At 42.2% G+C, this 144,179-nt stretch overlaps 1 protein-coding gene and 1 non-coding gene across 6 annotated transcripts; one reads left to right on the top strand and one right to left on the bottom strand.

Moving 5' to 3' along the window:
* Positions 1–11,792: 11,792 nt before the first annotated feature.
* On the bottom strand, positions 11,793–11,899 carry LOC114802843 (U6 spliceosomal RNA). The gene has a single exon (XR_003751799.1). It is a non-coding gene; the product is annotated as a U6 spliceosomal RNA (small nuclear RNA).
* A 42,816-nt stretch (positions 11,900–54,715) lies between these two features.
* On the top strand, positions 54,716–139,611 carry lrfn5a (leucine rich repeat and fibronectin type III domain containing 5a). 5 transcript variants are annotated; one of them, XM_028982133.1, is made up of 6 exons: positions 54,716–55,616; positions 103,827–105,235; positions 138,678–138,841; positions 138,958–139,013; positions 139,094–139,144; positions 139,271–139,611. In XM_028982133.1, the coding sequence occupies exons 2-6, from the start codon at positions 103,848–103,850 to the stop codon at positions 139,340–139,342; spliced, it is 1,731 nt and encodes a 576-aa protein (XP_028837966.1). In that variant the 5' UTR covers positions 54,716–55,616; positions 103,827–103,847; the 3' UTR covers positions 139,343–139,611. The 5 variants fall into 5 exon arrangements, with proteins under 5 accessions (XP_028837966.1, XP_028837975.1, XP_028837949.1 ...); XM_028982142.1 differs by lacking the exons at positions 138,958–139,013; positions 139,271–139,611 and having other exon boundaries at positions 54,719–55,616; XM_028982116.1 differs by lacking the exons at positions 138,678–138,841; positions 138,958–139,013; positions 139,094–139,144; positions 139,271–139,611 and adding exons at positions 82,863–82,968; positions 112,018–113,801 and having other exon boundaries at positions 54,731–55,616.
* Positions 139,612–144,179: the final 4,568 nt, after the last annotated feature.

The following is a 144,179-nucleotide window of genomic DNA, read 5'->3' as shown; positions in this document are numbered from 1 at the left end:
TGTTTTTTAGTATTTTGTAATGTATGTTTACTCAAGCCTAATTTATCCAATGATTTAATGTAATTATTGGCTACACCTGTAGAAATGTTCAAATAGATATGAAAATGTCCCAGCTATGTCTGGATGAAAGGAACAGAATATTGCCCACAATACTTTTTGATCAGAGCTCCGGCTCTACTTTTTCCTAGTTTTAATCAAGTCAGAAATTTTCATTCAACATTTGGAACAAAAACCAATCAAGCAGCCACACCTCTCTCCTTACCTCCACCATTACTGTCTCCCACTCTGCTGGGATAAACAGGCTGCCTGCTGCACATAAGCCTCTTGTTCTGTAATCTTCTTTTTTCATTCTGTGCTGACCTCCGTAAGAAACACTTCCTCCTGGAGGTAGCCCTCTGCACCTCTTGTGTGATTGATTCCCCCATTTAATAGCTGTATTTCAGCTAGTCTCATGGTTATCCATTTATCATTGAAGGAGTGCTCTGACTGGAGCATGTCAAAAGGAACAGGGTCACCAGGATTGGGCCTGAGAAGAAGATGACTATATTAGCAGGAGAGTAAAATTATGAACTACTTCCTTCATACATTCAGTTTTGTTCTGCAAAAATCTTTAAGGTGCACTCATAAAAACCTAAAATAAGCATTTTACACAGACCCTTGGTTAACAAAACAGAATCCTTGCAATGGTAACTTTAAGGACTTCTAGGGTGCTTGCATGTTTTAAAACATTAATACAAATGCATGCTGAAAGGTGTGCTCAAGATAAGGCTTTAATGTTTACTCATTATACATGATATAAACAGAGCAGCAGTCTGATAGCTCTCATTGGCTGTGTATTCTGCCCACAGCATGTCACCAGGCAAAAGTCACGCCTGGTGATCTGGATCATGAACTAATCACTGTATGTTTAAATATGGCACTAGAGGATTTACAGAAAGTGGCCTTAACCCTTTTATCTTTATTAAGGTAAGGGACACAGCACCTGTAAGTGACCAATTGAGATCACTGAGATTGATGTCTAGTTCTAGTTGCAAGAGCTTTAGATGCTGAGATCTTCTGACATGACTTTATGATAATGTCTTGTCAAAATAGAATTTGGCAGTTTTGTTAAATTATACATAAATGCCCAATGGGCTTTTGACTGACACAGGAGATGTTTGGAGTGAACAAATTGGACTGCATTTCATCATGAAAGAATGAATGAAAGAAATACATTAAGAAAATTATTAATGTCAATTAATAATTTAATTAACAATTCTAATTAAAACAACACATTTGGCAACCTCACCATCACAATAGTTCACAATCACACATCATAAACAATATTTCCACCAAGAATCAGCTAAAATATGAGAGAGAAGGAACATAAAAATGTGTAATTTTTGCACAAAAGCAAATTTCCCACTCGAAAACATCCCTTAATAAATATTGTAAAAGTGTTTTTTGCATGTGACTTACCACCTAATTACAGAGTCTTCTGAAGCTAAGGAATAAGCTAAAAGACCTCTGGCATGACAGATGCCCTCTGGCTTTCAGCCACTTTTGTCCAGGGACACTGATTGGCCTCCAAGCAACTGATCCGGTAATACCTACTTGATAGAAATCACTCAGGGTATATGTGTGTTTGTCTCCATTTGATGATTGAGATGTTGGAGGGTGTTACTCTGTGACCTCACAAATCCAATTCAGTGTCCAAACCTCTTCATTTGGACTGGCTGCATGGTACTTGAGGATGCACATATGTAAGAAACACAAGAAAATTCTACTGCTCACTGTGAAGGATGAATTAAATGACATGGTGCACTGACAGTTATTGAAAGAAGGACAAAATATAAAATGAATAAAAGGAAGCAGAATGCCACCACAAACTTGGCTTTCCCTTTCAGAAGCTAGTGCATCACGGATAGGCAGAAACATTTAAGTGTGACAAACATGCAAAAGAATAAGAAATCAGGAAGGGGGCAAATAGTTTTTCACACCACTGTATAATACTGTAAGGTTTCTGGCATGACAAGCCTGTCACAACGAAGGGCCATGGGAACCAGGGGATGTAATTGTTAAACTCATACCTGCTATGAGAAGAGAATGTTTTTCACATTGGGCTGTAAAAGCCAGAACCCTAAACCATAGCAAGATCAAAGGCCTTTAACCGCTGGTCGTTTTCTGACCTCCCAAAGTCATCCATGTCAAGGATATAAAGGAGAGATAATGGTAAGGGAGTCACAGCAATCAGTCTCTCCCACATATGCAACAGTTATTAAGAATTCTACTACCAGTCTCTTCTATCCAGTGCTGTGTGTAACGTCTGTTAGGTATGTTGGATAGATTTTCCTGTCATTCAATAATGTTCAATGGGAATGTGTGAGATCTTATGTTTGGACAATTAGGAAATTACATTTACCTTTTCAGTAAAAGCTGTGAAGATTATGATATCATAATAAATGTAAATATAAATTTCTTTTTTAGAAGTCTTATTGTAGTAAATCTTTTGTTATTGGTTTTAGGGTAAACATCTAATCATCAGACATTTAGATATTTACAGCGTTTATCAGATGCCCTTATCAAGTGTGTTACCCACTAGGCTACTACCACCATAATCATATGGCAACAAGCTGGAATTATGTATTATTATGTATTATTAAGGAACTTCTTGCTCATAGGGCAAATAAGATGAAATTACGAGAACCGGATAGAGTTTTAATTATTCTGCTCTTGGCACCAATCACTCTGTAATATTGTGCAAATCCGCAGGGTGATGAGTTCAGTTATGAATCAGATTTGATGTATTATTTGATGTTTGCATTGACTTTACTAAGTCCAATTGACAAAGTTTTTATTTTCTTATAATGTTTCCTTTTACATTTACAGCATTTATCAGATTTATTTACAGTCAGTAGTTACAGGGACAGTCCCCCTGGAGCAATTCCAGGGGTTAAGTGTCTTGCTCAGGGACACAATTGAAGTAAATGGGATTTAAACTTCAGTCTTCTGATTCATAGGCGAGTGTATTATTAACTAGGCTACTACCACCCTAAAGTTATTTATCTGGTTGGTAAGTCCTTCATGGTCATATCAGATTCCATTGTTGAGCTGAAACGCAAAACATGTGTTTTTGGAGCCGAACTCAATGTTTTTTTTTTCATGGCTGTCCACTGCTCAACAAGAGTGATTGTTTAAAACTACAGAGGACACATTTCGTTGTGTACACCATGTGCTGTGCTGTGTTTCACAATGACAATCACAAAAAAATAACTTAAATGGATCAGGTCTGAGGACAATGATTTTACAGAACCATTGAACCTTAATTACATCTAAGCCAAGGGCCACAGAGAGAACATTAGTCCAAAGGATTCATACAGACTTTACCAGTCACAATTTTACATTTACAAAATATCCCTCTTTGGTTTATCCTTGGACACAATATTGCTGAGAGTCTCCAGCAGGGTTCATACATGATGAATGAAAATCCCAGAATGTTTTATTAATGTCCAGAAGGGACAGCAACAGACTGGAGCAGCTCCACAATGGATCTGTTTAAATGTAGAAAATAGGTACAAAATAAGAGAATGCGAAAATTGTCCCATTGTGCCACTTAAACCTTCTGCCTCACTGAGTGACAACAGAAAGCATAAATGAGACACCAATTAGGAGACTGAGATATAATTTGCCATCTTGGAACAGAGATAAACAAACAGCAATCTGTGGTTGCAGAGCAATTTCTTATATCAACTAAGTGTTCCATGTCTTGATGTTGATAACATGGATTAAGTCACTATAATTAGCTGCAACTGAAAGTGTATAAAAATGTAACAATTTTCAATCAGACTTACCCTTAGAAGCACAGTTTAAGCAGTATTTGATCTAAAAAAGCATTGTATAATTAGATTAATGTGAATGAACTCACAAATGAGAATAATCTCACAAATCAACTTCTATATTTCTCAATAGCTTTTGTTTAGTAGTTTTGTTAATGCAGCAATTACATTAAATATATCTGTACATGGAAAAAAGTCTGATTACTATTCAATGTGTCTGACAGGCTTTTTTTGAAGTGGATATAGTTCTACACTTTGTGCACTTTAGCAACAAACAAGCAACTTCATTCTGGCTGTGGTGCACATGCCAATATTATCTGTCTGTAATATTATCTATTATCTGTCTGTAATATTTTAGCACTGTCTGTCTCATTGTTATCTACATGTTTTTTGTTAAATGTTAATCTTGCACTAGCTGTGTCCTGTTTACACTTTATGTAACCCAGTTTGTATATGCCTCACATGTGCACTTTGTCAGTATGTAACTTCGTTTAATTGTTCAAATGTTACATGTAGCACCAGGTTCCAGAGAAATGTTTCGTTTCACTATGTATTATCTAACACCACATTTAAGACTACAGCTTTCTGTCTGAGGTCACAGCTTGGGATTTACATTATCAAACGTTCAGTACTGATATCACACCTTCAGCTCGTCTGCTCTGTTCACTTTCACCTGTATTCTGGCTGAGATTTGTAATTCAATCATGACCTCCACTTGTCTGTCATGATCAGCTCCCTGCAATACCCTGCAGAACCATCTGTAATAAAATGACTTGTGAATACTACCTTGCAGATTCTTGTGTCAATCAGATGTCTGCTACTCTTTGCCACTTTAATGCTGAACTGGACATATCTTTCGAATCTGTGATCTGTCATATCTGCTGTAGTAAATTGGTCTCTTTTGTTTTCTATTTTGAAGTAAATCATGTTTTTGTAGTCATTTGCACCTGCAATTAATCTGACTTTTAATTAATGAATTAGTTTCACTGAAAAATGATTTATCATTTCATCAAAATAGAAAAGTCAAATTTTGCCAAGACAAAAGTTATGTTTAATTTCTTGAATGCTTGAACGACTGCATCCATGCGGTTTGGCAAGGATTCATACAATTTATTGATGAAGTCATCAGGAATAGCAAAGAAAGCAGTCTTGCATGCCTCCCAGAAATCATCAATATTCTTTGGTTTTGTCTTCCATGCTTCCTCTTTCACACATGCTCAATGATTTTTATGGCTGGTGACTGGGCTGGCCAATCCTGGAGCATCTTGATCTTCTTCGCCTTGAGGAACTTTGATGTGGAGATTGAAGTATGTGATGGAGCACCATCCTGCTGCAGAATTTGGCCTTTTTATGGTTGGGAATATAAAAGCTAGCTACGATTTCTTGGTATTTCATACTATTGATGCCTTCCACCCTGCAAATCTTTTGCACACCCCCATACTGGATGTAACCCCAGACCATGATTTTTATGCCACCAAACTTAACTGTTTTCTGGGTGAATCTCGGATCCATGCAGGCTCCAGTAGGTCTCCTGCAATATTTGCGGCAACTGTGGTGTAATTCAACAGAAGATTCCTCTGAAAAACCCACCTTCTGCCACTTTTCCAGCGTCCATCCTTTATTTCCATCCTGTAGGCCTTGGCAAATGCCATACATTTTTTCAATTGTCTTTTGTTTAGTGCTGGCTCCTGGGCACTGATTCAACCATGGAGGCGATTTCGAGACAGAATCTGACAAACTGTTCTGTTTTACACAGGGACTTCAGGTGACCAGGTCTCATGGAGCTCTGCTGCTTGGATTTTTGAGCCAACAAATGGTCCTCTCAAGCAATTGTCTTGCAGGGTCTGCCTGACCCGGGCTCATCAAAAACAGTTTATTCAAATCTTTTTTTATCCTCTGTTTTTAACACTGAGACACATTGAAGGTGTCTGCCACATCAGCAGTGGATCTGGTCTTGCCTCTTGATAATCAAAACTTTAGTCTCTGGGTGAATCTTAGGCATGAGAGAGAGAAAGAGATTTTTACTCTCTTGTCCCCACACTTTTTACAAAGGCTTTTGTTGGAAGACACGGACGATGATGAGTATGCTACACAACAGCTGAATTAGAGTAAAAGCAACCAGAGTAGCGTGCACTCTGAGATTGCACTGTTCATTTTGTGTGTTTGTGTATGATTTGCAGTTAAGCAGAATCAGAGACATATTCAGAGGAAAGAGTGGAACTAATGAGAGTAGCAAGAGTCATTTTCGCTTGTTGTACAAATGTATTGTTGTTGGACCTGATAATATTTGGAAAATGAAAGGCTTGGAAAACAAAGGCTTTTGTTGGAAGACACGGACGATGATGAGTATGATACACAACAGCTGAATTAGAATAAAAGCAGCCAGAGTAGCGTGCACTCTGAGATCGCACTGTTCATTTTGTGTGTTTGTGTATGATTTGCAGTTAAGCAGAATCAGAGACATATGCAGAGGAAAGAGTGGAACTAATGAGAGTAGCAAGAGTCATTTTCGCATGTTGTACAAATGTATTGTATTGTATTGTATGGGGCAGTGGTGGACTAGCGGTTAAGGAAGCGGCCCTGTAATCAGAAGGTTGCCGGTTCGAATCCCGATCCGCCAAGGTGCCACTGAGGTGCCACTGAGCAAAGCACCGTCCCCACACACTGCTCCCCGGGCGCCGGTCATGGCTGCCCACTGCTCACTCAGGGTGATGGGTTAAATGCAGAGGACAAATTTCACTGTGTGCACCATGTGCTGAGCTGTATCACATGTGACAATCACTTCACTTTATTTTATTTATTGTTTTGGACCTGATAATATTTGGAAAATGAAAGTAGATCAGTGTGCATTTTGTAGAGATCGCACTGTTCATTTTGTGTGTTCATGTGTGAATGTATTTGTGCCATAAAGGACCGAACAAGTGTACTACACATCTCTGTCAGTTGAAGTTCACCACCATTCAAAGATGCTGATCTGCTTTTTCACTGTCATATTCAAAATATTTCCAGAACAGCATACTAGGGTTAGAAAATTTATTTCTTTGATTTCAATCTTCGATGCAGAGATATTAGTGCATGCATTTAAAACATCTGCACTTGACTATACTGTTTTCCGGTTGCCCTGATGTTTCCCTGCATACGGTCCAACTTGTGCAAAACTCTACAGCTGTCACGGGTGAAACAGATTACGAGTTGAAACAAGATATGGAACAACAAGGTATGGAATTCAATGACTGAGCACTGACTTCAGGACACCATTAATTAAAATACACCTGGAATCACCTGTCATTGCCTTATGCAAGCAAATAGAGAATTTGCTCATAGAGCCCCAAATCTTTGGAACAACCTTCCAAGGAATATTCAGGAATCAGATTAATCTAGACTAAAAAATTATTTATACAGTCAGGTTTTTACTAACACTACACTCACCTTTAGTAATGCTGCAGCAATAAGTGCCGCTGTAATTGTTTAGTTCTCTGATCACTTTTTGTCATTTTGGATAGGTGTGCTCAATAAAGAGGACCATGTCAATCTGTATATAATCTTTGTTTGGTAGTTAGCTCTTTTAGCTAAATAGACATCCACAGAAATTCAACAAGAGCACTATAAGAAAGTGAATGAAGAAATAACTTAAAGTTGCAGGCTTCACATGAACAACCAAATTGTCAATAAGCTAAAAAAACTGGAAGAAAGACAAAAGTGAACATGATTGTGGGCTGAAGATGTTATCAGAGATACTACATGACCGATTTATTATTGGCATTATTATAGGTACTTGGAAAAAGGGCTGAAATGATTATTCGAGTAACTCAAATGATTCGATTACAAAAAATGTTCAAGGAAACTTCTTTGCCTCGAGGCTTCGTTTAATTCGTCACCAAAGTCCATCTATTATCATATCCGAACACTGCCCTACTTCCTGCTGCCTTGATCCCCTGGTTCAGAAAACCTAAGTTCTTGCCTTCTGAAGAATCATTTAAGGTCCAAAGCACAATTCAAACAATGGCACTAACTGTCAAAAGGCAAGAAAGACAGTCCAGTGAAACGGGAAATGAAGGGATCATTTCTCAATGTTCTCGGATCATCAACAGACTCCAATAGCAGTGAAAAGAAGATGAGGATGAGAAGCAAAATCAAGAGGTGCAGAGGGAGAACATCCTTTCTCCAAAAAAAGAGGATCGACTGCCATGGTGGAGAGCAAATGCAGCCAGATACCCAAAGCTTGCAAAGTCTTTTCTGAGTATTCAAGCCAACTCAACACCCTCAGAGCGTTTGTTCTCTGCTTCTGACCATGTCAAAATACTGACTTTTTTTATTTTAACCACCACTTGCTCTTTTAAAGGCTTACACATGTATTGCACACACATGTAAATGTCTCTCTCTATTTTGCACATAACATTGCACAAAGACAAACATTCTACCTACCTACCTCATCTGGATACATCTGTAAACTGAACTGTATTGTTTAAGTTGGATTATTAACTTCATCAATTTATATTTTCTTTTTACTATTTTGTACCTTTTATACTTTTTTTGCCTTCATTCTCAGATGGGCTATAGCAGGTGGCTAACCTATGTTTCATAGATTTTGTCATGTACATCATGAATATTTTACAGAAAGGTTGATTAAATGGGCTTAGTTCTGGGGTCCAGTAACCCAAAGGTTTTAAGCTTTGATCTAATAAAAGTATTGAGTTTGAATAAAAACTAAAAAAAAACAATTGCTTACTCATTTTAAGAGGATTTTCATGTTGCATAACACACTATTGATAGAGTTGTTTAAAAACGCAAAAGTATGATTTATATGATTACTCGATTAATCAACAAAAATCGACAGAATACTCGATTCCAAAAATATTCAATGCAGATAGTAGGAAACAGATAGTTGATCATAAGTTTATATTGGTGATTGGTGGTATCCATTGTCATTTATGAGAACCCACTTTTCTATTTGTTTTATGGAAATAAGGCAACAAAATATATATTGCAAATATTTACAAACCATGAATTTCATGTCTTATTATTTTTTATATCTTGAGATTTGACAACATGTCTGTATGGTGGTACAGGTTGTGTACAAAACTATCTTTGTTTATATGGTTTCTAAATGTTTCATGACCGCATAAACCTTATTGACTAGACAATTTTTTTTTCTTTATGCAATCAATCATCTCAGTCACTGTGTTATGATCCGCTACAAAAAAGAGCTTTGAGAATGTACAAAATTACATACATAAAACACATTTCTAAAATACACCTTTCCAAAACCTAAATCAATATATTGCACAGAATACCAAGCAATTTTTTTGAGCATTTCTCTTTTGTTTGCACAGGTTGGGTTAGTGGTCTGGTTCTTCCAAGATGACAATAATAACAATAACAATTAGGAAAATACCAAATGATTGTCAGATTATAGAAAATAAAAACAGTTGGCAACGTCCCAGTACAGTGGAAGATGCACAGTCCAGAAACAAAGCTAAGCACCTTCCTGTATGAGAGCTCCGGATCACACAGGTTTAAATAGGAGAGTGATTTTTTAGCTTTTGTCAGTCTCATTAACAGTCTCATATTACACACACTGCTGCAAGACACTCAGGGTTGACATTCCTGCAGTCAGCAGGCCAATTGCACACTCCCTCAAAAGTTGGGACATGTATGGCATTGTGCTGTGTGATCAATCTGTTCATTTCAGAGTGGCCTTTTTTGTGGGTAGTCTAAGGCACACCTGTGCAATATTCATGCTGTCTAATCAGCACCTTTATATGCCACACGGGTGAGGTGGGATGGATTATCTCGGCAAAGGAAAAGTGCTCACAGATTTAGACAGATTTGTGAACAATATTTGAAAGTAATTGGTCTTTTGTTAAAATGTTTAAGATCTTCGAGTCCAACTCATGAAAAATGTGAGCAAACATGGATGTACATTCATCCCTGACCTCAGGCCTACAGAAAGTTGAACACAGTAGTATGAAAGAACTCCTACTCCCTGCCCCTCATGAACACAGCATTTGAACTCTCTGGGATTTCAAGATAGATCTCTGGAGTGCCTGGTCAGAGTCTGTGAGGGGGACGAATGGAAGACTGGCTTCATCACTCCAAATGTGCAACTGGTATAACTGACTGGTCAATATCTGGACATTACCTTCGGCCTGTCAAACAGCCCAGCCGATGACATGATGGATTTCTTCAGCTGATTGTTTTTTGTGTACTTTGATGACATTCTCTTCTTCTGGTCTAACACTCAAACACATGTCATGCATGTCCGGCTCATCTTGGTACACCTCCAACCTGGGCGTGTTGTTCCAGCGGATGCAAGCTGCACCACTGCACGTTCTAAATAACCATGTCGGTTTGGAACAGAGAACAGCTGGTGCTGAAGCTTGCCCTGGCGGAGCGGAGGCCTTATCTAGAGGGGGCCAAGCATCAATTTCGAGTCCTCACTGACCACAAAAACACAAAGTACATTCAAGAGGTCCATCGACTCAACCCCAAGTTAGGCCCGATTGGCCCTCTTCACCTGATTCCACTTCACCCTGTTTTACTGTCCAGGTTTCCAAAAGACCAAGGTGGACACACTCTCCTATTGCCATTGTGTCCCTGAGCAAGACACTTAACCCTAAGTTGCTCCAGGGGGACAACTGATTGTAAGTCGCTCTGGATAAGGGTGTCTGATAAATGCTTTAAATGTACATCTTGTGTCCATCAGATTTGCCTGATGGTTTGGGGCCAAAAGTAACTGATTTGCTGTTGATCGGAAGAAGTGGCTTACAGGAGAGAGATGGCCAGCCTGGAGTCATAGTGTAAGGACAACAATCTCAACTCAACATGGATAAGACAAAGAAAATGATAGAGGGCATGATGAAGGAGTGGAGGCCACTGTTTATCTGAGAGCTTAAAGTGAAGACGGTGACAAGCTTTAAATGTCATGCACGTCAGCAGCGGAAAAAAACACCCAAAAAGGGAAATGCAAATCACAAAATGAAAAATAAAGTAGGATAACCATGTTCCATAACTATACAGACTTTGATGGTACTCATCATCACTAACCCTTGCATCACCACCTTAAACTGGAAATGCAGTTTAGGTACACAGCTCACATACCCCACGTCGGGGAAACTTTTTCACTGTGTAAAAAAAAGCCTGCTTAGGCTCCCAAGCTACTTTTTATAAAATGTCCACTACACCCATAATTGGACTATACTGACCCCAAACAGGAACATTAGGTGTGGACCGGGAAACCCACAAATTAAACTTAGAATAGACTTCCGATGGCCTCAATCAGCCTACTGTTACCCCATTGTTTTAAATACACACACCCCCCCATGTTGCAGGGGACACATCTGCTATAAAATAGCTACCAAAATGGGTGCAAACCTATTACTCCACACCTGCCGAAACCTTATCCCAGCAGTAAGTACTTTTCCTTCCAAACACACATTTAAAGTGATTGACTAGTATGTTTTCTGTGTGTTGCCTCTGTTTGAATAGGAAATTAAAATAGGCTCATTGCTGTCATCGTTCACACATATACTCCTCACGTAAATTCAAGCACCATCTGAGAAGGCATAAAACACTTATGTCTAACATTGACGTCATCAAATTCTCTGAAACGCTTTTGGAGACGGCTTAAAAAAGTTAAAGTTAAAGTGAAGTGTTCTTTACTATAGGTTTCCTGACAGACTTTGGCCCATTCAACCATTACAAAGCTTGTCCAAATTGCATGGTTTCCGTGCATGGAGTTCAGTTTGAACACCTGCCACAGATCTTCAATACGACCACTCCAACAATAATATGTATATATTATATTACATATATTACACACACACAATACTACACCAATCTCTGATGGGGAGCAGTGTGTGGGGATGGTGCTTTTGCTCAGTGGCACCTCAGTGGCACCTTGGCGGATCGGGATTCAAACCGGCAACCTTCTGATTACGGGGCCGCTTCCTTTTCCGCTAGGCCACCACTGCCCCTAAAAATATGGAACGCTTCACGGATTTGCATGTCATCCTTTTGCAGGGGCCATGCTAATCTTCTCTGTATCGATCCAATTTTAGTATATGTGCAGCCGTAGCAAGCACGAGCTAGAGAAATGAACATTCATTTAATAGGCAAGAGCTCTGGTAGACATTTCTGAAGTCAGCATGCCAATTGTACAATCCATCAAAAGTTGCGATATCTGGAATTGTGCTGTGTGATCAAACTGCAGTATGATCAATTTCAGAGTGGCCATTTATTGTGGGCAGTCTAAGGCACACCTATGCAATATTCACAAAAGTGTTGCATTTATATTTTTGTTCAGGGTAAATAAACCTCCTTCAGGTGGGTGGGTTGTGGGGAGCTAAGGCTCAGAGTAATATTGCATGTCCTCTGAGATTTTAAATGCAATCAGCCTCTGACAGGGCACTGAATTGATTGTGTGCAGAGATTTCAGAGCCACACAACAACTAATAACATGAGTGTCCTCTCAAGACTGTAACTCAGTTGTGGTTGTGGCTTTTGTGGTTCTCACAGAAATCCAAAATCTAAAAGGTCATACTGAATATGACTGAAGTTCTTGCCAATACTTTCAAATTGAGAACTGCAAGATGATTGAGTTCAGGGTGCCTGCAATCATTCTGTTAGTCAGACTGCACTGTACACACTGATGTGAAGTTCAGCTGACTGAGATGGCAGTATTTTTTTCTAATGTCATACAAAGAAACAGAAAATCTATTACAAATAAAACACATACTGTAATGTGTTCAGGTTCTATCACAGACACAGATTGTGTGTGAGTCAAATGTTGCCAGAAAATAACAGCAAATGAAAACATGAAAAGGTGAAAGTCTATGGATGTTTTTATTAATATGTAACCTTATTAGGAATGCAACAATCCCACAACTGTTCATATGACAGACCCAGAGTGAATTTAACTGCTTGCAGGTGTAACAGTTTAAATAGCTCAGAGAGATAGCACACAGGTTTAAATGTTCAATTTGATTTATGATAGAAACTCCTGTTGGTTGGAAAAGGTGTAAGTGACTCTGTAGCTTGAGACAGGTTTGATAAAGAGATCTCATTTCTGTTGGGCTGCAAAGGTTAGTCATAGAAATACAAAAATCTTAATGCCAAAGTTTGCTTGCATAATGAGGTTTTATCCTGCCCCCGCATTGTTCTCAGTTCACATTTATACAATTTGTGGCTCATACATTGTTGCTTTCTCCTAGAGCACCTTTGTGAACAGAAATTATTTAGGTGTGAGATATACTGTTAGGAGAATTTGCTCTATTTTGCAGCCTGCCAAAAGCAGCATTTTGGGTGGAGGTAGACCATAAGAAAGGGAATCTAAGACATCACTTCTATAAGGGACTGTCCCATGCACCACTCGCCTTAATGAATAAGTCATACACCATTTCTTATATGGTGAGAGATTTTCTTATGGGTTCTTGTGGCCATAGTACATTCATACATCAGGCCATTATCTTTTTTGTCTGAACAATGACAGACAATTATTTCTCTTTACATTTATAGCATTTATCAGATGCCCTTATCCAGAGCGACTTAGTCAGCAGTTACAGGGACAGTCCCCCTGGAGCAAATTAGGGTTTCACAAAAAAACCTTCTCTGTCACACCAGAGGAAACAAAACCCTGGATCAAGTTTACACAAAATGTTCCCTAATCGTTTTCACCTGTGTCAAATGTATAAAGCTGCCCTGTTCGTTTCTGTCCACTGTCAGGTCTTTAAAGTTATGTTCCGTGTTCACCAGTGTCTACATCTCGGATGTCTCCCCTGTCCTGTGAATCACCATTAAACTCCTGTTCCGTGATGTCAGGTGAAAGCGTCCTTCATTCCTCATCATTCCTCGTCACTCTTCGTCCTCCTCTCCGTTCACCCGCCGTGTCATGCCCGCATGGACGTGACAGAACCCCAAATATCCTCTTTATGAATGAGCTTAACGACTTTTATGCTCGCTTTGGAAGAGACAACAAGCAACCTGCTGTCAGGATCTCCTCCTCAACTGACCACTCACCTCCTCAGATGTTTGCACTGCACTGAGCCGGATCAATGCACGCAGGGCTGCTGGACCAGACAGCATCCCGGGGCACATACTTAGAGCATGTGCAGAGCAGCTTGCTGGCGTATTTTTCCAACATGCCTCAAATCCACCTCCATTGTGCCAGTGCCGAAACATTCTAGCCCAGCACGCCTGAATGACTACTGCCCTGTAGCACTCACACCCATAATCATGAAGTGCTTCGAGCGGTTAGTCCTGGCACATCTGAGGGACTTTCTCCCACCAACTCTGGACCCACACCAGTTTGCTTACTGTAGCAATAGGAGCACAGAGGATGCAGTCTTCATAGCACTGCACTCTGTACTCACACACCTGGACAAGCAAAACAAATATGCACGGATGCTACAATAGAGAGCATCCTACAGTGTGGTATGGAAGCTGCACTGTTGCTGAGTGTAAGGCGATGCAGCGGGTGGTGAGAACTGCCCAGAACATCACAGGGACTCTTTTCCATCCATTTCCATCCCCCCCCCCCCCCCCCCCCCCCCCCCCCCCATACACTCCTGAAAATCACTGTACTACCCATTTTTGCACATAATCATTGCACTGACTTTTTTTTTTAGAAATATGTTCATATTTATCCATCTCCTGCACATATCACTTTATGTATATACATAACGCACCTGTATCCTGCACTTCCTGCTTATTGCACTTATGGTTAGACCTAAACTACATTTCGTTGCCCTGTACTTGAACATGTGTAATGACAAAAAACGTTGAATCTAATCTAAGTGTCTTGCTCAAAGAACGCAATGGTAGTAAGTGGAATTTGAACCTGGGTCTTCTTGTTCACAGGCAAGTGTGTTACCCACTAGGCTACTACCATCCTAGATGTCACTGATAGGATTATGGCCTAAAATTACAATCATTACTGTTTCATGTTTGTTTTGGACATCATATATCATCTTCTGCTAATATTCTTTTAGGAACACAGACATCATTCTATACAAATGGTTTAGTCAAAATGTTCCACTTTCCTAACTGTGGTCCTGTCTGCTCTGCTATTCTTTGATTTTGTTGATTTTGTTTTTTTTCACGACAGTGTCAAAGTTACCCTCCAGCCTCAATTCTGCTGCGCACACACACAAACCCCTAAGGATGCAGGACATTAATCCCCAAAACAAAAACCGCTCATCTCCCGATCTGACTCATCCTCTTCATGTCCCTCCCTCTACAGCTTATTCAGCCTATGCTCGCCACTGACCAGCACCAAGTAATTTCGCAAGCCTTGAAGCTGAGAACAGGCCAGAATTCATCCCTCTAACCATGATTGTTTCATTCTTCTCTAGTGTTAGGTGGCTGATGAAATGCAACACTGAAATTTACCAAGTGAACGAAGAAAGAATGAATGAGATATCATTTCTATGAAAGTGAAGTAAAAGTGAAGTGACTGTCATTGTGATACACTGCAGCCCAGCACACGTGCACACAACGAATTGTGTCCTCTGCTTTTAGCCCATCACCCTTAGGGAGCAGCGGGCAGCAATGACAGGAGCCCGGATAGCAGTGTCTGGACGGTACTTTGCTCGGTGGCAGCTCAGTGACACCTTGGTGGCTTGGAATTCGAACCGGCAACCTTTTGATTACGGGGCCACTTTCTTAACCACTAGGCCACAACTGCCCCTATGTGCCATGACATGACACGTCTTCAGTGTTGCGTCCTCCTCCACTACCGTTGCACTTGGTAGTGGAGAAGGTCTGACCACCACCTTATGGAACTAGATCTTGGACTTTTCTGAACAGCGTCTCAGGCAACACCACACTGAGCACTGCAGCTCCTCAGGGCTGTGTGCTTAGTCTAATGCTGTTGACCCTGCTGACCTATGACTGTACAACGATGTACAACTCCAACCATGACATCAAGCTTGCACAATGACACAACCGTTGTGGGTCTCGTCATTGTCATCATCTTCCTCTGCTTATCCGGGGGAGCAGTAGGGAATTCCAGACAGCCTCATCTGGCCAAGCCACCAGCTCCTCCGGCAAGACTCCAAGGCATTCCCAGACCAGACTGGAGATATTTTCTCCAACATGTCCTGGGTTGACCCGGGGGCCTCCTGCCAGCAGGACATGCCTGAAACACCTCCCCATGGAGGCATCCAGGCGGCATCCTGACCAGATGCCCGAACCACCTCAATTGGCTCCTCTCGATGTGGAGGAGCAGCGGTTCTCTGAGTCCCTCCAGAATGTCCGAGCTCCTCACCCTATCTCTAAGGCTGCACCCGGGCACCCTACAGAGGAAACTCATTTCGGCTGCTTGTGTTCACGATCTTGTTCTTCCGGTCATTACCCATATGTGAGGATTGGGACCCCGGTAACCCTCCAGGCCGGGTACACTGGCTCTTTGCTGTTCCTTCCCAAAAAGGACCACTCTCCATTGAACATTGACTGATCTTGTGTGGAATTAGTCAAGAACACAAAGTTCCTCAACGCCTGCTCAACAGCTAAGAAAGCCCAGCAGTGTCTTTAATTCCTGCGGAGGCTGTAAAGTCCATCTTCCATCACCCATCCTCACCACCTTCTGTATAGGGACTATTGAGAGCATTCTGACCAGCTGCATCACTGTCTGGTTTGAGAACTGCACCATATCGAACCGCAAGACCCTACAGTGGATAGTGAGGACAGCTGAGAACATAATCGGAGTCTCCCTTTCCTCCATAATGGACATTTACAGCACATGCTGCATCCGGAAAGCCAAAAGCATTGTTAGGGACTCTACACACCTCTCACATGCATTCTTCACCCTCCTGCCATCCGGAAAATGGTACTGAAACATTCAAGCCCTCACTGCCAGACTGTGCAACAGTTTCATCCCACAGGCCATCAGACAACTGAACTCTCAGGGACTCTCCGAATTTGGACTGATAAACTCACACTACCTCTGTTATTTACATTTTACATTTACGGCATTTGGCAGACGCCCTTATCCAGAGCGACTTACAACGTGCTTAATCGTCACAACTGTGGGACAGGTGTGTGTCTTTTCAAATCATATTCAAACCCATATTAGCTCTAACATAATAAAACATGGAAAATGTGAGATGCTGTGAATACGTTCCAGATGCATTGTATGTTCCATTGACCGTCTCCTTGACCTACAACACCATGACCATGCTTCTAAATTCACAGCAATGACCAATCATCTTAACACTGGCTGTGTTAACAGTGACTCTCACTGATTTGCTGCAAGCAAAGTCTCTAATCAGTGCTGTCATGGGATCAGCATGGCTAAAAATGAATTTTGACATGTGAATGTTGTTATGAATGTTTTTTATAAAATCAGTCTTTGTCCAAATATTTTCTGAAATTCTATAAGAAAATATCATATATTAAAAGGGATCCTAAGCTTAAACGTAAACTCCAGCTAGTACAAAATGCTGCAGCCAGAGTTCTAACTAGAACTAGTAAATTTGACCACATCACTCCAGTCTTTCAATCACTGCACTGGCTACCCATCAAATTTAGAATTGACTACAAAATCCTACGTTTGAACTATAAAGCCCTAAATGGTCTTGCCCCACAGTACCTGAGTGAATTTTTAGTTATTTACGAACCGCCACGCCCCCTTCGATCAACGGGTGCGGGGTCACTACTGGTACCCAAAGTATAGAAGTTCACATCTGGGAACAGATCCTTCTCATAAAGAGCTCCGCAGTTGTGGAACAGCTTGTGGAACAGTTTCAGTGTTTAAATCTAAACTGAAAACCAATCCGTTTTCTCTAGCCTTCTGTTAAAGTCCCAGACACAGTCTCAATTATAAAGTCCACTTTACCACACAGTCACCCTGTTAAACACAGACAGTGTTAAATTCACCCTAGTTATGCTGTCCTAGTTAGGGTAGCATCAATATACCACTATAACCACATATTTCAGTATCAGTCTTACAATGCCACCGTCTGCCTCTGCTTCAGTTTGTTTTCTCCGAGACACTGAATCAAGCGCACAGACTACTGGCAGAGTCCAGTGAAGAGACCAGCAGATAAATCCTGGTTCCTGGCAATTGCTAAACAAGGACTTAGCATGAAATGAACAAGAGGGTCACCACAGCCACCACCACCATAACAACTAAAGCTTCAGGCACCAGTAGCATCATAATGGACACGTAATGTACACCATGATGCTGGACTACACTTTGGACTTCTCTACAACTGTAGGACTTTTTTTTTTCTTCTTGTTGGAGAATCACAAACCCTGCACTGATACCACTTGAAGGCTCACTCTACCCTGGAAGGGGGTCCATCTCTGTATCACTCCTTCCCAAGGTTTCCTCCTTTTTTTTCCTCTTTTTTTTTTTGTAGAGATTTTCCTTGTGTACAGAAGGGTCAAGTGTGGGGGGTGTCAACTGTAGGGCTTGTCAAAGCCCATTGAGACATACTGTAGTGATTATGGGCTATAAAAGAAATAAATATTTTAAATTGTTGTTAAAATATAAAGGTTAGCTATAAATTTTATGCAGTGTGAAAGAGCAAGCACAATAGTAACAGGAATGCATGCAGGGTAGTGGATGGAGGTCTAGTACTACAAACATTATGAGAGGTTTATTTCTACTGCACATCACTGCAAATCATTTAATTGCTGCCAGAAAGTAAGTAAAACACAAAAACCTCATTACATCAGCCATGTTTCTAATCCAGCCACCCCTTCAAGTGCTTTCAAACACATGTTTCTGACTCTGTGGAAGGCTTTTTCTAGTCAGCTGTTTTTATTTGGGTTTTCCATATTTGCCCTTTTTATAATTTTTACAATTCTTGCCTCTATTTATTTCAGAAGCCAGAAAATCATGTTTAACTAACTAAGCATTTCATTTAAAACCAGCGTGCAGCGTGCACCTATTTGTTGTGCATTTAAGCTTTGAAATTAGCATTTTTATATACATACTTTTATACCACAACTCTTCTCTGTCTTGGCCCCTTGGTGGTGGAATGAACTTCCCCTTGAGGTAAGAACATCACAGTCACTGAGTATTTTCAAATGGCAGCTCAAGACCTTCCTCTTTAGAGAATATTTAGATTAACTTGTAACCTTCTTATTGTCTGATTTATGTATAGAAACTACAAAATAGTTAAAAAAAAATTGTATTCATAGTTGGGGGTCCTAGTGAACCAGAATTGATCACTTCATTGATGTGATGCCCAATTCCTTAAATGTTAAATGTAAATTTAAATATACATAAAATCTATTTAAAGAAGTTTCATTTGTCTACTGGATATTTTTGGGCTCTGTCACGATCCGGTCCGAAAAGGGGTTACTCCGGTCCAAGATCCTTACCGGAGTTTCATTGTGGTCATGTGAAATGTTCCCTAATCGTTTTCACCTGTGTTAATTGTATAAAGCTGCCCTGTTTGCTGTCAGATCTTTAACGTTATGTTCCGTGGTCACCACTATCAACATCTCGGATGTCGCCCCTGTCCTGTGATTCACCATTAAAAGCCCTGTTTCGTGATGTCAGGTGATAGCGTCCTTCATTCCTCGTCACTCTTCGTCCTCCTCTCTGTGCACCCGCCGCATCATGCCCGCATGGACGTGACAGGCTCATTGAGAGCATCAATTTACAAGGCCATTAATTCAGACAGACATGAACTGTGTTCACAGTGCATTTCAGAGAACAATGCATTGCAAAACTTGGCAGAGTATGTTAACAAATTTCTGCCCTGTGGCCACACATACAGGAAGCATCTGCTCCCTACTTGTGGATCTGGGTGATACAAAAGTACATTTACATTTACATTTATGGCATTTATCAGACGCTCTTATCCAGAGCGACTTACAATCAGTAGTTACAGGGACAGTCCCCCTGGAGCAACTTAGGGTTAAGTGTCTTGCTCAGGGACACAATGGTATTAAGTGGGGTTTGAACCTGTGACTCTGTAGTCTTCTGGTTCATAGGCAAGTGTGTTACCCACTAGGCTACTACCATCCCCAAAAGTAATTGTGTTCACAATTATAGCAGCCAACCTTCCTTTGGCATCTAGGTACTTGCTCCCTATAGACATCTGTTGTGTCAGTTGAAATGTGCTAATGAGGAAATGTTAAGGTTTCAGTTTGTCTAGGGCACTGAAATAAAGGGAATATAAGCTGCCAGAACTTGTGGAGGCCTCAATATATATGATGTTCCAGTGGTATGATATTCAAATAAAGGTATGACAAAAAAAATTATCTTTCTTGTTAAATGGAGCATTGCAGGCACAATCACCTGCTCTGGTAAGGATGTGTCCAAATAAGGATTTTCTTTACAAGATACTACAAGTGTGGGGAAGGTTCCTATCAGAGACGATGACAGCACTGTTATACAAAGTGTTGCAACCCATCACTTGTACTTGTGTTCTTGTGCTTTGTATGTGACATAAATAAATAAACTAAAAAAAAAAAAAACACATCAGACACAATGGGGTATTTGAACATTACCATACACATCTCAGCCTCAACTCAAGTGTGAGATTCCTTGCCTACTACAATGTGCCTTTATTTTCAGGGAATAATTAGGTGTATATGTGGTCTGAAACTGATGTCCATCTTGAACTAAATTAGACCTATGAAGCACAAACCACGTATGTGCCATGAGTATAGATTCAAATCAATGTACAAAGTGAATGTGCATACTATTGTCCTCACTCTGACCAATGAAACACCTTTATGAAATTGCTCAGCATTCAATACATTATTTCTGAACAGCTGATTGGGAAGCACCTGAATCAAGCAACACAAGTTGGAATGAGCCCACTATTATTGACACTGCTAATTCAACACTTCACTTAACTCCAGCACGAATCACAATGAGTTCTGTTACATTCCCAGCGCAGTGGGTCTTTTCACAAGGATGTTCAATGATGACAGAATGATAGTGAAATAATTACACAATAAATGTAATGAAGTTAAATATATTGTATATTATGTTATAGAAATCACAGTGGGAGCTTATCAGTAAGGAAGCGGACCTGCAATCAAAAGGTTAAAATCCTCAACCACCAAAGTGTCACTATACCCTTCAGAAAGTTATTGTCCCATTATTGATTTTCAGCCACCTGCAGGTGGTCATCAAAGCTAGCAACCTGAGAGTCAAGGCCTTGATGAGCTGCATGATTTGACATAACAGATATGTGACTATCACAGCTCGGGCCCGGAGGCACACTTGCAGACACTAGTGGAATAGGGAGAGAGGACAGTAAATTGAGGAGTGCTGAATACAGGAGTACAAAAATGCTTGCGTTTCAGTACAAAGTATGCAGATGGCAGAGAGTTTGCACAGGCATGTGGCATTCTTAGGTTGCACTCCTCGGCAGGAGACAGGACACCAAAGAAGGAAGAGCAAACCGGGTTACCGTGGCGTACGTGGACATCGCAGGCTTGAGAGTCATCGAACGGCATGAAACAGAGGCAGGAGCAGCTGGCTGGTCAGAGACATGGGTGAGTGGATTTCCTGAATTCCCTGCTATCCCCATGGCCAAAGTTATAATTAGAGCATGTATGGCATAGCAACGAGATCTGTAGTAGGCTCCTCAAAATAAATCACTGGTTGTCGGAGTGGTGTCCCATGAAGTGGGCTTTATTAATAACTGGCCAACATTTTAGGGGAAGCCTGGTCTTTTTGGGCATCCACCCCAACTGGCGTCAGCATTGTCCTCTGCATTTATCCCATCACCCTGAGTGAGCAGTTGGCAGTCATGACAGGCGCCTGGGGAGCAGTGTGTGGGGACGGTGCTTTCCTCAGGTGTCCGTTTTAGCAATTTATTACCTGTTAGTATCATTCCCTCTGAACATGCCAACAGCACCTTCGATATAAGAATAGGATTATTAAATATAATAACGCTCTCACACCTAAAACGCTCATTGTTAATGAAATTATTTCAGATCAGGGGGTTGATGTACTGTGCCTCACCGAAACTTGGTTAAGATAAACTGACACTGGAGGAGTTCGGGGACTCATTTGCAGGCATGCTTGGAGCAAGGGGACATGTCGTCGCACGTGGAGTAGACACTGGACGTGCTGGGGAGGAGGACCGGAGGCATTTGGTTGGGGAGAGGGAGGCCGGAGGTGAGTTGGGACGGGAGTGTAGCCGTGGGGGGTAGCAGGGAGATCATCTTGGCAAAAGGGGCAGGCAAACTCAATGTCAATGGAATGGCAGGCGAAGGTCGTGGTCTCGATGTAGAATCCGTCAGGAGATCGTCGTAACAAAGGGGGCAGCAAGGCTCGAGGTCAGGGACAGGCAAAGGTCGTGGTCTAGCGTCTCTGGGAACGAATTCAACTCAAAGAACGGGCAACGTCTCCTCGTGGTTACCTGACTTTTATACTCTGCGCTGCCCGCTCTCATTTCCGCTTCCGGGTCGCCATCTCCCTGGCTGGTCTGGTGCTCTCTGGTGGGCTGGAGATGTATTGGCTGTGACAAAAATGAATTTTTAACATTAATTACCTGGATACAGCTATGTACACCAACCTTGCTTAACTGGAATAGGAGATGGCATCACAGTAATTTACAATGATAACCTCGGTATTACACGGACATTGATTTAACTCTTTTGAGATTCTCTATACCAACATATCCAATGTAGTCTCACAAAATACAAATCATAAGTTAATTCCATTGATTACTATTTATTGACCCCCTGGACCTTACTCCAAGTTTATTAGTGAATTTACAGACTTCGCTTACAACCTGGTTGTATCTGTGGATGAGGCCTAATTGTCAACGACTTTAACATCCACTGTGATTAATTAGAAGACTCGCTAAGAACAGCATTCCTGTCTATACTAGACTTAGTTGGAGTTAAACAAAAAATAATAGGACCTACTCGTGAAGGTGGTCACATGCTCGATTAAAAAGTCTTCATCGCAGTTTGAATTAAAGACCACCACGTCCAACTGTCACGTCGGCAAGCTGACAGGGGAAGGAAGCGCAGAGACATTTTGTTTCAGGAGAGGAGAAGTTAGTCAGTACAACGAAGCACTAAGAAATGCCCCTGCTCACCAGGGGTGGACTGATCATGTGCTGCTGTGTTGTGAAGAGCCCCATGCCTCCAGTAAGCCAAAAGAGTTTTGCTGGTAGAAGGAAAACTGTGAAACTGAGGGCAGCCAAGACAAGGTAGACTGGTGGGGTCTGGTGGACCTGAAGTCTCGCTCACCAGTCCTTGTGCAGTAAGACACGGCAAGTTGCTTCTTCCTCGCCGCCTCCCTGGTGACACAAGCCACATATTGGACAGATAAGGGGTCCAATGACGAGGAGACTGATCTGTGGCAGGGGACACTTGAGCCCTCAAGTGCTTGTCAGCAGAGGTCATTGGGGCACTGGACATTGAAGAGGAGGGGTGGAAGATGTTGTAGAATGATTACAGAAGAATGGTAGTGTAAGGAAGCAGAAGAAGCTCTACCATCAGCACTGCCGCTGCAAACTCCACTTCTCCACCAGTCACTCTCGTGGGTGGGGCCACATTCACCACATCACTCATGGGGTAGTCCTGTCAATGAGTCCCTGGCTCAGTTTTTATGAGAGAGAGAGAGCTTGACAGGCTGCTATCCTTCATTAGAGGTGCATCAGGGTGAGAATGAAGGGTAGGTGACAATGGACTGTTCCTTTCTCTACTTCTTGACACCAGAGTTTCCTCCATAACACTCCAACCCAAACCCATTACAACCTGAAGCCACTAATGCCAGGAAAACTTGTTTAGACATCCATGGCATCAAGTGAACACAGACTGAACACAAACTGTTTTTCTGCTCATTGGATACAATCTAAAGTCGCTTTCTAACCGAACACAGCTGCAGCATGCTTGCCGTGGAGCTCGGTGCATAAAAGTATCCATGGCCAGCACTTTATTTAAAAATGCACAATTTTCACATTTTAGTTATTATCTCTTATTTTGAAAGGCAACTCTACATTTAAAAAAAATCACAGTGAGGTATTAATTACATCCAATGTTGATTCAATGAATAGACTACTTAAATATACATCACACATTAAGATCTTCTGGATCTTTGCTTCCAGAATTTTTCTATAACTGGACCTCTTTAAATTTTTGTTGAATACCCCTGCTCTAGAGGGACTGTCCCTATAACTACTGATTGTTTGTAAGTCACTCTGGATAAGGGACCAAGTGCTTTAAATATAAATACTTTTCACTCTCAGCTTGGGTATCTGTTGCTGGCCTTGCATTGAAAGCAGGAGAGTAGTTCTGGCCCAGGTTCGGCAAAAACTGCACTGTAACAAATTTCTGTAGTTTTCACAGCATTATTACTGTATAATGAACAAATCCTAATTGTAGAACCTGTATACAGCATGTTGCTGTAGATTTGCAAAGCATCATGGTTAAAATTCCTAGGCGGCTGTTGTTTTACAGTAAAACCATATTGCTGTATATCCTAATTCAGTCATTTTGAGCGGGAATTTTCATATTTCTCATCTTTGAGTTATTCGGAACACAGAAATCATATTTCTAGGATATATTTCATGAAGCCAGAGGACGACCCAGCATTTTTAATTTTACATCCTCAATATTAAGAAATGAAGTGTTGATGGCCATCTTCGCATTATTTTCATGAAAGAAGATTCAACACTTTCCTCGTCCTTTGACTTCAGAAAGGTAAATCAACTCATTATTTTTTGCAACAGTACGTGTATTAGCTTAACCTAGCACTAATTTAGCTTAATGTTAATTTTTTCAAGTATTGCTTGTCGGTCTGTTAGCTAGCTACAGCTAATTAGCTTGACATTCGTCTTCTCCTTTGCTAGCGACCATTGGTATTGTCAACGGTAACCGACCTAGGCGACACAGGACACTGCAACAGGTAAGACGCCGCATATCTTCTGAGCTCCAAAATAATTATACATTATTATGTGCTATCTGGTCTCGTAAGTCTGGTTCAGGGGAAGCATCACATGATAGATGTTTATTTGCAATTGTGTGCGCTTATGCCTGTTGTGTTGCTTCTTGGTCTGTTAGCTAGCTACAGCTAATTAGCTTGACAATTGTTTTCTTCTTTGCTAGCAACCATTGGTATTGTCAACGGTAACCGACCTAGGCGACACAGGACACTGCAACAGGTAAGACGCTGCATTTTTGGACTTTGATCATCTAACCTGAGGACCACAGAGTGTCATTTCCAACTAGTGAATACATTTTGACACATTATTGATTTTGGCTTTACATGTTTAAGTCTGTCACATACTTTTTTTTTAATGCAACTCCTTCATGTCAGATTTAAAGAAGGAATGGCCATTTCTCTTCATGGAGAAGTTTTTACTGCAGCACATTGACAGGAATTGAGCTACAGTCATGACTACGTGAATCGCTTGCTGGAAAGGGGAGAAGAGTGCTACAGTACTTTAAAAATCAACTTTTATGATGGACTAAGGAGGTGAAGACTGTCCTTTACAGCCTTGAGAGACAGGCAGAAGACATTGATCCTGGACTTGCTGCAATACTTGTCATGATTGCTTATTTCAGAGAAAAGGAGGATGCCCTTTTCCTCTTGGTTGATGTAAATATTATTTACAATACTGCCAAAAAATATTTCTTGTCTTTTGAATATGGTACTTGTGATATACAATAGTCTTTTGTGTTTATATATTGTTCTAGGAAACTTCCACTCAGGTAGACGTTGAGGACCACATTTCCCTACCTACCACTCCAAGGCTCATCATGCTTGGTAAGATCCCACCACTATGCAATGCACAAAACACCCTGAATAAAGATAACTCTATATTGTCATTACAGTTACACTTAGTATAAAAGTGCAAATTGGAATATTTTCCCACGTCGTCACTGAACACAACACAATAAATATTAAACTATGTGAAAATATAAATTTTATGTAAAATTGCACTTAGCACATAGCCCACTGTCAGATCAATCAGATGTTAGCCTTGATTAGGGCTATTACCCTGTTGTAAAAGCTGTCTTTGAGTCTGTTCGTCCGTGACCTCAGAATCTCCTGCGAAAGGAGTACCTTATCTTTAAATCATAATTGTATCTAAGACCCACACTGTGTGCTGGCATTAATCATTAATCATCAATCAAGTAAAATCTCTGTTGGGAGAATTCAGTGCATCTGACATTGCACCATTTGCTGTATGCTGATTGGTGATATCCAGAGCAAGGTTTGGATTGGTCACCTAGTCTTAAAGTTATCAGTATTACATATAAAGTTCAAGGTGCTTTATGATTCTGCTTATTATGTAAAATTTTATGTAACACAAATGTTAACCCGCTTACATTGAATCCTGTGCACCTGTGCCACCTTAAATTTCAGGACAGTCCATTCTGGGAGCAAAGAAATGGATGCTCTCCATTGAGGGCAGAGTTGTCCTCCAACTGAACGAGCATTCAGACTTCAATTCTGCCCTTGCTGTTCTCTTTGGGTCATACTATGTGTTTAACATTGAATACCCAGAAGAGGCTGCCACATCGCTGGAATTTATCCAGAGGTCAGCACCAATTTGTTATTTTTATATTTTTACCCATATATTGGTACTTGCTGGTCCATTAGTGTAATACATCAACAGATCTGTTCCTTTCCTGTTGTGAGAACAAGAGCTTTACTAGAGTGTATTGCTCTAACATTCTTGAAATTGTTGAAATTAAATTGCCCATAGGTGTGAGCGTGAATGTTTGTATGCATCTGTATGTCATCTTTGTAATCGCCAACTTGTCCAGGGTGTACCCTGCCTCTTTCCCAATGACAGCTAGAAATGGCTCCAGCTCTTCTGTGATGTTTAAGGAGACTAACTGTTAGGAAAATGTATGGATACAGATAAATTAAAACAGATAAACATACAGATACATTTTGAGATGCACTACAAAGCTACAAATTTGCTGTGAAGGATATCTGAAACCAACATTTGTCCTCAACACTCTGGTGGAACAATTTTCTGCTTTAGCACTGCCAATATATTTCCCCTATATGTTGAATATGGGTCCGGACTGCTGCTGAGTAGTGAAACAAAGTGGAAAATAGTTCTGCATTCTAGGTATATTAGAGAATTGGAAGTAGCACAGAAAGTATTCACAACATTACAAGTGTGAGAGGTTAATGTACCAAACTTCAATAATTTATTACCCTCACATGGATCAGCAAATATCACTATATTGGACCAAATCTTTGTAAGTTTTTTCTCCTGAAGTAATATATGGCATCTTATGAATTTACAGATTTATTGTCAGGATAAATCCTGAGCAAAGCAAGTGTTCTTCCAAGGTCCAGCTGAGCGGAAGGACTGGCAGGATGGTGCAACGAAAAAATGAATCCCTCAATCCACAAGTGGCATCGTTTATCAGAGGCTTTATCGAGTATGACTGGCAGAACAACTGATATCAGGTGAGATAATTTATATTTATTTAAACTTTGCAGAAATAAAATACTCTACAGCAGGGATAGCAACCTTGATCCTCCAGGGCCACTATCCTGCTAGTTTTACAACTATTCTACCCACTGATTGACTGAACACACCTGATCCAGGCATTCAGAAGCTGTAAGTGCAGTGATGGTTGGAAAATGAGCAGGAGGACAGTGGCCCTCAAGGACCAGGGTTGGCTACACTTATTCACTGTACAGGGCAGTGTCTTACAGATGCCCTCTTGTTTGTGTTTTTCTATATGTAAAATGTCTGAAAAGGGAAATGTAAACAGTACAAAACAGTATTTTTTTTAATTATCTGTATAAGCATTGAAGTGTTACAAAATAACTCTAGGCCTTGGTGTTTAAATTGGTTTACTTGAAGAGAAAGGGTTGTTTGGGAAAATAGTGTTTTTTACAAAGTAAAACTTTTTGTAAACTGATTTAAAAAAATAAATGAAATGTTTTGCAACAAAAAACGCATCTTCATTGTATTGTATGCTATAATTTTTATTTTATAACAAATTATAAATTACTTATTATAACAAATAATGCAGTCATGCATATTGCAGTAGCCTAATATGTGCTGTAATGAAATATACAGCACTTTATTACTGTGATTGCAAATACAGTCTGTGCTTACTACTGTAACAATGATTACAGTATTCAGGTTATTGCTGTAATAACAATTACAGTATTTTGTAGGTACTGTGATAAAATTTACAGTAAGCATACTGTAGAATGTTCTACAGCAACTTACTTGCTAAAAGCTGCCAGCTAGTTACTGTAGATTTCACATTATCCTTGTTACATTGTGTGATCCTTTTTAGTGCAAGGCCACATTGTAGCCCATTACCCACCAAGCAACCACTTGTCGGCCTCTCACTTTCCTCTCTGCCAGTTTTTTCTGAACCACTTGATCAATATCTATCCCCCTCTGTTTTATTTAAGTCATTCTTTGCTACTTAAACAGGCTAGCAGTGAATGTCTACTTCCAAAGAGGGGTAGACCTGTCAGTGTGTCCATAGCTCTGTGTTTATGAAAGAGAGCTTGACAGGCAGCTATGCTTCATTAGGGTGAGAATGAATGGCAGGTGACAATGGGCTGTTTCTGACACCAGAGTTTCCTCCTCTACACACAGACCCAAACCCATTACAACCTGAAACCACAAACAGCAGAAAAATGCCTGGTTCCGACGTCCGTGGCGTCAGGTCATTGCGGACTGAACACAGGTGGTTTATGCTCATTGGAGAAAAATTAAAGCCACTTTCTGAAATTAGTGGTATTCTAAAATCCTGGTAAGATGATATTGTTGTAGATCGCTGGACACTCGGGAGGAGATGAGTCTTGCCAGAAGGTTTGGGTGAATTAAGCTGTCAACAGGATCAGTCAACATTTAGCTTAGCTGAAAGAATGGTGGGGATCCATGAAGCAACAAAATGACCTCGTAAGACTGATTCACATCAGAAAAGCTTTCTGTTATCAGAAAGTTTCATTTTCATAAATACAAAACCACACATTAACACAAGGGAATAATCTGTAGGATGTTCATGCAAGACAGTAGGATGATGTGTAGTTAAGATACATACAGGTATGTACAGTGGCATCTAAATCTATTGGGACAATGTTCTTCTCAAAAACATGTGTGTACATTTCCCATATATGTGTAAATTGTTGGTTTTACATTTACGTTTGTTGTAACTATGAATAATTCTCTCACACATGTTATAAAGAAATGGCAATACTATTGGCCTTCATTTTGCAATGTTTACCACCACAACTGAACTGTGTAATGAAGAGACTCAGCATCACAAATCCCACATTTAATTTTATTTCTGTACATTTATTGTCCTGCAGTGTTTGGTGAGCTGTATAGTGGTACTCAACAAAACAGTTCTGCATTGCTCTTTTCTTCGATTCTTGGAGCTGTTTTCTTTTATTTGATTATTACACTGCTGTGTCCAGGGTGTGTTTGCAGATGTTGATGAAGGGGGGAAGTTGAGTTGATCAGACTGAGATCATGGGATTGTTATACACACGTGTGCTGCAGAGGGAGGTTAACAGATGTGTTTTTTTTTAACAAAGTAGTCATCCTTCACTAAGAGAGTCAGAGATGAGTGCATAGCTGATGGATCCACATCTGACAGATAGAGCTGAGAAGTCATCAATCACAATGAGTTCTCACTCTCTGTCTCTATCCAACTTTTCCACTTTGTTAAAATCATTTTTTCACTCTCTCTCATTTCCTCCCTGTGTATACACCCAATCTCATGGTCTATAGTATCATTCACTCTGCTTATCCCTTCTCTCATTTCTGCAAGCACTTTTTTCTGATCCAAAGGCTGGTTTTGTTACTGGGCACAGGGAGCAGCAGTTAGCATGCCTGAGATTACATTAAGCATGACAAAACTCATGTCTCCCTATGAAAGTCCACTATGTGTACCAGATCCAGTAGGAAGCCAGTACGTGGCGCCAACAGCCAAAAGCTTCTCCTCTGGCTTCTACATAACAGGGAGGCGGCTCTTCTTCTGCTCCAGCCATACACCTCTGCTTCCCAGTGTGCAGTTTCTCCCCTTGCACACGCTACATTAAATCCCCATAATTCACACATCCCAAACCCCAACAGAACACATTTACCAATAACATGGTGAACTATTTACAGTCCCCGGGTGCGCCCGTCCCGTCGGCATGCTGGTCCCAACTCAGCCGGCACATTACTCCCCCCTAAGCTGTCGGGGAGGTCTGCGTGAGCGCCGTGGCCGAGTTGCACTCAGGTCCCGCTGTGGGGCCTCGCCTCGGTTCTCCATGCATGGGGTGATGGCGGCAGATGAAGTGTTCTCAGTCTGTTCTCCATGAGGGTGGTAAGGGGCAGCCGATCGCGATGTAGGACCACAGCTTTCCGGACTCACCCGGTACACAACCTCTGAAATCTTCTGCAGCCCCTGTCCTGGCCCCCGCCAGTGACTGGCCAATTTTGGTGTCTGCCCCTTTTTCCGGGAGGGGCAGTAAACCCAGACTTGATCACCAGGTGCAAAATCCTTGATGCAGCTCCGCAAGTTGCATGCTCGTTTTTGCTTCAGCGTAGCTGCCCCCTGGTGTTGAAGTCATACTCAATGTCAAATAATCCATGGCAACCAGAATTTAGCGGTTCCTGGCATCAGTCTGTGTAAATGGCCCTAAGATGTCCACACCCACTTGTTCCACAGGCATGCCCACGATGTAGGACTGCATACCACTTGGCGACCACTTGGTCCCTTTTTCGCTGTACAGACATCAAACTGTGTACAAACAGTTCTGTGTACAAACAGTTCAGTGTCCCGCCGGCATCCTGGCCAATAAAAACAATTTTGTAGCCTCCTCACTGTCTTGGCCACGGCAAAATGCCCAGCACCAGTGTGCCCATGTATCGTTTTGAGCACGGTTGTTCTGAGTCCTTGGGGCACCACCAATTGCCAGGTAATTTGTTGGTTCCCTGGAGCACTCCAACGTCAGAATAATAATCCATTTTGGATCATTTTCAAGGGACTCAAACTGGGAGTGCAGCATCTTGGTCTCGGCACACCAGGCAGACACCTCTGCCCAGTCCGTTTTCCACTGTGCTCTGACCCACTCGTGTGCCCGCTGCAGCTCTGGATCCTGTTCTCGGCTCTGCTTCAGGCGGGTGTGATCCAGCACATAGATCACAGTCATCCACCGCATTACCGGCTTCTTGCTCTTCTGCACGTGTGCAAAAACAACACTCCAAAGTTTCACAGGGGCAGTGGGAGAGCACGTCTGCATTGCAGTGCAGTTTACCTGAAGAATTCAATTTGTGTCTGCATTTTGCGGGATTGAACCGTAGCCCGGCGCGTTGCACTGCTCCGAAGACTTCCTTCTGGTTCTCCATCACCTCCTTGAAGGTGGGAGCATGCACTAATATGTCGTCCAAGTAGACAACACATTTAGTCTGAGGGATGTCCGCAATGTCCGCTCGAACGTGGCCGGGCTGTTGCACAACCCAAACGGCATCACTGTGAACTTCCACAGACCCTGGCCTATCGTGAAGGCCGTCTTCGGTCAGTTCCACCTGCCAGTATCCGCTCCGCAGGTCAAGGGAGTTGAACCACTGCGATTTGGTCACATAGTCCAGGGTGTCATCTATGCGCGGGAGTGGGTAGGAGTCTTTGCGCATCACTGCATTGAGTCACCAGTAATCCATGCAGAACCGGCAGGAGTTGTCCTTCTTTTTCACGAGGACCACGAGCACCGGCTATGGGCTGTCCGATGGTTGGATAACCCCAGCTGCTGCCATCTCACGAATTTTCTGCTCCGCCACTTGGCCAACGGCATCCACAGCTGGATCGGGGGCGCGTCCCTGGTGTCAATAGCATGTGTGAGAGAAATTTGAAAGCAAAGTGTTTAATGTAAAAGAAAAATGTTTCTCATTCTGAGCCAGGGAAACAGATTCATAAATTCTTGTGTGTGACAGTTTTATTTCTGAGGAATGTGTGAGATCATGTTCTGTGCTGCCACGCGCAGCAAAAAGCTGCTGCTGCTGTTCGGGCATGAGGTGTGTGCCTCTCCGCTGCTGTAGCTCGTCTACTGCGTCCAGAGGGGCGCGTGATGGCGACAGCCCTGTATGCCCCCTCGCCTCTCTCCTTGTTCCGCGTTACGTCTCAGGATGCCGCGGCTGGTGCTGTTAGGCGGTGGTGGCTTGCGAGGAGCTCTGTGGTATTCTGGTAGGATCAAGAGTGTGATGAAGTGCCACTGTCTCTTGTCCTTCCAGGCACAGCTCACTGCGTGCGGCCCACGGTGGTGTGTTCTGTTGGAGGGAATAATGTGTCCATGGCGGATGTTGCTTCCCTCACAGCAACCCACGCTGTCCGTATTCTTGTGGTCGTGGTGGGCTCTGGCGGATGGCAGGTGCCGGGCAGTAACGTGCAATGTGCCCTTCCTCACCGCAGTGATAGCAAGAGTCCTGCTGCGGTCAGGGGTGGCGTCCCACCGGTGCAGCAGCTCGTACCACCCCTCATCCTGTGTCTCACTGTCGCTGTCCTCCCAGCAGGGTCTGCCGGGTTGTCCGGTTGTCCTTAGCGCAGACTGATGGCCACGTCAAGCGTCTGTGGGGCGTGCAACTGTGTGTGGAGGCATAACTGCTCCGGGGAGGGAGACCGCAGGAACGCTTGTAGGGCCAACTCCTCCTGCGCGTCCGTTGTCAGTCTAGGATGTCCCCGCTATGTGTAGTGGAGGAGGTTGCTGGCGATGGGCCAGAATCTCTCTCATGGCGGCCTCATTTTACTGCTCTCCAGATCAACACCGGAAAAACCAAGGAACTGGTGGTAGACTTCTGTAGGCACAAACATCCTCCACTACAACCACTGAACATCCAGGGTATGGACATTGAGGCTGTAGAGGGCTACAGGTACCTTGGGGTTCATTTGAACAACAAACTGAACTGTACTCACAATACAAATGCACTCTACAAAAAAGGGTAGAGCAGGCTGTACCTGCTGTGGAGGCTAAGGTCTTTTGGAGTACAGGGGCTACTCCTGAAGACTTTTTATGACTCTCTAGTGGCATCAGCCATCTTTTATGGCGTAGTGTGCAAGGGCAACAGCATCTGCCCTTGGTGGCTAAGCTGTCATCCCTGTTGAACAACATCTCCCACCCCATGCAGGAAACTCAGACAGCACTGAGCAGCTCCTTCAGTGGCAGGCTACTGCACCGACAGTGTGGGAAGAAGAGTTTCAGAAGGTCTTTTCTTCCAACTGTTGTCAGACTCTACAATAAAGACCTCACAGTTGGCCTCACAGACAAACAAACACACACAACAAATACACCACGGTAGTTACCAATTGAACATTGTACCCATTGTACATTTGTAGGTAAATACATGTACATATTTATTTTTTACTGCTATTACCTTTGTTTCTATTCACTTTCTGCTGTGACTAATGCAATTTCCCACTTGTGGGACTAATAAAGGTTGATCTTATCTTAAACAGGTCAGTGCAGTGATTTAGTTAATCAGGAAGGTGAACAGTCTGACATTGATGAGTTTAGATATGAAGATGTAAAAGTACTGCCAAAGATGATTGAAAGAAGCTTGGCTCATTTGATGTTGAAATTAGAGAATTCCTTTCATGTTACCAATCAATGCATTGATGAGTTTGTAGAGGAGTTGCATTTTATTTCAAATTCAAATTTTATTTGTCACATACATAGTCATACACAGTATGATATGCAGTGAAATGCTTTTTGCGACAGCTACAGACCACAGTATTGCAAATGTTGCAAGTATACAATGAACCAATATGCAAATATTGCAAACATAACCAAATATTACACTTTTACGTCTTTAACATAAAATATGTATAACTGGTAGGGTGAAGGTGTGAAAATGAGTGAAAGACAATGTTTAAAGAAAAGAGCCATAAAAGAGCAGTAAAGTAAAAAGCGCAGAGTGATTTTGTGCAAAGTGATTTGGTGCAAATTGAATGTGTGCAAAGAGTCCTGAGTGATTGAAGGTGAAGTGCTGGAGTTCTATGTACTGTTGTTGTTGAGAGCTCGGACAGCCTGCGGGAAGAAGCTCATCCTCATTCTCTCTGTGTTGGACTTAAGGGAGCGAAAGCTTTAGATAGATTGAAGGTCAGGGAGCTTGGTGCGGATGATTCGTTCGGCTGATTGAACCACCCTCCGTAAGGCTCGCCTGTCCTGAGTAGTGCTGTTCCCAAACCAGGTTGAGATATTTCCCGTCAGGATGCTCTCTATGGTGCAGGAGTAGAAGTTCCTGAGCACCTTGGAGGGCAGTCTGAAGTCTCTCAGGCGTCTGAGGTGGTAGGGACGCTGCCGGGCCTTTTTCACCACGGTGTTGATGTGACAGGACCATGACAGGTCCTGCGTGATGTTAACACCGAGGTAACGGAAGCTGTCCACTCTCTCCACTGGGCTCCTGTTGATGACAGGGGTCTGGTAGGTCCTCTCCTGAAGTCCACTATTAACTCCTTTGTCTTGCTGACGTTTAGGTGGAGATTGTTCCTCTGGCACCAGTTCACCAGATTTCCAACCTCCTCCAGGTAGGCCGTCACGTCGTTGTCAGAGATCAGGCCCACCACGGCAGTGTCGTCAGCAAACGTGATGATGGTGGTGGAGTTAGTAGTGGCTGCACAGTTGTATGTGTACAAGGAGTACAGCAGGGGGCTCAAAACACAGCCCTGAGGGGGCTCCAGTGCTGAGGGTGGTGGAGGCTGAGACATGTCCGCCCATCCTTACTGCCTGTGGTCTCCCGGTAAGGAAGTTGGAGATCCACTGACAGAGAGATGCTCCAGCTTGGTGGTGAGTGTGGAAGGGATTATTGTGTTAAATGCTGAACTGTAGTCAATGAAAAGCATTTTAACATAATTTTCCTTCCGAGTGTCCAGGTGGGTGAGTGCTGTATGGAGATGTGATATGGCGTCATCTGTGGATCGGTTGGGATGGTAAGCAAACTGTAGTGGGTTGAGTGTATCTGGTAATGAAGAAATTATGAAGTCGTTCTTATTCTTATTCAGCTTCTGCTCCAATCATGAAAGGCATTTTACAGTCTTGCTTGAAGAGACACAACTGTGAAATTTATGAAGCCATTGTGTCTGAAATGGTGAACGACATCTGTGGTGATAACCCTATTGAACCCATAACCTCCGTGATGGTGGTTCAAAAGATGAAAGTATTTTAATGAACACTTTTCTGTTGTTGAACCGATTGAGTATATTCTTAGTGGAGAGAGCAGCTTCCAGGTGTGTGCCCATTCTAAAGTCTTTACTTCAGGTTCTTAGCAGGAAAGATATACTAGAACTGATCTTGAGTGAGGCAGAAGCTCAGAGAACTGTGACAAGTAATTTCATGACGGCACCTTTTACAAAACCAATGAGCTGTTCTGACCTTACAGTTGCTTTTAATCTCTTAATGACTTTGAGATTTGCAATCCTCTTGGTACATTCAGGGGAAAAAACACAAAATCACATCTGTGTATTGGGTGTTAGCTGATGCCCCCTCATTGCGCAAATCTGAACTAAACTCAATGTTCTGCACTCAATCTGAACTAAACTCAACTCTTCTGCACTGGGCAGAAGAGTTAAAGGCACAGTGTAGTTGCAGACAATCTCGGTGCCCATTCTATGGGGGGGATTTGTTGAGAACTTTTCCAGTTCATACGTCTTTCGATTTTGTCTAGTTGAAAAGCCACAATTTCAAGATGGTGAAGTCAGAATAGGGGCATTCCCACCCAGAACAAAAGAACAACACACACTGCATGTTCAGACTTTACAGTAAAATGATAGTTTGATGCATGTGTATGGAGTGAAGAGACAGTGTGCACTGACAGCAAAAATGAAATATTTTCATGTTTTTTCTGGATATCCACCTGATGTGTTGCATGATCTCTTCGAAAGTATAGTGCCCCTTGAAATAGCACTGTGCATAAGAGTATTCATTCACAACAAATACTTTACTCTTGAAGAGCTGAACAAATGCATCAAAAAGTTCCCATATAAATGGTAAAGCAAAACCAATGCTACGGAGCCTGTCTGTGTGAACTTTGCCCAATGGAAAATTGTGGGTGGCAATGCCCACGAGAACTGGGCTTTGCTGGGACTCTTGCCACTTATGGTTTGATCGAAAGTCCCTGCATGGTAACCCAGCATGGGAAGTGCTTCTTGTGCTCAGAGACATTGTTGAGGTTGAGCTTGTTGTAAACCAAGTCCACACCGAGGAGAACATTTGCTTTCTGGACAGCAAGATATCTGAGCATAAACACAGGTTTCTCATGGTTTTCCCAGAGCAATGCCTCATCCCAAAACCCCATTTCCTTGAACATTATCCAGAACCTATCAGGGCTTATGGTCCTCTGGTGTCACTGTGGACAATGCAGTTTGAGGCAAAGCACAGCTTTTTCAAGTGTACACATAGATTTAGAAATATTCTGCTGTCACTCGCCATGAAGCATCAGTTGTTGCTTGCTTATAACCAACATGATTCCAGAGCTGTCAGACCTACAACACTGTCTACAGTGGATGTTAGTGTGTTGAGAGAGGATATCCAAGAAGCACTGCTGGCCAAGTTTGCTGGTGAGACGTGTCCAGATAGCCAAAAGTGTGTGTTACATGGGCACCAAGTACACTAGTGGAATGATCCTGGCTAATGGTTCCACTGGTGGTCGACCAGATTTAGGGGAGTTTATTCAGATTGTGGTTTTGAATAGTCCAGTGAAAGTCACAGAGCCAGCTGAGCTATCAGACATGGTCCCCTTAATTTCTTACATCTTTGGTGGAACAACCATTATGACTCTTAAGCGCAGAATTTGTGTTTCATAGATGGTACCCATACTTGGTGGAGATTTTCAGATTAAATGATACAAATTCGCATCTCACAGTCTTCCTACTATTTTCAGACAGGGCATATAGTTATTGGCCTACTGATTTCCATACTTAATCTATAGCAGTCTAAATTAATCTAGGTAAATCTTAAAAATTAATTTTCCCTGAATCAAACCCGGCGGCTTCATAGCTGCATCCATGTTTCCACGACACGTGATGTGGTAGTTTCTGGAGCTGTGCGATTCATGACTCACCCGGGTTAATTGCCCGGATCCTTTAAATGACTCATGAGTCACGAATCTGAGGTCTCCATTGAACCGAATCTTTCGAGTCCTAACTACACCATGTCTAAATTGTAAACTCCAATATATTGGCTTACATGAGTCCGGTTGTAGAGGAAGTTAACCGCCAGGAGCGCTAACCCAATCTCTGATCCGGGTGCATACTGACTCAAGTGACTCACGCACCCGGATCAGATAGCGGGTTAGCGCTCCACTCAAGTGACTCAAGTGACTCACACACCCGGATCAGTTTAGTGAGTGACTCAGAGGGAGCCGAATCCTAAAAAGGATCCGAGGATTACAGCTCTAGTAATTTCACAGTTCGAAGACTCGTTCTCGCCCCCTACAGTGAAGGTATACATCCGCGCTAGGTATACAAAATAAAAAAATAAGGTCTTTAGGAAATAAGAAACTAAAAGACACATGAAAGAAGAAATCTACTTATAAATCTAGTGTAACCATTTAACTCCGGCACAATAGCTTGCGTAGTATAGACCCAGCTCCCAACCCAACTTTGTGAATAGATTAACGGCGATATTTTTTTTATCGCCGATAAGAGTCTCACGTTAACGCAGCACGTTTTTATCGCCCGATAAAGAGTCTCACGTTAACGCAGCACATTAACGCCGATAACGGCCCACCACTAATAAATAAATACATTTAGACCAAAATCATTTGAATGTGTACAAATGCATATTTAGATATTTTATTTCTACATCATTAATACATACATATGTCTCTTGTGGTCTCTTGTGAAGAATTCAAGAGGATAACAACAGTTAGCCTTGAATTGACCTTTCAATCAGGACAACACTGTTGAAAAGTGCAGAGAAATTGCCATTCGCTGCCTCATAGTCTATACAGATTAAGTACTTGAGTACTTTTTTAATTTTGTTTTAACTACATGTCTCTGTAGGGTTTTGTTCATTAGATTTTCCATTCAGAGGTGAGTATTATTAGAGTATTATTATTTGATTTTCTTTTCAAAGTTGAAAAACAAAAACATTTTTCATTTTAAACGTTACAATTTGAAAATGGATTGATTTTGCTTTTATAGGTTACTATAGCATATTTTCATACCGGACGTAGTAGTTTATTTTGGCAAATTATGGGGAGGCTTTGCAGGGGGAGGGACTTAAAAAAGGTCCTGTTCCAAAACCAAAATCAAACCATTATCAAATTTTTATTTATTTAATTGTAAAGAATATGCCTTGCATTTCATTTTTGGTTTTTCAACTTTGAAATGAAAATTGATTTGTTTTTAATACATGCCCCTGAACGAAAAATCCAATGACCAAAACATACATAGACCCTTTAGCCTTCGTGGGTAGAGATGTGGTCATTTCAATCTTCTGCAACAGTCTCCTGTGGGCTAGGCGTTGAATTACATGGTCACCCTGCATTCCCTTATGCATGTCATCCTGAATAGCTTGAGCTATGTATTTTATACATCCTGACATCTTTTAATTTCTCTTTCAAGGATGTGGAGGAGCTCGACGCAGACCTTGCAATGCAAGTGATGAAGATTGCTATCGTTGGTTATGGGCGTGCAACCATCATAGTTGAGGGATCCAAGATCCTGGAGGGGATTTATGTCACCAGATCCTGTGCTTTGCTGATGGGAGTATTCTACGCTCTTAACCTTACCTATCCCAAATTTACCTTGAGCTTGATGGAAAAGCCAGCTCTAAAGTAATGAATCTCAAGTTTGGTATTTTCAAGAGCAAACTTGATCAACCTATTGTGAGAGAGAGTTTCACATCACACATGCATTTCTGGTGCCACTTCATGCATTGGGTTTTACCAAATTTTTAAACACTGTTCTACACAAGCTTCTGAGTTCATGTTTTGTGTATAGCCTACAAATGCTGCTGTTTGCACATTTTTAAGGAATTTGAGCTGTGGTTAATTTCTCCCATCACTTCTGTGTTCTGAGGGTATTGGTGTGTTTTGAACTTCATATGCAGTGCCCGCTTTAGCTGCCGTTAATCTGGAAGGTGAATAGTCAAATATTGATAAGAATGATTAAGAATATTGATAAAGATGATTATGTAAGAGTACTGGAAAAGTTGAATGAAATAAGCTTTGCTAATTTTATGTTTAATTAGTACATTTAATGTAGAGCAATCTGTCATTTCTTGTTTTGATTCACTTTCATGTGTTCAATTCAAAGAATGGTGATCCATGTACTGGATTTTACTACATTTTATTACACTGTTCCTCATAAGTGTATAAATAATAAATGTAGCCTACAAATCTTGCGGTTTGAACGTTTAAGAATTGTCCTACTGTTTTTACTGTCTGCACCAGGACAGATTCCGTTAACTGCTGTCCAGGTGCTTGGTTTTGACATCACCCTCATGCCTCTAAATACTCCTAGCAACCTTTCAGAAGGTATTTTGCATCTCCTTGCTGTCAGCTGATTTCACTCAGCCACCTTCAAACCACCAAACAAACAAACACGCACAACATAATCTTCCTCAGATTGTGTTAAACCATTTATCTTCTTGCTTCACAAAGACAGCAAGGTTCTGTAGCTACACCTAATTTCTGGGGGATCCTTTTTTTGAAGGTCATGACAAGAGCAGACACATTGCCAGGTGTGGCCAATCAGGACATCTTTTAAAAGCCGGGGATTTCCTCCCCTTCAGGAGCGGCAACATTGTAGTGAACTCTGTTGTGGACTGGACCTGGCAACTTTGCGTTAGTCTTGAGTTCTGGCAATCGGCACACGCCTGCGGGCTAGTTTATGTTGTCCATCTTTATTTCCCTTTTTGGCCGTTGTGCCTTTTTTATTTTATTGTATTTATAATAGTGGTGGGCCGTAATCAGTGTTAACGTGCTGCGTTAATGTGAGACTCTTATCGGGCGATAAAAAAAATATCACCGTTAATCTAGTCACAAAGTTGTGTTGGGAGCTGGGTCTATACTATGCAAGCTATTGTGCCGGAGTTAAATGGTTACACTAGATTTATAAGTATATTTCTTCTTTCTTGTGTCTTTTATTCTCTTATTTCCTAAAGACTTCTATTTTGTTTTTGAGACCCGGTTTAGTTCTCTTGGACACATGGCGTGAGTTGTGAGAGGTGCGTGGGGTTTGTGTGCAAAGTAATTTCTTTCATTTTAATTTATGTACATATTAGGAATATTTTGCATGTGTGCTATTTTGTGAATATTTTTTTTATGTTCTTTTAATACTGTATATTGTAGAGAGAGGTGCAAAAAGACGCCATGTGTGACGCAATGTTCTGATGCGACCTTGCTTTTTGTACAGAATACACTTTGCACAGAAAATCTCTTGGGTGTCAGCTCATCATTTGCGGTTCCAGAAATGAAATCAAAAAGTTACACAACGCAGAAGAAGAACCGCTACACTATGATGACTTTCACCTTGATATTTTAGCGTGGATGTATACCTAGCCAAATTGCACTGTAGGGGGCGAGAACGAGTCTTCGAACTGTGAAATTACCACATCAAACGTGACGTGGTAACATGGATGCAGCTATTTAACTGAATGAACAGTTGGTAAACACAAGTACATATTATTGCACATAATTTATTTTCATCAACAATTATCATAGTAGAACAGATTTCTCAAGCAGTTTGTGATGCATTTTGGAAACAGGAGATGAGCCCCTGGTCTAATGCACCACCTGGCTTGAGAAACCCATTCTCAAAGACCTACTTTTAGTCATAATTTGGGTAGCACACATATTCTGAATGCCTTCGGCAGAATTCAAATGAGCCATTTTAATCTAGATTAATCTAGATTAATGTAGATTACAGTTACTCTAGATTAATTCCAAGATTACAGTGAGATTAATCTAGATTAAGAGAATTAATCTATACCCACCTTTAATTTATAATAAAATCCCTTTCCCAGCATGTCCTTCCTTCCTTCCCCTGTCAGCTCGCTGGCATGACAGAATGTTGCCGCTCCCACATAAAGCGCAGAGGAAAGAGGCAGAGGAGGAAGAGCTCAGCCAGGCATGGGGAGCGCAGATGCCAGCCGGAAGCCCTAGAAGAACTCCCTTGGGGTCTAGATCTGCAGCAAGACGTGCCGTTACCGGGAGACAACCAAAGTGTGCTGGTTGAGCGTTATCTTCCCAAAGAGACGAAGTGATGATGTCAGCGGAACCCGGAAGAGGCAACGGTGGCCTTCCTCCAGCGGAGAATTGCCCGACTATGGATCATGCCCGTCCCGGATCGTCACAAGGTCCGTGGAGACCAACGTCCCTCCCAGCAGTGTGAGGACAGCTGGTGGAAGAGGACATCCGGAGGTCACCAGCCAGCAACTGCGCTGCCGGGACTGCCTCGCGGGAAATCGTCCTCTCCAGCTCCGGTCACCGACTTGCCTATCCTCTGCCCGGATGTTCCCCAGCTGAACGGCAGCGCAGCACCAGCGCCCCTGCCTGCTGTAGAGAATGTCCACCCCCCTCCACACACCATCTCCACCGACGTGCCCAGTCCCGTGTGGGACATCCCAATGGTTCAGGGACCCTTCAGTGGAGCAGCAAGTACATGCCACTCTTTTATAACATCCTGAGGCATGTACTTTGCTGCTCTTCCATCCCTTTCAGACGCGAAGAAGATCACCACCATCCTGGGTCAGCATGGGCTGGGGTGCAGCCCTCTGGCAGCAGGGTGAGACAGACAGAATGAGTTATCGGGACTTCCTGCAGAGACTGAGGGCGGAGTTGGATCAGCCAGAGCCTGATTCAGGGGGGTTGAGAGCCATAGAGCGCACTGGTAGGCATGAGGACCCAGCTGCCCAGGACGAAAAGAAATGTACTTTAGTTGTATTTTTTTGCCTTATACTTATTGAACTTTTAGCATGCTGTAGAAGTGCAAACTTAAATGTGCTGTTTTGGAACAGCTATTAGTATATTAAGTGCATTTTAAGAAATTCTTAAGCACAACTTAATTTAAAATTAAATACACTACTTTGTGTTAAAATGGAACAACTAATAGTATCTTTATTGCACTAAAATGTAGCCTTTATCATATTTCACTTTAAATACATTTAAAATGACATAAAAATAAACACATTAGCTCAACTTTAGTATATTTAAGAGTATTTTATTGGTGTCTCAAAATATTGCTACAATACACAGTTTGTTCACAATCAAATCTTAGCATGTTTTTATTAGCACCTAATGGCAAACTAAATGTTTTATCAGTGTATCAAAATAGCATGTTTTAAGTACATTTATCACTAAACAGAAAAACCTTTAGACTGTTTAAAATGTTCTTAAACTCTTACTTTAGTGTATTCTTTAACAACTGCTACCAAACACAATCAAAATAATCTTACACACTTTCATTGTGACTCTACTGACTAAAGAACAACCGCAAATGACAAAAGTGAAAAGTAGGCAAGGCCCATTAGTTGGAAAATAATGGGCAAACAAAAATATATCAAGTTTTTCTTGCTTTCATTGGTGAAATCAAACAATTTCAAACAACTTATTTATTTGTGAGGTAGTAACATGTAACATGCCTAACATGCATGTAAATACTGGTGCAAACTGGTCTGGCACACACACGTGTGTGTGTGTGTGTGTGTGTGTTTGAGTGAAAACAAAACACAATCACAATCTAACCTACATCTTCTTCTTTGAAACAAAATTTTCATTGTTGCACTTTCGTCTTATGACAGCTCTCACTTCAGACACACTTGTTCCTGGGAACTCAGATATTACTGTATCTGTAGGGAAAAATAAAACACATTTGTATGGCACTTACTTAGACAGAAGTATAGGCAAATGTATTGTTTTAAATTAATGCATTATTTTAACTCACTAGTCAGTTTACACACTCACAATCCTTGGACGTCGGTCATGACAACGACGTAAAATCCATAGATAATAATGAAATATATTATATATTCAATACATACCAACAAGAGCATTCAAAATGTTGCGACCAAAGAGTAGAACAGCTAAATCCTGGGCAAAAAGGGACATCCTTGTTCTGTTCAATCTTTTAAAACATCTTCGGTTCACCACAACTGCCGAGTTGCCTAAGGAAACCTGTGATCGGAAAATTAAATACTCAGATTACTATACAAAGTAGAGTCCAGTAACCAAAAGCTAAAAATAACATTGTGAAGACATAGAAATAACAATATGAAACAAATTATTTTAGAAAGGAAATTATTATTTTAGAAAGGAAAGCACAGCCCAACATACCATTTCTGGAGCAGGACTGGAGGACGATGAACTTGTATCACTGTCGAAGGAAGGTAGCAATCGCTTCATAGTGGTCGTTAGTTCCTTAACACAATTGTGGGTATTTCTGTATAAAAGTAAAAAAAGACATCAGCCATAGATATCTGACAATTTTCTAATTACCAAATACATATATCATGTAATCTAAATGTAACATACACAAATTTATAGAACGTTTCTTTTCATTACAGATACCTTTTAATGCATCCATCACTTCCTGGTGCCTGTCTATGTTTTCTAGTGCCTGATTCACTGGGGTCCTGTATAAATTAAAGTTACATTTTTTTTTACTTTTTGTTACACAAAACAAGAATTTATTGTATTTTCTGTTGCAGAATTCACAGAAACCAGTTCCTTTTACCATCACTACAATGCACAAATGGCTAGTGACTGTTGGAATATTAAATGTTGTCCTATAGGAACATAAAATCCTTTCTTCACAGAACAGGATACACAGCTAAATACAATGACAGCCTAACCAAAATTCCAAAACAACAAAATCCAGTTACAGCAATAAACAAGCTGATCATTTCACTGTTTTTTTTTTTTCAAGCAGGGACCTATTTTCATCAGCATTTCAATGAATTAGACACCCAACATCTAATCCAGTGAATGTTCCAGTACATCACATGCTTGCTATTGAGGAACTTTTTGGTGTCAGGGTAGAGCAGTACCTATATTATGATCGTTTTCTCGTTGACCGTGTTCTCTATCATTCAGAAACTTATACAAGACTTCAAAAAAGAAACAACTCAGTTGTAGAATTAGCTGATGGCACAATTTGCAAGATCCTGAGAATCGTGGCATTTTACACTGCAGGTTGTAATACACAACAGAGTTGTGTTTTGGTCAAGGAGCTTTACATGTCTAGAAGTCAAATGCATAGGGATGCAGACCTTAAGATTTCTTCTAGGTTTGTGAATGAAGTGACGGAGTCCAACACTATTTATGCAGTGCATCCACAGGCTTTGAAAAGGAAATGTGTCATGATTAATGTCAAACAGAAGATACCTGTGTATTGCCCTGCCAAAAAATATTGAAAGGGACTGATGTACATAATTGCAACTGCATTGATAAAATGCAAGCAAGTAGAGGGATTATTGAAAATGTTTGTAACCTCGTGTAACCTCATATTACATGTAGTACCATTTTTTTAGCATCAGCTTTATAACTGAATGTATGTTGCAATTATGTGTCATTTTGCTTAGTATCCTTTTGAAATTCTTTTCAAAGTATACCATTGTAACTGCACTGTAGTATGTTGAGAATAAATACACTGTAAAGTAGCCAGAAATGTGGTGTTTCTCTATGGAAAGCATACAGGAAAATATTCAAATGATGCTTTGACTTTGTTACATTAGGTAGTATATGGAAGAAGTGCTGAATAAATAAGTAAATACACAGAAATGATGATAAAAGAATGCCTAAAAAGTTAGCCTATAACATATTTATTGCAGGACACTGAAAAGTATACTTTTGTAAAATGAAATGAAGTACAACTTCAAATAAGTGTTGAATAAATGGGTTTCAATAAATATGCTGAAATGTAACTGAAAGTATGCTTACATTTTAGCATATTTTTAAAAAACAGAACAAAATATATTTTAATTACACTGTACTGACAGTGTACTTTCTAATACCATACTTAAGTACAGTAAAGGTAGGTACTGAAAAAATACAAATGTTTTGCAAATGTATTATTTGGATTTCTAACACCTTTTCAGTGCATTTAAGAACACTTCTTTTCGACCTGGGTGGGACAGGCAGAAAGACGGCCTGTCCCAATGGACGCAGAAGGGGCTAGCCGGATGGTCTGGCAAAGCCCCTACTTTGGCACCAGGGACGTGCAGTGACAGGGGCTGCATGTTCCCAGAAGGCATTAGCCTGGAGTTCCGAGACCGCCTCCCTATGTGATGGCTACATTGGCCACATTGTAGTGGACTGGACCTAGCAACTTTGTGTTAGTCTTGAGTTCGGGATAGTTTATGTTGTCCCATTTTATTTTCCTTTTCGCCCATTGTGCCTTGTTTATTTGTGTTTTATTGTATTTATATTAAAATCCCTTTCCCAGCATGTCCCGCCTCTGCGCTTCCTTCCCCTGTCAGTTCGCCGGCGTGACAAGCCCGACCCACAAGCTACTCAAGGTTATATTACAACCAAATGACCAAGGTTGTAGTTTTGAGAGACTTAGCCTTCTGGGAAACAGAAAAATGCCCTTATTATAGGAATCACTTGCAGGGATCATATAGGGATCATACTATTTATTAAGTTCATGTTATTTAGAAATTTGTTTTATTGTAAACAAAAAGCTACTGTACCATGCCTAAAAAATCATGTTGGATCAATTTAAATACTTGCATGTATGTTGATGAATATTGGCTTAACTTAAAAAATATGTTAATGTATTCCACTAGAATTTGTATGTCAAACGAATGTTTTCTTTTTTAGAGTGTATGTAACACCAGAAAAATGTAATAGATTTACAGTTTTTTTCTGTTTGTTTGGCTCATTTCTTGAAACAGAAATTACATTCTTCAAACTATAAGATCATTTGGCCAAACAGTCTTAGAGTTCTACCCAACATTATTGCTCACTAGAAAAAGTTAATATCTCTCTGAAAATGAAATATATCTCTCTGAAAACATTTGACGCATATAAAGAGTCAGTCAATTTTCAAATATCTTTTTCAATTGCTTTGCCTCATTTGCATTAACATGGTGCTTTTGCCAAAATAACCTGGATGGTTCAGCACAACACTATGGATCACCTGCAAAAGTGCATATCCCACGTGTCAAAACAAAATTCCTTTCTCATATAAATAGTCAGTGGCCCCAAAATGCATAGTCCCTTTGGCATTGTGTGAGCACTGCAAGTCAAAATGCATAGATGTTTACAATTAAGTACAAAAATTAATAAAAAGGATTTTACCATAAGAGCAGGCTCAATAGTTTGTCATCACACATACTGTAAATACAAGGAAATTGTAATCACTTTTATTAACACATGAAGCAACTTCCAGACATTAGAGTACAACTAAATATAAAGTATTCTGTATATGTATGAAATATAAACGCAAACAGAAACATGTTATATCTAGCCTACATCCTTATCAACATGCTACTCTCTGCCATAGATTTTCATCCACATCGCAGTGGATATTTTTCCTTGTGATGCAGCGGGGGAAGAAACATCTCAAATGTCTCAACCATCTTGTACACTGATTCCCTATGATGTCCTCACACGCAACACCCTTTGTATGGAGCAGGGACCTCTGCTTGTGAGCCCAATGTTCATACTCTCCATCTTCAAGCAAGAAAAAAACAGATCTGATTGAAGAAAAGAATAGTTTGGGGGTAGTAGCTCCATGAGCATCCTTAGATGGATAGTGAACCAGTCACTGATGAGCGGGCCATGGTGGAGAATGATCACATAGTGTGGTAGGTGATGCCCTTTGAGACCTCTTTCAGTTTTTGGGACCAGATCAGTATAAAGCTGATCCCAGAAAATTATGAGCTTTTGAGTGTTAAATGGGCCTAAACTGGGGATGTGTATGCCCACACCATTCTTAGATATTGCATTTCCTTCAAGAATTGCATCACAGATCTGTCTCAATGTGATGGCATTATTTGCAATCACCATATTACAGATCTCTTGTTTTTGAGACGTTTTAGTTCATTGAGTTTTTTTTGCAACCCATGTTTGACTGTCATCCAATCCTAGAAGTCAAAGGAAAACACTGTATGACAATTTGTAATGTATGCTGTTAAACTGTGCAGAATGTTTATAAAAACTATTTCTATACACACAAAAGCACTGTATTAAAACCACTACAACCATTAAACCATGCATGGCACAATAGAGGTAAAAAAGATTAACTGTTTCTAATTTATTAACACCAGTAAATTATTATTGCAGTTACATGGGAATATTATACTGACAAAAAAGGTACAAATGAAAAGAAGGAGAAAGGGTAGAGAAAGAGAGAGAAAAGCCATGAGAAAAAATAGGTAGAGAGAAAAGACTGATGGGAAATTCCCCTCAGTTGTCGATGGAAAACGAAAATGGAAGTCCACACGACAACATTCCTTTATACATTTGACACCCAGGAAGTTGTCACAAACCAATCAGAATTTGTTGTTTCTGGTGTCACGCCCCCGGTGTCTCCCGTCTGGGGAAGACAGAGAGTGCAGGCTATCCTGAAGCAAATCGATGAAGCTTTGCACCTTTTGGTCGGGGGAAGGCTGCTAAATGCTGTAATGCCGTTTGACAAAGACATGGAGAACAAAGAGGTGTTGGCCTCTCCACATTACAAAAGCTGCAGAAGTATTGTGGTCCTGCAAAATGTCCCATCTTACAATGCCTTATGTATTTGTTACAGAATTAGTTACCACTGTACTTATATTATTGTTTTACTTACAGTTGTAATGCATCACTGCCCAGTGACTTGAATACTACTCTAAACTATTTCAATAATTCCAATGTATTTCCTTTGTCATATTTATAATAGCCATACTGTAACACATTTACTGTAATATTTTACATTGAGGTAAGATATTACAGTACTCTAGGCCTACACACAAATGGAATGAATAGTTTATACATGTCTTGCTTTACAGTATGCACAGTATAAAATAATGTCTCCAATACAATAATTCTCTTATTTACTGAGTACATACCTGTTTTCCCAATGAAAGGTTTGGATGATGGAAAAGATTGTAGAGCGAAGGAAATGTTTAAACAAATGGCTTTGAATACTATTCTGGACAATTATAAGACCTTACTTGTGATAGAGAAGTCAAAGTGAAATAAAAAATGTTCGTCTAAGACCCTGAGAAAGCATTTTCTGCACTGCATTCACTCAGAATGAAGCCATGAAGTCCACTGTCTCCGCCCTCCACCCATAATTTATGCTGTGTTCCTTGCCTAGACTGTAGCTGGCGCTATAATGGATCATAGAAGGAAGTCAGTAATTTAGAGATTGTTCATTTGTATAAATTATTGCACAATCATTTAATGCAATGAGTAACATAGCATCATAATTAAAAGTGTTTGTTTGTAAAATTACCTGTGCTTTAGAGAATGTTATACCTGTATGAGTTACGTGATAGCGCGACCCGGAAGTGTATGTGGGAGTAGCGGGAGAGAAAAGTTATGAGAGAAGTCGAGAAGTCAGAGAAATACGAGAGAGGAACGATAAAGAAACGAACGTTCATTCTACTACTGGTCAAACAGGCGCACACGGTAAATATTATTTTATGAAGCTATTATTGCCTTGTTACATCTGGAATGTGCAATTTGTGTTTATATTTTGTGATGAATGTTAATTTGAAATATTGAACCTTTTTATTTTAGTTTTCACTACCTGTTTAGCGTTTCATTACCTGTATTAGAGAAATAAACGTCAGTGGATATCAGTACGAAGCGTGAAGTCCTTTTGAGCATACCGGAGTAGTAACATAGACCACGATCAACTTTGACATTAAAGTGCATGGAATTTATTTAACTTGTTGTGATCTTTGAGAGCCAGAGCTGAAATTGCCAAATTGACACTATGAATTATGGTTTGTTCATGGAAACGTTCAAAAGAAACTACTTTCAAAGTTGCTTATATTGTTTCTGTTACATGCTTTAATGTTACTTTTTAACTTTTTTGTGCTCAATAAAAATTCTGATAATGAAATCAATTTATAATTGATTATTATTCAGGAAAATTTAAGGTAAAATTGTATATAATTTTAACATGAACATCTTGAAAGTGTGCTTGATCACTACGTACACTCACTGTTAAATAATTTGTAAAATCAGAGTGAATCAGTGTGGCTTCATGGAGTACTGCTGGACTGCACAGCGCTCTGCTGCAACAAATTGGCCTTTTACTTTAGCTCTTCGGCTTTAATAATCTGTGACAATATTAAGAGTAATTCTAATCACTGCAGAGCAACCACAGGATGAGGATAACCACAGGATAGTTCCCCCAAGTGTGCCAAATTACAAGCATAATGACATCCCTATGCCCTTGTTTTGTGGGGGCTTGCTGTAGCTTGCGCCTAATATTCTTGGTATTTACAAAATGTTTAGCCAGGGGATTAAGGTCAACCTCATGAACATGGTAGATGCAGCTAATGCGTTATCCTTAAATCTCAATAATTACTTTAGCACAAACAAAATCCGTTAGGATGTGTTAATGACAGCTAAACACAACAAATCTTGAATTACATAACAACAATTTTGACAAAGTCAGCGAAAACATTTTATTATATTTCAATTTATTTGTGTTGATCCTGCTTGTCACAAAACTGTTTGCATGTGAGGTCAGTGGCTGGGAGCTCTTGGCTATAATGGAGGAACCTGGCTTACAGCAGGAGCCCATCTGCCACTGCGTTGCCCGGCACTTTGTCCCTCTTATCAGTGCTTTTCTAATGAAAGACTCGTAAGTCTTTCGTTAGACTCAGCAAACCAACCTTGTAATTAATTAATGTCTACTTAACCATTACCTTGATTCTAAATAAAAAGTTTTCAGGGGAGTTGGTTAGTTGTCATAAAGAACATGTTTAAGTGTCTCTGAATGGTGAAAAGACTGTATAAAGTGTACTTGTATGTCAAAATGCCTATTAATCTGGATATTCAAGGCATCGTTAGCAGAAGATCCTGTAAGTCCTATAGGTTATGAGGTGGGAACTGTATATTTGCCTTTCATCACATTGTGGTTTCTGAACAGGACAAAAAAGCACTAAATTGTGAAGTGATTAAGGGATTGTCTTGTGATACACTGCAGCACAGCACACGGTGCACACAACGAAATGTGTCCTCTGCTTTTAACCCATCACCTTTAGTAAGCAGCCATGACAGGTGACTGGGGAGCAGTGTGTGGGGACGGTACTTTGCTCAGTGGCACCTTGGGATTCAAACCCACAACCTTCTTATTCCTTACCCACTAGGCCACCACCGCACTAAAATTGTTTATATCATATTGTCTTTTGGCCAATCAGCCATTATTTTACTGGGTAAATGAAGCATAGGCATCAGAACACATGGTCTAAAAAACTGGCTCATCAGGCCAGATCACGTTTCATTGGTCCATGGTCCAGTTCTCATGCTCCATGTCTACTGTAGGCTTTTTTTTTTTTTTTTTTTTTTTACTGTAGCAGAAATTTCTTCGTATTTTTGCCTTGAGTCAAGGCTGTCTACAGACAAGTCCTTTGACTTGGTTTGTACTCTGATATTATCTGTCAAATGTGGGAGATATATATATATATATATATGTGTGTGTATGTATGTATATGTATGTGTATATATATGTATATGTGTGTGTGTGTATGTGTATGTATGTTATGTATGTATGTATGTGACACGCGAACCGGGATCAGAATGAGAGAGGCGTGTAGGAGGAGACGAGAGACCTTGGTGCGGCGGGACGCACGGAGGCAGGTAAGTTCCTCCGCGTTACTTTGTGAACGCGGACGGCGCGAGCTGCAACACCACGCTGATGTTGTCGTTCGCGTTTAAGGCACAAAGACAGGACAGGACAGAACGGGGCGACAGGAAGGAGTTCAGGTTTCGGGATGACAGATAATACGGAACGATCTTACTTGGCTTGAAGGTTTCTGAGCCGGATCTGACGACGGGTGTCATTCAATGACCGAGCAGCCAGCAGCTGCTCTCTCGTCAATTTATAGGAGACACGTTACCTCGTTTCCGTGTTGCTCCTAGTCACATGATGGAATCATACAGGTATGTGTATATGTGTATGTTAAATAATGTTCAATCAACTGTTTTTTTTTTCCCCATAGGTGGACTCAAATTAAGCTGCAGAAACATATCGAGGATGATCAGGGGAAATAGGGTGCAGCTGAGCACAATTTTGAGCTTCATGGCAAAGGCGGTGAATACTTATGTATTTTTTTTTTTTTTTTTAATAAAGTAAACTTTTCAGGTTTTCTTTATGGAGTGTTGCTGTAGAATTCTGAGGCAAAATTAATTAAACCATTTTACATGTGCACCTCCATAACTGAACATATATTTCTACAGACTGAACATATATTTCTGTACAATGCCACCGTCTGCAATTGGTTCTGTTTGTTCTCTCCAAAAGAACAATGAATCAAGTGCCCAGATGACCTCCAGAGTCCAATGATGAGACAACCAGAGAGGCGCAGGTGTGGATATGGCCACAAGATTAAACCAGGTCTCACTGACTCAAAAATAGATTATGAGCATCATTAGCATGGTCAATCTTAAAAACCATGGACTTCTTATACTTCTTGTTAACCCAGTGTTAACACTAACACTGCAGTGATTCCCATTGCATGCTCAATGGCCTCTCTGAATTATAACTTTCAGGTCTCTTCCATTTTTTTTCACCATGTGAGTTTTCTAAGGAGATGTTCCTTGTGGCCAGAGATGGTCTGACTATGAGGGGTGTTGTCTGTAGTGGCTGTAGTGGCTTGGCGAATCCTGAGGCGCCAAGGTGCCACTGAGGAGCCACTGAGCAAAGTACTGTTCCCACACACTGCTCCCTGGGCGCCTTTCATTGCTGCCCACTATTCACTAATAGGACACATTTCATTGTGTGTACCACTTGCTGTGCTTCACAATGACTATCATTTCACTTGTGATGTTGGGCTATACAAAATAAACTGTTGTTGTGTGTAGAGAGGCTTGCATTGAGATTATCAGCAGATGTGTGGCACTGGGAAAATAAACTGCCATCAGGAAAATGAAAAAAAATGTCTTCTTTGTCACAGTGAACTAAAAACACTCTTAATCCGAAAGCATATTACCTGCTGTAACAGACACGCTTCATTCTGCCTGCTGCTGTTAATGCCTGACATGATGAGACATTTCGCCCAACCCTGCCACAAGGAGCACATCAGTGTTCATTAAAGATACACACTTTAATATACATACTGTAACCAGTACCTTGTTCCTGAATATGAAGGCATTAATTCACCTTTAAAACAAGTACATTATACAAGGATAAACTGTTAAATATTCTTACAAAGCTTTTATCCTCAAAGGGCCATTATGACATGACCGATAATGCCAAATATTCAATGAAAATTGTGAAGGACTGGTGTCAGATACACAGTTTGTTACTTTCACATGCCTACAGATTGCTGAGATGTTAAGAAATCTATAGACCTTTCCTAGACTCTGAGTTGCATAAACAGCTATCCAAGATGACTGGAGGAATGAATGGTTTATCAATGGATGAATAATCCATGGCTAGTCATGAATTATTGATATAATGTTGAAACCTACACTGACTTATAATGTGTTGTGTTATGAAGGAAACAAACATCATAAATGCTATGAAGCCTTTTTAATTTAGCGTTTTTAACGATTAATGTACATGCTAGGCATTTTAAATTAAGTAACACATTTAGAAATGTTAAAACCATTACTTGCATTGAAAAAATATTCCATTGCTAATGTATTCTGTGAGGAAAGCATCACTTTTGCTGTTAGTTGTCATTGACACAATTATCAGCTTGTCTGTGGTCCTCTAAATAGAGACATCTGAACTAAGCAAACATGCAGCTGTAATATTAAGTTTGCTTGCAGTAGGTGTTGAGTTGGTCCACAGATATAAATCATACATAGTTATGCCCTGAACTCCACACCCAGCAGGTTCAGTGACTGAAGGGGTGGTTGGGCAGTAAGAAAAATGAGAGGTGACAGTTCCAGAAAGGGACAATGGTGGATGCATTTGTAACATTCAGACTTGAAATTTTGAATAAAAAGTGGTTCCAAACCCATCATGTCTTAGAGATGAGGACTATTCTTGTTTCACTGAAGGAGGCCTTCTGACATTTATCTATGAGCCAAAAACTCACATGGTTAATTATACAATGAGGACACAAAGAGTTCCATTCCATGAACATAAACACTTTTTTTTTTTTTAGATAAATATGTCCTTTTCAGCATTCTGTAATGCATGCAATATTGCAAATAGGTAATATAAAACCATTTTCCTGTGTAAACATATTGAAGTGTCTCTCCAGTTATAAAATGTGCTTAATTAATGTGCATTAAAAAAGAAAATGTAGCGACAGCTCAGCAATTCACATGTTTAACATCTAAAAATGCATACATTTCTATCTGTCCCACAGAGCAAAAATACAGTATTAAAGTAATGGAACTTTGTGTTTTCATATTGTGCTTTATTTTAATATGCATTATTGTCGGCACAAAGCTGGTGGAGTTGCAGCAGAAAGAATGAAAAGATAGTGTGTAAAGACTGTGATCATGTAAATAATTAATGTCATTGATCAGAGTCCTCCCACGCCCCTGCTCCCTCTATATCTTTCTGCCTCAAGCATGTCTGTATCTTTTGTGACGTACATGGACAAAAGTTGAGATTTTTACTCTCCCTACACCCCACATCCTTTTCCATATGAAAATATAAAGAGATTAACAGATTTTCCAATATTTCAGCTGCCTGCATGATCGTCCAGGGGAAGCATAATTTTGGAACTTTCACCTGATTGAACTACTCTGATATATGCAGGCAATGTTCTATTAAAAACAATTAGTAAAATAACAAGAACTGGTAGAGTTAACAGAAGCAGTATTTCTAACCCTAATTCAATTTGTTTGCACCTTAATTCCCCGATGGGTTAAAAGTGTTGAGATTTGCTCTAGAGCTGGCTTCAACAGTGCTGTCTCATGCGCTATGGCCTGATTAAGATTGCACACACTGATGTCTAACATACTTACATGCCTGCAATGTTTACATCCTAGATGAGATTATCTTGTCCAGGGTGAGGTTAGCAAAGAACAAAGGCGCTCAAGGTGCAATTTGAAATAGGTTCAAACGACAGCTCAAGACCTTCCTCTTTAAAGAATATTTAGATTAAATTGTAATTTTCTTGTTGTCGAACTTTGTGTACAGAATCTACAACAGAGTGAATTAAATAGATGTATTCATAGTTGGGGTCCTAGTGAACCGGAATTGATCTCTTCATCGATGGTAACTTGAAAGCACGTTGTAAGTCGCTCTGGATAAGGGCGTCTGCCAAATGCCGTAAATGTAAATGTAAATGTAGGTGTGGATGTGTTGATACATGAGGGATCTGGACTAAGAATAGATTACTGTTGAATTTTGGGAAAATTAAAACACTGTTGACAGACTGAACATTATTTCAACACCTTGTGCAACCATTGTAACATAGTTTTAAGATGTAAAAATAAAATTATAACATTGGTTGCTCTGTATGTTTTTGGAAATTGAGCATACTGACATTGTTACATTTTTACAACCATCTACCATTGGAACACTGAGCCTGGGAGGTGTCCATGGTACTGAGCAGCCCATAGCAATATGCATAAAACTGAAATTTAAAACACTGACCGATACAACATTGCTGAACAGCAGCAAAAAGAATCACATCAATTCATGCCCACAAGAGGATCAATGTCAAATAAAGCTAACACTTTGATGCTGTCGACTAGAAGATGACAGGTTGCAAGTAAATCCTGTGTCTTCTCAATTGTCTTCCCACTGTGAATGGAAATCTGCGACTGGGACGTTGTAGAAGGATTTTACTCCCATAGTGCACAAAACCATACTGCCACACCGCTTTACAGATATGAAATATTTACGTAGTTTTCCGAACCAAGCATAGTTTTTAAAGGATTAAACAGTCTGAAGTACCCTCGTGCGAGTTGTGTCACTCCTCGTTTAGAAGCATGCTAATGCTGAGGCTGGGTCGCCGCGATTTTAACCGGATTTGCGGGATGATATACAGATCCAGAAGGAGCAACGTCAGCCTGAGCCAATCCGCGATGACTTCCACCATATTTTCCTGCTGTTACCCCATTCTGCAGCGGCTGAGGCACCTCTCTAGTTTTTTAAACAGAGCTGATTATTTTTTAAACAGAATGATTTTCGGGCCCGAAAATCATTCCGAAAATAGATATATATAAATATATATTTACATTTTTTTCCCTGATCTTTTTTACACTCTTATTTGACAGAATATCGTCATTCTGGTATATTCTGGAAACCAACTTGGAAAATACAGAAGGAAAATATTCTCCGTCGGGAGCAGTTGCTGGAGCACTCCGTTGAGCGATTCGAACGACGCGCCGGGCGATCGCTCGCTCCCGGGATTAAGTCGCTGTATGTGCTTGTGTGTCCGGGGCAAGTAGTACCGCGGCACGGTGGTGAAATCCGCTGTGACTCTCCAATCCTAGTCAAACGACCGCCCTCAGCCGCGAAGAGCAGCGTTCTGCTCACAACAGACCCAGTTCTAATGCGGAGGAACGATCCCGGTGCGGCGTGGCACGGTTACGGGCGAAGGGAGAATGGAACAGTGTCACCGTGCAGGAATCTGAGTGGATCTCAGACACGAGCTGTTTGGATTTGATTTTCCTCCGAGGCGACAAAAAACGGATTGTTAATTTGCGCGATGATATGGGCTTTGCGGATTTGAACCCAGATCATTTGGAGAAAGTCTAAAGGGGCAAAACGGAAACGGTGAAAGCTGGAAAACGATGGAATGTGAGAAAATTCGATTCCCGTGACCCTCGGAGCTCTGAGCGGGGCTGGCAAGGTTCCTTCTGCAAGGTAAACTTTTCCTGCCTCGATGCTGCACTGCTGCTGCTTCACTGCACCCGCTCCGCCATTAATGCTATTTTTACAGTTCACTTTAAAGATTATAACGCTAGTAGGAGACCCCCTGGCAACCGGAATAGGGATTCATTTCATTTCCCTTTGTTAATGAGCATGCCAATTTCAAACCTTGGCTGCAGGTACATTTCAAGGTCAAAAATAGAAGAAAGGAAAGCTCACATTCTCAAGAAAGCTCACAAAGGTTTGAATATGTTTTTTCACAAGCGGGAATTTGAGGTCGGTGGTCGGTGTGCTAATCCGATCCTGAATTTTAATGGTAATATCTTTGATGTTGGGGAAGGAGGCGGTGTTGGAGGGGTGAAGGTTCTTTTTTTGTGTGCTGGTGGCCTGTGAACGTCACTATGTGTGTGTGTGTGTGTGTGTGTGTGTGTGTGTGTGTGTGTGTGTGTGTGTGTGTGTGTGTGTGTGTAAAGTGCCATAAACACAGGCTTGAATGTGGGCAGTGCTGATCTGCCGGCGCAGATTAAAGGTGATTAGTATTTGCCTAGTCTGGGCATTTTAGGAAAACGGATCAGAGCTGCCTGGTTTTGAGACAAGATAACGTTCCACATTGCCTGTTGTGGTATGAGAAGAACAAACTGAAATGGGATTTTTGTCCTGTTGAGAACTCGGAGTAAATCTGCAGGCTGAACGTTTGCTGTTGGATTGGAGTGTTGGTAATCTGGTTGGTTGAGAGGATGCAGATGATATCTTCAGGGTGGAATCATCTCTTTAAAAAGAGCTGCTTTAGAATCAGATGTTACTTTGTAGTAATGTTTTTTGCATGTCTTGAATTCCAAGTGCAACACATTGCTGTACACAGTTGTCACGTGCCTTAGCATGTCTAAGCCTCTGCAAAAGTCTTTGTAGCCTTCAGGGATGCATTCAAATTTCATTAGCAAAAGATCCATCAACATATCGAATACAGTAACATGAAAAGCGTTTCTACACAATCTCCATTCTCCTACCAGAGAGTCAACTGGCTGAAGTGCAGCGCCACTTCCACTGGCTGGTGGTGCTGTAATTCAATTTATGCTCCTCGGTGCAGCTCTGAGGGGATGAGTAGGTGGGAAAGGGGTGGGAAAACACAGATTCTCTATGCACACAGGCAGGGATTTAAGGGACTCTTGCCTACACCCAACTGCTTTTCACAGTCCAATCACTTATTAATATGGATAACATAGCAATTCACCTAATTAACTAATGCCTTAACACAATTACACTGTACATACGTCAACCATTGCTGCCCGATATGTAAAAAATATAAATATAAATCACTGAAATATGCCAAATGTTTCATTTTAACAAGTAGACACCCATTAAGGTGTGAATCTTCCTGTAACACATGTAAGGAGCTGCTGAAAGGCCTGTTTATTCATTTATGATTCAGAAGCATTCAGAGAGGACACTCGGTTACCAGTTTTTAATCAACAAGCGCCTTGGAGTTTAGAATTTGTTGGTATAATTATTGTAAAATCTAAATTAAACTACACAATCTCCATTAAAATATCACTGTTACATTTATTGTGTACTCGGTGTACATAATTTATGAATTTCAGTTTTTTCAGTCATTGAGTCCTTGTACAGTGAAAAAAACATTTTTTTTAGCTGCTAGGGGTTGTGGTTAGGATAATTTCAGACTCAATCTAAAAATGCAAAGATTCAGCTGTGCTGTTTAATTACACTTACTAGGCCTCCCTTTCACATGATACACTTGCAGCACAAGTAAAGGTGCCTGTTCCAGCAGCCACGCAACCACCCGCAGATTTTAGCCTGTCCCATGTCGCATACCAGTGCCAAATGAAACCAGACTCTAAGATTACCACAGCCCATCTGAGTGCTCAGTGAGTCAATATAGGGAGATATGGATCTGTTTCCTCTGACGGGAAGGCCCGGGCCGGTGCATTACTGCTGGCCTAAGGCTCTTGTTCAAGCTTAATCCTGAAGTAAATGAGATGCCCTGCTTTTGCAAATAAACAACTTGTATGCAGCTGGGAGACACTCTTCGGCTGTCAGTGCGCTTCACCCATGCATCATAATACCTTTCCTGGCATGGGTCTCCAGCTGTGACAGCTGTGATTGTTGTGAATGACATAGCTGACAAAACTCCTAGCAGAACGGCACACTTGCTGAGAGGATGTAAGTCATTGTGCCTCTGTTCACATTAATATGGTTTTATGATTTGCTTTCACCATGCACTGGACAATATTTACACCACAAACGCACTACTCACCACATACTTAATCAATAATAGCATTAGGTGTGTTAGAAAATATTGATGCAGCAAGATATTGCAATTTTTTAACTGGTGATACAGGGACATCAAAAACAATATTTTTGCATACACATTTGGTCCAAAAATCTATTCATCAGGATCTACAATACCATTCAAAAGTTTTGGGTTATTTAGAAACAACCTTATTTTGATAGGAAACAACTGTTATGTGTGCATACATGTAAAGAAACCCATTATAAAAACAATTAGTCTTAGGTTCCAATAGAATGTTGTTCTGGTTAAACCATTAATGCTCATTGACATTATGTCCTCATGGATTGTTATATCTGTTTACCTAATTTACAACTTATCCTATTTTACAATTGAAGCCTTACACGCTCCTTACATTAAACTGTCTCCACCATGTCTTTGCACATGGTGGAGAATGTTTCAAAGACAAAAATGTGGAGAACTGCACACAACAGCTGTAGTGACAGTTTTGTGTTCCCCAAAGACTCAAGCGACAGCTGAAATGGGAAGACAAACTCATTTTTCCCAGGGGTATGGAACTGGCCTATTTCTATATGATGTCATAGATATTGCAGTAATCTTGCTTTTAATAGACCCTAAAGACAGTTTTCAATGTTTTGAAGAAAATACGATTATGCCAAAGACAATTGGCATAGTACACTAATTTTCATCCATTTTTCGAATGTATGGTCACTCTAAGCACTTACTTTAAAGTCACATTACCACTAGAATTGCAATGATTAGAAATTTTGTCAGTACAATTATTGTCAGAGAAATAATTCTGATTTTCACGATTAACTAATTATTTTACATGAATAGATTTTACAGCTGTATTAACATTTAGAAAATCACACAAACATTAAATAAAAGTATAACCATTTATTTGAGCTTTTTAGACAATTAGAAAAATATAATGTGTACATAAAACTAATTGCTGTATACATCTATTGTAGCACAACTCATTTATTGCTGCCAAAATTCTTACCTTAAATGCAGTGACAATAAAAACCAAGGAAATTATTTTAAAACCTGTCTACATTAAAGCTTTTGTTGAAGTGCAAAAAGGTCAGCATCTCCACGTTTGTGAGTTCAGCCTTAAAGGACGAGCTGAGAGGTGAAACATGCCACTAATGCTGAACACTCTACAATTGTTTTACAGCGTTTGATTATAAAAATACTAATTTTACGCCACTGTTTTAGAAAAACTCCTCTTAAGTGGTGAATTATGGCAGCTTTAAGGTGATTTCAAACTGAACGCAGGATACGCTGCTCTCGCCATGAGGTTCTATATTTCTGCACAAAAATGTTTGGTTTTCTAACACCAAGTAAGACAATAATGTCATGTTGTAGATCTCTGGGCACTGATTCTATTGGTTATGTGTCATGTGCATAGTGGTCAAAGTTCAACAAATTTTACCTTTGAACACGAGTGTCACGTGGCGGTGCAATGTGCCACACCTTTAAATATCCAAAATATCCTCACACAGGAGACTTCAAGTGCTTCTTAGGTGGAGTAGTCCCATTGTTGGTTGTCTCTCATTGTCCTTCTGCCATGATCCGCTTGAGATGCTCACGCCGTTCAATGTCAGTGTATTTTTTTATGCAATGTTGGGGAAGTCTTGACAGTAGATTAACCGCAACGTTTCACACTGAGGTTAATCGTCAAACCAGTTAATCCCTGCAACCCCAATTACCACAGCTCTTTAATTGTGTTTAGCCTTAGTATCATGCTTTTAACAGAGTTGACCCTTAAGGAATGGAGAGACCCTAGCCAGGAGCATGTTTTATTGGTGTTAGGGTTGGGAACTCCTAGAATCCATCAATGTCTTCTTGGGGGTGGGGTGGCTGTCATTGCTGCCTCTATTGCCACAATTGTCTTGAGAAACTTCATGCTTTGCCACAGGTACAAAATGTGAGCTTTGGACTGCAAGGGAAGGGTTGAAGCAAAACATATTATTACTCAATGTGTGACCACCTCTTGGTAGAGTTCCATGGTGGAGAATCTGTAACAAGAGACCACTTTGGATTGTTACCATTAAAAGTTTGGATCATAGCTGAATTTCAGTTATCTTAATGTGTATCATCAGTGAAACGGAAGTAAGCAGGAGACAGAGAGCTCATCAACTCCGTATGGATCCCATCAAACTGCACAGGCTGAAGGTCATCACAGTTCACCTATTAATTAAGTACATCTATTGAAGTACATCTGGCTTATTTTTCAGCAGCCTACTAATGAAATGCAAAACACACACTTTTCTGTAATGTGACCCAAAAGCACATTCTCCAGCTCATGTACAGTAATCATGTGTTTATATAGCACGAGGAAAACAATGCATTCTAGTAGATGTTTGTGCTTAACAGCATTTGCTATAGCTATAGAACACAACAAGGCACAAATGTTTTGTGGAAAGGAAAAGCAGACAACTTGTAGGTATAAAATGAGGTACAATTTTACTTTGTTTCAGAATTCAAAATTCCCTTCATTAAGTTAAGATAACTCACTTAGTCTCATGGTAAAATATAATTACAGTAGGAGTGAGGGGTAGTCAAAGATCTTTTTGATTATGGTACCTACTCCTACTCCATTTAGTACTGCTATGTGCTGCCCACATGGTGCCCCGTTTCTAAGCAATTCTCATAATGTATTTTTAATTAGGTATTATTATATTTAACATTTTTTTAATGATGTTTCTATTGTTTGTCAGGGTCACATTTCCCCCTGTCACAATTCCATAATAGCACATCATAGCTAAACTGCTGTTGCTATGATGATTTTAGAACACATTTTATTACATTTACATTCATAACATTTATCTGAGACCCTTATCCAGCAACTTTAGTAGTTACTAAACTGTCCCCCTGGAGCAACTCAAGGTAAATGTCTTGCTTAGGGACACAATGGTAGTAAGTAGACTTTTAACCTGTGATTTTGTTGTGAATGTTACCCACTAGGCTGATTTTACTATTATTATTGTTGTTGTTGTTTGCTGTTTTCATTATGGAGTGATTGATAAATCTGCATTTGTGCCATGATCTTCTGTGACTGAGGCTGTATGCTTTAAGCAGAAGGACACTGATCTGATGGGATTACAATGAACAGGTATAGTCTTACACTGCATGGCCTTAATCTGCTCAGGGACACATCCACATATGAGGTCCAGTATAACACATTAGGCAGGAGCACACACTGTCATGCCTGAGCCTTTTAGCTGACTTTGGCTACAACAAAGCTGGAGGCTTTAGATAGATCCCACTGCTTTTGCTTTTTCTCTCAATAAGTCAAACTGAGTAAAGATCAGATTTATGATATATATGTGACTTATAGTTGTACTGTATTGTGTATTTCATATCATGTTTTTTTTTTTTTATCACATTTCAGTTTCCTGTGTTCAGTATTACTAATGCCATGTTTAATTCATTTGCACAACCATGCCAACACTGTAACAGTGCCACTATCATACCCTGACTTTTGAAGTAAGTTTGGTAATGTGTAAGTTATGGCCTCATTAGTAGTCACTGGCCCACCAGTGCGGGAGGCAGAAAACTATTTTAAAACTAAAAGATTCTGGTGCACTGTACTAAAATAACATGACAATGTCCTTTGTGGGGATGTAAAAAAACATACTCACACAGAGAGAGCTACTAATAAAAGATATACAGTTCTGTGTTCCTGTACATGATTATTTTTTAAATACATAAACACACAGAATGTGAAGTTATTGGTTATTTCATTATAGCGCCATCAAACTGTACAATTTTCCATCTTTTCTATACACCTTACACACATGGAGATGCACTTTTATTTACTAAGAAAGCAGTTCTCCTGCCTTTTGATGAGCACCTTCACAGCTCTCCAGTTACCTTCTAGAAGTAATCTCGGCTGTGCAGCTATAACGCAGCTGTGAGTCAATTTTGTGCTCTTTACACTGGTGACTTCAACTGCATCATCAGATTTGCAGACAACATGACAGGTCTCAGCAGCAACAATGTTTCAGGATACATGGAGAAGAATTTGCACAAAAATTATGCCAATGTTATTGGGAGACCATCCACAACACAGATAACCTTACTTTAGCCTGCACTTTTGACCCGTACTAAAAAAACTTTCTGCTCAAGCACCTTCACATAATTGATATTATTATAAGTATGCTGGCCAGATGCATCATTGCTGTCGAGGTCACTGGAGTGCTGCTTTCTCAGAGACTATAAGAGGGTGAAAGACTACCCATTACATAGACTATTTTCTCTCAATACCATTTTGTTGATGGTACAAAACATCCGCATGCTGAAAGCCAAATTCTGAATGTACATCAATGTTTAATCTCTATCACATCACTTTACTGCAGTACCTCACTTTCCCCATATTACACTTTCAGAGAGCAATAGGACTTTACCTTAACTCACTATCAACTGTTACTATGAAAGGTTTTACACCCATCAATCATAGAATATAACTGACTGTTATTTTTTGTTTATTTCTATCTCCCTATTTACCACCATTATAACTATTTGTTGAAAACGTAGAATTTTTGAAAATCAACCAAGCTAAGCAGATCCAAAAAGGGGTGGTTGCAGTATTTTGTCATGGGGTACACACAAACTCTGTTCAGTGAGCTATTTGGCTATGTTTCTATTTTTCTATGTTTTTGTGGTTGAGTTAAATTAGGTGAAATTTATGGTGGTCAGAAGGCTAAAAGTAGGATCACTGTTGCTCTGTTAAAATGAATTTGTGTGAATGGGAGAATGGACAGATGGAGAAAAGAAAAATTAGGTAAAGAGGGGGTGGAGATGGGGGGGTTGAATTACGCATGGTAAATCAACATGTTATTGAGAATTTTTTTTTTTAATAAAAAGAAATCAAAGAACAAGATGATCATGATGATGAAAGTTTGTTGTTTTTTAAATTCAATAAAGACAAAATAATTACAATATAATTATTGTAAAATGCTTTTTCTCTTTTGTCCAGTTGGTGTGTGTGTGTACACAACACATGATGATGTAGTGCTACAGTAGCAGTGTTACCAGACGTTCAATGATTATCGTATTTGTACCATAACGTTTTAGACAAGGTACAGATTTCAACTGGCTGCACAGACATACCTGGGTTTGTTTATGTGCAGTCATCTCACATGCCTTTTACAGCCAATCAACACACAATGACACACAAAGTAGACAATGATGAGTGGTTTAAGCTCGGATTGGCATGGTGGAGTTGCAGTTCTGAAGGACACAAGAGTAACCATACACAACATCGCAATCAGACTTACCAAAATGGATAAGAGAAAGACCCCAGTTTTACTGGATGGTTAAAGCCTGTAGCAAGCACTAACAGTAAAGCTTTTTGTTGCTGTTGCAATGTGCAAATTATATTCTGGGCTGTTCAGTGTAGGGGCTCATCCCACTCTCCACACAGGTAGAGACGCTGATCTGCTCAGAGGTGGTTATTAGAGGTGGTTCTATTGGTAAATGTTGCATTATACACAATAATATGTATAGTCTATAATGATGTGTTATTAAAACAGATTTTCAGAATGGAAATTGGGTGTAATTTTTCCAAAATATCATAATTAAGATGCTGGTATGATTTTAGGATATGGTAACACTGTAAGGCTCTCATAAAACAGTGTGCTGTTCTGGTAGAGAGATTGAAAGGGTCTGTTTTCCTGCTGAGAAGTGCAGAAGTCTCATTGACCGTTACAGGAATCGTTTGATTGCAATGATTGCCTCAAAAGGTTGTGCAACAAAATATTAAGTTAGGGATACCATCATTTTTGTCCAGGCCTGTTTCATGAGTTTATTTTTTAAAATAATTCTGTTGAAGCATGGTTGAAAATCAATGTCTGACTTTAATTGGTTAAATTTCATAGAATTTGTATTTATTATTACTTTTGTCAGATTAAAGTTATTTCTGTGACCATTGTGAGTTTTTCTTTCATTGACTGAAGGGTACCAACAATTTTGTCCATGTGTGTATATGAAGTATTAATTAGTGTATGGGAAAAGCTTCACTGGGATGTGTTGAACTCATGTGATACAGGATTATTTCAGCCTAGTGTGTCAGACAAATATGATGCTAGAGAAGATCACATTAATTGTATTAATGTTTGTAACTCTGTTGCTATTTAGGTAGATCTCTGCTGCACAGTGTTAAAGATGTTGTTCGTAGGGCCGCACGATATATTGAAAAATGTCGTTATCACGAAAATAGTATATGTGATATTGGTATCGCAAAGAGTTGCAGTAAATGAAATGGATGCTGTGTCCGTAATCGCATACTATATACTATTGTGACAAACGGTCGCCGCGAGGTCAGGAAAGGAGAAACCGACTAAATCATGAGGATTTCGGAATAATGCGTTTTATTGAACAGAAGCCAGTAGGTGGCCAATACCTTCTCCTCCAGCTTCAAAATAACAGGGAGGTGTCTCTTCATCTCCTCCAGACCTACACAACTACGTCCCGGTGTAAAGTTTCTCCCCTTGCACATTAAATGGCCATAACACACATCCCAAATCCCAACAGAACACATTTTCCCGTAACATGGTTTACTATTTGCAGTCCCGTCGGCGCGTATCTCACCCGTAAGGCATGCTGGTCCCAACTCATGGCCGACACACAACATATTGTATGTGAAAAACAGTATGCGAGGCAAAGAGTACGCACTTTACTTCCGCTGTACTTCTGCTCGTGCGAACTGGACACTGACACCGGGTTGGAACCGGAGCGGGGAATTCATATTTAGTATTCGGAAATCAGTAGACTAGAAGTACCCGGATGACTGACTACTTCCAGCCGAATTCTGTAGTAGGCATTCGATGGACACTTTACTATCCAATAAGGTAGCAGTAGTGGCAGCGTCATATTCGAAACATGGCGTGAAACGGCTCTTTTCAAGTGTAAAATGTAAAAATGTAATTTAAATGTAGAACCTGCTCAAGTAGTATGTGATTTCAGACACAGCATTAATTTATGTGCCAAGCATTTGTATGTCCAAATTTGACCAATCAGATGGGCCCTTACTATCTTTGTACCCGCCTCCCAAGTAGGTGATATAATGCTATTGGCTAGACCGGGCCATGTAATTTTTACATGTTATTATTAATTTGAATGTTGACAATATGTTAGTGTTTCCACTACATACCTATTTATTTGAGGCCTGTACACCTTGTTTAATAGTATTTGCTTATTTCATTTTTGTTTAATAATATTTTTTATATATATAAAAAATACAGGCAAGGCAAGGAAATATTTTGTTTAAAAGATGCTCTTGTTTTAAGACACTCTTGATGAGTGTATGGTCACATGTAAATAAAAAGTAATCTCTGAAAGCAATTCATATTGTGTTGGCAGGTCTATGGTAACAGCAAACCAGAAATCAGAATATCTGCTGAGGGTTTTAAGTCATTTTGTTTTAAATAGCTAATAAAACTAATAATAATTTAAAAAGCATTTCTCTAGGGAAATGTTATATCGCAAGAAATATCATTATCGCAATATTCAACAACAACATCACATATTTTCCCAATATTGTGCAGCCCTATTTGTTGGGGAGTGCTGGCCTAGGGGGTAAGGAAAGGCAAGGACCTGTAATCATGTCTGCCCATTGCTCATTTGGGGTGATAACAAATTTTGTTGTGTTCACTGTGGCTGTGCTGCAGTCACAATGACAATCACTTCACTTTCACTTCATTTGCACTTCAGGGATGCAGAAACTGTGAAACTGACTGAGTTGGAGCAAAGAGAGTACAGAGTAGGGAGGCAGATGCCTCAAATTGTGATCTGTTAGATGCAGGCTTAGAGAAGTCAGTCAGACTTGAGAATGGAATAGAGTACTGTGCCATGAAAACTGTTTGATTGACAAGAAAGGCTAACACAAGTAAAGCTTCAGACAGATACCATGGCAGACTGATGTGCTAGTTAAGATCAGCCTGTTGAGTATCTGGTACAGATCTCTGTTTTCAAGTATTTAAAGACCCAGACATTTACATTTACATTTACATTTACGGCATTTGGCAGACGCCCTTATCCAGAGCGACTTACAACGTGCTTTCAAGTTACCATCGATGAAGAGATCAATTCCGGTTCACTAGGACCCCAACTATGAATACATCTATTTAATTCACTCTGTTGTAGATTCTGTACACAAAGTTTGACAAGAAAATTACAATTTAATCTAAATATTCTTTAAAGAGGAAGGTCTTGAGCTGCCGTTTGAAGGTGCTCAGTGACTGAGCTGTTCTGACCTCGAGGGGAAGTTCATTCCACCACCGAGGGGCCAAGACGGAGAAGAGTCTGGATGAATGTTTTCCTTTTACCTTCAGGGATGGAGGGACCAGGCGAGCAGTACTGGAGGCTCGGAGTAGACGAGGTGCAGTGCGAGGTGTAATGAGGGCTGTGAGGTAGGATGGTGCTGCTCCATGTTTGGCTTTGTAGGCCAGCATCAGTATTTTGAACCTGATGCGTGCAGCTACTGGGAGCCAGTGAAGGGAACGTAGCAGAGGGGTGGTATGGGAGAATTTGGGAAGGTTGAAGATCAGTCGTGCTGCTGCATTTTGTATGAGTTGTAGAGGTCGGATGGTACATAGAGGTAGACCAGCTAGAAGGGAGTTGCAGTAGTCCAGTCGTGAGATTACTAAGGACTGAACCAGTAGTTGGGTGGCCTGGGTTGACAGGTAAGGGCGGATTCGTCTGATATTGTAGAGAAGGAATCTACATGAGCGGGAAAGATTGCTGATGTGAGTTGAGAAGGAGAGTTGGTTGTCTATTGTTACGCCAAGGTTGCGGGCTGTTGCAGAAGGAGAGAGCTGCGAGTTGTCTAGGTAAATAGCAAGATCCTGATGTGGTGAAGAATCTGCTGGAATGAATATTAGTTCAGTTTTGGTGGGATTGAGTTGGAGGTGATGGGCTGCCATCCAAGACGAGATGTCTGTTAGACATGCAGAGATTTTGGAAGCAGCATGTAGATCAGAGGGAGGAAAGGAGAAGAGGAGTTGTGTGTCGTCAGCATAGCAGTGGTAGGATAATCCATGTGAGGAAATGACCTCACCAAGTGATCTCGTGTAGAGGGAGAAAAGGAGAGGACCTAGCACCGAGCCTTGAGGGACACCAGTGGAGAGTCTACGTGAGGTAGAGGTGGATCCTTTCCAAGTCACTTGGTAAGATCGCTCATCAAGGTAGGAAGCAAACCACTGCCATGCTGAGCCCCGAATTCCAAGCCTCTTCAGGATTGACAAGAGAGTCTTGTGGTTAACGGTGTCAAATGCAGCAGATAGGTCAAGGAGAATAAGAACTGATGACAGTTTTGCCAATCTGGCTGCATGTAGCTGCTCGGTAACCGCCAAAAGGGCAGTCTCGGTGGAATGAGCTGTTCTGAAGCCAGACTGGTTAGGATCCAGGAGGTTGTTCTGTGATAAATGGAGTGATAGCTGGTTGTAGACACAGCGCTCAAGGATTTTGGATAGAAACGAGAGGAGGGAAACTGGTCTGTAATTGTTAATGTCTGTAGGATCAGCAGTGGGTTTCTTTAGGATTGGAAGAACCCTGGCTGTTTTGAAGGCGGATGGTACGTGGCCAGATGAGATTGAGCCGTTTATGATATAAGAAATGAAAGGGATGAGGTCAGGGGAGATAGTTTGAAACATTGCAGAAGGTATTGGATCTAGTGGACAGGTGGTTGGGTTGCCTGTGGAAATAATCTGAATGATTTCATCAGATGTGATTTTAGAAAATTGATTTAGAGTAGTTGTCGAATTTTCAGAGGGAAGAGTAGGATTAGTGGTGGAGAATGTCTCACAGATTTTTTCAATCTTCCCTGTGAAGAAGTTGGCAAAATCATCAGCTGTTAATGAAGTTGGGGCAGGGGAAGTCGGGGGGTTGAGTAGGGATAAGAAGATGTTGTGGAGTTTTTGAGGGTTGTGGGCAGAGGCTTCTAGTTTTGTTTTGTAGAAAGCAGTTTTAGCAGTAGTGAGGTTAGTAGAAAATTTGCGCAGAAGATTCTGGTAATCCAGTAGGTCTGAGTCAAGTTGAGATTTCTTGTATTTTCTCTCCGCTGTTCGAAGAACTCTTCGATTGCTACGCAATGTATCGGAGAGCCAGGGCGCAGGGGGAGAAGTCCTTTTGGGTTTAGTTGATATAGGACAGAGTTGATCAATGGAAAGGGAAAGTGAGGTGAGGAGAGAGTTAGTAGCGGTCTCTAGTGGTAAGGAGAGGAATGAGTCAGGGGTTGGGAGATGTGAAAGAATGCAGGAAGATACAGATGAAGGTGAGACAGTGTGAAGGTTTTGTCTAATGAAGGATGGACGGGGGACAGTTGTGGATCCTGTAGGTACAGTGAGTGTAAAGGTCAGGAAGTGGTGGTCAGAGATGTGGTGGTCAGACATTGCTTTATATTTTGGTATTTATAATCAGTGGTGGATGAAACACACAAACCAAGTGTTCTTCAAAAAATTGGCCATTTGAATCAAAATTTTACTTGAAATTAAAAGGAGGGCTGAGCCATATGGCAAAACAAATGTCACAATATACTTTCCCATAACAAATAGATATTGCCAAACTGAAACCAAAGACACCAGAGATAATAAACAGTTTAACTACATATAAAACCATAAATTTCACTGCACTACTCAGCTCCATTTTCAGCCATTTTACTCTTTGCTAGCATTACACAGTGAACCAGATCACGTGGTACTGTGTTTACAGCTTTTGTTTTCCAGAACCTCAGCAGTTGCATGTCTCCATTTCCAACGTAAAACATTGATTAAAGATACTCATTTCTGCCATTTTTTATTGTGATCATGAAAGCCCCTGATCAGGATTCAGCCCAAAGCTGAATTTTATTGCAATCATTGATTAAGATCTGTTATGAACTGACTCTGGAGGGGGCACTTGTTTCCGTGATTCAGGCCGGAGCTTTGTTATGTTTTGTTCATAGTTAACCTGATTGGTACTGGCCGCAAATTCTGTGTTGCTGAAGTCACTAGTATCTAGTATCACCATCACACAACCCCCCAACCCCCAGTATCCAACACAGTCCCAGTGGAGAAATAAAAAAAAAAAAAACAATATAGTCCGATGTAAAAATAGGCAAAAAGGTCTTTGGATGGGTTCCAGTGCCCTCCGGTGGTAGCGAGGTGAGGTCCTGTCACTCTGGTTCAAGCATCCACCTCCAGTAGCAGGGCCTTGTGTTCGTTTGTTCCCCCTTGTTGAGGAACCCCCGAGAAGGAGCACACACAAAAGACAATAAAGGAAAAACCACACAAGAGGAAGGAAAGAAAAAAACAGAAGACAAAAAAAACCCCACCTGCATCAGTCTTACTCTCTATTTATTACTTACTCTATATTTAAGCAAGTCATTAGCAGCAGATTCTGCAAGCCCTGTGATGTGTAAGGTGTGTAAGCATATGTGGATCAGACCTTCATCTTTTAACACTTCCCACAGGTGCTCAATTGAAGAAATTTAAGGTCAAAATCTTGAAACTGTTTCTGTGAACCAAATGTTTACTGAACCATGTTTACAATGTTGCTGGTGCTTCTATAAAGAAACCTTGACAGGTGCCATTTTAATGAGATAATCAATGTTATTTATGTATTTTGCCTGTCATCTGTCTTGATGTGTACATGCGGTGAAAAGGGTAATGGAGTTGCCTATTCTGGCACTTTTCTGATGTTTTCCGAAAAGCAGAAAGCAAAGTTCACCTTTGAAGGTAAGAGAGAGTCTCTGATACACCCTAATTTAGCAGAAAGACCAAAGAATCCTTTAATTTCTTAACATGTATCATGCTTACTTTCTCAGAAATGTGAAGAGACTACTTAATTATTATTTGGTTTGCATTCTTTACAGTATAGGGTTTTATTTTAGTGCAAAAGAAACCAGAGACAGAGAGTGAAAGCCAGAAACTTTGTTTGATCTGTAATGTCTTTCGGGTGTATAACACATGGAAATGGCCTTAAACAGCAGCTGTGTTTATCTTTGATAGAAAAGCTCTGGCACATCAGAGACACTACATAGTTTATCAGTATTTACATAGCTTTGATGTAAGCCTTCCCAGAGGCGTGGTAGCACGTAACACTTGCATTGTTTTAGACTTCAGCAATTTCAGAATCTCATTCTCTCCCTCATGTTTTGTCATGTTTCTGTGCCATAAAATTTGATAAATGCCTAGATTTATTGAAAGATTAGACAAGAGATCATTGTGCTGAAGCATCAGCAAGGTCATAGAGTTATGAAAGTAAGCCATATCTTTGAGGAGAAGCAAGCAGGGTAGATCAAGGTGCAACTTCCCCTTCAATTTAAAATGAACAATGGGGTTGGGGGCTGAAGGCTGGACTGCCCTAGAAATTTATTAGAATCAGGCATTGCAGACCTTTGCATCCTCTTTGGCAGCAGGCCCCATAGCTGCAGGCCTGTCAGGAGCTTTCTGATAAAGGCTTCTCCCATGTCACAGGGGTATCCAACTTCAATGAACTGTTATGCAATTATGCACAATAATGCAACAGAGTAATGTCTGTTTCATTCAGGTGTGCTCATCCCTGTGGTGTTTGGAGAAAGCATATCCATACTGATGAGGAAGACAACTCCCTGTCCTCCTCTCCCCTCTCAAAACCTTGCCCCTTGGCTCCAGGTGCCTGGGCCTAATTATTGTAGTGAGCATTCGCCAGGGCGATTAAACCATAATCACCTTTAAGGATCCCCTGCCAGCACTGGATATATACTCTACATCTGTGTCAATATGCCTCCCATTTCACTCTGTATTTGACTACTATGTGCAGTGTGTTGTCTGGTTGACCTCCACAGGAATCTGATCATTTGAAAGTAGTATGTGCATGAGACTCTCTGTCATGATCCGGTCCGGACCGGAGTTTCATGTTCGTCCTGTATAATGTTTCCTGATCATATTCACCTGTGTAAGATTGTATAAAGCTGCCCTGTTTACCGTTGGGTCATTGTTACTCGTTACTGGATGTCTCTCCCTGTCCTGTTGATCATTTATTAAACACCTGTTTTGTGACGTCGTGCATATGCACCCTCTTCATCGTCATGTCCAGCCATCATTTTAGATCACCTGCCTCGCCATGTCAAACCAGCGTGACAATTCTCTATGGTTGTGCAGTACTTGTAATAGAATTGTGTATCAGGGTAGAGTTCAACTATACTCAATATGTCCTTACTGGTAGCTCCATGAGGTCTGTGCTTAACAAGTCAAAAGGGAAGTGGCTGTGACATATTTCATTTGGGGATGTCATCTTGGCTCAATGCAGCACGTGTGGCATAATGGAGAAATTGTGGGGAAACACGGTAAGAATGAAGAAAAACCTTTTAGCACATTTAAGATTCTGGGTGAAAGTCATGCACAAAAACAGCAAAATGCCCATAATTACTAAAATCCCTCAACAGTCTATAAAACAGGACATAAGCAACATAGTAAGTTACAAAAAAACATATTTTGTTTGCTATTTTGTTTCCTTGTTTGTTCATATTTAGATAATTCTCTAGGATCAGCTGTTGCATAGTTTGTGATTGACTGCTGTTTTATTTGAGTATTTACAGCCATTACAGTTGGTCTAATGTTTGGTCTGTAGGTAGATGCAAAAGAACATGAATGATGCATTTTTTATGAGTCTTCCATGTAGGAATACCTTTTCTGGTGTTCCTGACAGATGCTACAATTAATTTTAGTTTAGAAACCTTTAAAGATGTTGTCTGCATTAATAATTGCCTATTCATGGCCAAAAATCTGAAAATATAAAATGTTTAATGTGAACCCGGTCAGCGGAGGGTGACCTAACTGATCAACAATACCTGTGATTTCTGTGTTGTTTGCCCTTCCATCACTTTGTTGCCTCTGTCTGCAGCTCAACTGCAAGCTGTGTATGAGAGCTGCCAGTTACATTTATCAGATTAGTGCATTGAAGCAAAGTGCTGCCTGCTGCTGACAGTAACTCCCTGTATGATGATTAACAGCCATTATTAATGAGAGCAGAAATCATACCATTTAAGAACTGATCGCTCAACTACAATAGTAGTCAAATTTAATTGACATGTCAACCAACTAAATGCAGCTTTAAAATAGATAAAGTTTCAACATCATTCCACAAGAATATCAAAACAAATAAACAAATGGATGCCATTCAGCTCAATCACCTTTCTCCAGGGTAAAGAAAACCAATACAGTTGTCATTTAGCTGTAATATAAAATAAAATGTAATTCAGATGTTAAAATTAGTTGTTTATTGATTCTCATAAGGTTTATATTGTTACTCATGCACATCATTATGCATCCTTATCTTCAGTGTAAGAGCAATAGCCAGGAGAGGTCTCTACAGAACATAACAGTTACTTTTCAATAATATGTGGTAAATAAAAATTACTCAGAGAGGATGGGCATTAAAAAATTTTTCTGGTGTAGATTTATCAAGGAATCTTATGATGAGGTCCTGCCTATAAACAGTTTCCTCTCAATGGACCTTGATCGATCAGCTCTTGTTGAGGAGGTGATGGAGACAGCCAAGATTGGAGAGCTTCAGCACTATAATATGGCAAGGCCCCAACTGACAAGTGAGCATTTAATGAGCTAGTGGGGGCAGGGAGAAGGCTTTGGGTGAAAAGGGGGGATATGTTTTATAGAATGAGTGTGGCACAAGAGAACAGAGAGGAAGTAGAGCTTGTCAGCACAACTCTTTTCCCCTACAAGCATGCACAAAAACACACACAAAAAAAAAATACTGTCGGATAGTCTAATTTTAGTCTTAAATGTTATACCCCATTAATTACCTAAAAAACCTGTTTACTATTTTGGATTCCAACGATTATGTCACGATCCGGTCCGAAAAGGGGTTACTCCTGTCCGGGATCCGGAGTTTCACTGTTGTCCTGTGTAATGTTCCCTAATCGTTCTCACCTGTGTTAATTTTATAAAGCTGCCCTGTTCGTTTCTGTTCGCCGTCAGGTCTTTAACGTTATGTTCCGTGTTCACTAATGTCAATGTCTCGGATGTCTCCCCTGTCTCCCCTGTCTTGTGTTCCACCATTAAACCCTGGTTTCGTGATGTCAGGTGAAAGCGTCCTTCATTCCTCGTCACTCTTCGTCCTCCTCTCCATGCACCCGCCGTGTCATGCCCGCATGGATGTGACAGATTACAAAAATAACATTTCACAATTGTCACGACTATGGACTTACGGGGGGAAGGAAGTGCAGAGGTTTGACATACTGGGAACGGGTTTTTATTATAAAACAAACAATGGAGGCGGCGGGGTAGGACTGCGGCAACCACAGGGCTCCTGCCCTGCTGCATCCTCCCCTTGGGCTGGCTCCCCGGCAACGTCAGGCGTGGTGGCCCCGGTCCCTCGGGCTGGCTCCCTGGCGAGGTCAGGTGTGGTGGCCCCGGTCCCTCGGCCTGGCTCCCCGGCGTGGTCAGGCGTGGCGGCCCTGGTCCCTCGGCCTGGCTGCCCTGGACCCTTGGACCTGCACACAAAAATCAGGGCCGCTCCATCCGGGTACGTGCGGGCCCTGTCTCTGCACATCCCCTCTGACGCGTCTTGCGCCTTTCCCTGCACCGCGCAGGGAGGTGGTCCTGGAGCCTCCGGCGACCATTCCAGGCACCCCAAGCTGGTGCTTTCTGGGACCATGCAGCCCCTCTCGCTGCACGGCCCTGGTGCCAAGGGGGGGGGGCATTGCCATACCATCCGGCTAGCCCCTTCTGCGTCCGTTGGGACAAGCAGGCCCTCTTCCTGCCTGTCCCAGCTGGGTCCTCATGCCTACCAGGGGGCTCTCTGGCGCTCCACCCCTCTGGAGGCAGACGCAGGCCCATGCCTGGCCCACCCTCCTCACCGGCTACCGGAGGACCCAGCTCCTTCGCTTCCCCACCTACCCTCCCCTCAGGAGGAGCCCCCAACCCAAACTGCAACCCCCCCAAAAAATTATTTGGGGGAGCACCCCCCCAGCTGGACTTAGGGGTACCTTGGTGCTTGTCCACCTCGCCTTGGATCAGTGCAGTCAGGTTAGGAACTCCCTGCCTGGGGTTCAGCTCCGCTGCTGGGTCGCCATCTGGTGGACACAAAGAGGGGAAGTGGGGCGACATACAGATACAAATGCCATGTACACACACACAGACAGAGACAGACAGAAGACAGGGTCATCTGGCTCCCTCTCTGGATCCTCTGGGACCTCCTCAGGGGGCACAGCCAGGATCTCCGGAGGCGCGACCTTCTCATCGCCCGCCAAAGCTGGGCCTTCTTGCCCCGGATCCTGACTGGCACTGGATGTGGTGGAGGGGCGATCCCTGGCTCAGGCTCTGGCCGATCAAACTCTGCCCTCAGTCTCTGCAGGAAGTCTCAAAAACTCGTGGACGTCTTCTCCAGCAGGCGGAGGCGCTGGTGCTGAGGGAAGGCGGGTCGGCGACCGGAGCTGGGAAGGCGTAATCCCCGCGAGGCAGTCCCGGCAGCGCAGTTGCTGGCTGGCGGCCTCCTTTCGCCCTCTTCCACCAGCTGTCCTCACACTGCTGGGAGGGACGTGGGTCACCACAGACCTTGCGACAATCTGGGACGGACACACTGTCTTCGTCACTCTCGTCGTCGTCCATGTCTCCCTCATCTTCCTCATACCCCCGGAAGTCACGTGGGTCAGTAGGTAGAGCCCGAACCCAGCATGATTTACAGCTTTGGTGTCTTCCCTTCCCAGGTGGAGTGACTGCTGGATCTGTATCTGTTAGGCCTCTGGACCATCCCCTTCCCTATCTCTGATTGGCCTCTGATTGCACCTCTCAGATATGTTGTCAGATCACTGGATGAACCTGATATTATTTATTTAAATATTTATTTATTTATTTATTAAAAAGGTTAAAGGTCCCAATGAGCACAGTGGCCTCTAGTGGAACTGAAAGAAGTTCAAAACCACCAGGACTCTTCTTGGAGCTGACCAGATGCATAAACTGGGGAGAAAGGCCTTGGTCAGGCAGGTGACCAAGAACCCAATATAAAAACTCCAGAGGTCCTCTGTCGACAGAGGAGAACATTCTAGGACAACTATCTCTGCAAATTTTTTTACTTGTGGGACCAATAATGGATTATCTTGTCTTATCACCAGGCCAATACCATCCCTGCAGTGAAGCATGGTGGTGGCAACAACACACTGTGGGGATGTTTTTCAGCTGCAGGAACTGGGAGTGTCATGGCCGACAATCCACCACCAGGCCTACAGACTCCCAAACAGATGACAACCCAGAAGTAGACGCAACTGAGTTCAGTGTCCCATATTAAAGATGGATGGCTGTCTTGGACACCTCTCGCTTATTGTAGATTTTTTTCTTTGCTGCAAAGCCTTCCTAAGCCCTTTGACTGATATTGCTTCAAGCCAACTGCCTGTTTTGACTGTTCTCTCCAGATTACTCTTGTCTGCTCTTGGTTCGGCACAGATATTGCCAATTGCTCCTCCCCTGATTACTCTTCTGCCTCATCCTCTAACATCCCTTTTCATTCTTCTCCATACAGCCTGCAATGTCCGAGTACATTTACACTCTGTTTCTGTTTCTTCACATGCCAAGTCTCCCACCGCAGAGTGAGCTATTGGCCTGCACCACTCCCTTACTCCCGCCCTCACTCTCCCTCTTTTGCATGCCTTATGTATCACAGATGGTTTTGCCCCACAGTCCCCAACACACCAGTGTTCCTATTTCTCTGGCCATGTTGGCAAGTGTGCCCCCAGGGTCCAGCCATGACAGGGAGACAAGTCAGGATAGAGAGACATCCTAGATCAAATTCTGCTCCAGAGTGCATATTTCACCATTACAATTACCCTAAGCACACAGCCAAGATACCAAAGGACAACTCTGTGAATGTCCTTGAGTGGCCCAGCCAGAGCCCAGACTTGAATCCGATTGAACATCTCTGGTGAGATCTTTAAATAGCTATACACTGATGACGCTTGAGAGGTTCTGCAAAGAAGTGCACTGACAAGGTATTGAGAAAAGGCTTTGAATACGTACATGTGATTTCTCAGTTTTTTTATTTTTAATAAACTTTTTTTTTCATATTGGTATTATAGGGTGTTGTGTGTCGAATTCTGAGGGAAAAATATTTAATCCATTTTGGAATAAATCTGTAATATTTAAATACAAAATCTGTAAAAAGTGATCGCTGTGAATATTTTCTGGATGACAATCGTGAATTTTGAAGCAAATTCTGATGAGTCTTTTTTTAAAGATGAACAGATGTCTTCGAACTTTAAAGGTGCAAAGGCATATTATGAAAGCATTAGAACTGTCAATCTTAAAACAACCATTCTTTATAGAATTCATAATTGGGGGGGGTTAAAAAAAAAACTTTATTGTGCTTTATTAGTGCTGAACTCTGAGCTTTATTAGTGCTTTTAACACATTTATTCACAAACTACAGTCTGTCACGACACAGAAAGGGGAGGACCCAGGTGCAGGTAGGTTTCACAATACTCAAGAATAAACTTGGAATAGAGGGGATGTGGAAATGGGAAAGGGAAGGAAATAAATGGTGTAGGAACTTTTTTTAGCAGAAGGCTACAGGTGCAGGGAATCATGGGGGCATGGCCTGCCATCAGTGTTCCAGGTGTCCTCCTAAGACATTAGGCATGCCATTCCATGCATAGCATCCCTAAGGGCCAACAAGGATCTTTTTTACTTTTCTTGGTGTTCAAAGCCATATGGTTCTTTGAGCACCAGGCTGTCAACCGCAGCCAACTTCACCATGAGGATTTTTTGTAGGGTCTGGCCTTCAGTTGTTTGTGTAGAGACAATGCAACATGGGACTTAGCACACTATCCTGTGGGGAATAAGTGGAGGACATTGGGAATGGGATTACCCGTGGGAGGAGTACTGGGAGCCGTAAAATTATTATGATGATGATTGTTGGTATCGGAAGCATGCGAACATATGGTATGGATGGTGTGCTTTTTTCAGCTTTCCAAAAGTGACCAGCTCAATTTCTACACTGATTATTCACATCTGTCCCTTATTTCATTGTTATTAGGACTGGTAACCATGTTCTGCTCCTGCCTTGGTAGTGGTTGGCTAATGGGTAAGGAAACGGACAAAGGTTGCCAGTTTGAATTCAGAACCGCCAAGGTACCATTGAGCAAAGCACCATCCCTACACACTGCTCCCTGGCACCTTTAATGGTTACCAACTGCTCACCAAGGGTGATGTGTTAAAAGCCGATGACACATTTTGATGTGTACACCATGTTCTGTGCTGTGTTTCACAAAGATAATCACTTCACTTTCTCCAAGGTCATTCATGCATCTTGCATGTATAGGTACTGGTCATATCTTCAAAAAGTTTATTTATTTCACCAATTCCATTCAAGAACTGAAACTTGTATATTGTATACATTCATTCCACACAGACTGATATTTCAAGTGTTTGTTTCTTTTAATTTTGATGATTATAACTGAAAACTAATGCAACCATTTAAGAATTTAACCAACTTCCCTACTGATGATTTAAATAAAATGAAACTAGGAAATGCTTCATCTCAACATTTACATTTACAGCATTAATCAACAAATCCTAGAAGTAATACAACTTCACTGATCAGCTTGTTTAAGCTTCTTCTATATTACTTAGGGCCACATCAAGGTTCAAGGCTATTATACATGAACAAAGTTTCCCCATAGCCCCAGTGCAACATATAGTAACAGTGTCCTGTTGAACGTAATATGCAAACAAGCAATACAAGAAGTGCAGTGCGAAAGCATTTCAGTACAAAAACAACTACGCTATCTGCCGAACAATGAACACAGAATACTCCAATATAATTGCAGGTGGAGAATGAAGGGGGGTGTAATGCACAGGTTAGATGTAGATTTGAAGTCTAATTTGGAAGAAAGATTTCATATATCAGTTTAAGTGTTCATACTAGTGCATATGACTATTGAAGTAAAGTGCATATGCAATCGCTGTTTTGATCGCTGATTTTATGTAGCTGTAATGCTTGGAGGAAGATTGAATGCTATGATTTTGTTTGCCAGATGGTAAAATTGTTAAGAGTTCGCATAGTGTGTGATTATGATTCTAAAATATGTTTCTGGCTCAGTTGTAGCAGCAGGTCTGGCAGAAGGGTAACACCTTTTCAGGCAGAAGGGGAACACCAACAACCTCATCTGCTCTGACCCTTTGCTGTAATGTGTTACAGTTTGAAATGGTGCTGGAGTAGAATGTCCAAAGGATCAGTGTGGGATGGCCAACTCTTTTTAGTCTCCACAAGAAGTGCATATGGTGATGAGTGCTCTTATGGAGGAGGAGTTGAGGGACCATGAGATGTGATGTGGACACCCAGGAACTTGATCACTTTCCCATATCGAACAATTATTATTTTTCTGAATGACAGAATGACACTAAAAATACCAGAGATAAAACAGTTTACTACCATATAAAACCATGACTATGGCTGTCATCCTTGGGTTTGTTTTCAGTCATTTCCCTCTTTGCTATCTTTATGCGCACATTGTTTTTGTTTTGAAGCGTATTCCACTGCCTCAGCTGCCCAAAACTTGTAATGTCAAATAAGTTTTATATTTTAGATATAAAACTATTAGATATTTTAGATATGCCATGATGTTCCATTGAAAAATAACAGTTATTGGTTTTCAAAGTAATCAGAAGTAATCACCTGCATGTACTGAAATCTGATTGGTTTACATAACAAAAATGCCATGGGACGACTGATGCATCAAACGTGCAGACATACTGAAGACTGTTGATGAAGGGCTGTAGCTGGCTTGACTGTTGACTTGGGGAAGAGTGAAGCGGTGGCTACATGGTGTGGACAATCGCCGCAAAGCGTGAGGTAAACAGAGTGTACCGTGTTCATGGGCAGCCTCCAACTTTGCTGTCTTCGGAAATTGTTTGGTACTGGGTGTCACCTTTTATTCATTTTGGCTCAATCAGGGGCATAACATTACAGTTACAGTGTCTAAAACAGTGGTGTCCAACAACTACAGTTGTACTTTAAATAGTAGTTAATAGAGGTGTGAACTAGGGCTGCAACTAACGATTATTTTAATAATCGATTAATATGTCAATTTGTTTTTTGATTAATCGTAGAATCGGATAAAAAAAAAAACAAACAAGAAAAGCATTAATTTCCAACCCTTTATTCAAAAACAGAACCAAAATCTTTAGAAAGTGCACAAACATGTTGCTCCTTGAGCTGTTATAATAATAATAATAAAATAAAATAATAATGGACTAACACAAAAAACATACACATGTATGCGTGGCGAGAACAGTCCGAATGCTGTTTCATCCCCCCTCCACACCTGTAGGTGGCGCTGTAAGTCGCCGTCTAGTTCTCCTCCGAAGTGAGTTAAACACCAGCACCAGGGACTTCGAAACGGGACAAAAGTGGGATTCTGTAGCGACTTACCCTGCTGCTGAACCCCCTTCTTCCTCCTCAAACACTCCAACATGTTTGCATTTCAGTGGTGCTCCCGTGCCGTGCCATGTCGCTTTTGCATATTTTCAAACGTCTCCGCGTCGCGCAACATAACGAATCGATTAGGAAATTCGTTGCCAAATCTTTTAGTAATCGATTTTTATTGATTCATTGTTGCACCCCTAGTGTTAACCTTCACTAGTATCACAATTCGATTCGATTACAATTATCAATGCCTCAATATCAATGAATTTATCCCATACATTTTCTATATGGTCACATGATGTTTTCATGTTACACCTGTGTGGATGCTTTGATTTGCTATAAAGAGCAGAAAAATGGTCTGTGTTCAGTCCGAACACCCCTAAACTCCCGGTAAGACGATAATGTTGTGTTGTAGATCTCAGAGAAAGATCAGCTTCAACCTCCTACCCGGAGCGGCGCTGTTCACAGATCCACCAGCCACCATCACTACTGCCACTAATTTTTTAACAAGAATCCACATATGCATCGCGATGCATTGATTGTACACCCTTAGTAGTTGACAATAGTGGCCTGTTACTATAAAAAATGGAAAACATATTTCTAACACATCTGCTGTGATTTTTCAATACAGTGCAATAATTTCTCAAAATGTGTTTTACCTGTACACCCATATACATGTTCAGAAAACCATATACCTATTCATAAAAAATAACGAGCTCACTGTTATCATCAAGTAAAGTTTGTACTCACTCCTGAACGTTTAGTGCCCGATAACTCTCTGTAGCTTCCTGAAGTTATCTGTGCTGGCTAAACCCCATTTTGCACTGAATTCTGATTATTTGAACTTTTCTCTGTTCACGTTTTATTTTTCCAAATTGTTGCTCTTCTTTTCTTTTTTTGTGTCATTGCCGCTGATCTGCAGCTGGTGTTTATTTTATTGAAACAGGTCACTTGAAAAAGTATGACCCATAGGCATAAACAAACAGATGCGGAAGGGGACTGCTCACTCGGACATTTGGGGTTAAACTGCCAAATTATCCTGCTCTCTCGTCACAAAGCATATGACCACCTCACAACTAGCACACAGCCTCGCACAAGAGGATTTACAGATTAGGGGATAAAAACAACCAAATGCACGGGGGGATAAATTCTGTGCCTCTGTTTTAATTATTTCCTGTATAAACTGCATTGATGTGTGTGTGGGTTGTGCTTAACAAGCACACACAAATACACAGTGCATAGTTTCCTCCTAACATGACACCTGGCATTCACACCAAAGGGTTCAATGTTTGTCTTATCAGCCCAGCGAATTTTGTTTCACATGGTCTGAGAAAAAAAAAAAAAAAAAAAGCATTTTCCCTTTTTTTGATACAAGAACTGCATTTTTTTTTGGCAGAATGACCTGGGGAGGAGAGGTCTGGGCATGAGAGATCTGGATACTAGACAAACTGTCCAAAAAATTGTGCTTAACTTCATCTCTCAGAGTGACAACTGCTACTTAAGGGTCTAAGTAGCTGGCAGTATTCAGGACCATCTGCAGAATACCCTCCTTGTAATGGTCCCTGATATTTCCAGCATTGACTTCTTTGAGGTCCTTTGTGACTGTACTGTCCTTACTGGCCTGAACAGTTAGGTTTTTCATTTAGTGCTAAATCAGTGGGAGAAAAGAAGAAAAAGTGGTGTGCTTTTCCCCACTTACAGCATCTGAGATTGCAATAATTGGGCTCAGTACATTCCTTACATCTTCCAAAACTGTAATATCAGCATCTTTTAGCATTAGGTGCTACTTTTTTCTGTCATCTACAAAGACTGCACAGACAGCCTGTTGCTGTTATAGGAACTGCTCAGTAATCTCAAAAGACAGAATCCCAGCGAGTTGGTTCATTATAGATGAAACCCAAAAGAGTTTTTTATGTAGTTGACAGCTCATGACAGAGACTGTCTCAGGCATTATCTGTGGTGATTGAGGCCATACACTCTATGTCTAATTTTAAAGTTTCCTCAATCATCCCCTTCAAAGCCCCCCTCAGTCCCTGTGCTGTATGGTCTGACTGAAACCGTACACAGCTCTGCACCAGCACCAGCTCTGCATTTCCCAATTTTCAGTAATGAACTGAAGTGTAACTGCCACGAATGAAGATGTGGCTCTGCTGATTCAGAGATCTGTTGTGCAGATCTCAAGCAGACTCCAAGATTGTTTGCTTGGTGGTGGTGTACAGTTATGGAATTTCTAGGTACATTAAATGGTTTCTTGAGGGGATTTTTTTTTTTTTTCATTTTAGTTCTGAATTAATTTTTTTCCATTATAAACTTATCTATTCACCTAAAAACTGTGTGATTATAGAGTGGATGGGGTAAAAGGAACAAATGCAATATGACAAATCACATTTAATTGCTGTTCAACAAAGTGCTTGGGCATTTACTGTTTGCTTTTGAAAACCATTTACATGTAAATAATATGTGGATTTCATGCAAAGAACTATTTCACAATATTACACATTCTTCCATTTGTAAAATAAAAATGAGTCACAAAAGACCTGGACTACAAATAAGAATCAGCTGTTGGTGTGTTTTGGATCATTGTCCTTCTGCAGAACCCAAGATTGTTTCACCTTGAGGTCATGAACAGATGGCAGGATATTTTCTTTCAGGATTGTTTGTTAGACAGCATTAATCCATTTATCACAGCAAATCTTCCAGAGGAAATGATTATCTAATTTCCTCCTCCATATTTTACTGTTGGTAGAATGTTTTCTGAAATGCTGTGTTACTTTTTACAGCAGATGTATTGGGACACACATAGCAAATACTGACGAGTGGTGGCCGTCCTGCACCGATGGTTTCAAACCCAGGCCAAAGCATGGCCCATCCATGGGGACTAGCACCCTTTCCTCCATCCACAGGCACTGTCTACAACATGCCCTGCTGAATGTCTGCTTCTCCTCTCCTCTGAATGGCACTAGACATGGGAACATGGGGCAGGTGTCCTTGACCACACAGAAAATCTTGTTGGGAACTTTTAACTCCCGACAAACCACGACTCCTTAGAAGTCAGCACCAGAAGTCTAGACCAGACAGGTTCCTGACAGGTTCGCACAATGTACTCCCTACTGGATTACAGTCTCAGGGCTGTTTTTTTAATTCTCTTCCTCTCTCCTCATTTAATTCCATTTTCTCTGTTCTTCTGATACATTTCACTGCATGTTGTACTGGTATAACCATGCACATGATGAAGAAATCTTGAATCATGAACCCATGCCATTAGTAAACAAAACACAAAGAGGGAAAGATAAAGATAAATCTTTATTGTTATTGTCACTTCTACAGTCTATTGCACATCGTGTAAATCGTGCACACTTTGGAGATATTGCACATATATTGATAACAGTTTATTTTGAGTCTAGAATTGGGATTGCTTTTGGATATAAGCTGTTTTTTAGGCGATTTGTCCTGGTTTTCATTGCTCTGTATGCTTTGCCTGATGGCAAAAGCTGGCAATGACCGGGTGTAATGAGTCCTGTGAAATGTCTCTTGCATTTTTTGCTGCATTGTGCGGTGTAAATTTGTTTCAGGGTTCGGAGGGGGCAGGCAATTGTTTTCTCCGCTGACCTGATGACCCTGTGGAACGCCTTCCATTCTGAGGAAGTGCAGCTGAGGCAGCACACATACAGTCCATATGTAAGTACATGGAACAGTAGTAGAAGGCGAGAAGCAGATTTTTGGTGAGAAGTCTCAGAAAATACAGCCTCTGTTGCACCTTCTTAAGCAGCTCCTTGGTGTTGGTGCTCCGGGTCAGGTTGTCTTCCAGCTCAATGCCCAGGAACCTAAACACTGGGACCCTCTCCACAGAGGCCTTGCCAATAATGAGTGTCTGATGCCCCTTTTTTTCCTGATGTTAACAATAACCTCCTTTGTTTTTGTGGTATGCCAGCTCACGTTCTTTGCCTGAGATGAGTCCTACCACTGTCATGTCATCTGGGAATTTGAGGATCTTGTTGCAAGGGGTGTGAGAGGACATACGTGTAGTGTGTATAGAGGAGCGGGCTGTGCACTCACCTCTGGGGCATTGCCGTGTTGAGGCTGAAAGCAGTGCAGGGAGCAACCTAGCAGAAAGAAACTAATGTAAAATTAATGGAAGTCCTTAACTGCTTCACCATCCTCACCATCCCTTAAAAAAGTTTTCGAGGACTTCACTGCTTTTGAATTATTTATCTCTGTGTAATTGTCTGCTGATCTCCACATCTTATTCCTCTGTGCAAATCATCCAGCCGTTCTGGGTAGAGGATGCATATTTGTTTCTTGCAGTATGATGGCTTTATGAAATACATTAGCATCAGAAGGAATGTGTTCTAAGGTTTTAATATTTGTAACATTTTTTGAGTGTTCTTCTGAAGTCTGTTAAATTACTACATGCTTCTAGAAGTATTAGCATTTCACAGTTGTAGATCATAATCAGGTTATAAATTTAAAAAACATAGAGAAGAAACAGGCAATCTGGATTTTAATCTCAAATGGGATGTTCATCAGGTGATCAACAGTATAAGACCATGGCCTTTACAAGGCAGACTCTTAGCTTTTTTTGGGCAGTTAAAGAATCTTTCCTGCCACCATTCTCTGTATGCCAACTCACTTTCTTTGCCCAAATGAGTCCAATCACCATTGTGTCATCCATGAATTGGATGATCTTGTTGCTGGGGTGTGAGGGGACATACGTTTCGAATGTATAGAGGAGCGGGCTGAACACCCCTGGGACGTCCTGAGACTGAGAGCAGTGGAGGTGTGGGAGTGACCCAGCCTGACCCTGTGGGAGCGACCTAACAGAAAGAAACTAATGTAAAATTAATGGAAGTCCTTAACTGCCTCACCACCCCCACTATCCCTTGAAAAAAGTTTGAGTGCTTCACTGCTTGTGAATTATTTATCTCTGTGTAATTGTCAGCTGACCTCCTCAGCTTATTCCTCTTAGCTTCACCTGGGTTTGTACTGCTATCAACTTACACGTTATTGACCACTAGTTTTGCTGACCCGTGAGATGATCAGAGGTGCTTCAACAGATGTTTATTGGTATTTATTGCTTTTTACCAATGTGGATAAAAAATGTTACTTTTTAACTTGCTATTGCTGTGGCAGTAAAGTACAATGCTGCAATTCACAATGCTGCCTGATTAAGAACAGCTAGACAAAACAAATTTTGGTTTGAACATTATTTTGTCAGAAGTTGAACTGCAATAAATAGGGGAAATAAATAGGGGAAATAAATAGGGGAATAAATAGGGGAAAACAGGGGAAACAAAAGGGAACCTTGTGGAAACCAAAACACCAATTTACTATGTGAAGACGAATCACCATCCAAAAACTCATACCGATCAGTCAAATATGAACAGAACCATTAGAGGGCTATTTCCTTAATCCCAACAACATTCTGTAACCTGCTGAGGAGAAATAGTGTCAAAAGCTGCACTAAGATCAAGCAGGACAAGCAGCGAGATGTGGACCTGAACAGAGTGTAGGTGCGCACACAGCTGCTGGGTGCTGACTTCTTGTACAATTTTCAATATATACGGGAGGTTGGTTATTGGTCTATAATTTAAAAGCTGACTGTTTTTAATTCAGGGGTCTGATGACTGCTACCTTGAACGAACTTGGTTTCTTGGCTGAGGGACAAATTAATATTTTTAATGATAGAATTTTTAACATCAGGTGCTACTTATAAGGAAATTTGTAGGACGTGGATCTACAGAGTGAAAGTGAAGTGATTGTCATTGTGAGCATCAGAAGTGCATCAGAAGTGCATCAGAGCACACGGTGCACACAACGAAATGTGTCTTCTGCTTTTAACCCATCGCCCTTGTTGAGAAGTGGGGAGATATGAGAGACACCCGGGGAGTAGTGTGTGGCGATGATGCTTTTGCTCAGTGGCACCTCAGTGGCATCTTGGGATTTGAACCAGCAACCTTCTGGTTACGGGTCTGTTTCCTTACCCGCTAAGCCAACAACATATGCAAGTACATTGATTAGTTTAATTAATTCAGGCTCTTTAAGGAGCTTGAAAAGTTCTAATAGGTGGTCTGCTGTTGGATGATTATTGTAACGCGAACCGGGACCAGAACGAGAGAGGCGTGTAGGAGGAAACGAGAGACCTCAGTGCGGCGGGACGCAGGGAGGCAGGTAAGTTCCTCCGCGTTAATCTGCGAACGTGGACGGCGCGAGCCGCAACACCACACTGATGTTGTCGTTCGCGTATTAAGACACAAGACAGGGCAGGACAGGGCGACAGGAAGGAGTTCGTGGATCAGGAGAACAGAGAGGACAGGTACGGTCTTACTGGGAGCGGGTTTTCGGAGCCGAGTCGAATGGCGTGCGTCATTCAATGACTGAGCAATTGGCAGCTGCTCTCCAGCCTAATATATAGGAGTCACGTTACCTCGTTTCCGTGTTACTCCCGGTCACATGATGGGATCATGTGACAGTACCCCCCCCCCTCCAGGGCCGACCCCCGATGGCCCCGGAGTGGCGGCGGTACGCTGCCGGTACTCAGCCACCAGAGACGGGTCCAGGATGAAACGACTCGGGATCCAAGACCGTTCTTCTGGTCCATAGCCGGTCCAATGCACCAGGTACTGGACCCCCCGACCTCTGCGGCGCGAGGCAATGATGCGCTCCACAGTGTAGGCTGGTCCCCCGTCGACGATGCGTGGCGGTGGCGGATCCGGAGCAGGAGGATGAAGCGAGGATCGGACAAAGGGTTTGAGTTTACTGACATGGAAGACTGGATGGACACGGATGGCAGGAGGGAGTTGGAGACGGTATGTGAGGGGGTTGATCCGACTGAGGATCCGGAATGGTCCGATGTATCGAGGGGACAGCTTGTGTGACTCAGTCCTGAGACGTAGGTCTTTGGTGGACAGCCACACCCTCTGTCCCACTCGGAAGTGCAGTCGACGAGGGTGCCGGCGATCGTGCTGGGTGGACATCCTTCGGGAGGCGATGAGGAGGGCCGACCGCGCCGATTTTCAGGCCTTTCGACAACCGTGGATCATCTGACGGGCCGAGGGGACCCCACCTGCAGGCACCTGGTGCATGAAGATGGGGGGCTGATATCCATGGCAGATCTCAAAGGGACTATGGCCGGTGGCGGAGGAGATTTGCAGGTTGTGGGCCAGCTCCGCCCACAGGAGAAACCGGGGCCAAGTGCGTTGGTGTTCGGACGCGAAGCATCGCAGGTATCGTCCCAGCTGTTGGTTGGCCCTCTCCACCTGACCGTTGGTCTGGGGATGGTAGCCAGAGGAGAGGCTGCAGGTGGCTCCGATAAGGCGACAAAACGCCTTCCACACAGCTGAGACGAATTGGGGTCCCCGATCAGAGACGATGTCTTGGGGGAACCCATGGAGGCGGACCACGTGTTGAAGCACGAGGTCAGCGGTTGTGGCAGAGGACGGTAGGCCGGGCAGGGCGACCAAGTGGACCGCTTTGGAGAAACGATCCACTATGGTCAGGATGGTGGTCATACCACTAGCTTCAGGGAGGCCGGTGATGAAGTCCAAGGCGAGGTGGGTCCAGGGGCGATGAGGAATGGGAAGGGGACGCAGGGGCCCAGCAGCCGGAGTGTTGGGAGTCTTGGCCCGGGCACAGACATCACATGCATCCACGTAGGCCTGTACGTCCCGTCGTACTGAAGGCCACCAGAATGCTCGGCGAATGAAGGAGAGGGTCCGTTGGCGTCCTGGATGGCCTGAGAGGACGGAGGAATGGCCCCAATGCAGTACATCGGGCCGGCAGGTATTTGGGACGTACAGGCACCCGGGTGGGGTGTTGTCTGGGCCAGGGTCGGATGCCTGTGCTGCCTGGACCTTCGTCTCGAGGGACCACCGGAGAGGGCCTAGGATGCGATGAGGAGGAAGAACGGGTTCGGGGTCAGAGGATGGTGAGTCTGGGGCGTGTTGACGGGACAGGGCATCGGCTTTCTGGTTTTTGGAGCCGGGACGGTAGGAGAGTTGGAAGTCGAACTGTTCAAAGAATAGTGCCCACCTCGCCTGGCGGGGATTGAGCTGTTTGGTGGTTTTGATAGAGATTAGGTTTTGGTGATCGGTCCAGACCAGAAAGGGGGTGTCACTGCCTTGCAGCCAGTGCCGCCACTCCTCGAGGGCCCAACTGACTGCCAGCAGCTCACGGTCCCCCACCCCGTATCGCTGCTGTGCAGGGGTGAACTTCCGCGAGAAGAAGCAACACGGGTGCAATTTCCGGTCCGGACCGCGTTGAGAGAGGATGGCGCCAGCACCCACCTCTGACGCGTCCACTTCTACAACAAACGGAAGGGTAGGGTCTGGGTGTTGAAGAATGGGGGCGGTGGTGAAATGATGACACAAAGATTTAAATGCTTGAATGGCCTCCGGGGTTAGGCGAAGCGGACCTGGTGACGGTTTGGTGAGAGCAGTGAGGGGTGCTGCGACCGTACTGTAGCCACGGATGAAGCGACGATAGAAATTTGCAAACCCAAGAAACCGTTGCAGTTGCTTCAGCGTCGTGGGTAGGGGCCACGAGGCCACTGCTTCTAGCTTCTTGGGCTCCATGGCCACACCCTGGGACGAGATGGTAAAACCCAGGAACGTGGTGGAGCACTGGTGGAAGGCGCATTTTTCCAGCTTACAGTACAGTCGGTGGGCCAGCAATCTCTTTAGTACTGCCCTCACGTGTTGAATATGGGATTCTAGAGTGGGTGAATAAATGAGTACGTCGTCCAGGTAGGCATACACCCACCGTCCCAGCATGTCCTGGAGAGTATCATTTATGAACTGCTGGAAGACGGCGGGTGCGTTGCATAGACCGAATAGAATTACTAGGGATTCAAAATGACCAGTGGGGGTGATGAAGGCGGTTTTCCACTCGTCGCCCTCCCGGATACGAATCAGGTTGTAGGCAGACCGGAGATCCAGCTTCGTGAAATACTTGGCTCCCGAGAGGGCGTCCAGGGCGGTGTTGGTGAGGGGTAACGGTGTTCGATTTTTGATGGTGATTTTATTGAGTCCCCGATAGTCCACGCACAGTCGCAGACCACCATCCTTCTTGGTCACGAAGAAGAACCCTGCCGCGGCCGGGGAGGTCGAGGGGCGGATGGTGCCGTTTTGAAGCGCCTCTGCCACAAACCGCTCCATGGCCAATTGCTCTGCCTTGGAGAGGGAGTAGAGATGTCCTTTCGGAGGAGTGGTTCCTGGCAGCAGATCAATGGCCATGTCGCCTGGTCGATGGGGAGGCAGCTGGGCGGCTTTGGCGGAACTGAAGACTGTGGCTAGGTCATGGTAACAGGAGGGGATGTTGTCTAACACTGCAGGACTCGGTTCTGGGTTCGTGGAGACAGACGAGGAGGGTTGTGGCAGAAGGCAATGGTGATGGCAGTGCGCTCCCCACTCCAACACCATGCCCGACGACCAGGAGAGATGGGGTTCATGTAGGGACAACCAGGGGAACCCGAGGAGGAGTGGTGAGGTGATGATCTTGGTCACCAGAAATTGGATTTTCTCCACATGGGAGTCCAGCCGGAGTTGCAGAGGGACCGTACAGTGAATGATGGGTCCTGCGGAGATAGGATGACCATCCACGGAGGTGATTGTGAGGGGACTTGGGAGGAGTTCCAGGGGAATGTGATGTTGTCGGATGAAGGAGTGGTCTATGAAGTTTCCAGCCGCCCCGGAGTCCACAAAGGCTGTGGTGGAGATGCTTCGCTGATTACATTCCAGGACGGCCGGGAGAGTGAGTCGGGAGGTCGGTGGCATCAGATGTGGAGGAAGGGGCCTAGATGGCCGTGCCGTGCTGATCTGCTGGGTGTCCCGTCTCCCCGGACGAATAGGGCAGGTCAGGCGGATGTGTGAGGGGGAAGCGCAGTATGCACACAAACCCTCCCGAAAACGCCGTTGCTTCTCTTCAGGCGTGAGGGTTGTCCGTCCCAGCTGCATGGGTTCCCCCCTATGGTCTGGAGGAGTGACGGTGGGCTGAAGTGGTGATAGAGGCGGTCGAGGGGTCTGATGCAGGGTCGGAGTGGGGGCCGCAGTTTTCGGGAGAGCCAGCAGATGGCGATCAATCCGCATTGCGAGTTGTATGAGGGCCTCATACGTTGCTGGCATCTCCCGACTGACCATCTCACCCCGAATTTGTGGGGCCAGTCCCTCATAGTACATCATCCGGAGGGCGTGGTCGCCCAGCGGAGTCTTTGCAGCCAGGGTCCGGAATCTGGCGGTAAACTGGCTGACTGATGAGGTACCCTGGTGCAGATGGTAAAGCTGTGACGTGACGTCTTCCACACAGTCCGGATGACAGAAGGTGAGTTTTAATTCCTCCACGAATTCGGCATACGAGAGAGACGCAGAACTGGGGGAACTAATTCGCGCAGCCGCCCACTCTGCGGCGGAACCACCGAGCCGGGTTAGGAGTAAGGCGATTCGGGACCGGGCACTGGGGTAGCGGCTAGGCTGTAGCTCGAAAATCAACGAGAGAGCGGTGAGGAGCACCTCGCCGCTCCCCTCGGTCCCGTTCCAGTGCTCCGGGAGCGCAAACTGGGTTCGGGAACCGCGGGGGGGCGAAGGCTCTGCGCCACGCTCGCCGCTTCATGGTCTCGGTGCGCGGCGGTCACTTCCTGAACGCGCTGCCGCAGGAAGCGAACCTCCTGCAACAGACTTCCAAAAAGATTCTCCTGCCGCGCTATCCGATCGCACAAAGCAGCGAGTTGTGAAGCGCGTAATTCTGGCTCAGTCATTCTGTAACGCGAACCGGGACCAGAACGAGAGAGGCGTGTAGGAGGAAACGAGAGACCTCAGTGCGGCGGGACGCAGGGAGGCAGGTAAGTTCCTCCGCGTTAATCTGCGAACGGGGACGGCGCGAGCCGCAACACCACACTGATGTTGTCGTTCGCGTATTAAGACACAAGACAGGGCAGGACAGGGCGACAGGAAGGAGTTCGTGGATCAGGAGAACAGAGAGGACAGGTACGGTCTTACTGGGAGCGGGTTTTCGGAGCCGAGTCGAATGGCGTGCGTCATTCAATGACTGAGCAATTGGCAGCTGCTCTCCAGCCTAATATATAGGAGTCACGTTACCTCGTTTCCGTGTTACTCCCGGTCACATGATGGGATCATGTGACAATTATTTTCCATAGTAATATCAACAGACCTGTTTGTTATACTTTTATCTCTATTTGTAACTATTTTAGCATTATAGAAGTTCATAAAATCGTTGCTACTGTGATTTATATTGAGTGATGAATTCCATGTCGGTCTTCTTTCTCGTTAGTTTGGATACAGTATTACACAAGAATCTGAGATTATTTTTGTTCTTGTCTATTAAAAAGGACAGATATGTCCATAGAGCTTGACACTCTTTTTCCATGCTATTTGGAATAAGACTTTGATTGTATTTACATTCTAATTTTTGGGCGGTCTGCTTTAGCGAGCGTCTGTGAAATATTTTATTTGACTGTTTTCCTTCTGAGGGGAGCAACATTATCTAATGTAGTACACAGTGTTAATTCTAGGCCTTTAGTCGCTTGGTTGAGTTCAGCGGGGTCTGAGGGTCAGTCAATTAGCTGTGATAAATTTGGTGGGGTATTAATAAACCTCTGCGCTGCACTTGATGTAATTGTCCGTTTGACTCTATAGCAAGGGGAGTTGATTTTATTTTGTCTAAAACATATTTTTAAAAGCGATAAGGAAATGATCTGAGATTATCTATGCTTCGTGTCAGACTTTAAATAGCCGAAATATCTCCAAACTACCAAATTCTTCAGACACTTTTTTCAACATTGTCCTAACCTTTTGAGCCTTGGGTGGTCTCTGATGTCTTGTATTTGCCTGAATGTGTTTTATTTGTCATCATTTTCACTGTTCCTCTGTTGTTTTTGCTCCTCCTTTTTCCCAAAAGGAAACTGTGTACTACTGTAACACTGTGTACTACTCTAAACTCACATATGCACTGACCAAACAGTCTGACTTAAGAACCCCCTGACTTCCTTCTATCCACCAGCTGTGCAATATTAATATTTAATTGGTGTTGTAAATACTGTGCAATATCTGTGTATTGTGCAATATCATTATTAGTTATTCATTATCAATATTAACTGCTCACTGTACATTTTCATCATTACTCTGAAATACTTTTGAAACAGTAATGACAATGGGCAATATTGTGCAACCCACACTACATATCACACCATATTTAAAACCTTACATGGTAATTTATTGTGTTTATAGCGCTAATTTTTTTTTTTTTTTTATTATTTAATACATACATGTATGTACTGAAGGAGTTGCTTTTAATCTCATTGTACATGCATATAACATGCATATTGTATTCTCCTCTTTACAGATGCTGTATCCAACAGCTTTAGCACATGAGCAGCTACGCTCTGTGTGTTAACCTAACCAATGTCAATTTTCACATGATTCAGCACAGCGCTGTTCTCTTAATCATTGGCTTCTAATCAAAAACTAGATTGCATTCTATGGACTTTCTGTCGACTGCATGAAGAGATATTTTATGAAAATGATCTCTTTTTTTTTTTATATATATATATATATATATATATATATATATATATATATATATATATATATATATATATATATATATATATATATATATATATATATATATATATATATATATATATATATATATAAACAGAGTATGTGAATATATGTGAAAATAGTTCTCTGTTGTAGACCTTGCAGGTTACATTTCCAGCCTTCTCCTACAACATTAGATTGTGAATGTTACCTCAATAATTCAAAAATGTGCCCTGACCCTGTTATAGAAATGTTATTGGACCTTGATGGCATGCAGTTGTAATGTTCAAAGACACACACACTCCAAGCATAGGGGCAAAAAAATTACTCTCCATACAGGTAGCTCAGGGATCTTTAATGAATGGAAGATGCATTTTTTCTTTTCAAATGGGGTTTTAGCAGTAGTGTTCTCCATAGATATTTTGGTCATTACATTCAGGATAATCTTTTAGGCAGTAATTTTTGCTGAGACATTTCTGTTCTCATGTAACCTGTGCAAGAACAATAGTGGAATAGTATTTATTTAGAATTACCTAGGAATTGTTCTTGCATCTTTGCTGCAGGGTACCAGGTGTAAATGTAGTGACACCAAACAGTGACACCTGCTAATGGTTAAAAAATAATCATTTACACTTGACAAGGGTGTCCCGTTACCCTCTACACATTGGATTGAAGAAGCTTGCATTATTTTATCCATCATACAGTGCAGTTGTCACGTCAGCGATCTGACGGGGGAAGGAAGCGCAGTGTCGCTGCAGAGGGGCGGAGTCACTGGCTTTTAACAGTTGTCCGGATTGGCTACATTTACATTTACATTTACAGCATTTATCAGACGCCCTTATCCAGAGCGACTTACAATCAGTATTACAGGGACAGTCTCCCTGGAGCAATTTAGGGTTAAGTGTCTTGCTCAGGGACACAATGGTAGTAAGTGGGATTCGAACCCGGGTCTTCTGGTTCATAGGCGAGTGTGTTACCCACTAGGCTACTACCACCCACCCGACCCCTGGAGAGTCTACGAAACCAGGAAGCGGCAATGGAGATGTTCAGCCAGTGGAGAGATGTGCCGGCACCAGCAGGAATGGCCAGAGTACTGCCCTTGGGAGTTGATCGCGCCCTGGATCAGGAATGTCAGAAGAGTGGACGACCCTCGGGAAAGCCAGTGGGAGGACACGGACAGCGAGAGCGACGATGACGTGGATTGGTGTTCGGTTGGGGGCTACAGCTGGCAACATCACCTGGAACCAATCCTGACAGAGCCCCCCTCCATCGCATCAGGCTGGCTCCCAGACGTGGTTCCGCCTTTGGTCAGCCGGTCCCTCAGGCTGATCTCGGACGCGCGCGATGGGTGGAGCCATCCCGCCCCCAACCGCCCACCAATCCACGTCATCGTCGCTCTCGCTGTCCGTGTCCTCCCACTGGCTTTCCCGAGGGTCGTCCACTCTTCTGACATTCCTGATCCAGGGCGCGATCAACTCCCAAGGGCAGTACTCTGGCCATCCCTGCTGGTGCCGGCACATCTCTCCGCTGGCTGAACATCTCCATTGCCGCTTCCTGGTTTCGTAGACTCTCCAGGGGTCGGGTGGGTCCAGAACGGGTGGGTCGTATCCCGGTCCCAGCGCGTCCCACCGCGGATCCTCCCGACCCCACGGGCGTCCCTGCAACGCTCTCTGCTGGCGTCTGTACTCTGGCTGGCCGCGTTTTTCCCCTCCTCTGCCTTTTTCCTCTGCACTTTTGGTGGCATTCTGTCACGTCGGTGAGCTGATGGGGGAAGGAAGTGCGGGACATAATGGGAACAAGGATTTATTAAACAGAAACCAAACCAGTCACGATGGTCAAAAATGGGAAATAAAGGGGGAAGAAACAAAACTAACCTACAGGCATGTGGCGATTGCCAGAACTCAAAACAACAGAGCCAAACAGTTGCCAGGCCCACACAAAGAATGTCATCACTGCAGAGGGGCAGAATCACAGGCTTTTTCAAAGCCGTCCAGATTGGCTACCGCTGGAAACAGCACCTGTGGTTAATCCTGACAGCAGTAGTTAGCAAATTCCACAAAAATGCTAGCTACAACAATGTTTGTCAATGTACTAAATGTACTGTGTAATGTAATGTACTGTGATCAACAGTATGCTCCTGCTGGTGGGACTGTAAAGGGGAGTTATTGCAATGACAGGTCTAAAAGTTATTATTACGCATATCTGACAGCTCTCAGTAGATTAATGTTTTTTTTCTCTTTCCTGGCCTGTCAGTACCACATGAAAGTGTGTATGTGTATCTGTACTGTTTTTTTTTATTATTATTATTTAACTTGCTAAAATCATGAGGCGAAAAATCAACATATAGTGCAGGGAGAAAAATGAACAATACAGAAGCCCCTGGGGGCTGCGGTGATTGGATCAGTTGATGAATACTGCCACTTTGTGGATATGAAAAGCAAAGACCCACCCTCCTGGAGGGGGGCATACCAGAAATATCTGAATGGCCAGCTCACTCTAGATGGCCCCATGCTTATCAGGCTTCCTGCTGTGATTGGTGTCCCATATAGGTTCCAGTAGCTGAGGCTAACAGGCCGTGCTGTGATCAGACTGAGAAGTGAAGGTTATGAGGAGAAACTGGCTTGAGGGATTCCTGACAGGGGGCTGGGCGTTCTGCAAGAAGGGCTGTAAAGGGGCTGATTCCCCTGTGGTTATGTGATGAGGAGATAGAGGACAAGAGAAAAGGAAAGTTGTTTTCATGGGTTCAGGAACACAGAATATGGCTGTGTTTTAGATATCACATATTTAAGTCTTAAGGAACTGTATCATTGTGCAAAATGTGTTCTTTTAAAATGACATATAAAATAAAAAAGTGCAGTTCAATGGTCTTTTTCATTTCTGACAGAAAGCAGTGATTGTGGTTTTGCAAATGACCGAGAATTTCAGACAGAATATCCTGATTAATAGTGACTTGGTGAAATACAGTTGCGTAGTCATTTTGGTGCATTTTTCAGATTAGAAATGGTCTTCTCAAAACTGTTCAAACTCCATTTCATAATTTGTGCACATTTTAACTGTTTTTACAGTTTTACACATTATAACTGTAATCTCATTTACTATCTTAAGTGAACACTTTTGTCACTTTATTTAAACAAAAAGGATCTTGTTTTTCAATTGCTGTCCATATAGATAATTAACTAAAACAAAAATGGGAGGCAAGGCCCACAAAGCGGTTCAACACAGTAGAATCAACCCAGCACTGGTCCTTTATGTAGAGTGGTGATGCAGGGGCTGATTGGGGTAGACAGGCAAATAGGCTGAGGGCATGACAGCTTTAGTTCTTCATGAAAACAATTAGAATTGTCTGTGTTTTTTTATTTTCAGCTGGTAATGTCATGTTGGTCAAAACACACTGTACTGGCTTCATGCTAAATAGTCAAATCATTGAAAACAAACTGTCTTTATCTTGTCTATCTTGTCAATCTGTCTTTTAGTGTTGTCAATCGGTCAAGCATATTTGTTATTGCCCATACACCTACGACTCATATGCAGGGTCAGTATGCAGCTTTCAGCTTTAACAAAAATATGACCTTTACATAAGGGTGCAAATAATTTCACTGAAGTTGGGCACTGACAATAAGTGAGAAATAACTTTTATTGTTATATCTTCATAAAGCATCTTTGCTTTTACAAGCCTTCCCGGCATCCAGCATGAGATGGGAGACTGAATGCAAGCCATGCCCCATGCTGATCACCTAAACCTGTTTTCCCTCCTTTAAACTCTGATCTTGATGCTTGATGCTCATCTGTCACTGTGTGCATGTTAATCGGTGGGCCAGCAGGTGTAGTCCCAGACATGGCCTGTTTTCAGTGTTTCATGATGATGTTGTTGTTTTGTGTGTTTCATGTGTGGTCTTGTGTTGAGTGTCCCCTGCGTGAGTGATCCTTTCCTTCCCCATTTCCCAAAAGTAGATTCCAATATATTTGTTCGTCCTGTACTTTTTAGGTCATTGCACGTCTGCTGTTGGTCATCTGAAGGTGCAGACTGTGATGCCAGATTTTTTTTTACTTCAAGTGTCCAGTATCCACATTCCTAGGACCTCTTGAAAAGGGCAAACGATATCATTCCCACAGCTCAGAGACTTTGAAGCATCGTCTTTTTCAGGTCATCTTTGTCATCCACTGTTGGTTCTCTGAATTTGCAGACTGTGATGTCAGATGACATCTGGTATTTACATCCCCAGGATATCCAGATAAGGACTAATTCTTGTCCAAATTAGGTAATTTTGAATGTATTTTGGGGTGTATAATGGGGTGGTAGTAGCCTAGTGGGTAACACACTCGCCTATGAACCAGAAGACCCAGGTTCAAATCCCACTTACTACCATTTTGTCCCTGAGCAAGACACTTAACCCTGTCCCTGTAACTACTGATTGTAAGTCGCTCTGGATAAGGGCGTCTGATAAATGCTGTAAATGTAAATATATTTTCTACCTTAGACTTAAACTCATTTTATACATAATGTCGGTGACTGTTTGCATGACTGGGAGCAACATAGAAATTAGGTGACACAAGGCAATCGCTCAATCATTATTTGAATCCCTACTGCAAACACTCTGCCTGCTATTCGTCCTACAATCCAAGTAAGATTGTTCCTGTTCTTTGTCGGGTTTTCTCTGCCTGATTTTGTTGCTCTTCCTTGGTTTTGTCTGTATTCGCAGACATCAAAATCCGCGGATTTTTACTGGTCTAATGTATTGAGGCTCTGTGCAAAACTGTAGTTCCATTTCAGGTGGTGTACTGTTCCAGTTCATTTTCTTACAGCTTCATGTGATTGTCTCAGCAGCAGATTTAAACTGGAAATACTTTTTGTATGCATCTGGATATGCATATTCATTTAAAATTTATTTTTTCAACAGTTCCTCCATCTTCTAGAACTACAGTTAAACATGTTACAGGCATACACATCATGCCTTAACAATGGCCACTCATTTCTTTAATTTGTAATTAATTCCATCCAGCAACTCTATACAATACAGTTAAGAGATTCAGTCCTAAGAGTGTCCTGTGTGTACCAAACTTTCAATAGCACTTTTCACTGTGTGCACACACAGCAAAAAGTCCAGTGTTGAATTAACGCCAAGAGAGTTGATTTTAATAAGTTTTTCTGGGTTTATATAGCTCCACACTCTCCAGAGTTAAAGTAACACTTTTTAAAAGGTTAAATATTTAACACTATTTCAGAGTTTAACTTTCTTTCAGCATTTCTTTAACTCACAAAACAGAGTTGAAGTAACATTAAAGGATTAGAATCAACACTGGTGGAGTTTTTACTATTTGGTCAGTGTTAGTTTCACTAATTTCTTGATTTAAGATGTTAAGAATGAAATTCCACCAAAAAAATATTTTGAAAAAGAACATTTATTTTTGCATTCATACATTTGAATTAAAACACTGTATGAAATAATGAAACACAAAATGTGCCTTGAAAAGTAAATCAAATGCCCCAAGGGAGTGGTTTGCCTTTCATGGAATGACAGCTTCTACATCTTCATGGATAAGCATCTCAATCTTGCTTTTCTGATGCCCAACCGCAAGGAGATATGGCAGTCGACCCTGCTGGATGCGGACATGCTCTGCAACATGACTAGGAGTAAGCCAAAGAAACAAAATATTAGAAAACATTAGTAAGTCTTTTAGGTACAAACTGTAAAAACAATGAAGACCATGTGGTGTGGGAGAAGAGAATAGAGTGTGTAGAAAAAACTCTTTCTCCCTCCACACAAAGCACTGTATTCAACCACTCCAATTTGATGTTACCTGGCAGAAAGAGGCATGGCACAGTAGAGGTTAAAAATGAACAGTTTCTAATTTATTAACACCGGTAAATAATTATTGTAGTTACATGTGAATATTGAATGTAAAAAGGTACCAAGGATACAGAGAAAATAAAAATGAGAAGAAAGAGTAAAGAGGGAGAAGAGAAAGAGAGGGGGAGAGAAAGGCTCAGAAGCCTTCCGGCTTCCGATGGAAAACCCCCTGAGCAAGAAGCTCAGAGGTCCTGTTTCCACATGTGAGCAGACTTTTATACCCCTGGCCTACAGGAAGTTGTCACTGGCCTACAGGAAGTTGTCACTGGCCTACAGGAAGTTGTCACTGACCAATCAGAACCTGTTGTTTCTGATGTCATGCCCCCAGTGCCTCCCATTTGGGCGGTCCTGACGGCTGATACTTCACACGTAACCGTCAGACAAAAGACATGTAAAACAGAGGTGTCAAATCTTCACGCACAACCATCGACACAGGAATGTCACACTTCCCCCCCCAAGGCAAAAGCAGGCTCCCGTGATGTCCATTCTTACAAAACAATGACAACAAACATCCCACCCTTATTTAGATACTTTATGAAAGTCTCTCAACTGCATCAGATGCACTAATTTTGGGAGCCTTTGCTCGCCCAGGAGGTGGTGAAGGAGATGTAACAGCAACAACAGGGAGGCCAACTCCATCCCTGGGGTTCGGCTCTGCTGCTGGGTCACCATCTGGTGCACACAAAGAGGGGAAGTGGGGGCGACATATGGACAAATGCTACGCACACAGACACACAGACAGAGACAAACAGAAGAGAGGGTTGTCTGGCTCCCTCTCTGGGCGCTCCGGGACCTCCTCGTCGCCCGCCAGTGCTGAGTCATCTTCCCCCGGATCCTGACTGGTGCTGGATGTGGTGGAGGGGCAGAGTTCGATCCCTGGCTCAGGCTCTGGCCGATCAAACTCCACCCTCAGTCTCTGCAGGAAGTCCCGAAAACTCCTGTCGGTCTCTCCCTGCTGCCAGAGGGCTGCACTCTAGCCCCATGCTGACCCAGACAGACGCGCGAGGATGGTGGTGATCTCATCCGCGTCTGCTGCCCCACTGAAGGGTCCCGGGACCATTGGGCTATCCCACTCGGGGCTGGGCACATCACTGGAGATGGTGGTGGGTGTGTGGTGTGGAGGGGGGGTAGACGTCTTCTCCAGCAGGCAGGGGCGTTTTTGCCTTTTTAATTCAAAATTCCATCAGATTGAGCTGTCCATGCCATTTGGTCATGATGTTAAAAAAAAAAATAAAAAAACACTATGACCCAGGCCCAGACCTGACAAAAAACACCATGACCCAGCCCTAGGCAAGATGTTAGGTGGTGTCCCCAGAAAGGAACTTTTTTTCTGCACACTGAATAATAGCGTAAAAGTGGAGTTGACGCCGTGTTCAGAACGTCGAATGTCGTAAAATGCTGTTGTCAAGGATTGAACGACCGTAGTGGAGGTCAACAAGGAGGGTGTGCCACGATGGTCTCATACAAAATTTATGTATCATTATTACTTTGGCTTGAAAAGCCAAAGTACTGTTCTTCTATTACTTTTTATTACTATTTTTTTTTCTTTTTTGGCCTGATTTTCTATATGCAACTATTATTTTTTGAATTTTTTTTATTTTCCCATTGACTTAAAATGCGGGCACTTTTTGTATGTCCATAAGAATTACAGTTTTGAGACTATGAATGCATTCACGACCGCAATTAGCAGGGTTTGTAGCTGTTTACTTGTTTACTCAGCGGAGTTTAACATGCCTGCGCATTGTGCAGCTGCTGCCCAGCCGGGTCGTCCTGGTGGCAGCGGGCGCACACGTGTCTTCTAAAAAACTTTAAACACTCAAAAAAAACAACCTATGTTATGGTCAAACATCGTTATCTTTATATTACAGCAGCATTACCGCAATTAAAGGCGGCACATGAAAATCTTATACTCCGTCGAGTCACAGTAGGCTCTGAATGTGTCGCAGGTCAGTGATGTCAGCTTCAAGCGATGTTGTAGTATAAATATGTAAATTAAATATAAGAGGACGAACTCAATACTCTACAGTAAATAGTCTTGTCCAAGGTGAACTTCACCATAATTCCTTCATACTAGTTATACATTTAGATTATTAATGTACAGTAATAATCAAAGAACTTTTAAGAAAAAATTCAAATAACAAACACAACTTTCTACAAAAAAAAACTGCATCTTACAAATTAAGCTAGCAACTAGCCATTTGTTTCAATTTCTGATTAGCACAGAGAGCATTAACTTTTCTCTGTCTTAATTACATGAAAAGTTTTACATCTTTTCATGATGTGTCCTGTAACTCTGGCTCCACATTGATTCACTTAATGCAGTCTTTTTTTTACCAGGAACACCCTTCAGAGCCTTAAACCTCATGTACCACCTCATGTACTGCATCAAGCGTTCGGGGCCCTTCGTTGTGTAGTGTTCTGTGAACCTGGCAAAGTATTCCATATTAAAACAGCATAAAAAAATAATAATAATTTATTCATTTACATTGTACATATTGTAAGGACTTTCAGACATTTTATAAGCAAAACATTGTGTTAATCATGGTTAATGCAGCAAGGAGGTATAATGAAACCTAAGCTTTGACAATGATAAGACATATTTTAAACAGTAATGAAGCATATTTCATTCTCTGGCTGTAGCATTCTGAACTAGCTGGAGTTTACTCATGCACCTACTAGAGCATCCAGACAGTAATGCATTGCAGTAATCTAACCTTGATGTAATAAAGACATGGACCAATTTTTCTGCAACACGCATTGAGATGATGTCTCTTATTTTTGCAACATTTATAAAGTGAAAGAATGCTATCCTAGTGATATTATCTACATGCGAATCGAATGAGAGACCTGCATCAATGAGGACACCTAGATCCTTGGTATTACTTGGTGAGATAGAAAGGCTATCCAGAGTTAAGATGTAGTCAGCCAGCTCATGTCTGGGTGCTTGAGACCCAAGTACAAGAGCTTCTGTCTTATCAGGGTTTAACAAAATAAAGTTCGTAAGCATCCACTGTCTAATGTCCTTCAGACAATTCTGTATTCCGTTCAACTGCTGCCTGCTCGGGGACAATGTTAACTTAAATAATTTTGTATTTTTATGTGGTGAGAAGGATGCTGCCCATTCTTCTCTGTGTAAGGGAAGCAGGTCCTTTCCAACCACGGACAGCACCGCCTCTGGTTTAGAAAGAAGCCACCTTGTGCCTTTGCATCCTTCTGAAGACAGAAAAATTTTGAAAGGTAAATTATACAATGAGGCTGAAAGTTAACTTACAACTTAAATCCCTTACTATTGCTCCGACCAGGTCTGGTCTGGAGGAGGCTGAGACACAGTAAACATAACCATAACATAAAATAATTAAATCCAAATGTGTTCAGCCTCTCTGACCTTTCCTTCATTTCCACATGATTCTTACTGGTGTTTACTGATGGACAAATGGACAAATGGACAAAGGCAGAGAAAATTATCACAGATCCCTGGACACACACTTTTTGCTCTGCTGGCAGATGATCTAGAAGCCTGCATACTAGGGCCAGCTGACACAGGAACAGTTTATTTTCCCTCGCCATCACCCTCCTTAACAGTTGTCACACACATTGCAGCTGCACTTGTACACTTGTGGTATTATTTCTGTAATTTTTGTATACTTTCTGTATACAAAATATCAGACTATATTGTTGTTTTATGGTGTTGTGTATGAGAGATAAATTCCTTGTATGTGTGTTCACTCACATACTTGGCCAATAAACATGATTCTGATTCTCAAATCAGAATCATACCTCATTTTTGAAGGCGTTTTACGCTGTCTTTGGTCCATGACGTTGTCAGGTGGGATGAAACAAATCCGCCTCTCTGACTGGCTGACACAAAATTGGAACATATCCGGCGCAGCAATTGGCTCACTAAACCACATTTAAGGGAATTGGAACAAGTGATGTGCACCAATAGGCCAGACAATCCTGCCTCAGGAGAAATCAGAACAAATGCTGCACAGCGATTAGTCAGTAGTAGAACAGAGAAGCATGAGATTTGGGAGGCGCAACTACTACTTCTTGTAACAGCACTTTTTAAAATAATTTTTCAAACATTCTAGAAATAGATTGTGGTGAAAATATACACAAAACCAATTAAACCAGGAAATGCAGTTTCAGCCTCAATATTATGGGAAAGCATTCCACATGGGATAGCCAGAGACAATCCCTGACACTATGCCTGACATAGGCTTTAATATCAACCTGCATTCAGTGACATGGTACTGCTGCCTTGCATTTGTTCAGTTGATGTATTAGAAAACAGTAGATAAGTGTTGTTCCGACAGCAGAGCCTTTAGTCTTTTTTTGGTTGGAATAGCATAGTTGGTTGATCAGCCATTTTGTGTGCTGCACGCCTGACTTTTATTTTGCTTATAAGAATGGAAAGGCAGTCGGACTTATGGTGTTATCTTTTTCCAGCCAGCTTGCACATGGCAGCTGCATTCAGGGTATAAGTACGCATGTTATGGCAAGGAGGAATAAAAACAGCAGTGGCAACTTTGCTCAGTGGCACCTCAGTGGCACCTTGACAGATCGGGATTTGAACCGGCAACCTTCTGATTACGGAGATGCTTCCTTAACCGCTAGGCCACCAGTGCCCCATCTGGTCCTTAGCATGTTTCTCTTTCTCTTCATTATTTGTCATCTCACCCAGATTAAAAAAAAATTATGTAGCGTAAACAATGAACATGATATTTCTGCTAGCCATGTGTGTGGGCAGTGCTGTTTGCTTTGATTGCCCTGGAGCGATGACCTTCCTGTGGGCTCACCTGTCACCCGCCAAGTTCTAATAGTAAAATACTATAGGGTCCTTAGGGTCGTGTCACAGCCACTCTGTCTTGTAGCGACAAATAGTGAAAGAAAAAACATACTAATGCACACTTTGAACCACCGTAAAAGTATTTGAAACAAAGGTAACATGAAACCCAACTGGTATTACTTTGTTTACAACACTGCACGAGAACAGATAAATTGATGGCTGGCTGATAACTGATCTACACAATGGACCCATTTAGTCCTCATAGCCCATTGTATTTCAGTATGCTTTTTAATTTCATGAAGCCCATTTGTGTCATTATATTTCCACTCCTTAGTGTAATTACTGTAGTGATATGTGGTGGTGGTGGTGGTGGTGGGGGGGTGGTGGCATAATGACAAGACTCTCCATCTTTCTCAGCTCTTCCATGTGTTTTAAAGCAGTGCAAATGACCCTAGTGTGAAAAGATAGCATGAGTCACATGCTGTATATGTGCAGCAAGAGAGAATTATGTACTACTTGGGTTTGAATAAAAAGTCTCGTAAACAGTGTTGTAGAGCAGCATGCATATTTTGAAGCATAATTGATTTTTTGTTCATCATAATTTGTAACATGCTAATTGAATAATTTGCTTTAGGGTCTAATGGCTGTACTTACTCATGCAGTTTTGTTAGATGGAGTGCAGGCAGCCATTAACGCCTTCTCAAGTAAATTTGGAGATATGGACATCCATAAAATGTATGAGGGATGTTGAAAATGTATTCCTGTATTCAGAAGATGACATGAATTGATGTTTATGTGACCACTCATATGAGAATGTGTGATAAAACCCTACCCTGGCAAGGATAAAGCAACATTTATGGTAAAAACTAGGCAAAAAAGTTACATAAGATTAGGGCTGTGCGATATGGCATGAAAATCATATTGCGAAATTAATTCAACATAGACGTTAGATGGTATATATTGTAGCATATAATTTCATCTGTAAATTTAAATGTAACTGTTCTTGAAAGGGTAACGTGTTCATAGCAAAGAAACTGCAGCTGGAAGTTGTATAATAAACTTTTTACAGATAAATCAACCTATAGCATAACCACATACCAGTTAAAATATCATGGCAATTCTACTGAAACTCGACTTTCTGCCACACCCATAAGGCCAGTGAAATATCAGATATTTGAATGATGCGAGTGATTATGTAAAATCTTTTTTAATCAGCTGAAGAGTTTACTTAAAAATACTTTGTCAGAATATATTTAAATAACACTATGCTTGTTCATATTTTATCGTGCAGTTCCTCCAGGATTCCAAAAAAAATTTTTACACCCTTTTTTTCTTTCTCTCGTGTAGGTTGTACAAACCTGACTTATCATGGAAAAACTGCTGCTCTGTCTGATGATTATTGGAATGGCAGTGAAGGCCCAGATGTGTCCCAAACGCTGCATGTGTCAAGTTTTGTCCCCTAACCTTGCCACCCTATGTGCCAAAAAAGGGCTTCTTTTTGTCCCTCCAAACATTGACCGCAACACCGTTGAGCTGCGCCTCGCAGACAACTTTGTCACAAGTGTAAAGCGCAAGGACTTTGCCAACATGACACGCTTGGTGGACCTAACGCTGTCAAGAAACACCATCAGCTACATCACGCCACATGCCTTCACGGATCTAGAGAATCTTCGAGCCCTTCACCTCAACAGCAATCGGCTGACACGCATATCCAATGACACCTTCAGTGGCATGTCCAAGCTTCACCACCTGATCCTTAACAACAACCAGCTCACACTCATCAGCCAGGGTGCATTCAATGATCTGCTGGCACTGGAGGAGCTTGACCTGTCCTACAACAACTTGGAAACTGTACCCTGGGAAGCCATTCAACGAATGGCCAGCCTCCACACCCTCAGTTTGGATCATAACATGATTGAGTACATCCCTGAGGGCACCTTCTCCCTGCTGCAAAAGCTCAACCGTCTAGATGTCACCTCCAACAAACTTCAGAAGCTCCCACCTGATCCCTTGTTCCAGCGAGCACAGGTCCTGGCCACATCAGGCATCATGAACCCTTCTTCGTTTGCACTGAGCTTTGGTGGAAATCCACTCCACTGCAACTGCGAGCTCCTTTGGTTGAGGAGACTCAGCCGAGAAGATGACCTGGAGACCTGCGCCACCCCCTCACACCTCTCTGGGCGTTACTTCTGGTCAATCCCTGAAGAGGAATTCCTATGTGAGCCACCTCTCATCACTCGACACTCTCACGAGATGCGTGTATTGGAGGGTCAGCGGGTTGCATTGAAATGCAAGGCCCGGGGTGATCCAGAGCCTGCCATTCATTGGATCTCTCCTGAGGGGAAATTGGTGTCCAATTCATCACGCACTGTGGTTTACACCAATGGGACACTTGATATCCTCATCAGTACTGTAAAGGACACAGGCTCATTTACATGCATTTCTTCCAATCCAGCTGGTGAGGCGCACCAGACTGTTGATCTGGTCATTATCAAGCTTCCCCATATTTCCAACAGCACCAACAATATCCAGGAACCTGACCCAGGATCATCTGACATCTCCACTTCTACTAAAGCAGGGGCCAACGGCAGCAACCACACAGCTGATGCCAAAACCAGCCTGGACAAGAGAGTTGTTATAGCTGATGCCACCTCTTCTACTGCACTTATCAAATTCAATTTCCAGAGGAACATCCTTGGTATTCGTATGTTTCAGATCCAGTACAATGGGACATATGATGACTCTCTTGTTTACAGGTAAGCAAATTTGCCTCAGTGTCAATTCAAAGATTTGAGGGTGAATTGAACAACTTTTCTGCACCTTTTCACATTTTTTATATATAACGTATAGCTGGGCAGGAAATCTGAAAACAAGTATTTAAGCTCTAAGTTTTGGAGGGTATCCATTATCCACTTTCTAGCCATTATCCACATAAGGATATCAAGTGAGGACTTAATTCAAATTTCCAGTTGAAAATTAAGTGCTGAGGTACAAAGAAAACAATTCTCCCACACATCTTTCAGTAACCCAATATTGTTGTTCACCCTTATCACAGCACTGTAGAGGAGGTGTAGTCATACTTACCAAAAATCAGCAATAGAAGCACTGGCATTCTACAATCTTCAAAATACCATCTCAGATCGTTTAAGCCTCAGTAATATTGAGCTTGATCAAGGTCTCTTTTTAAAGATAAAGGCAATTAGCTTAGTTAATAACACCAATGTACTGTAACTGACAGTCAATTTCACTCTGAGACTATTGTTGCACCACCATGTAGCACCACTGTAAACATTTTGTGAGAACACCGTGAATTGTGACTCATGAACAATGGATAAAACTGTATTGCAAATGTTTTTTTGACCATATAGTGACTGCTTAGCTACAAATCATAGTATTATTTGTCCAGATTTTTCATTGTGTGTCATGGCCGGGGCCCTGGAGCACACATGTGGACATAATGGGAGGATGAGAAGAGGCAGAACAGAGGCATAAATGGAGATATCAGAGAAGACTGGGGTTACCATGGAGTAATCGTACAGGAAGGTGCCGGGCTGAGTCCTGGTCAAGTGGCGGGGGTTAAGGGCATCGGCGACTGAGCCGTCAGTGTGTGAGACAATGGAATGGTCATGAGCATGGTTAGTTGGCCACATTGGCTTTTAACAAGGTACAGGCAAGTCCAAAAGTCGAGGTCCAGTTGTTTGGCTTGAGGTCAGGATCAACGAAGATGAACAGCAATGCAAATAAATTCAACAAAGAGCGGGCGACTTCCAAGATGGCTGTTTTATATTGGACGAAGTCCCTGGCCATGTCTGCTTCTGGGTTGCCATCCCCTCGGACATCCACATGCCCACTTGCGGGCCCGGTGGTGGCACAGAGGTTTTAATTCATATGGATTTGTTAGCATCTCTTTTTAAGACATTTACTAAACATATTTCTGAAGCATGTTGGTTACGCATTTAAGTTATGTGCTTTGTTAGTCCTGATATAAAAATCAATTTTATTGATAAAAGCAAGTGGTACCATTTCCATTGTATTGATATTTAATATCCATATTGCCTGCAAACACTATTGCCTTCAACTACTATACAGACCACCCCCTCTCATGTAGTTATTAATATGTTAATTATTATTCATTATTAGTGAGCTCCCACAAACTGATTGATTATATTACCTTATTCTTTCACTGAAAATTGATGATTCAAACTTAATTACAATTTAGTGTCCAGTGATGAAGGAACAGTCTATAGGGTACAAACATTAATGTTTATTCATTACAGTGAGTAGTCTTTTGACAAAGTGCTTTTCTTTTCCTTGGCTAAAGTCATGGACATAATGTTCTTGAAATCAGTTTGTTGGCAGTTTGGAATTAATACACAAAATAGCAAAAAAGAATGTGTATTTTTTTCCCACTAATGCCAGGTTTCTGGTATCACTTAACAACTGCAGTGTCAGGATTCTTTTGTTTCTACCCATTATCTAAGGAATTTTAGGTTAGGTCCTAAACGTGCACCTGACATGCACCCTAATCAATGCAACCTAAACTTAAACTCTGGGAAATATGATACTGGTATTCAGAACATTTCAAGCATCCATGCATTCTCAGATTATATTTGCCAAAATTTAACTCAAAACTATTTTTTTTTTGTCATCATCTCCATGTCTCCATTATAATTTTTTTCATCAGTTACTTTATATTCCTAAATTACAACTACACTGGTGCCACATGAAGTTAAATTGCTTTGATTTTATAAAAGCATATCGCTCATAATTTTGTGGATTGATTGTAAAACCATCTGTTTATAATAGAACACAGTCAGCATGTTGGGTGCCAGCAGCATGTTGCGCAGTGATTCTTGTTATTGTTAAAAATAACGAAACTCGTTATTTTTGTATGGCTTGGGCAGCGCAAAAATGTGCCAAGCTGTACAGCACAGCGCAAGTGTGCCACTTGGTGGCGTTGTTCACACATTACTGTCAAACTTAAAATCTGTTGAACTTTGACCACTGCACATCGTGACACCATCTGATGCGCGTTTGGTCAGATGCGCGTTTGGTCAGATGTGCATTTGGTCTGATGTGCATTTGGTCTGATGTGCATTTGGTCTGACTTTATGCTACTTGCAAGCCACATGGTGTCGTACCACAGAGTGTAGCAAAACAGAGAAAACACCAACGTTGAAAAAGTAAAAGTGAAGTGATTGTCATACACTGCATATATTGTGATACACTGCAGCACAGCACACGGTGCAGACAATGAAATGTGTCCTCTTACCATCACCCTTGGTGAGCATTTTGTGGGGACAGTACTTTGCTTATTGGCACCTCAGTGGCACCTTGGTGGATCGGCAACCTTCTGATTATGGGGCCACTTTCTTAACCACTAGGCCACCATTGCCCCAGTTAACAGATGGAACTGGTTTCAAAGCCAATCGCAACATCTTCAGTTTTCCAGACAGTCCACAGCCACTGGGCACAATATAAAAAGAACGGTGCAAAATGGTGCGCACTTGCAGTGTAGTTCGCTTAAAGAGATGTTACCCTTTAATATTGTTGAAAAGCCAGCCTTTCGAAAAATGCTTCAAATTATTTTACAGCCAGTACAAAATGCCCTCAAGAACATATGTCAAAAACAGCAATTCCACAACAGCATGAAAGATGACATACTTAAGGACATTAAAGATCACATTTTACTCTGCCACTGCGGATATGTTGTCGAGTTCAAACATGACCCCTTATATGAGTTTGACCATACATTACATGACAGATGCCTGGACTCTGCACTCCAAGTGTTTAAAGACCAGATAAGTCCTTGATAACCATACTGCTTGACACCCTTGTGTCAACCTGAAGCTTGCTTTAGTAGACTGGAAACTGTATAAGCATAAACTAGTCTGCTTCACTACTGTCAATGGTGCGAACATTGCTGATGCAATAAAGAATTTTGTCTGGCCTTGGCTCAATAGCTTTGGTCACAACCTTCAGCTTGCTGTGTCCCATGGTTTGGACAGCATGTATCATAGTTTGGTCAACGCATTTAACCTGAGCCATCTTAGAGGAGTGACCTAAGGAAGGCACAGAGTGAGGTTAATCTCCCACAACAAAATCTAATACTGGTGAGTGATGTTATTTTAATAAATAAAGTTATTTTGTTTCACAATTGCCTGTAGGTAGTGCACTGGCATATAAAATAATATAGCATACAACCTAATTCTGATAAATAATGGAAATGCAAAATGTAGTATTTGATATGAATATAGATTAAATAATTAACCGTATTGTTATCTTTCACACAGCATGTTATCACACAATGGAGCAGTAAGCAGAATATTAAGAGGTGAGAGGCTGGTGTTGGATCAACTCCCAACCATGTCCTGGTGGAAGACAAAAACTTGGTCACCTTAACCCCACCTGGCAATTTTTTTCTGTGTTGGATTCAATTAACGCAGCCATGAAACAACAGGCCTACTTTACAGACACCCTCTCAGGGGAAAATAGGTCACAGTGTCCTCAGTTAAGCATGCGCTGATTAAAGGAGACCTCTCTCTGCTCCAGTACCCACACCACAAACCTCCCCATCCACTTCCATGCAGTCATATCGCGGCAGTGCTCCAATTATGGCTCCACTGTGCCTGTTTGATGGAAAAAGTAAGCATGGTGCGTAGGATTCCTCACCCAATTCCGGATTCATCTTCGCCTGCAGCCTGATCTCCGCCCTGATGAAGTTGCGGTCGCTTAAGCTGTTTCTAGATTCACTTGACTGCTTGACCCACCACATGGTCCAGACACCTCCTGCTGGCTGAACTTGCTAGAAATTAACATGTGTCCATGAAACTCCAGGCAGACTGCACTGAGCTGCACTCATCTTTCACTCAGGTGACAGAGTATGGGTCTTCACCCACGGTCTACCAATGCCCTTCTCTGCCAAGAAACTAGGACCCAGGTTTATAGGACCATTCCAAGTACATCGGCAAGTTAACCCTGTCTCCTACCAGCTCTCACTTCCACGGTCACTCAGAGTCATCCCAGCCAGCACACCACCAGGGCACCAGGGTGCGCTCCTACATCCATGACCCCGGTGAACCGGAAGTACTTTTCAAGCCCCAGACACAACACTAAAAAATGGCGACCAAAACAAACAAACATTCAAACGCCTATGCTGAATTTATTTTCATTTGATGTGAGCCTGTTTTTTATTGTTCCATGCTGTTTACCCTTTTACCCTGACAACAGCTTTGGATTACCCCTTTTTGGCATTGTTTTTTAACCCAATGTTTTTGACCACTTCTTCCGCCCCCGACCTGAATTCTCGCATTCCCTCTCACATTCCATCCGACCCCGAAGTACCCCACGCCTGTTGATCCAAGTCCTCCTGAGAATGGCCACCATCTTCAATCCAAGGTATGGTGGCAGCATCAAGGAGACAGGAGCATTGGATGATTTGAAACATCAGCTTGTGCAAAATCTACTGGACTTAAAAGGGCCAGAAGGAAGTGGAGAAGGTCCCAGTGGTGAGAGCTGCAGCAGAGCTGCTGGAGGAAACGAGGATGAACCTACTGCTGCCACACACACCAAGAAGAAGAGCTTGAGTGACCTTTTTAAAAACAGAAGAGCTCATCTCACAAGTCAGGTCCATGTTACGTTTCCAAAAAGAGTGCAGGCTGAGCCTGAGCTGACCAAGTTTCTTCAAGAAGATGCACTTGATGCTTCTTGTGATCAAGAAGATATCCTTTGATGGACAACTTGGCTCAAAAATACATACAATTTGTGCAAAATGTACAAATGCAACATTTGTGCAACAAGCACCAGCTCAGAGAGAATGTTTGGCACTGCTGATCACCTTGCTAGTCCTGAGAAATCCTGCCACATAAAGTAAATATGTATTAGGTATTTCTTGCTTTTTTGTCCATATGGAGTGATTTGTTAGTTAGCATTTTTGTTTACAAACAACCTAACTGGCAGTTTTACCTGTTTCCCCTTTCAAATGTAATATTTTTATATTTTTGTTTACAGAGAGTTGTTTTTTCTTGTTATTGTTTTTGGTTGTTTTGTTTATTTATGTGTTATATTAAAAATATCTTCCAGTCCCAGTGTCAAATGTTCTTTAGAAATTAAAGTTTATTGATCGTTGAAAGAGTGTACTTGCATTAATATGCCATTATCATTACATCGGTTGAAAATTCTCACAACGTCGCAATAATTCCTGGTACAATTTATTGTTACATTTACATTTAGATTTACAGCATTTATCAGACGCCCTTATCCAGAGCGACTTACAATCAGTATTACAGGGACAGTCTCCCTGGAGCAATTTAGGGTTAAGTGTCTTGCTCAGGGACACAATGGTAGTAAGTGGGATTCGAACCCGGGTCTTCTGGTTCATAGGCGAGTGTGTTACCCACTAGGCTACTACCACCCATGTTCAGCAAAATGTCTTATCATTACAGGCCTAGCGACTAAGATTAGAGATACTGGATAATAAATATTGGGCTGTCTCAGACTATGTGAGTAACAGGTCATTGGATAAATATAAACCCAATATTTTTCTGAAACCCAAATTAACAGTTAATTTGTTGTTTCAGACTTTAAAAAGCCTGGAAAGTAAAACACACGTTGATCAGGTTGTTAGGCTGTTGAGAACCACCATTTTTGGTGCAGTCTTCAATGAACTACTGATAATCTTTGAATAAAACTTCTACTGTAATTATCAGAAGCTATATTCTGTTTTTTGCAAAAAATACAATGTTGATACAAATGCTAAACTTAATAGGTTAGGTAGCTAAATAAATAAAATAGGTTTATATATTCTTTCAAATCATAATAATTATATTTTACTATAGTCATGTTTCTGAAACAGTTGGTATAGAGTTAAATTTCTGTGAGAAAACAGATGTATACACAATGCAATTGCCAACATGCATGGATTTAAATCACAATTTTTCATCCACCTGACATCCAATATTGAAAACTAAATTCTAGTTCTTCCATACAGGCCAGAGATATTGCTGTATCTTTTTTCATGTCTTGTTTTTCAAGTCACATTATGTTTTCTGATCTCATCCCTAATATAGTGTCTGCTGCTTATGTATTCACACATATGTAATAGATTCATCATTTGACCATTGCCCTGAAAAATATAGCTTGATTTGAAAAATGCATGCTAGAGTGCACCACCTCTTAAATCTCATAAATCTCATTTAAAAGCTGGAATTCACAGCACACCTGGATAAGAATAGCATGATAAGATTAGTGTACTGTGCCACACAGTAATATTTTTCTTTCATCGGAATAAGATATACAATAGTCAGTTCAAAGTTTGACATGTAAATCAAGTAAAGTGAATCTGTGTCTCCACTGGAATGGCCATTACAAATTGAATTCTAACAGTGACTGTTTTTGTGCTTGCTTATTTACAGAAAGAGAATGAATATTTGTCCTCTAGAATTGAAGGTTTTATCATCCTCATTTAGTCATGTGTAGCAACTGATGTGATTGCACCTTCATTCAAAACTAAACTTCTGTGTCATCTTTCTTCTAACAGAATGATTCCACCAACAAGCAAAAACTTCCTGGTGAATAACCTGGCAGCAGGGACGCAGTATGACCTCTGTGTGCTGGCCATCTACGATGATGCTCTCACCTCCCTAACAGCCACACGGGTGGTGGGGTGTGTCCAGTTCATCACAAAGAATGAATACCCGGGCTGCCATTTCATGCAATCCCAGTTCCTGGGTGGCACCATGATAATTATCATTGGTGGAATCATTGTGGCCTCAGTCCTTGTGTTCATCATCATTCTCATGATCCGATATAAAGTGTGTAACAGCAGCAATTCTGCCAAAGGTGGTATGGTCACCACCAATGTCCATTTGCAGACCAATGGAGCACAGTCACAGCGATGTTCTGTTACACCAACCAGCTCCAAGCAGACCATGGTGGTGACAGGAGGAGGGGTAGGGGTGCATGGGCAGGAGAGAAGCAGCAGTGATGGTGGAGTTTGTAGTGGTGGTCAAAGAGGTGAATGCCTGAAATCCCTAGGGGACACCCTAACGCATTCATCAGAGATGTCTCTGGTTGAGTGCTCTATTGCTACCTCCCAGCTCAGCCAAGGCTGGACCACTGCCAGCTCGTCAGGCTCACAAAAGCCAAAGCGCAAAGCCACAGCACCAAATCCGGCCATTGCTGCCAAGAGCCCTGAGCCCAAATTTGAGGTCCTACCAAGCGCCGAGACACAGAACACCAACCGGAACAACTCCACTGCCCTACAGCAAATTGCAGTGATGCCCACTGCACTCACTTCTCAACCTTCAGCTCACCTGCCCCCCAACCGATTTAAAGACACACCCATCCTGCGGAGGGCACACCCAAGGCCCTCCTCTAAATACATGACACTACCTGTGGAGGGAAGGAGGGCCAAACGCCGCTACTCCTTAAATGAGGATCTGTCCAAACACCACTTCTTCAAAGGCTACACACATTTTGGGAACATTTGGTTTGCAAAGCGGAGTCTATCTATGAATGGGATGTTGCACCCCTTGGACAACCCAGATAGTGGAAAGGCCAGTCACTCCAGCTCTGAGTGGATTCTAGAGAGCACTGTTTGAATGAGAGACTCCAGTTTGCAATTATGTGTGGTGTGTGTGTGTGTGTGTGTGTGTGTGTGTGTGTGTGTGTGTGTGAGGTGCAGTTGTGTGTTTATGAGTAGCAAACATGCACAATGTGTGTCAGTGTTTAACACCATTTTTATTTTACCCATTTATCTCTTAAATGGGTTATTTTTCTGAGACTATTTTTTCCTACCCAAAGAGGAAACGGAATGGAAACAGGATACCTGCCTTGTCTCACTGTCACTGGCTTCTCTTGTCCTGGAGCACCTCACTCTCACACAGTCATACTCCAATTAATTCCAACAAGCTGAGACACAATTTCACAGTTTGCATACCTTGGCGTTAGCAAAAGAAAAAAAAGCATTGGTGCCTTCTTTTGCCTAACAGCTATTCTCTTTCTAGGAGCACCACCGAATATGAGCTTGCATTGGTATGGAAATTTAAAATCAAGAGGAGCAGGAACGAATTTCACACAAAGCCTTTTTATTCAAGGAAAAACACTTTTCCTGCATATTATACTAACAGAAAAAACAGTGACTATTAAAGACTTGTTAATGGAGCTCTTATTAAACATATTTTTTAAAGAAAAAAAATCATTTCATTGACATCAATACTGCCTTTGTTTAAAGGCCTCAAGTGTCATGTACAGAAAGATATCTGCAGTGTTATGTTGTGTATAATAAAAAACAAAAATAAATATATACATATACACAAATGATATCGTACTGGTGTCGTACACACACTTCTCTGTTGGGTGGGGTGTAGCAGCCTGGCTGGACTTAGACAGTAGAATCCTTTGGGATTCAGAAAAATTCTAGTAGGCTAGGTAATCATGGTACATGGCACATTCATCAGTTACCATTTGTTTTCTTCAGACCATTCAAGAGATGGAGGAGGGAAGATTCTCTGTATTGCTCACAATGAGGCAGCTGCAGCTAGTGATTCTTCAAAAAGGCATAAACAAGTGCATTCATTTCCTGACCTGAATTCATGCGGTATTTAACTATACAAATGTATAAAATCCATTTGGATCTGTTTGTTAGAAGGATGGGGTCAAATAACAATAACATTTATTTCTTTAAACAGCCAAAAATCACATATAGTATGTCTCAAAATTTAGCTATAATAAAACGAGTGTCACGTCCTCGAGCTGACGGGGAATGAAGTGCAGAACTGGGACATATTGGGAAACATTTATTGATACACAAACAAAATGGCACGAGGGCCAAAAACCGGGGAAACAAAAGGGGAAAACATAGACTAACCCACAGGCGTGTGGCGATTGCCAGAACTGAAAAGAACTAAACACATAAGTACGGTCCACATGAAAATGTCGTAGCCCCAATCAGCTGCTGAGAAGGTCCTTATAACAAGGTTCCAGCCATGTCCACCTAATTACTCACACCTGTTCCATGGCTGGTACCTTGCAGTCAAGCAGATTGGTGCCATGTTTCCAGCTGCACCCAATTGTGACAACGAGTAAGCTACATCCTAAGCACCCCAGCCTAATGTCCTAGTTTTGAAAAAGGAGAGAATGCGTCTCATCTTTCTACTGAAAGTTAAAATTAAGTGATTGTCAAACACAGCACAGACATTTACATTTACAGCATTTATCAGACACCCTTAGCCAGTAGTTACAGGGACAGTCCCCCTGGAGACACTCAGGGTTAAGTGTCTTACTCAGGAACACGATGGTAGTAAGTGGGGATCGAACCGGGGTCTTCTGGTTCATAGGCGAGTGTGTTACCCACTAGGCTACTACCACCCGAGCACATGGTGCACACAAAAATATTTGTCCTTTTGCATTTAACCCACCACACATGAATTGAATAAAGGGGCAATACACACACAAAAAAAATATATTCTACTCAAAAATACAGTGCAACATTATAAAATTAAAACTGACATTCCCAAAGAATATGAATTCAACCTCATGTAGATTTAGCAAGTAATATTAAGTAGGTTCATTTAAACATTTAAAAGACAAATTTGAGAAATAATTTGGGTTATTTCTATCACTATTATGTCCACTACAATAATCCTGTTACTATTGAAGTAGCAGGTGGATGTTAACATGTAACATGTGGCATCAAAATCACAAAATAAAAAGTCAACAGTGGTGTTTAGTTTTTGAAAATACATACATGCTTTTCGTTTGACAGGCTTTTAAACTAGAACATTGTGTTTTAAATTAAAACATTAACAGTATGCTACATTATCTGTTAAAAAGCATCCATAATATACATAACCACTATAAAAAATATTCAAAGGCCTCAACTGTTGCATCCTATGCATTTTCTTGCATTTATGTCAACAAACTGTTCTTTAAAGTCAGAATCTTTGGGAACACTGTGTAATACTGGTAGCTTTTTTGTAGAATTCAATCGTGTATCTCAGTGGCATGAGATAGCTCATACAACCACATATCAGGCCAAGAAGGATGACATGCATTTGAGACACTTTGTGATCCTGCAATCACCCGTGTCCCTTCCAAAAGAATCCCTACCTGTAATGGACTTCTATCTTCAGACCCCCCATTGGTGACCATCTTCAGAGTGTGGTGTTTCAGGGATACAGGGTTGATTTCACCATAAGCATCCTCAAATAAATATAATGGACAGTATATAATAACGGATAAAGGAAAGTCATGTTAAAAAAGTGGAATGTATAACATATCAAATAAACCATTTTCCACTTATTATTTTTGATAAACTTTCAAAATCATGTTTGAATAATTCAACATAGCATGTTTGCATTTGGAAAGAGGAGACCTTAAAATAGGAAAACTAAATTGCATTTTTTATTTACCAGCATTGCATTAGTCATTGACTTCTTTCCATGTATGTCTTTCTGAGGCCTACACATATCTAAGTCAACATTATAATTAAAAATTGGGTAAATTTATTTTGGATATTTTGACCATGCTGGGTCCAGCTTTTAAGTTTTGCCCAAGTCTGGGCCTCCTTTAAGGTTTAGGTCATGAATTTGACTTGTGAAATATGATGAGGCTACAAGAAATTAACACCCGCTTTTTTATGACAGTAAATGATAAATTTTCTTTTTCAGTTGCAGGTGCAGCATCCTTCTGGTGTACAATAATAAAAGCTGTTCTTCTGCAGTCTTTCTACTGTGGTGTTTAATTGTTTTGTTTTTGTTCCCTTTTACAGTTTTTTCATGGTTTGCTGTATTTGTTATTGTGTTTATTGCTTATTGTATGTTAACTATAACCTTGTTTTGCACTGATGGGAATTAATGGGTGCCTATGCTGGTGGTGGGAGTGGCAGACACTCTTATTCAGAGAGACTTACATGAGTGCTTTAAATATCTATCGACGAAATCCCTCATTTGGATCACTAACACCGATCTGTAGGTACCATTCACATAACAACTCAGAACCCAAATGTGTTTATTATTTTTTCAGATAAACATTGAAAGTGCACTTCTTTCTTTTGTCCAAATATTTTCTAAACAGAAAGTTTAGTTTTTAATGACTCAGCGGTTCAGACATCTAGTGGAAGTTCATTCCACCACCTAGGAGCTAAGAGACTAGATTAATGCTTTCCTAGCACATGTGGAGATGTACCCGTCAAGCAGTATTGGAGGATCAGAGGCATTGGCAGGTTTTTGTATGGGCAACATGGGAGTTTGCCCAGGGCAGCATCGTGTTGGAGGCGGCATTATGGGGGTCGTTTTTTTTTTTTTTTTGCATGCGCCCATGCTGACCTGACATTAGGATTGCACGGGCACCAATCGGTTTTTGATTCCCTGTTTATTAAGGGCGCCCTCATTTTGCAAGGTTCATCCAGATTCTCTGACTGGCTGGAGGCAGCTAATAACCAGCTAACAAAGTAAAACAGGATGGTGAAGTAGCTCCTTATTCGAATTTTCAAGTCCACCTTAAATACCCATATTACGCCTGTAAGGAGTATTGGTCAGCAAGGCGTACAGCCTGGAAATCTGTTTCAGAAATAAAGAACAATTTTAAATTTGTATATGGTGATGATCTCTTTGCCCACTCTCGACAGAATTGTTATTGAGTTTCATATGGGAACCCTGCATTGAATTGATGAAGGGCATTCTTTTGAAAAAAAAAAAAAAAGTTTAAAAGCTCCAGGCTACTGAAATTGCATAAAATAGGATATGGAATAATAACAACTAATACCTTCCTGGCCCAAAACATTTTTCACTGTAAAAATGACCTGGGGACTTGGCTCTTGTGCACATAGATTAATGATGAATATGGACAAAAAAAAAAATACAAACCGAATGTGCGCACAAAAGTGTCTATTCATTTACATTGGGGTGATTCCCGGGTTACAAGATGGGTGTTGATACTGGAGTGCAAAATTAACACCAATGGGAGACACAATACCCTATATATGTTTACCTGGTTAAATTCAGTATGATTTTGACAACAGGTTTTACAATAAAATATGTTAATATATAATTCTTAATATGAGGGGGAGCCTTTCCTTAGCTTTGTATGCAAGCATCGGTATTTTAAATCTGATGCGGGCAGCTACAGGAAGCCGGTGGAGGGAATGCAGCAGGGGAGTGGTGTGGGAGAAGGTTGAAAACAAAGTCATGCTGCAGTGTTTTGGATCAGCTGGAGAGACTGAGTAGCACTAAGAGGAAGACCAGCCATGAGTGAGTTACAGTAGTGTAGTCTGGAGACGAGTAGCTTGTAGCTTGAAGACTTTACCACATCATATCTGAGTAGCTTGTGTTGATAAAAAAACAAATTCTCCTAATGTTTTAGAAAAGGAATTGCCATGAATGAGATTGGAAATGTGAGACGAGTAGGAGAGGGAATTGTCCATGGTTACCAAAAGGTTGAGTGCAGTGGCTGAGGGAGAGATTGGAAAATTGTGCAGCAAGATTTGAAGGTCCTGTTGTGGGGTGGAATCTGCAGGGATGAGTTTCAAATTATATGATGGGATTGAGTTTCAAATTATGTGCTGCCATCCAGGATGAGATGTGAGACAGGCAAGCAGATTTTGGTTGATGTGTTGGGTGTCATCTGCATAGCAGATAGGATAACCCATGCAAACATTTGACCTAACCAGACTGATTTCTGGGTAAGGTAGAGAGAAAGCTTATTATAGGTGCTATGTTCTAGTTTTTTGGTCTAGGTTGTAACTATGTTAGATTGATAATTGTAACTATCAGAGGGATTGGTGGTGGAGTTAAGAATTGGGATGATTCCAGACATTTTGAAGGCTGTTGGGACAAGATCAGATGTGGATTTGTAAAATATGGATGTGATTTCAGGGCAGAGAAGTGATTCGATGAGGAGGATGGGGAATCCTGGAGGTGGATCTGTGGTAAATGATACCATACCATACCATACTTATTAATTTATTTATAAAGCACTTTAACACATCAAAGGTGCTGACCAAAAACTAGCCTGCAGGTGTGTGGTGATTGCCAGAACTCAAAATACACATGCACCGTTGCCAGGTCAAGTTCACTAAAATGCCATCCCTGCAGAGGGGTGGAGTCACAGGCTTTTAATGGATTTCCGGATTGGGCACAGGTGATGTGTCCAGGTGTCGTCAATCCTGACACATAAGAGAAAAACATGCAGCAATTTGAATTAAAAAAGGGGTTTAATGATACAGGAAACATTTAAGACAACATATTAAAAGAGTTAAGAAAGTACTGCCTAAGAATCCACTGCATAAGAACAACATATAAGAACCATGTCACACTGGGTTAAAAGCCAGGGTGTAAAAGTGAGATTTTAAACAAGATTTAAACACAGTGATTGACGAAGCCTGTCTAGGAACAGACAATAATCTCTGGTCTGAAGACCTGAGAGAATGGGATGGAGTGTAAGAACGGAGTAGTTCTGCCAAATAGGCTGAAGCTGAGACATTCAGTGATTTTAAAAACAAATAAAAGAATTTTAGAACGAACTCTAAAGTAGACAGGGAGCCAGTGTATTGAAGCTAAGGTCAGGGTTATGTGATCTCACCTGTTTCTACCAGTGAGAAAACGTGCAGTTGCATTTGTACTGGTGAGCTAGAGATGTCTGCTTGATCGAGGTCAAGGTCAATACGGGGGTCACCACTACCAAAAAGCATACATTCAGCATACATTCAGATTCAAACCTGTAATCTTCTGATTACGGGGACACTTTCTTAACCGCTAGACCACCACTGACCATGGGCTTGTCCGGGCAGCACACATGAATATTAAAATCTCCCACCATGATCACTTGATCATATCTGGGCATGAAATCTGCCAGGAAAAAGTCATTACTGTATTTAGGCGGCCGATAAACCACCGCGTAGAATATCGCAGATGAATGACCCAGTTCAAAAATTGAGATTTCAAACAACGTAAAGGAGGCATGCAGGACGATTTGAACTTGTATTTAAATACCATCGCCAAGCCTCCTTTGGTACCCAAACACCGCAGGGAATTCAAATATGAACAGTCATATGACAGCAGTTCGGCGAGAGTGCTGGACTCACCAGGAAACACCCAGGATGTAGGTTTTATTTGCCAGTGATGTGGCATTCACCAAGCCCAGTCTGATAGAGGTGGAGGAAGCCCGAGATAGTGGGCGCAGATTCCGGTGATCAACTCCCTGCCAGCACCGGAGTGGACGGAATGAGCGCAGAGGTGAAGACCTCTGTGGTGAACCGACCAGAGGAACAAGCCAGGAGAAGACTCGGCTGGGCGCTGAATGGCGAGGGGCCAGTCGCTGTTGGACCGGGAAGACCTTGGGTTGATGAGACATGCTCGGGCTTAGCTTCGACAGCTGCCCGCCACGTTTCCCTCGAGCTCAAAAAAGATTACAAATTCCTACAAATTCCTGAGCTGGGGGAGGTTCAGTAGAAAAGATGCTGTGTAATTCGTGGGAATCCTTGAAGTACAATTTGGTTTTCTAAAAGTTTATTTTTGCAGAACTTACTTCAAGTTGAAAATTCTTGAGAAAGTCTGACTCTAATTGTTATTTTTTCATTTCCTTTCTGATGCTCGCACCTTACGATTGGTTTTTCCTCTCCCCAACTTACCTTCAACCATCTTAGTGATAAGTTAGCCTATTTTCTTGTTAGAGGTTTGGTGTTTTTGTGTATATTTTACAGCTATCATTAGCGTTACCAAGGAGGACGTCCTGGCAAGACTCGAGTGTGGTGAAATCTGAAATGGCGCCAATTACATGTGAATAATCCTCTCAGATGGCTGTCTTATGTTCGGAGATTGACTCGTTGTCAGGGGAACAGAAAGAACAGAGGCCTATCCTGAATAGTCATGACCATTTGATGGAACAACTGCTAGTTAAGTTGCAAGATTGTGGCAAAAGCAACAGTCTCAGCCTGCTTGGTATTCTTGAGGGTGGAGAAGGATGACATGGAGGGATTCCTTAAAAAATAACTACCGGAGTGGTTGTCCTATGCTTGCAGCAATACAAAACCAAAAAATGGGACTTTTCTTCTGGAACCTGCACCTCCAAACCATGAATGAAAAGAACAAATCTTGCCTGTTTGTTCCTTCACTTGTTAATTATCTTGGACCTTTTCTTTACCCAGTCTGCAAAAGGAATTATTTTGCTTTCTGTTTATTGGTAGGGTAAAGTGAGGTCAAGAGGGATGTGTGAGTGTGAGTGGGGGTCCAATTGTAGTCCAAATGCACTTGTAGTCCAAATGTACTTATGCATACCTCAATAATTTACATTTACAGCATTTATCAGACTCCCTTATCCAGAGCGACTTACAATCAGTAGTTACAGGGACAGTCCCCCCTGGAGACACTCAGGGTTAAGTGTCTTGCTCAGTGATACAATGGTAGTAAGTGAGATTTGAACCTGGGTCTTCTGGTTCATAGGCGAGTGTGTTAACCACTAGGCTATTACTGTCAGTAATTCACTAATCACAGCGCACTTCCGGGTGCAGTGCACCCATGGAAATGAATTGTGCATAAGAACTTACAGCCTTTGCTCAATACAGCAGTCAATGCACTTTGTCAATGCACTTCTGGCAGCAGTTACAACCTCAAGTTTTTTGGAATATGATTCCACAAGTTTGGTACACCTATCCATGGCCAGTTTTGCCCATTCATCTTTGCAGCTCCTCTCAAGCTTCATCAGGTTGGAAGCGTCAGTGCACAGTAATTTTAATTTCTCCAGAGATGTTCAATCGGATTCAAGTCTGGGCTCTGGCTGGTTCACTAAAGGACATTCACAGATTTGTCCTGAAGCCACTCCTATCTTGGCTGAAAATGGCAGCAATTACAAGTGAGAAATCCTCTCAGATTGCTGTCCTGTGTTCAGAAATTGACTCGTTGTCAGTGAAACAGAAAGAACAGAGGTCCATCCTGAAAATTCATGACCATTTGAAGACCTTGGAACAACTGCTAGTTGAGTTGCAAGATTGTAGCAAAAGCAAAAGTCTCAGCCTGCTTGGCTGTGTGCTTAGGTTCCTTGTCCTGCTGAAAAATGAACTGTCACCCCAGTTCAAGAATGCTCAGATGCAGGTTTTCATCCAGGATGTCTCTGTACATTGCTCTAGTAATCTTTCCCTCTCTACTAATCTTAGCTAAAAAACATCCCCACAGCATGGTTTTTATTTTAATTATTTTGTTGGGGTTTTTTTTGCATTTTTGTCACGCATTCTCACAACCAGTTTTGGAAGAACCCGTTTTCATCCAGATTTTCATATCACTAAGACAGAAGTGATTTTACAGTCTCTTATAGATCATGTTGCAGAATGGCAATGTCTGTGTCTCTCCAGAAAAAAAAAATTATGTGAACTCTGTCGCTCATATTTGGTTTCGCTTCAAACACATTTTTTTCCTCTCTCACTATATTATGGGTTGGTGCACAATGTAGATTTTGCACATTTCTGCATGTACCCACGAGGGTTTTTAAGATACACTCTTAGTTTTAAAATTATTCTGGGCAGCTGTGTTCTCCTTTATTAAAAATCATGCTTATAGATTAACTTTAAGAAGAACGTTTTTCCACTGTTCAGGTTTACCACTGTTGCTGTCTGTGCTTTAAGGATTACATTTGTATGCACATAATTTCTTTAACTAAAATGAGCAAATGATTATTCATGAATTAAACAGAAACATATGTATGAATTATTATACCATAGGCATTGAAACAATTCAACATTCAGAGAAATCATGTCCACATACACTGCATCTGTAATTAATGTAATGTCATTAAATAGTCTTTGTCTTGTTATTGATTTTAAAGTTTTTCGACTAGATTCTGTTTACAGTAAAGCAGATTGTTCTGTAGTATTGCACTTCAAAAAATGTTTCATTTTAATTAATTGGTAAAACTACAATTTATATGCTACAGTACTGGTACATTATAGTGACCCACTCTTTCACATTGTACATGTACACTTTTGACTCATTAGTACCATTGATGTGTAAAAGCATCATAGTCAACCACTTTTCAGGTTTAATTGATCTGACATGCTTTTCCAAATGTGGCCGCTGGGTGGGAGTAGATGATGAGTTTTTTTGTGTTGACTGACTATTCACCCACTTTTGAATTCTTCCATGAAACGTAATTGACGTTTATTACACTTTAATATACAGTGTGCAGTTAAAAAAAATAAAGCAGTTACACTGATGTTGTGTTCTGTTGTATTGCACTTCAAAAAAGGCTGGCCCAGCCAACATGAATTTCATGTTCTATTTAATTTTATCTAGTTGTTTTATGTTGCTTTTATTTATTCAGTATAAGATAATATGTACTTGGTAGACATAAAAAATATGAGTATAGATGAACACATGACCACAAACAATCACTACACTGATCAATTTGAATTGTGGAATTGACTCATATTGGCTGTACCTGTGTATTGGTGTCATGTGATGTGATAGTAAGTTAGTTGACTTAAAACAGACTCCCTCTAGCTAATTAGCTAACTTGCCATTGGTGCTGGTAGTTAACATCGCGGAATACATGTTCCCTTTCTCACAAGGTGAGCTTTATGTTCTTTCTACTTTTAGTAGATCTGATTATATACTCTAATAGATCTATGACGTTGTTCTTCTTTTCTCTTTGTTCTACCTTAGATTTTGTGTGTAGATATTTTCTATGAAGATATATTGTGCCTCCTTTTAGGTATTGTGAATGTTTATATGGCCGGTGTCTTCAAGATGTAGGTTTATGTTTCCTTTACTAATCCTGTTTTCCTACTGAGGATTAGTGTAATTTGTTTTTCAAGGTAAGTTTAAATATATTTATTCTTGTGCACGGTTATTGGATTTACAATTTGTCACTCTTCATTAGGAACGTCTTGTAGTTGGTTTCTTGCACCATCCACAGACGTGCTAAGAAGATGGTGTTTTATGGGGTGGGTGGTGCACCTCCAGTTTTGGGAGAGGCTTCTGCTAGGTTGGTTGGGGACTTTTTTATTTCAGTTATTTATTTATCCATTTTGCTTTATTATGTTCTTTATATTTAAATTTTCACTCAGCTTACTTCACTTTCCACTTTATTGCAGTGTTCTACTTTGAGATGACATTCCTCTTTTTTTTTTTTTAATTATGACCAAGGCTAATTCAACATTTTGTTTAATACTCTCAAACTCCACATGTGTTCATTCATTGTTTTGATGCCTTCAGTGAGACTCTACGAATGTAAATGGTTATTAAATTAAAGAAAAACATTGAATGAGAAAGTGTGTCCAAACATTTGGCCTGTACTGTATGTACAAATAATGCATTCGTTTGTTGAGTAGATAGAAAACAAACCAAAAAAACACTGAAATAAGGATCTTGATCTGGCTTCACTTGGAATTGCTGCTGCCAGAGAAACCCATGATGCTCAAAACAAAAATCTTCAGCTGCACCTGAGGAGCATAATAAAGAAGGTTCAACTTACAAAACAGAACCAGGACCTTCTTGACCAGCAAAATTCAGTACCTTTGAAAGTAAGGTGATTTATGCTAATTTTGATAGACTGGAGGTGAACTACAAACTTCTGGCATCATGGGAGACAGATGGACACACTTGCACGGCTTATCACAAACAGGGGTTTAATGCAAATATCATGTTAACCCAACAAAGACAAAGAACCAAAAAGCAAACATTTATACATTCTAGAACACCTGCACATGATCTATATGATTGGGAACAAACACAACTAAACTCCTGCTTGAATCACTGAGCCAGAGTCTGCCATTTTTCATTGTGTGTAATATGTATTCGTTTTGCAATGTATCACAATTAAAACTGTGTATTACAGTTTTAAATAATTAATAATACATGAGCTTTGATTATGTGGTTGGTTAATCGCTTATGTATCAAATGTTGATACATATGGCTATGGCTTTATGATTCTATAATTGGACAATGTGCACAATCTTGCTAAGAGGAAACTATGAAGAGTTTTCTGACCAATTAAACCACCAACTGTCAGAGAAGGCCGACAAGCATGTCTTTCTCAGATCGATGGAGAATGAGATTCTGGCCACAAAAGGAACACTCAATAAAGTTGAGTTTTTGATTACATTACCCGAGAGAGGGATATATTTTTAGAGAGTAATGAAGATCTGGAAAAAGAGGTACATTTATTTCTTATATAGCCCATAATCACATACGGTATGTCTTGTCAAAGCCCATTGGCTTTGACAAACCCTACAGTTGACACCCCCCACACTTGACCCACACTTGACCCATCTCGAATTCCAACTGTTCAGTTTGTGAATAAACCTTTTTCTTGGTCTAGATTTGTGACAATTTGTTTATGATTGAACGATTAAAAATGAAGATTAAAATGAAGTTTAAAAATGACTCAATGCTTAAAATGCTTGAAGATGGGATTAATAAAATAAAGGACAAAATGGTACAACTGAAACATGTGAGTTGAAATTGTTCTGGTAGCTTTTTTTTTTACAAAATATATTACTAGCAGATGCATATCAGATTTAGAGAACATTTTTGTGGTGCTTGACTATTTTTAATCTGTAAATAGTATTTATTTTAAAAATCTGATTTCTGTTAGAATCTTTCTGTCTTTCACAAGCCAGGACTCATTTGGTGTTTTAGTTTTAATATTAATAATAAGCTTCAAAGAAAGACTACATATTCAATGTAATGTCCATGGCAGCTCCCTCCCACGACACACTCCCACTCCCCTGAGTATTAGGGTTTGTGCCTGTGTAGACCTGTCGATGGAAGCTGCGCAGGCCCTGGTAAGTCCCAATTCTGTAGTGTGCACAATTGCCGAGGTGTTCCTCATGTTGAGATTTATTGAGATGTTAATTTATGCTTATTTACCCTTTTGTGATACCATAAAATAAACTAGAGGTGGTCATAGATGAATTTTCTTAATCTAGATTAATCTAACTGTAATCTTGGAATTAGTTTAGATTAATCTACATGAATCTACATTAATCTAGATTAATCTAGATTAAAATGGCTCATTTGAATTCTGAAGGCATTCAGAATATGTGTGCTACCCAAATAATGACTAAAAGTAAATCTTTGAGAATGGGTTTCTCAAGCCAGGTGGCTCATCTCCTGTTTCCAAAATGCATCACAAACTGCTTGAGAACGCTATTCTACTATGATAACTGGTGATGAAAATAAATTATGTTCAATAAGATGTACTTGTGTTTACCAACTGTTTATTCAGTTAAATAGCTGCATCCATGTTACCAAGTCATCATAGTGTAGCGGTTCTTCTTCTGCGTTGTGTAACTTTTTGATTTCGTTTTTTGAAGTGTATTCTGTACAAAAAATGCAAGGTCACGTCAGAACATCGCGTCACACATCGCGCCTTTCTGCACCTCTCTCTACAATATACAGTATTAAAAGAACATTAAAAAAATATTCACAAAATAACTCAAATGCAAAATATTCCTAATATGTATATAAATTAAAATGAAAGAAATAACTTTTTGCACACAAACCCCACACACCTGTCACAACTCACGCCATGTGTCCAAGAGACCTGAACCGAGACTCAAAAATAAAATAAAAGTCTTTAGGAAATAAGAAAACAAAAGACACAAGAAAGAAGAAATATATTTATAAATCTAGTGTAACCATTTAACTCCGGCACAATAGCTTGCGTAGTATAGACCCAGCTCCCAACCCAACTTTGTGAATAGATTAACGACGATATTTTTTTTATCGCCCGATAAGAGTCTCACGTTAAGGCAGCATGTTAACGCCGATAACGGCCCACCACTAAAATAAACATTTCACTTCACCCTCAGCATCCATTGTCTCTCTTCCAAACATTTAACAGTGTGAAACTTAATCTAAAGTATTAACACAATGCAATTATCAGAATCAAATTTTAAAAGCTAACTAAAGGAAGAGGTTTGCTTCTGACATAGACTTGAAAGCCCCCAACCCCACCAATCTTCAAATACATAACATGAACATTTTGCATGAATAATAACATTCTAGAACTGACAATGGTTTTAATCAAATTTTAATTTTAAACAAAATTGCATTCTAATGCATTAATGCAATTTCAATAGGATAGTTTTAAATTGACTGTAAAGTGTGCTTTGAACATTAACCGTCCTGGGGAAATATCATTCAGTCATTCTGCACCATGACTGAATTTCATTTAATTATTTATTTGTTTGTTTGTTTTGTGAAGTGATTGTCATTGTGATACAGTGCAGCACAAAATGTGTCCTATGCTTTTAACCCATCACCTTGCAAGACTTGCAAGGCCACCACTGCCCCAGAAAAAGACATCAGATATAGCATTAGGTGGCATTACATTGAAGATGTCCCCATAGACCCACTACAGACATTGGAAGCAGTTTGTTTCACATAATTAGGGCAGTAACGTTTTGTTGCAAGCCTTAGACACAACATTTACCTTGATATTAACAGCATTTATCAGATGTCCTTATCCAGAGCGCCTTACAATCAGTATTTACAGGGACAGTCCCCCTGGAGCAACTTGGACATAATGGGTACCACACTTATGAACCAGAAGACCCAGGTTCAAACCCCGCTTACTACCATTGTGTCCCTGAGCAAGACACTTAACCCTAAGTTGCTCCAGGGGGACTGTCCCTGTAACTACTGATTGTAAGTCTGATAAATGCCTTAAATGTAAATGTAAAACCTAGGGTTAAGTGTCTTGCTCAGTGACACAATGGTAGTAAGTGGGACTTGATTCATAGGCAAGTGTATTACCCATTAGGCTACTAGGCTTCTAACACCACTAACAATACATAAGATGCTCATGGATGCTTGTGGATCTGTGCTTTGACTAGATTTTCATATAAGAGAATGCAGGTGCGCAAAAATACATTGATCCAATAAGTGCAGTCAAGTTCAAGGCACACTTTCTGACCATGATAATAGGCTTAGCCTTACCCTGCAGCCTCAAATTACGCTAATTGAAATGTTCAGCAAGATCTGTCATGAAACCTAAATCCAGAAAACACTCGCTGTTCTCTAGCTGTTTTCCTATACATTTTGCCACACAATTCTTGCTGGTCAATGAAACAATGGTAATTAAGGAAGTCCGGGTAAATGTAACATTTTTTGCACAATGCAATGAACCCACTAGTGCAACCAACCATTGATGAATCACCATTCAAGAAAACTGCATCTCCTTAATACAGATGTCTTTGCCTGACTCCAGAGGGGTGCCCAGGCTTTGCAATATGGGCTGGAGTTTCGTGTCGTCATGCAAAGATTCACGATTGTTAGCACGTGTTGTTGTAATAAAGGGTTGCCTGTTGTTTCTCATTTTCATGATCCAGTCTGACAGAGGCAACTCTGGGTCCAGGATTCAGACCGGCATTTCATGTTGGTCCTGTGAAATTATGTTTCCTCATTGTCCTCATGTTGGGTCATTATTACTTGCTGTCTCCCTGTCCTGTTCTTTATGTATTATACCCCTGTTTCGTGTCCAAATGACCCAACCGGATTTGGGCACAGTCGATGCCGCTCCGCTGATATCCAAGGAGTCGCAGTTCGCCGGGAGGACGCCACCAGCCCCCTTGTCCCTGGCCAGTGTTTGCTTCATGTTCCACAGGGTCCCAATGTGCCCTATTGGTTTTCCAGACGGTTGAGGATGCATGGCCCATAGTCCCATGTTTGGTGTTCAAGGTGAAAAGCGGACATTCAGCGGAGGGGATGTCTGTGGATTGTGAACAGGGTGCTGGTCCCATATGGGCCTGAAGCCATTGGTGCAGGACTACCGCCACTCGTCCATCTTGAATGCCATATCAGATATTAGTCATTTTTCATTCATCAGAGCTGTTCATCTTCTCTGATCTCTCACATATTCCAGTAACCATCTCTTACAGGCCTAGGAAAACATATTCACACTGCAGAGGCTCTGTTACAAACAACCTCATCTACCCCGCCCTGTCATCTACTTCTCAAACAAGTGTGGTAGGTGGGCTCTGGAACTGTCAATCTGCTATTAAAAAGCTGACTTTATCTCTGGCCTCACTACTCTCCACTCCCTCGCTAACAGAGACCTGGATATCCCCTCAGAATACAGCTACACCTGCTGCCTATTATGTTTGCTGTTAGCGAATAACCACGCAGACTCTCGACACGCGGCCTGCTTCTTTTCTCTTTTATTTCTGTATACCCAGAATCCCTTACAGCAACACCCACAACCTGGAACACACGAAAAACACACACTGCCCATGTGCATATTTAACATCCCCCCCCCCCAGGAAGAACAGTTCCGTGTATCATTGGGTAGGTCCTCCACTAGGTCCAAGTCACTAGCCATGGAGTAAGGGTCTACGGGGGTGGGCGGTGACATCTTCTTGAGCCGGCTCGCATCATCAGCCAGGCGGAAAGTGGCCAAGCCCAGCCGCCCCGTAATCTGCACTGGTTCAGACCAAAAGGAAAGGAGCTTGTTGTCCCGGTGAGGCCGACGAACCCTGACCCAATCATGGACTGACAGACAGGAAGGTGTCACCTTCCGTCGGCGATCAAAGGACTGCTTCATCCGGCGCTGAGAAGCCAAAACCCTGTGACGCAGGGCTGCTGCAGTAAGCGGAGGAGGCTGTGGCTGCAGCCGGTCTAATGGAAGCTGCAGCTCCCTACCCAGCATGAGGAGAGCTGGGGAGACGCCAGTGGTGGAATGGAGAGATGATCTGTAATGAAGCAGGGTGCGCTGCAGGGCTGAGGAAAAGGCCAAGCCATCGGCCAGGTGAGCCCGAACACCGTTCTTCAAGGTCTGGTTAAATCTTTCAACGCCACCGTTAGCCTCTGGGTGGTAGAAAGCGGTGTGTGTGTGTCGAATCCCCCTGTCCCCGAGGAATGTCTGAAAATCCATGGAGGTGAACTGAGGCCCATTGTCTGTTATAATGGTGGTGGGAAGGCCCCACCTTGAGAACAGACAGTTGAGGAACTCCATGGCCGCCTGAGACGTGACCGAGCCTGTGGAGGAGATCTCAGGCCATTTTGAGTACAGGTCATAGGCAACCACTAGAAAACGCTGATGATATGGGACCCCCTGAAATGGCCCACAGATATCCAGCTGAACGTGCTGCCATGGCCCGGCTGGCCACTGCACAGGTTGCAGTGGCGGAGGTGTGGGAGGGCCCGTCTTTCCACTGACGAGACATGCTGAGCAGTCCTTCACCGCAAATTCAATATCCCTGTCGATCCCAGGCCACCACACCCTTTTACGATGCCTAGGTGTCCCTCATGAGCCATGGCCAGGATGCGAGGTTGTAGGCTGCCAGGGATGACCGCCCTGAGTCCCTGCACCACACAGACCTCATTCCAACAGGACAGCTCATCTTTAACCCGATGAAATGGCACCAGATCCTTGGGCACTGTGCGTGGCCACCCCTCTCGAATGCAAGTGCAAAGCTGCGATAGCACTGAGTCTCGCGCTGAAGCCAGTTGGAGGTCCTGTAGAGACACAACCTCCCGGAGTGGCCCATGAAGCATGTGGATAAGCTCTGGCTCCAGTGTATCCGTGACTGGGCCTGGGGGAGTGTCTGGAGTGGCCCTGGAAAGGAGGTCTGCCACAACATTGTCCCGGCCGGGGGTAAACAGCGGAGTGAAAGAATATTCGGTGGAGCCGGAGCGGTCTCTGCCCCGTGCCTGAAATGAGAGTAGGGTCGTTAGTGCCTGATGGTCTGTGCGGAGGGTGAAATGTCGGCCATACAAGTATATATGCCACCGCTCACACGCCCAGACACAGGCCAGTGCCTCCCACTCCCCAACTGAATACTTCTGCTCGGCCGGAGTCAGAGACCGCGAGGCAAAAGCAATGGGGCGCTCAGAACCATGTTGGCACTGAGAAAGGACGGCACCTAGCACTACACCAGATGCATCACAGGTCAGAAAAGTGGGGCATGACAGGTCAAAGTGAGCAAGCACCGGTGGTGAGGTAAGCTGGGCCTTTAGCTGACGGATGGCTGAGGAGCAGGCTGAGGACCAGGCCCATGGGGCTCCGGTTTTCAGAAGCGCACGCAAAGGGGCTGTAGTGCCAGAGTATTGAGGGAGAAAACGCAAGTAGTATGCAGTCATTCCAAGAAAGGATGCGAGCTGGGCTGGGCTGGAGGGCTCAGGGAGACATAGAACAGCCTCCACGTTAGAATTTAAGGGTGTGATGCCCTCTCCAGACAGGCGAAAGCCCACAAAATCGACCGCTAGCACAGTGAAGACACATTTGTCCCCATTCAGCATAAGATTGTGACCTGCCAGGATCTTGAAGACGCGGTCCAGGTGCTCATCATGTGATGCGAGGGTTGGACCATGCACCACAATGTCATCCAGATAAATCACTACCCCCTGAAACTACAGCAAAGATGGTGGACATGATTTTCTGGAAGCAGCTAGGAACAGAGCTGAGGCTGAAAGGCATCCTAGTATAGCGGAAGACGCCCATGTGTGTGACAAAAGCGGTCAGGTTGCGGCTCTCGGGATGCAGCGGAACCTGTCGAAGGTCTACTTTGGAGAAGACAGTAGAACCATGGAATTTAGCGGCCAGCTCCTCCACAGTAGGCAGCGGGTACTTGTCAGGGACAACAGCTGTGTTGACCGACCTTAGATCCACGCACGGCCGGAGAGTCCCGGACTTCTTCCGTGCCAGCACCAGGTTGGAGACCCAGGGTGAAGCATCAATCCGCTCAATTATGCCCAGCTCGAGCAGGTTGTTGAGTTCCGCAGTGACTTCATCACGAAGAGCCAGAGGAAGGCGGCGCAATGGCTGAATGACCAGTCGCACGTCTGGTTTGAGCAGGGGCACCATCCACATGGTAGCACCATCCACATCCATCAGTGAAAAGCCCAGACTGCTGAACAAGTCCAGACCCATTAGGTTAGCCCCGTGGTGCGAGACGTGAAAAGTAAAAGACGGTAAAGTTACACTCTGATACTGAAGTGGTAGGGAAACTGTGCCTACTATGTCTATTTTGGAATTCCCATACCCACTCAGGAGCTCACAGTCAGGGTGGAGGGTATGATGGGAAAAAAACTGCTTGACAGTGGACAGGTTCAGCAAGGAGCATGAAGCCCCTGTATCCAGCAGCAGTGGCAGTGGCAGCATCCAGTCGCACCACACACATACCATCTGCCTTTAAAACAGCCAGGGTTCTTCCAATCCTAAAGTAACCCACCGCTGATCCTACAGACATCAACAACTACAGACCAGTTTCTCTCCTCTCATTTCATTCTAAAACCCTTGAGCGGTGTGTCACAGAACGACCTCCTGGATCCTAACTAGTCTGGCTTCAGAACAGCTCATTCTACAGAAACTGCCCTTCTGGTTGTTACCGAGCAGCTACATGCGACCAGATTGGCAAACCTGTCATCGGTTCTTATTGTCCTTTCTGCAGCATTTGACACCGTTAACCACAAGACTCTCTTGTCAGTCCTGAAGAGGCTTGGAATTCAGGGTTCAGCATGGCAGTGGTTTGCTTCCTACCTTGATGAGCAGTCTTACCAAGTGACTTGGAAAGGATCCACCTCTGCCTCAGATAGATTCTCCACTGGTGTCCCTCACGACTCAGTACTAGGACCTCCCCTTTTCTCCCTCTACACGAGATCAGTTGGTGAGGTCATTTCCTCACATGGATTATCCTACTACTGCTATGCCGATGACACAGAACACCTCTTCTCTTTTCCTCAGTCTGATCTACATGCTGCATCCAAAATCTCTGCATGTCCATCTTCGATGGCAGCCCATCACCTCAAACTCAATCCCACCAAAACTGAACTAATATTCATTCCAGCAGATTCTTCACCACATCAGGATTTTGCTATTTACTTGGAAAACTTACAGCGCTCTCCTTCTACAACAGCCTGCAACCTTGGAGTAACAATAGACAACCAACTCTCCTTCTCGACTGACATCAGCAATCTTTCCCGCTTATGTAGATTCCTTCTCTTCAATATCAGACAAATCCGCCCATATTTGTCAACACAGGCCACCCAGCTACTGGTTCCGTCCTTAGTAATCTCACGACTGGATTACTGTAACTCTGTCATGACTACGGACTTAGGGGGGAAGGAAGCGCAGAGATCTGACATGCTGGGAATGGGGTTTTATTATAAAACAAACAATAAACACAAATAAAGAATGGCGCGGTGGCCGAAAACAGTTTAACTTAAATAAAGAACATGAACTAACCCGCAGGCATGTGGCAGACATTCACTCGGGGAATTCAAGTTCAGAATGAGTTCACGAAATCTGCGGTCTTTATGCGCAGTCAGGATTGGCCACCGGTGATGAGCCCAGCTGCAGTCAATCCTGACAGAGCCCCCCCTCCAAGGGCTATGTCCTCGGAGCCTCAGAAGTACCATCAGTGGAGGCGGCATGGTGGACGGCGGCAACCACTGGGGCTCCTGCCCTGCTGTGTCCTCCCTTTGGAGGACCCGGTCCCTTGGGCTGGCTCCCCGGCGAGGTCAGGCATGGCGGCCCCGGTTCCTCGGGCTGGATCCCCGGCGAGGTCAGGCATGGCGGCCCCGATCCCTCGGGCTGGCTCCCTGGTATGGTCAGGCGTGGCGGCCCCGGACCCTCGGACCTGCACACAAAAAACAGGGCCGATCCATCCGGGTACGTGCGGGCCCTGTCTCCACACATCCCCTCTGACACGTCTTGTGTCACCCCCTGCACCGCGCAGGGAGATTGTTCCGGAGCTTCCGGCAACTGTTCCAGGCACCCCAGGCTGATGCCTTCTTGGCACGTGCAGCCCCTCTCACTGCATGCCTCTGGTGCCAAGGGGGGGCATTGCCACCATCCGGCCAGCCCCTTCTGCGTCCCTTGTGACAAGCAGGCCCTCTTCCTGCATGTCCCAGCTGGGTCCTCATGCCTACCAGGGGGCTCTATGGCGCTCCACCCCTCTGGAGGCGGACACAGGCCCATGCTTGGCCCACCCTCCTCACCGGCTACCGGAAGACCCAGCTTTATCGCTTCCCCACCTACCCTCCCCTCAGGAGGAGCCCCCAACCCGAACTACACCCCCCCAAAAAATTCTTTGGGGGAGCACCCCCCCGGCTGGACTTAGGGGTACCATGGGGCTCGTCCACCTCGTCTTGGACCAGCATATTCGGGTCAGGAACCTCCTCTCGGCTCCGCGGCTGGGACGCCATCTGGTGGACACAAAGAGGGGAAGTGGGGGCGACATACGGACACAATTGCCACGCACACACACACACAGACAGAGACAGACGGAAGAGAGGGTTGTCTGACTTCCTCTCTGGGCTCTCTGGGACCTCCTCAGGGAGCACAGCCAGGATCTCGGGAGGTGCGACCTGCTCGTCGCCTGCCAGTGCTGGGTCTTCTTGCCTCGAATCCTGACTGGCGCTGGACGTGTTGGAGGGGCCTGGCTCAGGCCCTGGACGATCAAACTCTGCCCTCAGTCTCGGCAGGAAGTCCCGAAATCTCCTTCCGTCTGTCTCTCCCTGCTGCCAGAGGGCTGCGCCCCAGCCCCATGCTGACCCAGACAGACACGCAAGGATGGTGGTGATCTCATCCGTGTCTTCTGCCCCACCAAAGGATCCCGGGGCCATTGGGCTGTCACACACGGGGCTGGGCACGTCGCTGGAGATGGTGGTGGGTGTGTGGCGTGGAGGCGGGTGGATGTATTCTCCAGCAGGCGGGGGAGCTGGTGCTGCGCTGCCATTCTGCTGGGGAACGTCCGGGCAGAGGCAAGGCAGTCCTGGCAGCGCAGTTGCTGGCTGGCGACCTCCCGACCCTCTTCTACCAGCTGTCCCCACACTGCTGGGAGGGACGTGAGTCTCCAGGGACCTCTTGATGATCCTGGACAGGCGCGATGGGCGGAGCCATCCCGGCACCGACCACCCAAACAGCATCATCCTGGTCGTCGTCCATGTCAACCTCGTACTCCTCATACCCCCGAAAGTCACGTGGGTCATCACGGATGTGATTCTCTGACACCACCCCTCTGCTACGTTCCCCTTGAGGTTCCCCTTCCCCTTGAGGTCAGAACAGCTCAGTCACTAAGCACTTTCAAACGTCAACTCAAAACCTTCCTCTTTAGAGAATATTTAGATTAACTTGTAACCTTCTTATTCTTATTGTCTAACTTATGTACAAAATCTACAACAAGAGTGAATAAAAAGATTGTATTCATCGTTGGGGGTCCTAATGAACCAGAACTGATCACTTCATCAGAATCAGAATCGTATTTATTGGCTAAGTAAGTGCACTTACAAGGAATTTGATTCCGGTAGAAGGTGTCTCTCAAGTACAGTTTAAAAGAAAAGAAAAAACAACAACAACAATGTGCAAGGAGTGTAAGTGTTATTGTACAAGTTGTCGAATTTGTTTATACTGTTTATAAATAAATATATCTACTGTTGCATTTATGGGGTGGAGTATTATGTGGACATCAGAACAGCAAAACAGTATGAGAATAAGTATGACGGTAAGGATAATGATGGTACGGATAACATTGTAATTGTTGTAATCCTTCAGGCAAGCACACTGTTGTTTCTTAGGTACAAGGACAACGATAGACTGTTTTGACTCTTCACAGCATGCTCTGTAATGATAAAAGCATTTCCCCCACTGGCGTGTGTGCATTGTTGTCGCGACTACAAAACGGGTTTATCAATTTAGCGCAGATATTACAAATCACCATGGCAACATTTGCAAACAAGAGGTCAGCATTTTTTTCTCCAGCTGAACTTGTGCTCATTCAAAGCATACAGTAGCATACAGTATATTTAACGCCATTAAAAGTACAGTATATGTAAGAATGTCTATAAATGTATAGAGATGAACAATGTGCAGAACAAGAAATAGGCAAAAATATAAATCCTATATACAGACTGTACATAAAATGCAGTGTGCAATGTTAGGTGATTCGCAGTGAGACAGTTTCAGCTGTTTAGGAAGGAAATGGTGAGGGAAAGAAACTAGTCCTGTGTCGTTTGGTTCTGGTCTGCAGGCTTCTATAACATCTCGCAGGGGGCAGCAGGTCAAAAAGTCTGTGACCAGGGTGTGAGGGATCTGAGATGATTTTCCCTGCCCTTTTCTTGGGGGGCACTGTTGATCCTTTCTGCTGTCCGTACAGTCCGCTGCAGTCTGATCCTGTCTCTTTTAGTGACTGCTCCATACCAGGCGGTGATGGAGGAGCACAGGACAGACTCAATAACCGCAGTGTAGAACTGGATCAGCAGCTCCTGTGGAAGACTGTACGCTCAGGAAGTACATCCTCTGCTGGGTCTTTTTGAGGATGGAGGAGATGTTGGTCTCCCACTTCAGGTCCTGGGAAATGGTGGTGCCAAGGAACTTGAAGGTCTCGACAATAGAGCGATGTTGAGGGATGTCTCCTGAAGTCCACTGTCATCCCCACAGTCTTAAGCGTGTTCAGCTCCAGGTTGTGCTGACTACACCAGAGTACCAGCTGCTCAACGGTATGCAGACTCATCACCATACTGAATGAGCCCAATGACGGTGGTGTCATCTGCAAACTTCGGGAGCTTTACAGCTGAGCTCTTGGAGGTGCAGTCGTTGGTGTACAGGGTGTACAGAAGAACAGTGGGGAGAGGACATATCCTTGAGGGGCACCAGTACTGAGGGACCGTGTTCCAGAAGTGATCAGCCCCAGCCTCACTTGCTGCTTCCTTTCTGTCAGGAAGCTGGTGATCCACTGACACGCTGAGCTGGGAGAGTTTGCAGGTGAGTAGTTCAGGCACAATGGTGTTGAATGCTGAGTCCACAAACAGGATCCTGCCGTAGGTTCCCGGGCGGTCGAGATGTTGCAGGATGTAATGCAGCCCCATATTCACTACATCATCCACCGACCTGTTTGCCCGGTAGGCAAACTGCAGGGGTGAGAGGTGTGATGGTGGTCATTGTCTCTGAGGTAGGGTGGGTGAGGGGTGTGAATCTCTCCCTCTCAAGCCTGCAGTAGAAGGTGTTAAGTTCTTCTGCCAGGTCTTTGTTTGCTGCAACAGGGGGTGGGGGTCGTATGTAGCTGGTGAACTCTCGCAGGCCTCTCCAGACTGACACAAGGTTGTTGGCTGAGAAACGTTCTTTCAGTTTCTCAGAGTAGCTCCTTTTAGCCACTTTGATCTCCTTGGTTAGCGTGTTCCTGGCTTGCTTGTACAGGACACTGTCACCACTTCTGTAGGCATCCTCTTTGGCCTGGCGATGATGCTGCAATTTGGGAGTGAACCATGGTTTATTGTTGTTGTATGTGCAGAAGGTCTTGATTGGTACACACACATCTTCACAGAAACTGATGTATGATGTCACAGTGTCTGTCAGCTAATCCAGATTTTTAGATGAAGCTTCAAAAACAGACCAATCAGTGCAGTCTAAACAGTCTTGCAGGTCCTGCTTTGCTGCATTGGTCCACTTCTTCACATTTTTGACCACAGGCATGGCCCGTTTAAGCTGTTGCCTGTAAACTGGAATAAGATGGACCAGGCAGTGATCAGAATGTCCCAAAGCTGCCCGGGGAACAGAGCGATATGCATCTTTTATGGTGGTGTAACAGTGGTGATTTTTTTCCCTGGTGGGGCAATCAATGTGTTGTCTGTATTTTGGTAGTTCATGGTTTAGTTCTGCTCTGGTGAAATCCCCAAGGACAATAAAAAGAGAATCAGGAAATTTTCTTTCCAGGGAGGTGATCTGGTCAGCCAGCGTGCACAACCCATCGTGCGCGTTGGCCTGAGGACGAATGTAAACTCCAACCAGAACAAAGGAAGATAACTCCCGCGGTGAATAGAACAGTTTGCGGTGGATGAAAAAGTTTCCAGTTTTGTGGTGCAGACTTTCTGTAGCACTGTGACATCAGTACAGAAACCTTCATTAACGTAGAAACAGATTCCGCTGCCCTTTGATTTCCCCGAGAGCTCCGATATGCGGTCTACGCGATGGAAGTGGAAGCCCGGCAGGTTTAGTGCAGCATCGGGGGTGTGTTCACTGAGCCACGTTTCAGTGAAGCAAAGAGCAGCAGAACATGCAAAGTCCATGTTGGTCCGGTTGAGAAGCAGCAGCTTGTCCATTTTGTTTGGAATCCCTCGTCTGCGTCTCCGCCAAGCCCCGCAGATAGCCGCTGCTCCTCCGACTAATCTCAAAAAAAACTCCGGGTTTGTGAAGAAAGGATAAGAAATGTTTTGAGATGACTGCCTGAAGTTTAGCAGTTGATCTCTGGAGAAAGTGATGTGATCTGAGTGACCAAACTTGCAGAAAATAAACAAAAAAAGTAAGAGAGAGCGCAGTACTGAGGCTGCCATCTGCGGCGCCATATTGGATATGTATTCGTCAATGGTAACTGTCATGATCCGGACCAGAAGGGGTAACTCTGCGTTCGGAGTTTTGTCTTCTCCCCAGACCTGGACACCCACATCACATCCAGAGCTCACCCGCCTCCCCCAGAACCAGCTGTACACAAAGCTCAAGAAGAGGACATGTTGCATGTCACAGAGTCTACATTTCTTGGCTTCTACCTCAATCCATGAGGGGTGGCCATAGATCCGAGCTATGGCCCGTCCCATCAATATCCTGGTCTTCTCCCTGTACCAGTATCTGGAGACAAGTTCACTTCAATGAACTGAAAAGGCGGTTCACAACCGCCCCCATCCTTATTCACCCTGATCCCCAGCTGCCATTCACAGTGAAAGTGGATACTGGGGGGAATGGGGATGCATATAGCCAAAATCTCCATCCCTGTGCATTCTTCTACAGTCCTCTGTTGCCTGAAGAGAGAAATTACAATATGGTTAGCTCCTGCCAGTGAAACTGGTTTTGGAGGAGTGCAGACACTGGATGGAGGAGGCATTCACAGTACTCACAGATCACAAAAACCTGCCGTACACAGTGGGGAATTGGCTGTAATTTTTAAGTTATTTCAGATGTAATTGCATTAAATGACATAAAATAGGCTACTGCATAGTTTCTACAACAAATCTGACAAAACAAGAATGCATATAACCTTAACTTAATGTTCAGTAGAAATGTTTGAAATGTATTGAAACTGATTGTAATTTTCGTATAGGTGCAATCCTGCAGGTATTAAAAGAACATGAAAATGAAATATTAAAACGTAAGGTTTGAGCAAGTCATGGATGTAGGTCTTTTTTTTTTTTTACAAATGACATTCATTTTGTAAATGGCAATACATGTCTAATGCTGTTTTCATACAGTGCTCTTTTTCATTTGATGACTCTTCAGCCAGCAGAACGAAGGCAGAGGCTTGCAAAACAGGGGAGGCCCTGCACCACCACCACTCACAAATGCTGAGGAGATGGCCCTGAGTCTGAACACTGGAAGGCCAGGGGCTAAGGGAATTCCTGCAGGGTGTTCATCAGAGCTCTGTCACTCTCCAGGACACAAGTGTAAGAGGGCTACACACACACACACACACACACACACACACAGACACACACATACACACACACTCATATATATAAAATTTACTTATTTACTTTCATTTTTGGATTGGTCTAAATAGATTCTGATGGTAATGTCTGCCTTTTGGAGCCTACTGTCTTAATAGAAACCCAGGCAGTAAGTGTCCTAATTTCTGGTGTATTGAGTAGGCTAAATAATATTATAAAGTGTGCTCAACCAAATGCTCATCTTCTCAGGATGTAGGGGATGAGGACACCATTACTGCTGACACAGAGAGGCCTATAGAGGTAATGTTATGTGTGTAGACATCTTTACAATCACATCTTCACATTTTAGTGTCCAATTACCTATAGAATGAAAGTATATCCAAGTATAAACATATATTCTTGTCTCCCCCCATCACCACCCTCCAGAGTGTGGAAGAACAGGAAGAGGAGGAGGAGGATCCATCAGGTTCTTCTGCACAGATGAGCACAGTACAGTGATGTACAGTAAATGCCAGAGTTTAATTTACTGAACGTCATGTACAACATAACGTAACCCTAAACAACTGTATTTTCAGTTACCCGTAAAGGAGTTATATATAGACTGCATCTGCTTAAACAAACAGAAAAAAACAATAAAGAAATGCTATACTTTGATTGAAAGGATCCTGGCTTGGATGCTACAGGTGTGTATTAGATTAGTGGATTATATAAAAGTTTGGAAAGAATATAGAAATTTAACAGTTGCTTTTTAATTTGTAGGAAATAAAGAAGACAAATAAATTGTTGTGACATTTATTTCTTTCATTTTTTCTTTTTTGTGGTGGTGGCTTGACTTAATCAGAGAAAGAGTAGTTGCATATATGGTCTCGGACCACCCTTCCATCCTGGAATTCTTCCTCTGGGTCTTGTATGTGTAGGGCAGGATTTTGTTCCCCTCTAAAAATTGCAATATTATGGAGAACTACACATGCCACAATGATGTCGCAGACCCTCTCAGGGGTGACCCTGAGGTGACGTAGGCATTCAACTGACCTATAGTCATTTCCACCCAGCCTCTAGTTTTACTGTGTGTCACATTGAATCGCTGCTGTGGTCCTGGTTCAGGTCCTGGTTCAGGTTCTTGTAAACTGCATGTAACTCAGTATACCTGCACATTATTACTGTGGATTGACTTTCTATTAACATAGTCTGACTCATTTTCAGTTAGGCAAAGATAGGTATATAGGTGCCTTCAATGCATCCAACCACATTGGGAAATCCTGAAGGTAATTTTTCTGAGGTCGCAGCAAAATGTTATTAACTGAACATAATTTCTTTGGCTAAAGTCTATCTTGACTGGAACCACTACTGTTAAACCGCTGTATGGTCTTGGCCACTGTGCTCTAGCTCAGTGTCAGGGTGTTGGCACCTTCTTGTTGCCTAGTCTATCTTTATTTGCTGTACTTACTTTTGTTGCCAGTTTAGACATTAAATACCAATCAGTTTTTTAATTATTTCTCCAAATCATTCCCCATTCTTAACTCATAGTGCCAAGTACTATGAGACAATGCACCATTGTCTGGCTTTCTCCATTCTCGGGTGCAGCTTATTCTAGACCAGAAAGTGATAGTCAGGTTACCTTCAAGAATGGAATTTTGACTTCAAAATCCTACTTTTAACCTATAAAGCTCTAAATGGTCTCGCCCCACAGTACCTGAGTGAACTTTTGGTTCTTTACGAACCGCCATGCCCCCTTCGATCAATGGGTGCGGGGTCACTACTGGTACCAAAGGTGCAGAAGGTCACAGCTGGGAGCAGATCCTTCTCCTATAGAGCTCTGCAGTTGTGGAACAGCTTGCCTGTCAGTGTCCGGGACTCAGACACAGTCTCAGTGTTTAAAAAAACTATCTCAAAACCTATCTGTTTTCTCTGGCTTTTTGCTAAAGTCCTAGACCCTCATTTCACTTCATCTTGACGCAGTGTCAATTATAAAGTCCAGTTTATCACAGAGTCCACCTGTTAGACACAGACAAAGTTAAATTCACTCTAGTTAGGCTGTCCTAGTTAGGGTACCGGGCCACTGTAGCATCAATATACCACTATAACCACATATTTCAGTATCGGTCGTACAGTGCAACCGTCTGCCGCTGCTTCTGTTTGTTTTTCTCCGAGACACGGAATCAAGCACCCAGACTACTGGCAGACCCCAGTGAAGAGACCAGCAAATAAATCCTGGTTCCTGACAACTGCTTAGCAAGGACATACCATGAAACAAACCATGAGGGTCACCACAGCCACCACCACCGTTACAACTACAGCTATAGGGATCTTATGGACACGTAATCTAGACCATGACACTGACTACATCCTGGACTTCTCCAACCCTCCAACTGTAGGACTTATTATTATATCATCCCCAACCCTGCACTGACACCATTTGCAGGCTCACTCTACCCTGAAAGGGGGTCCCAAGGTTTCTTCCTTTCTTTTTTTCTCTCTCCTAGAGTTTTTTTTGTGTGGAGTTTTTCCTTGTGTGCAGAAGGGTCAAGTGTGGGGGGTGTCAACTGTAGGGCCTGTCAAAGCCCATTGAGACATACTGTATGTGATTTTGGGCTATATAAGAAATAAATGTTGTTGTTGTTGTTGTGTTGTCAGGTCCTCTATGACGTACACAACAAAAGTCCTTTTAAAGGTCCCCTGGCATGATTCTTTTTGCTTTTATATACAGTCGTGTGAGAAAATTCAGATACCCTATGAAAGCCTGTATATTTTTAAATATATTTGGGCATATGGATATTTAATATCAATTTTAATGAAATTGAGGGATCCAAATAATATAACTAAGCAATTAAAAAAAAAAAAAACTTTTTAAAACTTTCTGTGAAACGTAATTTAAAAAGAATGCAATTTCTGGTGAGGAATAAATTAGGACACCCCCACATATTATCCCACTTAAAAAGGTTAAAATCCCACACAGCTGTATCACGTCAGGTGCATATGATCAGTATATCGTTACCCAGCATTATAAAGGAGCCTTGCCCTGGTTAAACCTCAGATTAGTTTGGTGTGCTCATGACTGTTGAAGTGAGCACCATGGGAAGTTCTAAAGAGCTGTCTGATGCCCTCAGAAAGAAAATTGTGGCCTCTTACTAGTCTGGTAAGCGATTTAAAAAGATCTGAAAATAATTTGACATCAGCCATTCTACCATCCAAAAAATTGTTTACAAGTGGAGGACATTCAAAACAACTGCCACCATGCCCAGGTCTGGCCATCCAAGCAAATTGACCCCCAGAGCAGACCGTAAGACGCCAGAGCAAACATAGACAAAGACAATGATTTCTGGAATAATATTCTTTGGACAGGTGAGTCTAAAATTGAATTATTTGGACACCAGAACAGAAGACATGTTTGGCGTAAACCAAATACAGCCTTCCAAGAAAAGAACCTCATACCAACTGTGAAGCATGGAGGTGGCAGTATCTTGGTTTGGGGATGCTTTGCTGCAGCAGGACCTGGCCATCTCACCATCATAGAATCCATCATGAATTTGTGCAATTTCCCACTTGTGGGACTAATAAAGGTTTATCTTATCTTATCTTATGAATTCTACTATGTATCAGAGGGTGCTTGAAGAACATGTGAAACCATCTGCAAAAAAAATTTAAGCTGAAACGGAACTCGATACTGCAACATGACAGTGACCCAAAGCATACCAGCAAATCCACCAAGGACTGGCTAAAAACTAAGTGGAGAGTCCTGAAATGGCCAAGTCAAAGCCCTGATCTTAATCCCATTGAGATGCTGTGGGGTGACTTGAAATGAGCTCAGAACATCTCACATCTGAAAGAATTCTGCATTGAGGAGTGGGGCAAACTTTCTTCTGATCGATGTCAGAGACTGGTAAAAGGCTACCAAAGGCGTCTCACTAAAGTTATAGCAGGCACAGGGGGCAACACTAGTTATTAAGATAATACAGGGAGTGCAGAGTTATTAGGCAAGTTGTATTTTTGAGGAATAATTTTATTATTGAACAACAGCCATGTTCTCAAGGAACCCAAAAAACTCATTAATATCAAAGCTGAATGCTTTTGGAAGTAGTTTTTAGTTTGTTTTTATTTTTAGCTATTTCAGGGGGATATCTGTGTGCGCAGGTGACTATTACTGTGCATAATTATTAGGCAACTTAACAAAAAAACAAATATATACCCATTTCAATTATTTATTTTTACCAGTGAAACCAATATAACATCTCCACATTCACAAATATACATTTCTGACATTCAAAAACAAAAAAACAAATCAGCGACCAATATAGCCACCTTTCTTTGCAAGGACGCTCAAAAGCCTGCCATCCATGGATTCTGTCAGTGTTTTGATCTGTTCACCATCAACATTGCAGCCTCCCAGACACTGTTCAGAGAGGTGTACTGTTTTCCCTCCTTGTAAATCTCACATTTGATGATGGACCACAGGTTGTCAATGGGGTTCAGATCAGATGAACAAGGAGGCCATGTCATTAGTTTTTCTTCTTTTATACCCTTTCTTGCCAGCCACGCTGTGGAGTACTTGGACGCGTGTGATGGAGCATTGTCCTGCATGAAAATCATGTTTTTCTTGAAGGATGCAGACTTCTTCCTGTACCACTGCTTGAAGAAGGTGTCTTCCAGAAACTGGCAGTAGGACTGGGAGTTGAGCTTGACTCCATCCTCAACCCGAAAAGACCCCACAAGCTCATCTTTGATGATACCAGCCCAAACCAGTACTCCACCTCCACCTTGCTGGCATCTGAGTCGGACTGGAGCTCTCTGCCCTTTACCAATCCAGCCACGGGCCCATCCATCTGGCCCATCAAGACTCACTCTCATTTCATCAGTCCATAAAACCTTGGCCCAGTCTGGACGTTTCAGCTTGTGTGTCTTGTTCAGTGGTGGTCGTATTTCAGCCTTTCTTACCTTGGCCATGTCTCTGAGTATTGGACACCTTGTGCTTTTGGGCACTCCAGTGAGTGGGCAGCTCTGAAATATGGCCAAACTGGTGGCAAGTGGCATCTTGGCAGCTGCACGCTTGACTTTTCTCAGTTCATGGGCAGTTATTTTGCGCCTTGGTTTTTCCACACGCTTCTTGCGACCCTGTTGACTATTTTGAATGAAACACTTGATTGTTCGATGATCACGCTTCAGAAGCTTGGCAATTTTAAGAGTGCTGCATCCCTCTGCAAGATATCTCACTATTTTTGACTTTTCTGAGCCTGTCAAGTCCTTCTTTTGACCCATTTTGCCAAAGGAAAGGAAGTTGCCTAATAATTATGCACACCTGATATAGGGTGTTGATGTCATTAGACCACACCCCTTCTCA

This window comes from Denticeps clupeoides, chromosome 1, assembly GCF_900700375.1.
Source record: "Denticeps clupeoides chromosome 1, fDenClu1.1, whole genome shotgun sequence".
Classification (NCBI taxonomy): domain Eukaryota; kingdom Metazoa; phylum Chordata; class Actinopteri; order Clupeiformes; family Denticipitidae; genus Denticeps; species Denticeps clupeoides.
Note: the sequence above shows the minus strand (reverse complement) of the source record. Positions and strands in the feature narration are given on the sequence as shown.

Bases quoted from the DNA above. Each gene is read 5' to 3' on its own strand.
- lrfn5a (XM_028982116.1), top strand. From the start codon at position 103,848: ATGGAAAAACTGCTGCTCTGTCTGATGATTATTGGAATGGCAGTGAAG. The intron at 105,236-112,017 runs GTAAGCAAATTT...TTCTTCTAACAG, and splicing joins GATGACTCTCTTGTTTACAG to AATGATTCCACCAACAAGCA.